The sequence below is a fragment of the Lethenteron reissneri genome, chromosome 14 (genome assembly GCF_015708825.2).
Source record: "Lethenteron reissneri isolate LAM-NWPU_2019-01 chromosome 14, ASM1570882v1, whole genome shotgun sequence".
In the NCBI taxonomy this organism is placed as follows: domain Eukaryota; kingdom Metazoa; phylum Chordata; class Hyperoartia; order Petromyzontiformes; family Petromyzontidae; genus Lethenteron; species Lethenteron reissneri.
Window position 1 is genome coordinate 3,138,813 of NC_083792.1, and position 113,732 is coordinate 3,252,544.

Genomic DNA, 113,732 nt, shown 5'->3' on the forward strand with positions numbered 1-113,732 from the left:
CATGGGATGACTGCAGGCTGATATTATACTGAAAATGTGAGTCAAATTTGCATTGTTTTATTCATTTATGCTCTGTAAAATATATGCAGTAATTAGTCGCTTAACATCTTTTCGAGTATAGTCCAAAATGCAACCACATCTCAGGTAGAAGGGGGATGGAAGAGTCTGGAGCAGGGACACCACCGAACAGCATGCGACAAAGCAACCAGAGCCAAGCATCAGCAACAACAACAACGAGCCCCAGGGACCGCCGCGACGGCCATGTCAGCACAAGAGCCCCAGGGCATCCACAGGGGGTGCAAACCAAGGCAATACCAAGTCTCAAGAATATTTTAGAAGGGTCTTGTTAGGATGAATAGCCAATTCTCTTACTTAAGCAGTATTTTGCAAGTGTGAAGAAACCAGGGTATCCTGAGAAGAGCCACACACACACACATACGAGGAAATAAGAGGCCAGCACAAATGGGTTCCTGCACCAACTTTCCATAATGCCGTCTCCTAGCCACCACCTTGCAGCCCAGAGGGTTTGGCAGTTTCACAAACCTACGTCAGACATCTACCCCTGATCTCCAAAGGGCTGAGTTACATGCGTACGCCAACATGCCGCACCGTCAAGCATTGTCTAAGCTCGCTGGATTGGCAACATTACACCACGTTGCGTGAGTGTGAGCGGGTGCTGTGCTTGTGAGCTGGGCAAGGACCTGCATCTTCCGGTAGCTCTCCTGCTCACGGCGGACGCTAGCCTCGGCATCGTGCAGCCGTTCTTCAACTGTGTGCAGCGCCTGTGTCTGCAGGCTGCTGCAATCTCTCTGATCGTGCAGTATCCTGTACGCGCAAAAACACACGACTCTCACGTCAGAACAGACCAGCCGCGTCACAACACGCAACCCGTGTCAGAACACTCCCTGCCGTAAAGTGGCTGGGTGGCTCTGGGGATTAAATACCGCATCACCGCACTTGGCCGAAACAACTAAAAGCTGTGTTCAAATCTGGGCAACTACACATGATTAGCGGTGACCAGGTGACTCCAGGGTTAGAGCGCATCTGGACAGCCACATGTCATTGAAATGGGTTCTCAAATGCAGTAAGTTGATGGATTCAGCTCTGTCACCAAAAACTGCACAAATGAACTTGGTACATTACCTAATTTGGCTAAATTTTAGCTATGAGAATTCAACATTTTTGATTGGCAGTGACAAACACTCTGTGCAGGGCAGGAAAAGTTATGCGCCTGGTGTGGCTAAAGGTGCCTATCGAAGTGAGCTTAAAGTAGTTAAGTTATGTCATCCTCCAGGAGCCATTCTTTATTAAATAAAGTAATTTAATTAACCCAGACAACAAGAACGAATGTTAACTCTGATTTCAGTCATGTCCTGCACTTATTTAGTTTGGCAAATCCTCCACTTTAAGGAGTTTTTGGCATGGGGTGGTGTAATACGAGTTTCTGCGAGGAATATGATGGACTCCCCAGGGTGATGGCTTGGGAAGACCTACACACAGCATTGTATTGATCATGGCTAACGGCAATAAAGAATAGCTACTGGATTACATTACAGCAATAATGAAATAATGATTCCAATTGTAATTCAATGTCAAAGTAATACTGCACTGTAACTACAGTGAACAACTGAATCTAACTCTAATACAATTAGATTTACTGATGACAGGAATACAGCACTACTACCAATGTCTTTGGGACCCTTTTTACCAATGTAGTGCCATGGATGGGCTGCACTTGCAGGCAACAGGCATCCCAGAAGCGGTTGGGGGTTGCGAGGGGTCCTACGATCCCTCGCAAACACTCCCAACAGCCGGGGGGGCTGCAGATGCACTGGGCTGCAACGGCAGACATGCGGACCTCGGTGAGGGACTCTGGGTCACCTGCGCCCCTCACGGAGGTCCGCAGTTCGGCTGAGAAACGTATATAAGGCGGACCCTCTGGAGAGGTCCAGGCAGTTGAAGACGACCAGTTGAAGCAAGAAGACCTGCTAGAATAGGACCCGCCGTCCTTTTAAGGGCCGAAGCTCTGTGAGGCCAGTGGTGGACCCTGGGTCTCCCATAGGATATTATAGCCGGAGGACCTGGAGCGCAGCCAGGGTAGGCACGCTACGTAGGAGGTGTATAATATACCGAGTGGAAGTGCTCGAGATAAACTGTACGAGGAGTTGATGTTTAGTAGTTAGGGCGCGTGTGTATAATAAAGACGTGCCCCCTACAAAGTGTTTCCGGAGAGAACACTACACCAGTATCAAGATAATAAAAAAAGTATTAACCCTTTCCGGCAAGAATAGAGCTGTTAAGATCTTCAGACACCAAATGGACACCTATCACAATGCATCAAGATGCCTTGTGATATGTATCTATTTGCCTTATAATAGGCATCTGTATTCTTGCCAGAAGAGATAAAGCCTATTCATGTTTTCATCACTACGACCAATTGTAGCCGTAGCAATTTTACTATTGTATCACAATCCTCACCGTCATTAGCAGGAGCAATTCTAAAGACAATGTTCAGAGACGATGGCAGTGGTGGTGGCGAGGCCCTCAGTACCTGTTGCGGTCCTCCTGCAGGGTGTCGAGTGCCTCCGTGCGTGCCCGCAGGAGCTGATCGGCCTCGCCGAGCCGCACCTTGAGCACAGCGAGCTGCGAATCCTTGGCGGCGAGGGAGGCCGTGAGGTCGTCCAAGCGCGCCTGCAGCAGCCGCGCGACTCGGTCTCCGCGCGACGCGTCCGCGTCCCACTTCTCCATGCGCGCGCGAGCCAGGCCCAGGTCTGTGCGGAGAGCAGGGCCCGCCGGCAGGGATAGGCAAAGAGAGTGGGAGGTACACATGTGAGGTATCATGCAGTATAATGAATTCCTGGATTTTATTCTGACTTCCTGGATTTCAATCCTTACTCCCTGGATTGTATCTGGAAGATGCTTAGCGCATGGCACACTTTCAAGAAAAACGTAATTCTTCACAATCAAATTTAGCAATTAGATTTGTTCCTCAACTTACCGGTGAGCTCAAACAATAATTTGCGTGTGAGACACTTGAACACCTGAAAATGTGGTTTGTTTGGCTGTGTCGAATGGTGGAGGATTGCACGTCCAAAATGTAGCCAGATGATTACGTGGCCTAACCCAAAAATCGATTGTAAATAATAAACTGGCTGAAAAAACCTATGTATCACATGAATGTAAGAATTATATCTCAATTGTCTGTAGGAAGAGCAGTTGATACACATTAATATGAATGGGCACACCAGTCTATCGGCAGGTAATGTGTGGCAGTGTGGGTACCCCCACTTCTTCCAATATGTCTAGCCAGAGTGAAAGATAGGCCAAATACTATCTAGAGGGGCTCTCTAGGGCTCTCTAGAGCTCCCTCTATTAAATAAACCTGTCAGCAGTGATGCGAGTAATTGCAGAGCTGCACATTGACCTTTACATATCCGTGGGCAGATGATCCAGCTTGCGGATAAACTGCGTTAATTCGTGCTTTGTAACTTGCGCACCGGTTTAATCATCAGCTTTAATGACTTTTTATTTTGGCTACTTGGTAAAAAAAAAAATTAAAAGGTGTTTGGGAGTTTAAATCTGGCAGGGTGAACTCACCCCATCAACCCTCTGCGTTACATAGAATATGTACCACATTTTGGCAATGGCGCTCATCATATTCACACACGGACTGACTCCTGCCTTGGGAAAGTGGAATATCCACCAGTAGCTTAGGGCTGCCAAAAAAGATGAGCAATGCCCCATACTCATTGAGCCGGTAGACAATTTGGCTCGACTAACTTTTTAAGTAAGTTCTGTGTGCTCATATATATATTTTGTTTACTTCCACAATTGTTACTTTTTTGTCTGCAGTTAATGTAAAAACAAAAACACGTATGGTGTGCACCCCGCTGGTCCGCCATGTTCACGTGATAATACATACGGTTCATGTACGGCGAGTTTATTTCGTGAAAAGTATCCGCCAAGACCTTATACAACAACACCCACCTTCTTGAATCTGCTTATTCCTCTGCATTAGTGAGACCATCTCCTGGTTAAGGGACGACACCTCGTTCCTCAGCAGCTGGTTCTCCAGACGCAGGTTGGACAGCTCCTGGGACTGGCTGTCCTTGGAAGAGCGAGCTGGCGACACCGCGGCTGCGTCCGGCACGTCCTCACCGGACGCAAGAGACGAGGCGGGCGTGGATGAATCCCGCGGTAAGTCTAAACTCTCGGACGTATCTGACGACGGCACGATGACAGAACCTTGGTAAGCCAACAGAGCTAGGACAGCTCTTCAATCCAGTAATCTACATATACATTTTGGCTGTTCATCCATATATGGGGGCACTTTTGCACACAGAAAATTGAGCTTTATGCCACCACAGGCAAACTGAACACACTGGGCAAGCAGATTCTCCCACATCCTGCCATACATTCTAGACCTGGTCCCCAGCGATTTCCATCTGTTTGGTCTTCTTAAGAAGGTGCACTTAGGTGGGCAACACTTCCAATCTGGTGACCAAGTGAAGACGTGCATCCTGAAATGGGAACTTGTGTGTGCATGGGAGAAGTGGTGTGCCGTGGATGGAAACCGCGTTGAGGAATCCGTGAACTGCCATGATCCGGGAATTAAATCTCTCTTCTGTGAGCAAAAGTCCGGGAAATACTTGACCCACCCTTGTATACACATATATGCGACAATTCATTTGTCAGTGTGTCAGTCAGAGCACTTAGTTTTGTCATAAGAGTCATTCTGACCAGACAGAAACAGGAATCTGTGTTATTTACGATGAACTATGTATGACATGATAACTTCACCCAAAATGCACATGATCTCATCGCAGAAGTTTAGCAGGGTTGAGCCTGAATAGTACAAGGATGGGCAACCACCATGGACAAAAAAATCAGTTGTAGTAGGCTGCTACGGACCAGCAGAGAGCAGTGCAGATGCCCAAACGTCGTCAATACTCCCCGTCTTCACCAACCTGCAGTACAGTTAAATAACCCTCATGACCCATCTAGATGTGGTTAGGGCCTCATCCAGCAGTGGACTGATGAAAGGGTATAGACGCTGAAGCATTATACAGTACAATGGAATGTGCTGCACTGCTCTCTGCTGATGTTGTCCCACAGTATTAGGGGGCGCTATCCTGTATCAACAGAAGGGGTATAATCCTCCATAAGTTGATCATAAACCTTAAATACTAGAATAAATAGTAATCCTTTTCATGCATAGATCCTACAATGTGATTATAAAAGTTCATAATATTTTTTAACCGGCAAAGATGATGCACAATTAGTGCAGAGGCTCCGTACGTGGGAGGTTTTGACATTTGATCTATACACTGACAACCCACTTGCGACAGCTTGTGCACTGGTAGCCAGTGTGATTTGAGTGATTTATCTAACACCCCCCATTTGCAGTAGCCTATAATACCTGTTTTAATGCACAGCGGTCACCAAGCCAAGCACTATCCAGTCTCAGAACTTCTTAACTTCTGAGATCTGACGAGACCAAGTGCATTCAATATCATCATTGCAATTACTTATATAGTACTAAATTCCTACTGTAATTGACCCCAGGTCTGGTCTGCGGTGTGCATGCGCATCATAACTAACGCAGGACCGCCTCTCCACTGTTACCCTGCTCATTGCTGGCATCGTCCCTTCGCGACCCCCCGTCCTCCACGCTCCTCCTGCCACCACCGCCGCCGCCACCACCGCCGCCGCCGCTCGCTGACAGGGAGCTGGAGCTGGAAGCACGCGAGTGGCCACCAAACGCCAACGGTGTTTTTGGACGTTCGCCACCACCGGCAGCTCCGTTGGCCGCCTTCTCCGCGGGACTGTTGAGGAAATCGAAGAGTGCCTGCTCGTCATCCGGCTCCACCTTCTTGGGCCGCACGAACTGCGCCGAGGGCCGGCTGCCATTGCCGACGCCTGCCGCTGGCGGCGGCGGCACGGCCACGGCCGCGGCCATCTGGGATAGCGGCGTCAGGTTGGCCGTACCAGCCAAAATTGTGGCCGCATTTGTCTTGCTCGATTTGATGCTGCTGGCTGCGGAGGAGATGTAACTGGACGACGGGTAGCTCGGATGGCGCTCAAGTGATTGGAACGTTGCTCCCCCCATGGCAAGGCCTTGGTCATAAGTCTTGTTGGCGGCACTTCCCTGCAGGGAGTCATACTCAAGGTCCACGCCGCTTTGGGACTTGCTCAGAGCAACCGCCGCCCCATGGTCCACGAGGTTGAGTAACTCCTCGGCTTTGCCGGCCAAGCCCGTGATCCAGGACATCTTGTGGCGCTGCCCCGGGTCACACTTGAGAGCAAGTCCTGTTCGGGAAGAGAGCAGTGAAGTCTTGCTCGTTAGTATGTCTGAATATTCAAAATTGCATTTGTGAGAAATTAGTAATTAACAAGAATTGGCAACTTATTTTGCATAATCAACAAAATGGTAGTTATTGGATGTACTGTGCATGTCTAGTCTGCTGTTGCAGGATTAAAGGTAAAAATTTCATATTCCTATGCCTCAGTTTAGTATATATCCTAAAATAATGTTTCCTTCCCATATTGAAATGTAAATACCATATTCTGATGTCAAAACCTATTTAATCTTTAATTACTGAACATAGGCAGGTGGTGATGGTAATAATGGTGGTGCTGATTTTGCTGACAGTGGTAATTATGATGGTAATGATGATGTTAATGAAAAAAGTGATGATGGTGAAGGCAATGATGGTGGTCTTAATGCAGATGGTATTCAATATTTTGATAACCGTGATGATGGTAAAGAAGGCAACCAAAATAACAGTTTAAATGGCTATTATAGTGATTAAAACTGTAAAGAAAGTAATGTATTCTGGTAACAATGACTGGATCAATAATGGTGGTAATGTTGACAGGTCTGCATTGCCTGTAACTTGGAGTTGACCTTGCCACAGTCAAGTACATCACCACCACCACTGACATCTCTTCCACCCTCCTTATCACCACGCCATTAACCCACTCATCACATTTACAATCGTCACCTCCAAAATCACCATTATCATAATTACCATCACCACTTATTAACACAATGATCGATATGACCAATCCAACCATTCTCGCTACCACCAACACCCATCACCATAACCACCACCATCACCAATAGCAGCACCATTATCATCAGCATCTCCACCATCATTGCCACCAAATCACCTGGAATGAGCACGGGTCTCATCAGATCGCGGAAGCTAAACATTGCAGAGTAAATGCACAAGACAATTTGCTCTCCAACACACCGGTGTGCTGTACTAGTAACGAAGTGTCGGGTGGTGGCGGGTTTAACGACACATATTTACGACATCTAACCCCCAAAACATCCTCTTATGGATATTGGTCGCGAAAGCCTGCCACGTGTTCAACTGATGACAACCTTCATAATAGTCTTGGTTCTTTCTGTAAAGTCACGTAGAAGGGGAATAATAAAATAAAAATATATAAAACAAAAATTCTCACGATGTTTAGACTGCAACACAAGCAACCGTCATCAGGTGTGGATTTCATGCACCGGTGTATTAAAGAGTCTTGTAAATGTACTCTCCCACACACCGGTGTGGCTGTACTGGTAACTAATTGGCACGTTCTGTTTACGTGACAAAGCCGTACTAATTGGCTGTGTCGGGTGGTGGCGGGTTTAACGACACGTGTATATTCACGCGATCTAACCCCAACCAATTGGAGGTTGTCCTCACAGAGAGTGCGGGGCAACGTGGCCGTGCAAAATCCACATCTGTACTCGACTGTACTTCTATGCTCCCGCCTTCCTGATACCCGCGCTGGCCAGCGTGGCAAGACACAAAGCATCGTCAAATCAACGCGCAAAGACCCAACACAACCCAGCGTCAGCCGACTGAAACAAGGCACACGGCAGCTCCGAGCCGGCGATGGAAATTCCACATTCGCGTGGCAGGGTCGAGGACGCCCGCGCGCGGGCCTGGACGAAACAACAACAACAACAACCCCTCAGGTTGGCCGCGGCTCCCCAATACAGACACAGACCCGTGCGTTTAATCGCGTAGGCTACTTGGCGGCAACTCACTCCGACGTTGATAACGTTGGTGTCGTTAAGTGTAACGCCGCTGCAGGAGCGCCACGACGACGATGATGATTGTTGTTGACCGCCTCAGCGAAGGCCGCAGAGATCCTGAGACGTGGACGAGGTCAGGCCCCGCCCCCTGTCACCGTCGCGTGACGCGCAGGGCGAGCGCGTGGACCAATGGCAACGCGAGGCTCACACCCCCCACCCTCGCGCCCCCCTCGCGCCCCCCTCCACCCTCGCCCCGCCCCCAGCCCCCACCTGCACACCCCTATGACGTCACATCCGCTGTGGGGAAACTTCACAGGTCAAAGGTCGGAGTATCATAACCCCCCCCACTTACCTCCCCAAAAAAAGGCAAAGATCCCCCGTGTAGCCTTGAGCTGCTGGGGCAAGTGCTGTTCGCGAGCACTCACACCTGTCAACCCCTCATCAGTGCTGCCTAACCTTGTTACAGAGCAATTCAGACCCTATTACATCTCCACGTCCATTCTACAAAGTCTCATCATCACAAGGGAGAAACACAAACAAATAGACAAATAAGTAATATTTAAAAATACTTTTTTTAAAACACGCTTTATATTAAATGTACCGTACTGGTAATGGCAAAAGTCCACACGACTCCACGAAGTGTCCCCGAAAGTTCCACAACGTAAGGGAACCGTAGTGATTTACAGCCAACGTTAATTGAGCGTGGACAATGAGACCCAAGCCGAAACATAACATTTAAAAAGATTGTTTAAAAATATTTATTTTTATGTTTAATGATAGAATATAGTATTGTCATCAGTATGACATAAGTATACCAAGTTTGCAGTCGATACCACATTGGGAAGTGGGTTAAAATTGAGTTACAAGATTTGAGGATATGACAACATCAACAGACAGAGTGAGTTCATAGAAAGCGTGATAAAAGATTATTCGTTGACCGTATTGAAACGGCTGTACGCCGTATGGACAAACTCAATTCCACTGGTAAAGTCACGTAGAAGGGAAATACGTGGCTTTACCGAAAGAACCAAGAATATGAATCCCTGCAGTCACGAAAGCTTTAAATCGAAACTCAATTCCACTGCACAAGAATACGGGTAAACCATACGGGTTGACAGGCGTGAGCACCTATGAAGGCCGGCACGGCACACGAGGGGGTGGGTCGCCAACACCACGCCCGGCCGCCTTTGTCTCCCCACTGGCAATGTTTAATCACCTCCAATGGCGATGTTGAGGCTGAGTCGACCTAGGGGAGGCCCAAGACCGGTTCAGATAAATGTCACTGGTGTTGGTCGTGAGCGGGAATCGAAGTCGGGTCGCCAGGTTCGTAGCGCAGTGTGCTGACCGCTACACCACCGCTCCCCACAAAGGTCGCAGTATCACACACAGGTCGTGGCTTATCACGTGGAAATGTATCACAGCCGAATACTCTGAACGCATGTTTTTGAATGTGGAGTGAAAAACCGGAGGATCCGGAGAAAAATCCACACAACCACGGAGAGACACGCGAACTCCAAATATACAACAGCAGGCGTCAGGGTCGGGATCGAACCCACGACCTCCTGTATACTAGGCGAGGTAGTTAACATCTCCTAGCCACCGTGATGATGATGATGAGAGAGACACTCAAATTCCAAATATACAGCAGCAGGCGTCAGGGTCGGGATCGAACCCACGACCTCCTGTATACCAGGTGAGGTAGTTAACATCTCCTAGCCACCGTGATGATGATGATGATGAGAGAAAGAGAGACACGCAAACTCCAAATATGCAGCAGCAGCAGCAGGCGTCAGGGTCGGCATCGAACCCACGACCTCCTGTATACCAGGCGAGGTAGTTAATATCTGGTCACTGAGAGGCCCCAATAGTGGAGATTTGAACCGAGGTTTGGAATTGTAGTCCGTAAGTTAGACAACTCTGGGTAAATTTCACCACTGTTTAGTGAGTGTAGGAATTGGCCACAGAGCATGGGATGAATGTAGACATGTTGGGTGGTTTTGTGACAAGTTCAGCAAACTTGATAGCTTTTGGAAGTTATGTCACAATCTGAATGTTTAATAAAAATGTACTGGAGATATTTTAACTCGGTGAAATAATTTTAGGTGTCTCTCTCTGCTTGTGTGACTGTCTGTGTGTCTGTGTTTTGTCTCTCATCGCCTAAAATATTTGTATTCATATTAAGGCCACAGTGTTATTGACGAATGTGTTGAGTTTATTGTCTATTACTGCACTAACACTTTGAGAGTACACCATTGCTGATGTCTTCGAATTTTAATCAGGAGGCATGCTGTGCAACCAGCCAATAGCCTGCCTGTATTATGACAGATTTTTATGCCTGGGCTGGGAAATGATAGGTGTATTATCCCTTCAGGTTCAAGGATGTTGCCAAATAATGGTGGTGTTGCTATCAAACATTTGCCATGTCACCCAAACTTTACTTCACAGATTTAAACCCATTGGTCATTGGATGTATTTCAAAATTGACAATTGTAGCTAATGACCTGCATTAAATTGTACTTACATTCACATTGCCTCTGTTTTTTTATTTTTTATTGTATTTTTAAGTCACAGTACAAGACAATGTGTATGATAGCATTTTACTGGTAGGAACCTCCTGGTTCCACCAGCCCACAGGGAATTATTGTGTCCGTCCGTCCGTCGTGCAGGGAGGGGCTGGGTGGGGGGTGGGAGGGGTGGGGCTGGGTGGGGAGGGACTGGTCACCCCGTGGTGCCCTTATAAAACTCAACGTTTAACCTACTCACGCCGGCTTGTGCCCGCCCTCACAGTCGGGCATATTTGCGGAATACACCACGCCGCCGTTGACCCTGGCCATTGACCGAGCAACCCAACGTTCCTACCAGCTCCCTCCGCAGGAATGTGTTGGACCTTACCTTGTCTCGTTCACATGCAATTACTATATATTTACAGTATATACTGCCAGCATATCTAGATGAATACACTTAAGAGCATTATTATATCTGAACTAATTACTATTATTTAACGTAACATTTCAAAGTCTTTAAACGTTGTAACATGTCTAGCATATCTCTAGTATCTCCGTTACAAACTACGTGTACTGCCAAGTAAGCTCGTTATATACGGAGAGTCAGAGGTATGTAAAGCTGAAATTAATTATATGGTGCATCTTTGTTGCATGTCGTACTGTTACTGTCTCCGTAAATTGAGCAACAGCCAATTGGGGTGAATCTTTTCAATTGAGTCGAGGCTGGGATGGGCCAGACACTTTCCACCACCCTGCCCTCCTCTGTTACCTATAGGGTGGAGCCCAAAGCCCTTTCGCGATTTAGGAAATGAGTTATGGCCTATAGAAACATTTTAAAAAGAGAAATAAAAATGTTTAATGAAAAATGTTACATAATTTTGTGAAATATATAATTTACGTTGTAAAAGTTGTTTTTTACTATCTGCATGCCAACTCACATTAAGACACGACAGATGCCATTCCCGTCATTGGTGATATGTTACCGTGACAACCGTGTCAACATGAGCCTACCGACCTTCACAACGTGAAGGAAGATCCGGTAGTGTGGCGACGTGACAATATCCTCTCGCCTTGCCAAAGCATATTTTAAGGCTCGTCTGATCGCAGTTGAAATGTTGGGAGCCCAAAAGCATTGCCAAGATCACACTTTTGCCTTTCGACAATCGGATGGTTGCCGACAGTCTTGAAGACCAGGACCCAGTAGGCCAAGCCGAAGCCAAGGCTTGGGAGGAGTCTCTTTTTGGTCGAGGCCAGAGTCACGGCCAGAGTCACGGCCGATCAAGATCAGCCAAGAACGGCCCTCACACCGATGTCTTATCGGCGAAAGTGGCCTCCAGCTGGAAATTAATGACGGACACTGCTCTCGACAGAGGCCAGTGTGAAGGCTTGGTGCATGTCAGCCAGGTTCTCGAACAAAGTCCACAACACCGGTGCCAGTCAAATACCTGAAATGGGAAGATGTCCTCGAGCCGGCCTCGGGACCCGAGAACTAGTCTTGAGAACCCATCGCTGGTTGCTGATAAAGGAGACCGCGTTGAGTGATTCATTGCCGAAGCTTCAGTAAGGATGCCCCAAGAATCATGTCAATCAGGGTACAGGGGACTGGTGCAATTGGATTCCCGTGTTTGAACACAATTTGGACAAATTCATCGCCTGAAACAACTTATTGGCTTAAGTTGGCACAACACGGAGCAGCTGCTGTATGGCGAAGCGCCAATCAGCCCTAAGAAAAACTGACGAATGCTCTGGAATGCAGTTGCGTTATGACCACAGCAATAACGCTGCACAGATGGCAGGAGTTCTAACATTGTCAGCGATAAACCTCTCAAGTCATGAGTCTCAAAGCTTTCACTCTCACGCTTAGATGACAGCAGAACGGAATGCGTGAGAATTGGAACTTTGAATATGGAGAGCGTAGTAATGTTTCCACCGCAATTTGTTGACCTCATGCCACCAAAGTCAACATGAAAACACCACAAATCTTCATTTATCCTGTCCCATCACTGCTGGTTTCACGCCACCACCACCACCAGTCAGGTTAATGATACAGCACTCACCAATTCACTAAAGTATCTCACTCTACATTGAAACTAATTTCTTTAGAACTGCTTTTTGTATTTAGTTTGTCCTTCCTCCGTACCTCCGATTAGCACGGTTGGCTACGTATGGTGCAACAGAAGTTCGACATACACTCAATCTGCGGTCATTCGCCTCCTTATTACTCTTCTATCACTACTATGGTCATTGTTCCATGAACGTCACTCATTGGTGTACCCGACTGTTTTGTCTCACCCATACGGTTCAACCACCACACTGCTGGACAACACACTTATTTTTTCCCTTATTCCCTTGCACTGCTCAACTTGGGAATTCCCTTCCAAGTTCTGATGTAACTTTGCTCAATTCAAGACACTCATTCACCGCTATCTTTTATACTTTTAACAGAGTTATTTGCTGATGGCCACTTGGCATTCTGGGCTTTTGCTCAGTAACTGTAAAAACAATATTCGGACCACTTTCCGGCCATGACCGCATTGACAAACTTCCCACTTGAGAAGGGCCATTGCTCGAAACGTCACCTATTGCACGATTTTCCTTTTGAGGCCAGTGTTATTGACGAACCTGTTGAGTCCGCAGTGAAGCATCCAACGTGCGTGCAGTCCAGTCTTCAGCATCAAACATTAAATGTATGTTGAACTTCTTTCGCACCGTACGTAGCTGACCGTGCTAACCGGAGGTGCGGGGGGGGGAAGGACAATTCCAGTGGACTATTATGGTGCTTAACATTGCAGTAGGGTCAACACATTGCACATTAAAGCTGCAATAGGGCACAATTTTTATATAAAGGATGGCAGAGCTTGGGCAATTGTTGGTGCCGGATCATGTGGATGCCCCACCCCCCCCTCTCCCTGTGGTTTATCCTCAGGCCTTTTGAGTCGTTCTCTCTCTTCGAACAGTGCGTGGCGGCGGTGGTGCCACGTTACAAGTTGAAACATGTTTCTATTACATTAATATTGACAATGTTTTTTTTTATTTCGTGCGTGTTGCCCGTTTGAACAATGTGTGATAATTATAACTTACGAAAGTCCACTCGAGTACGCTCATACAAGACATTCCAGCCCGTTTTGATCCAAAAATTATATTTAACCCACAGTTGAATACACGGTTTAAGGAGCATGATTGTTATGGATAGCAATTGCATGTAGAAATCTTTTTTTAACGACTCAAACAAAAATACGTCAGATTCTATCACATGCTCTTAATTGTGGATATGCAAGTACAATTACAGTAAATTGTTGCCCAATAAGCTCAAAAAAGACAATAAAGAATCAGAAATTACAGGAGTGCAACATCTTTTTACCACATGCAATGTCACCATGATAAAAAAAAAAATCTATTTAAAAGAAATAAAACTGCTCAATATTTTACAGTTGATTGTATTGACTGCAAATAACAAAATTACCATCGATTAGGGTTTGGGTGGAACAACCACTTAGAGCGTGACCAGGTAAGAGCACTGTGGAGCAGCTGAAAAGAAAACATCTAAAGAATGCGTCGGTAACGCTTGACACCAGCAGTTGAGCTCCCAAAACGGTGTGCGTCAGTCCCACCACCTATGTACATCGTGTATGAAAGTAAAGCAAGAAAATAATTGGCATAAAAACGGTGTTCTACACACAAAACAGCGGTTCGATTTCAATGTGTCCCCCCCCCCCCCCCCATTTTTACTGCAAGCACACACTTTTGTTTATTGTGAATAATCCATTGTGAAGCTGAATATATAGTGTTCAAATTCATTGCATAGTAGAAGAAAAAAAATACAAAACCACGAGCACAGCTAATGCCCCGTTTTAATTTGGTTAATGTCACCCCCACCCCAGCAACCACTCCTGTCTGAGCCCAAGCCCGTCAAGCGGCCAATGAACTGCCTTAAGTCTCTTAGAAGCACTCCGAATCAGGACTAAATCCGTTCCAAACATTTGCTAATATGATCGGTAGTATTATGACGAAAAACTACACGTAAATTTGCTCAAGATGTCGTTGTCCCAAATATAAATTTACAATAACTGGTGTCAGTCACAAGCCAAATCGTATAGATTACTACACAATACATGCACCGTTAGCATTTCGATAAAGATACATCATGAGAATACAACAATCTGCGAGCAGGTGTTCAAGTGGTGATAAATAAAATTTAGGAAGGCTGGCATTTGGCTATGGTTTAGGAATATATTAAACCTGTGACTTCCATCAGTGTGCTTGAAAAGGTGCTTGGATTGTTTTTTTTCTTTTTCAATTACATCAGCTAAAGATTTGCAAATGCGCAGGCACTAAATGTGTATTGCTCTCGACTGAGAATAAATCATGTCCATGCATTTGTATGCGTCCATGCATTTATGCGGGCCTTTCATAATAGGTGCTCAATAATAGCACTTAGCCCTACAGTCAACAAGGCTAACCGGCGGGAATATTTGTCTTTGTGCTTGCGTGCGGTAAGTGTGTCCGTGCATTTGCGCAGGTGGATGTGTGTGTGTGCCAGAAAATACGCGCGAGTTCATACGTTTGTATGTAGTGTGTTATGCGATGACCCATAATGCCTGGGTCCATCCCATGACCTTCCTCCCAGCGGGCTTTCGACACTTCACCCGACCTCAAAGTGCACCCAACCTGGCAGCACAAGCGGTGAGGTGACCTCACCATCACTTAGCGGCAAATGGCGGCTGTCGATGCCATGCGTGTGTGCGTGTATGCGTGCAAATGCGTGCAAATGCGTGTGCGAATGCCGGCGAACCGTAGGCAAGCGCGCGTGAGCCCGCGTGTATCTCTGTGCGCGCGTGCACGTGTCTGTGTGTGTGTGTGTGTGCCTAGAGGTCGCTCTCCCCGTAGAGCGCCGTCGAGAAGGACATGTAGTCGAGGGCGCCCGGGACGCCGTCAGCCCCGCGGTACGGCGCCATGCGCGCGATGCAGTACTCGGCCTGCTCGGGGGGCAGCTCACGCCGCAGCTCCTCCGCCGTGATGAAGGTCTGCCATGGGGGAGGGAGGGTTACATACCGCACGCGGAGAGCATCCGGGTCTCTTGGATTTGACATTCCTCGAAGAGACTGGGGTAACCATCTATCACATCAAAACACCAACAGGCCGACGCGCACATTTCACGAATGATTGTGGCCATGTATCTCCTGAAGCCATCTCACCGTGGCTAGCAGACCTGCCATTTAGCTCCTGAACATATTGCCACGTGCAAGAATAAAATATTCAGTTAATCTGCTCATCGTTGAAAAAAATTGGTAAGAACGAGAAGCTGAATCGTAAGTCCAGGAGGGCTGCAGTTTAACACATTTATTAACCAGTTAAGAATAAGCAACAAGAGATTTTCATTTTGAAAAACGTTTTGGGACATACGATCGCTCCTTGGGAATTGCGCACATCACAACCATAATAACACTGACCTTGTCTCCTGCCAGGATCTTGAAGGAAGCGATGACCTGGTCGGCCGTATCCGTGTCGGTCGTTTCTCGGGTCATGTAGTCGATGAACGACTGGAAGGTGACGTAGCCGGAGTTGTTGGGGTCCACGATGTTCATGATGCGAGCAAACTCGGCCTCACCCTACAGACGTCAAGCACAGCGGAGGTCCCCCCAGTGAGTAACACCAACGTGTGATGTGATACACAAATGCACAAAAGACAAAGATCCCCCGTGTAGCCTCAAAATATTGTTGGGGCAAGTGCTGTTAGCAAGTACCTATGAAGGCTGGCACAGCAAACGAGGGGGTGGGTGGCCAACACCACACCCGAGTGGCGATGTTTACACACCGCGCTAGGTACTTATTTGAGGCCGAGTAGACCTAGGCGAGGCCCAGGGCCGGTTCAGATAATCATCACTGGTGTTGATGGCCGTGCGCGGGAATCGAAACTCGGGTTGCTGGGTTCGTGCAGCACGCAAACCGAGTGTTTGCAAGTGGGAGGAAACCGGAAGAACCAGGAGAATAAGCCACACTTGTGAGAGGAGAAACTAGGAGGAGTCCACATCTTTGCCGCGCTGCCTGAACGTCCTTCAAAGCAACACAAGCCGAGGGTAAATGGGTAAACTGTAGCTATTAGCAGGATTCTTAATCTCACGGAAAAAAAAACACAATAAAATAAATATTTCTCACGTTTGCCGTGACAACAGTACACGGTGTGTGTATTTTTCAAAGTAAACATAATTTGTCAATAGCAATTGCATAGCGACACTTGGCAAGCAATCAGTAAAACGCTCCTTCTATATGAACTCGTACGGAAAATAGAAGAACAGTGAGCAAAGGCACGGGAAGAGATGCTTGCTCGTTAGGTGATGACGATGATGATGATGCCAATGATGATGATAAGCACACCTCAAGGCAGCACTCCAATAAATGTGTGGCTGGTGGATCCTGCGAAGTCTCTAAAACCCTCCAGCGACATGAAGGTGGGAAACCCTGAACTCGGATGCCATCGGGGTTTTGGGGACTTTGAGCACTCTCAACTATTTGAGCCGAGGAGCCATTCCCTCCCTCCACCCACCCACCCACTCTGTTCATAATTCCCCCCCCCACCCCTGCCCCCTTGTTCTTATTTTATTTATTCAAGAACCCAATATGCGCAACGCAAACATTAAAGAGCAGCTCACGAGCACGCAAACGAACCCGGAGCGACACGCCCTCAAGTTCGGGAGCGACTGGAGGACACTTGGGCTCACTGTCCTACCACCGTAGGGGGGGAAGGATCGGGAGCGGCACATTTGCAGGGGAAGGGAAGAAGGGGAAAGTGGGGGGGGGGGGGGGGGGTCTCGCGTGACATCCTTAAACTCGTCAACGCTTCACACTAACAAGTGTCCCCTCCGCGCGCATCCCAACCAGATTTTTGCCAACTTGCAATCCGCCGACTGCGAGTCGAACGCTTAATGTGACAGCGATCGTCAGCGCCGTGCGAGACACCACTCCCGCATGTACCACCGGGCCCACCTGCTGGTCGTTGCCGACGTCGTAGCCAAGGCTGATGAGGCAGGCCTTGAACTCCTCGGCAGCCAGAAGGCCAGAGTGGTCCTGGGAAAACAGAGACACACGGATTTGCACTTAACCACCAAAGCACGAGTGAATATGCATGTTTGTTAAAACTTCTTTCGCACCGTGCATAGCCAATATAGGACTAACAAAGACAAAGATCACCCGTGCAACCTCTGACAGACTGTTGGGGCAAGTGCTTTTAGCGAGCACCTACTGAAGGCACACGAGGAGGTAGGTGGCCAGCGCCACTCCCGGCCGCCTTTGCCTCCCTCGTGGAGATATTTACACATCACACTAGGCACTCAATCGAGGCCGAGTCGACCTAGGGGCGACCCAGGATTGGTTCCGAAAATCGTTACTGGTGTTGGCCGTGAGCGGGAATCGAACTCGTGTCTGAAGGGGTTCGTAGCGCAGCGCGCTGACCGATACGCTCCAGACTAAAATGCCCAGGCGTGGAGGAATGCCACTCGCTCGTGCCTGGCGTGTGCATCGTAGCAAAGAAAAACGACCGCTTGTCTCGGCGCGTCCACGCGACTGCGGCGAGAGCGCCAGGCTCACGCGCAGGTACCTTGTCGAAGTGGTTGAATGATCCGCGGAACTCGTGCATCTGTTCCTGGCTGATGCCCTTGGTGTCACGAGTCAGGATCTGGTTCTCCACCTCGTTGATGGTGCGCGCGATGGTGGTGAGCAGCTGCTCCCAGCCCACGCGGATGTGCTGCACACAGAGAAGAAAAAGTTTCCCGCAGCTCACACCAAGAACACTCGCTCTGCCCGAGTCTACACGCGTAGCGATTCGCGGATTCGCCTGTATTTATATTGAACTTTTTTCGCGCCATATGTGCAGGGGAAGGACAACTAAACACAAAATGCAGTTCCAAAGAAATTAGTTTTCAATCTCGATTTAAGTGCATAGCTCCAGTGGCTTCCTAATATTGGAAGGAAGAACTTTCCAGATGGCCGCAGAAGCGCATCTGAAAGCGGGCGATGCGGTGACCGTCTTTGTTCAATGGCGAGCCAAAATCCACTGCTGCGAGGATGACCGGAGTTTGCGCGATGGTTAATGCTCCTGGACGAGATCAGCAAGGTATTGTGGTTCATTTGTATAAACCACTTTGTGTAATGAGTGGGAGCTTATAATTTATTCCTTTGGCAAATGGAAGCCAATCCAGCTCAGCGTGTGATGCGTGCATCGAGTCATGTGTACACGAGTGAATTTTCCTTTTTTTTACAAGTTATATCCGCAACGCTTCTGTAAAGCGTAACGGAACAAACAATACCATACACATGAGACAAAACAAATGTGACATGCAATGCAAATTAGCCAAAGGAAACCCACAAGGAGGAATACATTCTTAAATGTAAACGCGGTGGACAGTGTACGCTGTAGGCGTGGGCATGTGCGATGCACTTGTGGAGTATGTAATGTGTGTGGTGAGCGTGATGTGCTTGCCTCCACGGTGTAGTTGGCGTGGTAAGCGTGATGTACGCGGGTGCGTGGTGAGCGTGATGTATGTAGTTCACGTGGTGAGCGTGGTGTATGTGGTGTGCGTGGTGAGCGTGATGTATGTAGTTCACGTGGTGAGCGTGGTGTATGTGGTGTGCGTGGTGAGCGAGCGAGCGGTCCTCACCTCCATGGTGTAGTTGGTGTGCTTGTTGTCGAAGATGAGCGCCTCCTGGATGAGCTGGTGCTCACTCTCCAGCTTGTCGATGTTGGGCTTGTAGTTGATGATGTTCTGCTCGTACTTCCTCAGCTGGTTCAGCTGGTCCTCCAGCGTGCCGTGCATCTCGATGGAGATGTGTCCGATCTCCTGCGCGAGGAATGCGGAGGGAGCACGCGCGCGCCGTCAGAGCGTTCCGACGCGGTGCTCACGACGTCGTTTGCCGCGCCGCACGTTTAGCGGTTGTGCTTCGGAGTAGCTATCCGTCGTTGCCGCCGGGTTGCGCCGAGCGTGGTTCGGTACGATGTCCGACGTTAATAATAATAATAATAGTTCAATTTGTAACGCGCGCAAATTTGCAGACGTAGTGGCCGCAACTCAGAGGCGTGGAGCCAAGCTCAGAGTCGCTCAGAAGCATCATTGTAGAGGTGAGTTTTTAAGTCTCTCTTGAAGGAGGCGATTGAGGTGATGCTGCGAATGTGCAGAGGGATATTGTTCCAGACGTTCCACCCCCGCTCCTCGGGAGCTTCTTCAGGAACGGAATTTAAATCACTATCTCAAGAAGCTCCCAACAAATAGCTCTTGTTAACTTGTATTTGTAGGAATCCATACTCTTTGGTTCTTTCGGTAAAGTCACGTAGGTAGAAAATAAAAAAAAAGTCACGTGACTTTACAGAAAGGACCAAAGAGTATGTTTGTATTTCTACTTTTTTTGCATAAATGTCAGTCAGTCATCTGAGCGACTATTATTATTGGCCCTATCTTCACTACGCCTGATGGACCATCGAGTATATTCCGACTGCCACTTACCCACCACATCGCTCTGAAAATGTTTGTGCCCCATGCTCGTATGACTAGGAAGTCACCGCTAATATTTGTTTTTCAAGTGCATCTTTTATAATTGTTTTCGTGCGTAACAATACTATGCAAGTCAGTTACAAACACACGGGGGAGCCACTGCATTATCTTATCTTGTGTAGATGTACACAGCGCCTTACTCCGATGCGCTTTACAGCAATTGTAAAATTATACATAAGATGATAGTGGTTGAGATAAAGTGTGGGGTAATTAAAAGTGGTTGTGTCGTAATGGTGACAGTTATGAGACAGGCAGGAGATGTTAAGGAGTTGGGGTAGTGATAGGGGTTAGGGTAGTGATCGAGGTTGTGATAGGGGTTGGGGTGGTGATAGGGTTAGTGATTGGGGTAGGGGTAGTGTTAGGGGCAGGGGTTGGGGTAGTGATAGGGGTAGCCCTGGTTGTAGCTGGGGGACGGGGGGGGGCAGGGAGTAGGAGTAGCAGGATAGGCAGGGGAGAAGAGATGAGGGTTGTTTTAAGGGAGGAACAAAAGCAGGTTAGTGAAGATTATTTTTTCATGTGCAGTCGGAGTTGGTTCCAGCGAGTGGGAGCAAGAAGAGCAAAGGAAAGAGAGCGAGACTGGGCGCAGGGTGAGGAAGAGAGGGACAGTAGAGACTGGGCGCAGGGTGAGGAAGAGAGGGACAGTCGAGACTGGGCGCAGGGTGAGGAAGAGAGGGACAGTAGAGACTGGGCGCAGGGTGAGGAAGAGAGGGACAGTCGAGACTGGGCGCAGGGTGAGGAAGAGAGGGACAGTCGAGACTGGGCGCAGGGTGAGGAAGAGAGGGACAGTCGAGACTGGGCGCAGGGTGAGGAAGAGAGGGACAGTCGAGACTGGGCGCAGGGTGAGGACAAGAGGGACAGTCGAGACTGGGCGCAGGGTGAGGAAGAGAGGGACAGTCGAGACTGGGCGCAGGGTGAGGAAGAGAGGGACAGTAGAGACTGGGCGCAGGGTGAGGAAGAGAGGGACAGTCGAGACTGGGCGCAGGGTGAGGAAGAGAGGGACAGTAGAGACTGGGCGCAGGGTGAGGAAGAGAGGGACAGTCGAGACTGGGCGCAGGGTGAGGACAAGAGGGACAGTCGAGACTGGGCGCAGGGTGAGGAAGAGAGGGACAGTCGAGACTGGGCGCAGGGTGAGGACAAGAGGAACAGTCGAGACTGGGCGCAGGGTGAGGAAGAGAGGGACAGTCGAGACTGGGCGCAGGGTGAGGACAAGAGGGACAGTCGAGACTGGGCGCAGGGTGAGGAAGAGAGGGACAGTAGAGACTGGGCGCAGGGTGAGGAAGAGAGGGACAGTCGAGACTCGGCGCAGGGTGAGGAAGAGAGGGACAGTAGAGACTGGGCGCAGGGTGAGGAAGAGAGGGACAGTAGAGACTGGGCGCAGGGTGAGGAAGAGAGGGACAGTAGAGACTGGGCGCAGGGTGAGGAAGAGAGGGACAGTCGAGACTGGGAGCATAGAGGACGGAATAGGACAGACGATTAAAGCAAGATAAGCTGGAGCAAGACCGTGGAGAGATCAAAAGACTCGAGTGAAACATTTAAACGTACAACGATAGTTGACAGGGAGCCAGTGGCGTTCGGATAGTCGAGCAGAAGTGTGGTCAAATGCACCGCAAACGTGTAACCTGACGCTCGATTCTGTTCATTCTCGTAGCGTCAAGCAAGCGCGCATTTCTCTTCCAGGAGTACCGTGTGCCTCGTGGCGGGACTGCGATTAAACGTGCCACAGCTTGCGATTCCCGGCCACGTGAGAATCTCGACAGGCGATGGCCCGTGGCTAATTCTTATGTAAACCAGCAATGGAATGCAGATCTTGCTTCAGCAACTGAGCACTGTACTAGACCGCAAGGCCGTAGCCATGGAGTCAACATTGGGGGGGACCAAATCTTCCAGGGGGTCTGCCCCCCCCCCCAGAAAAAAAATCCAAATTTGAAAACGAAATTTCCTGCCTAAAATATAAAAAAGTCACTAACACATAGGATGTACTTTTTATTTCTTTTTTACAATAATGTCTAATAGTGTATTGTATTACATTGCTCTGTTTTTTTCTTTTTGACCTTTTCTTGTTTCATTGTATGTAATGGCAGGGATTAAGGATTAATAAAGTACAACCATAACCACAATCATATAAACAGAAATCTATTTTATAGTAATACATTGGGGGGGACATTTTGAGCATATATATTATAATTACGGCCTTGCTACACCGTGGGTAGATTTGATTCAAGAAATCAAAAATTGCCAGCCCACGCGCGCAATGCAATATAATTCACTCTGCATTTTTACCCAGACACGGGGCACATGCCTTCAATGGAACCACCTAAAATAGGGAGGGGATACACATGTTTCATGGCACCTTTTATTTTGGTCCCATGATTCCTTGCAAAGGGTTTCTATTTGGTGTTTGAACATCTTAACACCTGTTTTATTTCCAGAAAGTGTAAAACCTATCATTATTATTATACACGCATTATTTAAAGTAAGGTGTTCGATTACAACACTTTGGAGAAGGCAAGCCATAGGCAGAGGACAAGAGGAAGGTCTTGAGCCTGGACATGAACAGGGGCAGGGAGTTAGCAGAAAGGATGGCTGGGGGAAGGGCATTCCAGACTACGATGGTAGCCGAGAATGAGTAACTTTCCACTTACCCAGAGTTTGATAGAGGGGTTTTGAAATGACTTGATTATATATGTAGAACTTCTTTCGTACCGCACGTAGCCAACCGTGTTTAATCGGGGGTTGCGGATTACTGAAGGCGAGGACATGTGGAGGGCATTAGAGTGAGATGAGAGGGGAGATGTGAGAGCGTGTGTAGAGGGGAGAAGGGTAAGATTGGGCGGGATAAGGAAGGCAGGGGAAAGTAAATAATGGAGTATCTCAAAGATAGTGAGGACGATCTTGTCGTTGGCTTAAGGTTGGGTTGGGAGCTTGTGGAAGGATCCCAGGATAGGGGGCGACGTGGTCTAATTCACTGTGTGTGTAATCACCACACATTCTTCGTGTGTATGGACACACTTCAGCTTGGATTGCTTAAAGTGATGAAAGAGAAACTCAAAATGAACCCACGCTTACAAAACGTTAAATGCCCCCGTGTGAAAATTGCAGGGCAGAAAATGGTTTGAAATTTTGAAGCCCTCATCACCTTTAAATGCAGTCTTTCGTTTCTTCCCAAGCCACTGGGAAATTATAACCGCACGGGCGGGCGAGTTGCAACGCCACCAATTACCACTGCAAGTGGACTGAGGCCAAAGAATTCACGTCCTGCGTTGTGCCAAAGGATGCATCTCGTCCCTTGCAGACAATGTCACAAGTAAGAATATGCAGCATTGTTTTTGTAGAATAGCCTAACCCTATCAACATCACCCCATAACTAGTGAAATGTCAATTAATTACAGCAACTACACACGCAATCGAACCAAGCCACAAGGCGGACCAATGCATTTGGCACAATTGCTCAGAAATAGTTTTTTTTTCCCACGCCAATTGCTCAAATTATGGCCGATTGGGAGCTGTGGGTGAGAATGCACATCTCGCAATCAAGAAAGGCGCGAGTTAATACCCTGGGTCGGCTCGGGGTCAAACTCGATTGATTATATCCCTCCCAGGACTCGTGCTATGGACAGTACCATTGTAGAAAATCCAATGGTTGTCACACCGAGAGTCGCCCGCAATGGTAATGTGGAATTTTCATCTCTAGACAAGACCGGCTGCGCCACTGGACACGAGTGCTCTGCCCCATTACTAAAGACCTCCTCTTTATCCACGGCACTACTACCCGCAACTCGGAGTGTCCCTACCTCCTGCGTAAGCGTACGGGAGCATTATTACCCCGTGGCGCACCACAGGAAAAGGAGCGACAACAAGAAGGGCACCGTTCAAGATGAGCAGCAGGAATGAACCGCCAGGCAAAAAGGAGAGGAGGAAAGGGGAGAAGGAATAAACAGGCCAAGATGAAAGGGATGTATGTTTATATGTACGCTGAATTTATTTCGCACCGTGCGTAGCCAACCGTGCTAATAATCGAAGGTGCGAGGGATGAGAGGGTGATGATGAGAGGGCTGGGAAAATGGGGATAGAGAGAAGGAAGCAGGGAACAGAAGTGAGCTGGACTGGGGCAGCGTCTGTTTTCATAGGTGGCAGAGGGGAGAGATTCAGAGTGGAGGTCGTCAACACACAAGCCATGTGATTGATGGGAGGCTTGAGCTGACTGAGATCGAGAGACAGAGGGATTCAGTGTGGGGGGTGGCCAAACAATCCACGGTGATTTTTGAGGAGGCCCGAGCTGATTTCGATGCACAGACAAGCTTGCTTGACTCTGCCCTTACCTCCATCTTGGTCTGTATCCAGGGCCCCACCGTGTTGGCGGACGTGGCGAACTGCTTGCGCAGCTTCTCGTTCGCCTGCTGCTTCATGAGCTCGTCGTGCAGTGCGTTGTCGCGTATCGGCACCTGCTGCTTCATCTGCATGCGCACGCCACGCGGGGGTGAGGGGGGGGGGGGGTGAGCGTCGAGCGTTGGAGGGCGCTTGCGACGGTCGTGGCCGCCGCTGCCGAACGTGTAACACGGCACTCCACTTGGGTGTTTTACGCTTAAAGTAAATAAAATCGCGCACGACGTTTGTGCGTACGTACGTACGGGTGAGCTACTTTTGCACAGAACGTAGCCAACCGTGCTAACCCAGGGCTGTCGCCATTCGTGTCGTGCCGATCATGGAGGGGTGGGGGGGGGAGGGTAACAACACGAGTGGTGCACGCGCGCTTACCCTGTCCCACTTGCTGGAGATGTCGTGTGGGGTGACCACGGTGTAGGGGTTCTGTCCGCTCAGCTTGATGTTGTGGGTCTGGGCCACCTGCTGGATCTCGTTCTGGACGCCCATGATGGAGTCCTTCTCCTTCCCGGCTTCCGGCAGCGTCTCCTTGAACTGCTCGTGAGCCGTGATCAGCCCCTGCAATGCACACGGAGTGGTGCTTAGTCACTGCGCCCAGAGCGCACCACTGGCGCTTGTCGGCACCACGCGTGGCGGGTAAAAGTTACGAAAATAAATGTGCTTTTTTATTTTTCCTCGCTAATAATAATTTCAACAAAAATATTTATACGTGCCAACTGCTATCTGTAACAATCACTGCTCATTCAACCGTGTACTCAACTGCGGGTTAAATTAAATTTTTGGCTCTAAACGGGCTGGGATGTCTCGTGTGCACGTATTCAATGGCCATTCGTAAGTTATAATTGTCACACGTTGTTCAAAGCCGGCAACACACGCACAAAGTAAAAACATTGGCGATGTTTTAATGTAATAAAAACATTTTTTACGTGTAATGTGCCACCACCGCGCACACGGTTCGCTCGTTCCCAGAGAAAACTAATCAGGGGGTGAGGAACCACAGACAAGCGGGAAGGGCAGCAGCCAGGTGCTGAGCCGGTGCTATCAGCAATCGTCCAAGCTCTGCGGTCCTCTATAGATCATGTAATATCTATGTTAAGGTGCTTTCAACCAATTAAGGAGTGTTTTATATGTGGGAGGAAACCAGAACGCCCAGAGAAAACCCACAAGTGTGAGGGTGCAACACTCTACGGACGGAGCCCACATTTGCTCGACCGCCTTAACCTGGCGAACCAGGGTATGGGACCCCGACGCCCACCGGAAGGGAGTTTGGCAACATTTGTGCGGTGATCCACCAACCCTCGCTGCCTCCACAGTGCTGGATTACAGGCCACGCTCGGCTAAACCGATTGCTCCCGTGCCATAAGATTCACGCCATGAGAAACGAAGTGTTCATTCAGAACTCTCGCACAGCAGTGTGAAGAGGACAGCCCACAGAAGTGGATATCATAGAGCTACCTCTGGGAACCCTTTGAGTGACTTGTGGTTCACGCAATAGAGGGCAGCACTTGCCTACCCACTGTGCCACCGGGAATCATGTTTTATTACCCGACGGTCAGACCAACATTTTAATTCTTAAGCGATTACATTTTGCCAAATCAAGTGCAGAACCAAATCCAACACGATTCGCGATCGGCATGAGACCATCAACTCGCTACACTCGAGAACCCGGTTTAGTCACGGGGCGGCTAAAACCTGGATTCAAACCCAGGTTCTCAGCCTTGCCAGCTCAGCGCGTGTACTCTGACCTCCGAAGCCAGCCGAGGGATGGCAAAGCCCTCCACCAAGGTGACGCACGCGTCTGTGATCCGGCATGTTGGAAACGAGGGTTGGTGGAGTCATGGAGATGTGCGAAATCTCCAATCTCGCTCTGGGCTTGTGGCAACAATTTGGCGCTAGCTATTGCAGAGCGCGGTCACGTTGCCGCAGTTCTCTGCGGCGAGTAGATTACAAAGAAAGTCTTTTAAAAATAAACGGCGCTATGCTTCTCTTAAATAAAATTAACGCCGAACCGCTCGCACGTTGCGAGATTCAGGCGGTGAAGGGGACCCACGCCCGGCGACTTGCAGACCTCTCGAAATCGGGAGAGGGTTGATGTTGTTATTGTAACGTCCTGACCCTGCGCCTACCGGACATCTGTGAAAAAGAGCTTCATAGCCCCATTGGATTCCTCCAGCGTAAACAAATATTCTGATTCTTGTACAAGTGGGCGCGGCGCCGCGACGGCACCTGGATCTCGTCGATGGTGTGCACGATGAACATGTCCTGCAGGTCCTCCGCAGCGCCGTCCATCCAGGTGTTGAAGGGCGCGGCGCGCTTGGCGAACTCCAGGTACAGGTGGTCGATGGTCTCCAGGACCTTCTCCGTCCTCTGGAAACACACACAGGAGGAGGAGATTCCGTGTGATTGCTGGGTCCCGCAAACTCACAGCGTGCGTGTGTGTGTGCCTTTGTCCTTGCGTGGCTTTGGGAGCGAGGTGGTTCACGCACTGTGCTACGAGCCGAAATCGAAAGTTCACTTCTATAGCATTGCTTTTTGCGTTTAGTTTGTCGTCTTTCCCCCGCACCTCCGATTAGCACGGTTGGCTACATACGGTACTAAATAAGTACAATATATATACGTACATGCCTGACGACCAGAGTGTGATTCCCACTCATGACCAATAATAGTGGCGTATTTGAACTGGTCCTGAGCCTCAGACTTAAATGAGTACCTGGTGCGGTGTGAAAACATCAATACAAGATAAAGGTTGGTCAGGTGTTGATACCGGCCACCCACCCCCCCTCGTGTGCCGTTCCAGCCTGAAAAAGGTGCTCGTTAACAGCACTTGCCCTAGCAGTCTGATGAGGCCTATGCAGGTGATCTTTGTCTTTGTGCATACAACTGGGGAACGGTGACACAATACATGACGAATCTGATGACCTGAATTTAATTGCCAGCCATGGCTCGAATCAGTGGCAATTATTAATCATGACCAATCTGATCTGTTGTCTATCGTCTAAAGACTATCATAGGCCGGTCAGTCTACTGTCTAGAGATCCCACCAGAGACCTCTTTGTCTATAGACTAAAGACCTCACCAGAGACCGGTAAGTCAGTCTATTGTCGAGAAACTCTGTCTGGGTAGCGTCTGCCATATACTGCTGCGGCTTCTCATAGCTACATCCGTCGCGAGCAACTCTGAGACGTGGCCATGCCCTGGTGTGGTGTCCTGCTGAGGCAGTGAGCGAGCGAGCCAGCGAGAGTGAGCGAGCCTTGCCTCGAGAGAATCCTTGCGCGTCTGAGTCCACTCGCCCAGGTCGTCCCACTCGTCGCAGATCTCCTTGCACTTGTTGTTCACGCTCGCCACGTCGTGATAGTTCAGGTCACTGCACGGGGGGGAGGGGGTGTGGAGGCGCGAGAAGGTTGGGGGGGGGGGTAAACAGCTCCGTCAGTCCCAACTCAGCTCTCACAGAGCGGCGCAGCATAACTGTGCCGACGCACGACGCGATTTACAATCGGCTCCCAATCCGCACATCTTCAACGTGAGCCTCCGGATAGCATGGTTGGCTACGTACGGTGCGAAAGAAGTTCAACATACATACAATCAGTGATCGGTGGCGGCAAACTGAATCGCGACTGGGGGAGAATCGTAACATTCTTACTAAAGTTCCTATCAAGAGACTGGTCTATCAAGTCCATTGTATAAACGCCCCATGTGTCGATTGTTGAGAGGCCCCATCAGAGGCTGGTCTGCAAGTCGATGGTCTTGAGACCCCGGTAGAGAGCGGTCTGCCCACTGATGCAACTGGATCAACCTCCCAACCGGGATTTTAACTCGTAACCTTCCCATTTGGGAGCCGCTCGCTCTACCTCTAAGGGTTTTGTGACGTAAATTCATTACCAAAAAGTTGCCCTGGAAAGGTCACAATACCGTAAACCAATTTCTTTAGAACAGTTTTTTGTGTTTAGTTTGTCGTCCTTTCCCCGCACCTCCGATTAGCACGGTTGGCTACGTACGGTGCGAAAGAAGTTCAACGTACACACGTACACACGCGCACCGTTTCCTGCCGAAACCCACGACCTTCAGGGCCGTGAGAGGAGATGCGAGCACGCGGCTAAACCCGGCCGTCCGTGTGGCAACGATCCCCAAGGGGGTGGGGCGGTGGCGGTGGCGGCATCACCGGGGCATGCCCATGACTTACTTGAGCTCCTGGGCGATGGCTGCGATCTGCTCCACGCGGTCCTGGTGAGCAGCCAGGTCGCTCTCAAACGCCTCGTGCTTCTTCAGCAGAGCCTTGAGCTCCGCCAGCGACACCGACTCGTAGTCCTTCTGCTGCAGCATCTGCTGCTTGCCTGCGAGCATCAGTCATCATCAGCATCATCGTCATCAGCAGCATCATCAGTATCATCAGCATCATCAGCATCAGTATCAGCATCATCAGGATCATCATCAGCAGCATCATTATCATCATCAGCAGCATCATTATCATCAGCATCATCTTCTTCTGCTGCAGCATCTGCTGCTTGCCTGCGAGCACCAGTCATCAGCGTCATAAGCATCATCATTATTATTCTTTGGTTCTTATTATTATCAGCATCATCATTATTATCAGCATCATCATCAGAATCATCAGCAGCATCATCAGCAGCAGCAGCAGCAGCATCGGCAGCATCGTCTTCTGCTGCAGCATCTGCTGCTTGCCTGAGCACCAGTCATCATCAGCATCCTATACCTACTACTTTCTAGTGAGCGCGTAACCACTAGCAGCATATTTTGCATCATTGTCATTATTACACGCAGCAGAATCAGCAGCAGCATCAGCAGCACCGTCAATCCACGACTCATTTCATGCCAAATAATGAAATTAATTAACACCATGAAGATGGCATTTGGTCACTCGGCGAGCGATCGGGATCTCCGGCATGCGCTCTCCATACCTTCAGTCCACGACTTGTGGATCTTGGCTTTCTGCCGGAACTTCTCGGCCAAGTGGTCCAATCGCTCCAGTCTCCGAATCTCGTTCAGCAGCCACTCCTCATAGCCCTTCTCCGCCTGCTCCAGGTGCGACCAGGCGTTCCCGATGTCCTGCGCCGCACGGCAAAAACAGGGGCGGAGGGATCAACGGTCGCGTCGGTCGCTGGCTCCGCGATGTGCACAGAATTTTCACGCCGTTATGTATAGTACACCCGAGGGATGAGTTTCAGATTTGAAGAGTTCAGGCTTTCAAGAGTTTTGGACACTGAAGGACCGTTTCGGAGTTTTTGGACCATTTATGTGATGTAATAACCGAATGCGTCTTCGTGCTTGTGAAAGTGATGTAATGTAAGTGACGTCATATACTGTCACGTCACACTTTTTCTAAATTTAAAACTCATTCCTTTAGAACAAACCAATTAGTATTTCCTGAAGAGGTGCATTGTGGTCACCTTGCTTTAGGTCGCCATCAACATAAAATGCAAGCAAATGTGACCCAACTGACAGCGGCAATGATGCAGCGATAGACGAACTGTGGACCAGTTTCAGCACAATAGGACTCATCGGCACAGTATATCTACCAATCTAGATCGAAAACTCACGTCTTTGGAACTGATTTTTTGTGTCTATTGTCCTTCCCCCGCACCTCAGATCAGCACGGCTACGTACGGGTGCGAAAGAAGTTCAACACACATTCATACATACACAAAGTCCACACATACACAAAGTAGATACGTGCACAAAGTCCAAAAAAATGTTAAACCCCCGTGCCCGGCGCTCACCGACACGAGCTTGCCCTCGGAGGGCATGAAGGCGGGGCGGTTCATGAGGCGCAGCTTGGTCTGCAGCGTGTTGAAGTTGATCTCCAGCTGACACTTGTCCCCCGCCTTGGGCGGCTTGTGCACGCGGCGGTAGTCGCGGAAGTCCTCCAGCTTGCCCTGCATGGCCGGCATGTTGTTCTGCGTGTTGCGGTCCTCCAGCACCGGGATCGTGCGGTTGATCCACTCCAGCAGCTGCACACGCACAAGAGAGATCGACGCGTTCGTGAGTGACACGCACACGGAGCCGGTCTGCTCCGAGTGGCAGACCTGTGCCACAAAGGCGCCCGTGCGTACGTGAACAAAAATAACATCGACTTGACTTGTTATGGACGAATGCTTTGAGTTTAGTTCTCTCTTTTTCGTCGGTCCACTTCTCTGCCAAGAGTCGAGCATTGAACAAGCATGACTCCATTGTCCCCCTCTCTACCGACGCCACGCATAAGCGCCCGCGCGTCCCCCGTGTTCCCGTATACAGCGAGGAGGCCGCGTACGGCGCGGGACTCACGTTGCTGGCCAGGTGCTCGTAATCCTCCATGAGCCGCTCATTGTCCTGGTTGACAGCCAGCACCTTGCAGATTCTGTTGGCGGCCGTCTCGGCCTGAGAGTGCAGCGCCACACACACACACGCACAGAAGCCGCGGTGTCACGTGCGTGGACTCGCACTCACACGGACATGGACGTGTACATGGACGTGGACATGGACGTGGACATGGACGTGTACATGGACGTGTACATGGACGCGCGCACGCCACTCCCTCCCACTCCGGCGCACGGAAGCGTCTCGCGTGATTTGCGTTTCTAGGGGCAGTGCGGGCGTGCATGACAGGACGGGGGCAGGGGAGGGGTGGCGGGCGGAGTTGGGGGGGGGCGTAAGCAAAGCTCAGAGCCGCGCACATCAAGGGCCCGATTCGCGAATGGAGAGTGTTCATTTTCGTCGTCAGATGTGTCACGGGAACGTTGCCCGTTTTTTCCATCAGCAATGATCGATCAGAACGAGGTTCAGCCGCGATGTGAATTGGGCACCTGATGTGTTGGCGACCAGCCCTATGCATTCCCGCTTTATCCTGATTATAAACGACGCTACTTTTTATCCGCTGCATTTTTAAGCAGTTGGGGTAGGGGAGGGAGGTGTGTCTTAGAAACCAGGTCAGGTGTGCGCGCACGATCAGATTATGTAATAATAGCGCGAGATACTGTGTGTCGTACTTTCCGGAGTGTATCACAATATGAAGAATACGGTAATATTATGAATGTGTCGGTGAGCAACAAACATTTTGCTCAGTTTTTTTCTTACAAAGCCTATTTTACTCATCAAGCGCGTGACGTTATTTTCGAATCGTTAATATCCTGCGCGAGGAGTTTTATACGTAGGCATGCAAAATAACTTAAGAGGACATTTAATAATCATAGGAGTAAACATTACTTTAAATGTAATCCCTGATGTGTAAAATGCAATAACGATCATTTTCCTGAACGTGCTCTGCCAACGGAGGCGCGCGTACATCGGCACGAACGGAAGGCCCGGGAGGGGGGGGGAGCGAAGAACACATGAGTGGAAACTGTACCTTGCTCAGGCCTAGCACAGAAAGAAGCAAGGAAGGATAAAGACACGGGCATCCTTTCCTCCCAGAGATTGCCTCAACTTGCAAAGAAAGAGCAGAAAGGGAGACAGAGCAGAGAGCACATACACACACACGCACAACAACAAAGGTTTGCCAAGACAAGGAATTCTTCTTGATCAGAGGGCATAGATCAAGCGGCCCCCGTTTGAAGTCGCGAGGCGCCGATGACATAAATCATGGACGATAGCAGTGGGCATCATGTCGGAGGTATGCGAGAGAGAGCGAGAGAGCGAGCGAGAGAGAGAAAACAGGCGGAGATGAGGAGCCAAGCGTGAATCTGTTTTAGACATCTCAGCAATCCCGTGCGTCTTATCAAAACCATTCGCGAATAGATACTTGCATAAGAAGTCTACGGGAACATAACAAGTCTACGGGAACATCTCAGCAATTCGCAAAGCAAACTCTCCAAAACTTGGCTTTTTGAAGCACCATGGCAGTGTTTGTTTGTCGTGGGTGTCGCGGTACCGCTGCACCGGTCGACGTCGATTCCCAAACTCGCGATACCGCACATCGAATCGCAAGTGTCGCTATCAATGTGTTCTCGTCAAGGTTTTCACGTGATGGCCCTTCCAGCCACTAGATGCCGCTACATCCATCACAACGTTTAAAGATAAAATCGATTCCTGAATTTAATCACAAGGGGAGGGGTGAGGGAGATTTGAATAATTAAAAAAAACAATATTTGAAAAGTCAATGTAAAGTGCGTTTCACTGCGTTACACCATTTAGAATTAGATTTTTTGTAAAAAAAAAAAAAACAGCGCTAACCCTAATCCATTTACAGCCTTGGTGTGTGTTTCCCAAAGTCACACGCATAAACCTTGTGCCAACTCACTGGCGAATGATGGCCTCCCTACGCCACGCAGGTTGTGGGGATATTTGACCATACTTCGAAGCTCTGGTCAGTGCGGGTTGGGGAGCCTAGACGTGGGAGCATAGCCATCGAACATAGACGGTCACCGCTTCACACGGCGCTTTCAGATGCACTTCTGCGGCCGTCTGGAACGCTCGTCCTTCCGATATTCGGAAGTCACTGGGGCTATACACTTTTAAATTGTCTAGATTGAAAACGAATTTCTTTTTGACTTCTTTTTAGTTTAGTTTGTTGTCCTTCTCACGCACCTCCAATTAGCACGGTTGGCTACATACTGTGCGAAAGAAGATTCAACATAATTACTCTACGCCGATGGATTATTTTTTTGCTCCACTGCCCTCCCCCGCTGCCCATATCGTCCACGCCACAAAGGTCGCACAAACCCTTCAACTACTACACTCGCCAAACTGGGTCACACTCCTTCCCAATGTTCAAGCACAGGCCTCTCGGCATCTGTACGAACAGAAGGGGTTTTGCTGTACACGAAATTTCAGCGGTGTGAAAACAACAGCACTGGGGAGACAAAGGTGGCTTGGCGAGGTGTTGCCGAGCCGGCCTCGCGAACAGGACCTGCCCTAACAGCCTGTTAAGGGCTGTACGGGGGACCATTGATGACATTCATCATCTTGGTGGCGAGATGTTAACTACCTCTCCTGGTATGCAAGAGGTTGTGTGTTCGATCCAGACCCTGATGCCTCTATGTTTGGAGTTTGCATGTTCTCCACGTGGTCACGTACATTTTTTTCCGGGTTCTCCGGTTTTTGCCGACACATTTAGAAACGTGCATTTCAGAGTATTAGGCTGCTATAAATTTCCACAAAAGCCACTTTGTTGAGCTATCATGTAGCCAGGTCGCTTCTGAAACAGAGCAATAAAGCTCAGGAGGTCTTACCTGGCCAAATAATTTTTTTTATCAATCTAGCTCAAACTGCTGTCAAATTGTAATTGCTCGATAATGGACGATGCAATTTCTGCGCACCGTGTGTTAACTTTAGACTCGTCAAAACACAATGCCGAGGTGGGGTTTGAGCGTCCCATTTAAATCTCACACGGGAAGTGGCGCGGGTGGTTCGGGGAGGGGGGTCAGAAGCTCTGAGCTGGCACCGCTGAGACCCTGAGCTCCAATCGATTTAACTGGGATCTCAAGCGGAGTGACCCGATGATGGCCTCAGTCCGGTCGCTATGACTGCATAAAACAAAACAAAAAAATCCAATCTCATTAAATGTTGGGGGGGTTTTTTCCTCTTTACTTAATTTGGCTTATTCCAGCTTTGGGGAGAATTACAAACACACAATCGGTTTCAGTGGCGTGCGTTGAACATTCTTCGCACGGAATATTTAAGACGTGCGTTACTAACGTGGATGAAGAGGCCCATTTATTACTCTTATCGCCGGATTATCGTACGGAGATTTTTTTTTCCAACTCTTTATTTTAAAGGAATACTAAAAGTGTGTTGTTCGGGAAAACTAGGAGAAACCGGAAACAGAGGGAGACTTAGGAGAGGATGGCTTGAAGACATCAGAGATTGGTTGCCAGCAAGATGTGGCACTACTTGAACACATTGGTGCAAGCGAGGTAAGTGGAAGCAAAAGACGAAATGTGCAGTGGACACCGACGGACTATCTGCCCATGGATCGTGATGATGATTATTTTAAACAAAAATTTGGGGCTGGAATCCTACAATCTGATATGTGCGCGCGTGTGTGTGTGCGTGTGACTAGATTTATATCACGTTATTGACACCGGGGAGACACGTTTGGGGTTGCATCTCTATTCCTTGCGGAGCATCTTATAATCTGGAGAACAACAGGCGACGTGATTTCCCAAGGGATTCTGCAACCTGATTTTTGCCGGGGCCATTGTCTCACAAAGGGGCGATATGCAGCTAGCCAAACATCTTTTAAAAATAATATTTCAATGCTCCGCAGTGTCCTGTCTCCCCCTCCGCCCATCAATCATGACAGGTCAGGTACATACACCTGGTGGATATTCGCACGCGGTTGCTTTTTGTTACCCAACGTTCTTCTGCAAAAAAATCTAATAAAAAAAAGCATATTCAATGCAACATCCATGGCTGTGAATTCATAACTTGCAACCAACAAAGGGTGGCGTGGCTGCCCAACTGTGGGGGCTGTAATGTTGGAATGCGCTCCCGTAGGGTTCATTAAACTCCCAGAGCGCATCGTCCTGAACCAACGATTTAGTGGAAAAAAAAACAGACACGAGGGGAAAACAACGGGGAGGTAGCGCCACGCATCCAAGGTGGACGGTGTCAAAGGTTAAACTTTGTTGCTGCCCAGGGATGTACTTACTGCTACCACTACCTCCTACTTCTACTACTGCAAGAGGAATAATTTGGTGAAGCTGGTGCTGCTGCTGCAGCTGCGTTGGCAGTGGTGCACAAGCACAATTAACAAAGAATCTCGACCATTATTAATGAGCTATATATACACTTTTCCTTTTCATGCCACAGTGTTATTGACAAATGTGTTGAGTTGTTTACTGCTATGAAAGGAGTCGTCAAAGAGGCTCTGCCCTACTTGGATGCCTGCTTGAGGTGGCCGGTCATGATGTGTCATTGGAGGATTCCAAAGTTGGTCTCTGTATGTTTTGGGGGATCAGGCTTGGTGACTTTTGATCGCACCTCTGAGGACTAGAGTCAGTTCTACTTCTATTTTACCAGGTAAGGGCCGCTGAGCTCCGACAAAGCTCTTTTTCATAAGCGACCTGGCCACAAACGATAGCTAAACGAAGCGGCTTATCGTGTAGAAATGTATTGCACCCAAATACTCTAAACGACCTTAACAAGTAGCGCCATCAGGCTCCGAGTTGCTGGCCGAATTTGTAGTAAAGGCCTCCACCACAGCCTCTGCTCAGCAAATGCGACAAGGAAAATCCTAAATAGGCCCGAGGAAGAGAGCCGTCATGTCGGTGTGCTGCTGTGTTTCCCCACACACACCTCCTCTGAGATTTCTAAACCTTTAAAAAAACGGCACTGACGTACAAGTACATTTGACCGCATTTGCGAGTTTTGTTTGAAAAGTTATTTCATGTCGTTGCAAGTTTTACGTGATAATTTTAGTTTTGCTAATGCTGCATTGAATTAATGTACGGCTGGCACGGCTGAGGTTCTGGGGTCACGAATGCAGTCGTCAGCTGTCTGTGTTTAAACCGTGATGGCAAGTCTGGTGAGGCGATAATCTCAACACAAGTCACCAATGACTGCATTGTGGGGAAAAAGACATCCATGGCGGTAATTGAGATTTTTCACTTAATTTGGTCCAAACAACACTCTTTGCAGGGCCGACTGCAGTAACTTCAAAAGTAGTTCTATGACAACATCTTCCACAGAGAGCTGTTCCAACACAACTGTTCACCACGAGTCCCAAATCGAAATGACTTCATCTCACAACAACACCAGTGGGGGCAAAACAAAATTGTAACTATAAATAATTTAACTGGGAGCAAAAAAAAATGTTTTTTATGTAAAAAAACGAAATAACCAAATGGATACACAATTTTGTTTAATCGCCGAGAGGAAATTACATTTAAATTGTGAGACTATGGACACTGCTTAAAATGCCTAAAACTTGCGTTTGTTATTTAAACAGCATTAATGAGAGAAAATGCCCATAAGCCAATGCAATCATGTTATTTCCTTTCCGCTGATTAAACAAAGTTCATCTCCTACTTATAAGAATACGACGAGGATTTGCGTTTTTTTCCCCGGCGCTTAAATGTGCTGGGCTAACATTGGCCCAACCACATATCAACGTTGGCAAGTTTACTGGGAAAACTCGAATTCCACATTTAGTCCATTACCTAATAACGCAAAGCACCCGCGCCACGCCCGATTGTATCACTATAGAGAGAGAGAGAGAGGTGTTCTCCAGCACTGTGGGCGAGAGGTTGGATGCCGTGGCGACAAACGCACCTTCTGGGCCCCGGAGAAGGCGTGATAGTAGCACGACACGTAGGTCATGATGGCCTTCTCGTCGGGCCGCGCGGTGTTCACGATGTCTGCACCGTGGACAGAGCCAGAGAGAGAGAGAGACGAGGAGTTAACCCGCTGTTCTCCACACAACACAACACGAACATTAAACGTCTCCGAAGCCGTAACAGCGACGGACATATACATACGGCGCCTATGTGCCCCCGCTGCTGGATTGAGGGGCCTTCTCCTCCACCCACCCACCCCGAATGCCGTATGGGTCGCGTTGGGGATTTTTACCATATACTTCGCCCAAGTGATTGGTAAGATGAAGCATGTCAAAGGACACGACTAGTGACTTGTATGAATTTACGCACAAAATATAATGAACTATTGTTCAGCAGGATCCTGCATTGGGATGTTTGGTCAATTGCCGTGTACAGCATAAGAGGGATCCACGGTGGCGAGATGTTAACTACCTCGCCTGGTATACAGGAGGTCGTGGGTTAGATCCAGACCCTGACGCCTGCTGTATATTTTGGGGTTTGCATGTTCTTCTAGTGGTCGCGTGAATTTTTCCCTCCACATGTATCAGGATGGATTTAGATTATTTGGCTTTTATACATTTCCATGTGATAAGCCACTTTGTTGAGCTATAATGTGGCCAGGTAGCTTCTGAAAAAGCTGTTGTCCACATGCCATCATCAACCACCATGCAATCTCCCATTACCCGTGCATCAAGTCTTTCCATTATCCAAGTGCTCTGCATGCATATGGAGACGCCTTGTTTTGTCACGAGAGAAACCGAAGCACGCAAACGTCACCTTCGGCGTCCAACATCTTGGGGATGTCCAGGTATTTCTCGGCCACCTCGAAGGCATTGTTCAGGTTCCCAATGGGATCATCCTGCAAACCGAGCAAAGGGGCACCGCAGCCGGCCACGCATTCGTCACAACAAACACACGGACCGTATTCTCCGCTTCTCGTCCAATTGTTTCAAATCAAAAGTTAGCTGCACGTGCCCTACAACCCGACGTGTGGCCTGAAAAACTTGGCACCTTGCCACGCGAGTTACACAACTGAGCTCAGAGCCCTAAATCTACACACCACTCAGTCCACGTGCCACTGAGCCTCGGTGCCACTAAGCGTTGGTGCCTCCCGGCCTGCACACCACTCAGTCAATGTGCCACTGAGCCTAGATGCCACTAAGCCTGGGTGCCTTCCAGCCTAGGCGCCACTCCGATGAGCATAGTTGGCCACGTAGTGTGCGAAAGAAGTTCAACATACATACAAACATGCATACATACTCAAGTCCTGCCAAGCAGATTTTATAAAGTCATTCAGGCGAAAACGTTGCTGACGAGATCTGACGCATTCCAGGTGATTGGGCTGCAGGCTCAAACCAAAAATAAAACTTTTAAGTATCTGGGTGTTTGCGTAGCCAAGTGTTCATCCAGCGGTCTGGCCACCGCTCCTAGTTTCAACAGCCGATGGCTGGCTTCCCCTGCCAGGCATAGATTTCTTTTTAAAGGGTATTATTATCAACGTGCGCCATTGACCAAATCACCAGGAATGCGTCTAATCGGATCTCAGGCGCTAAGCAATGAACGAAAAGAAAAACAAAAAAAAACACCTAACGCAGAAATCAGACTATTGCAGTTGCTGTTGTCATTGACACAATTCAAGATTAACGCAAAGTGTATCCAGGCCGGAACACAACGACCTTGTAATTTATTATCCATTACATCACCACAGGGGGCTGGGTGGGTCGGGTGGGGGGGATTATGCAAAGCCATCGCAGCAGAGGTGGCAATGGTCACACGTCACCTTGCGCAGTTTGTCGTAGTCGATGAGATCGGGCCGGTGGCGATGGATGAGGGCGTTGAATGCCAGCCCATCCTTCCAGCTGTGACACGCACACACGCACACACGCGACGCACGCGGTGCATCACCAGCCAGCGCTTGCCCCGGCGACCGATGCCACGCATCACACACGAGCCGCTCCCAGCAACGACTGGGACACGGTTTCATTATTTGGTTTGGCAGCGTCCGCTACCGCTAAATATACGGCAACAATGTGAAAAGCATATGTTGTGCCCGTTCCACTAATCTGCCCCGGCTAACGCGGCGTGGCAGGAAGTGGATTCCAATTCCCTCCCCTTCCCCGCCTTGATTGTGTTTGGTGAATTCGTTAATGTTTAAGGACATGTTGACTTTACCCAACTGCTGTGAATACCAGACAACACAAGAGGCAAATTAAGCACACAATCCCAGACAGAACCCAACAGAAGGAGCCACGAGCCTTCATTATAATAAGACCGCTGTTCTTTTTCTTTTTAAAATAACTGATCTCGACCGCAATATTTTTTAAGATTCCGGGCCTCTCAAAACAGGTGCCTTGAAAGCGATGCTAAAGGCCATCGTAGAAGGCTCGGGGATGATCAATGTGGCAGTTTGGAATAAGAGTTGGCGGGAAAGCACCAATGACGTCGTCGCAAAAGAGGAGGTTGCGATGATGGGTGGGTCACGTGTGCAGGTTGGAGGAGGGCATTGAAGTGGCAGCCAGAGGTTGGAGACCGAGGGGGGGAAGACCTCAAGGTCGGGGGGTTGGACGCTGTAAAATGAGACCTTGGAAATTGGACGTTGTCTTTAATTTTAGATTTTAAACTTTCGTGACTGCAAGGATTCATACTCTTAGGTTTTTTTTGGTAAAGTCACGTAGGTAAAAATTAAATAAATAATAAAAATAATAGACGTTGTCTTTGTCGCAAATTGTGAGCTTCAGCGGAAGAGGGTGATGGCGGAGCATGGTAGCTTCAATGGAACTGAATGCGATGCCATTCTGACCGTGGCTTGCTTTCTTGTTATTACTTTTATTAATGAACTAAATTATCCTCACGTGAAATAAGGGCACGCTCGTGGGCTTTCCTGTCGATTTTTTTTTTCTTTCACTCTTTTCCCTCCCGCCACTGAAAAGCGTTGGGCGAGGGGACAAAACGCAACGACGGCGCAAAGAGCTTTGGGCCCCGCATCGGCGGCACTTCCACGCGTGCTGAGGCGCAGCGCGCGTGGAAGCGCGGAGACGTTTTATTTCGCACAAACGCTTGCAAAGGGCTCCCTCGGATCACCGTCCACTTACCGTCAACCAACAAAGGTCGACTGTTTTTCAAGGCCTTACATTCATGACCTCCTTGAGCCATATAGTCCATCGAGATCGGTAAGATCCTCAGGTTGTGCATTGCTCACTGTCGCACGGTCTCGGCTTCACACTCCAAGGGTGACGGTGCCTTTGCAGTTGCGGCACCAAAACTCTGGAACTCGTTCCCCTTCGAGGTCAGGGAACTTCCAAGACACTACAAACATAACTGTGTAAAATGGAATTCTCTTGGGTTTTGAAATTCAGCAATAACCGAATCCGTGTCATCTCAACACCACCGAGTGCCGGGGGTGGGGGGGAAGTTCCTGCAAAAGCTCCAGACAAGCACGGAGCAAAACGTCGGACATCGTATTCCGAAACCGCGTGCGGTGGCGGCGCTTTTGCGGAGCCGCTCCGCTCTGCCGTGAACGCAAACGCCGTTTTGCGCGACGGGAGAGCGGGAGAGGGAGCGCCGCCACTGTCGGGAGCTCACCTGGTGTGGAAGTTCTGCATGTTGACGTTCTTGTAGGGGGCGGTCTTCCTCTGACACCACAGCAGCAGCCCCTCCTTGGCGGACGTGTCTGCACACGCGGACGAGAGCCGTGTCGTCATTGTCTTGTTATTATTACGAGCGAGCACTGTCGGAGACGAAGTGCGCTCGCCATGTATGGTATACACTTTGTCATCGTCAGCAGCGGCGGCAGCAGCAGCCACAGTCTATCCACTGCTGGATGAAGGCCTCCCCAAGCAACTGCAGCCATCTCTCACTGTTTTCTGATGGAACAATCCATCTGGCTTCTATGCACCAAATACAAGAGGTTATTAATACAATGGGCCAAGACCAAATATTATCCTTGTTGCTACCGCCTGAGACGGCAAAACTTGAGGCATATCAATATCTTTAAATCACCCATAAAAGGGACTTTGTGAAGGATAAATTATCATGTAATTCACCTTTTACTGAGCGTATACAGAAACGGGTAAATATTTTGACTACAAGGCGCGCACGAATTGGCACACGCAGTTGCAAGCGACGCTCAGAGGCCACCCGATTGCGTTGGTGCAACGCTAACCAAGCAAGTCGCGGCGAACTCTGCCAGTGACTGTTTCCATGGCCGGGACGTCAACGCAACCGCGCGTGTTGCGCCCTGTGTGTGACCGCGGTGCGGGGGGATGGGGTCTTCTCTGCCATTTGTGCTGGGTAATCGCAAAACTAGCGAGGCCCGTCGCACGTAACCGCCCGTCACAGAGGGCACTTTCTTGCTGGGGGAGCTCTTCCTCTTCCCAGTGAAAACGAATCGACGCCTGCCGCCACGACTTGCACGCACAGCCTCCGCCGAACAAAAGCCACTGACCCCCAACCAACTGCTCACCCGAACTCCCGTTTGCACTAAATAATGGAATGCGTTCTAAAGTCCAAAACAACAAATCGGTGGCCCTCTGCTCAAAGCGGCGAAGAGGTTGGCTGCTCTTCCCCATTCACGGCACTGGACCAGCGGCGGAAATCCCACGGTGCCACCGTGGGTGCCAGTTTCTACCTGCAAAATGAACACTTGCTCACTTCTGACGTTGTCCAAATGTGATCGACTAGGACCACCTAAGCGATCAGCGTGGTTGGCTACGTATGGTGCGAAAGAAGTTCAACATGCGTACACAGAGCCGAGAGGCACTGCCGGGCTGAATCGACACCACACTGGGGTTTAAGCCGGCAACAGTGATTGCGAGTCGAGCACTGTGATCGCAGAGCCACTCGGCCATACGGATTTGTATTCTACTCTCAGAAGATATTTTCGCACAAACTGAATGCAAGGGCAATGCCACCCCAAAGCAATGCAGTCTGGGACCCTGAGACCTATAAAAATATATATGTATGTACGATTAATTTATTTCGCACCGTACGTAGCCAACCTGTGCTCATCGGAGGTGCGATAACAATAATTTTGAGCCCCTTGTCAGTCCGCTGCCGATTTGAAGGCCTCCTCGTCAATAGGTTGGTGACATGTGGGTTGGAAGCCAGGACTGCTTCAGATATCACTTGCACCGCCGATGCTACGGAAGCTGTGGCCCGGAATCCAACCGAGGTCAGTGGGATCACAGCTGAGCATGCTTAAGGATTGCGCCGCCGCCGCTCCTCGCAGCAGACTTCTAAATAACGCGCACGGCACATCGACCGCCGGGTTCTATTCATAGCTCCCCAGTGCATTTCGATCACCAAGCGTCTGGGGCCAATTAGGCGAAACGAGTGAACGGTGAAGCGCCGGGGAAACACTGTGTACAACGGGCATGGAACAACGGCGTGCGTGTGTACGTGCGCGACACAACACACACGCACACCCACGCGCACATGCGCACACACACGCACACGCGCACACACGTGCACACACGCACACACAGAATGCGCCAGCACTCCCTGTTGACTGTGTGACGCAAATGGAAACACCAGAAGTGGACCGGTCTGTACGTTGCAATAACATTTGCGAAAAAGACACCGGCTCATCGCCTAGTGCCGAATCACCGAGAACACACGAGCCATCTCGGAAGATAAGCAGGGTTGAACTTGGACAGCACTAGGATGGGCAACCACCATGCTTAAAACCAGTGGCTTTAGGCTGCTTCGGGGCTACGTTGATGGCCGAGGGCTGTGAAAAAGAAATCCATTGTTGTAAGGTACTTCGACGCTCTAACGTATATACCCTGTGCCTTCAACCCACACTGACCAGCGAAGTGAAGTACAATCAAATAACCCCCATGACACACTCAGAACTAACGGTGGAAATTTCACATTTCTATGGCCAAGGGGGTGGTGTGGGTTCCAGTCTCTCTGTAGGATGCGCTTCTGTTTTGCGACATTTTCTCGAAAACAAGTTGCAACAAAAAGGAACTGTACACGTTTTGCGGCGCGGTTGTCGCCTGTGCGATGAAAAAAAACAAACACAGAGGTCCCAGAGAATGTTTTGACTCGGCAGGAAGGGAAGGGGAGGAAACACGGACAATGGGGGCATTATGCAAAAAAAAAATGCGAACAACCGACGCTGTGTTTCATATCATGGTGGGCCGCAAGCCTGCGGTATATCCTGCATCATAATTGCAGGATATACCGCGAGACTGTACATTGCAAAAATAAGAGGTGTGCCCTCCACTGGGTTATCACCGTTTCAAATAACAGACATCGATCTCATTCCGTCGCAACATAAATGATTAAGGTGCTTGCGTGAGACAAATGCTACATTTAAAAAAACAGCAATATTTATGTAGTGGCACAATGATTAATAAAAAAAAACTCTTTCATGTTTAACTTAATAAGTCAGAATGTAAAGTGGCAGACAGGAGCATTCTAGCGACGCCACCGCTGTACGGGATGAACCACTACGGTGGACATTTCGCTCTGCAGTCAGCGGCGTAGCTGTTGAGTGTGCAGGCGGTGCAACTGCACCGGGGGCCCATGGGATGGAGGAGGGGGCCCCGGGCGCCGGGGCACGAGGAGGAGGGGGAAAGTGGGCATGGAGCCACCCCCCACTTCATGCCATGCGCCCGGGCCTGCGCCGACCGAGTTACGCCGCTGGCTACAAAGTGATCCTGGTCACGATTCCAGACGATCTCTCTCACTCACGAAGCTTCAAACTTTCATGCTGAGCGGCTTATGATACACAGCCCGCGGTACGAATCTACAAATGTGCAATATGGTGGTTTTATTTTACTTGCAATCTTCCACCGAAGGGCGGCCGTAAAGCTGCTTACATAGAATCTGTCGGTGCGTCACTCACTTTCTACCGAGATGTCCTGGATGGCAAAGCGGAGGATGATGGTCCAGATCATACCCAGCGTCATCTTTGTGTTTCCGTCCACAATTTCTGCAAAACAAGAATTGCAACGACAGACATTTAGCACACACACACAACTCCCGTATCGTGTGTCCCATTAAGCCGCGTAGCCAAATATGTGAACACACTGCACATTATTTTTTAAAGCTCAATACAATTCATACAATCGTGATAATCATGTCAGTTATCAAAGGATAGACTCACCGAGTCTTGAGACTCAAGAGCATATTTCAAGAGCATGTTTGGGTTAATTGCATTTTAATGTTGAATGCTTCGTTTTATATCAAGTCGTGGTCCATGCAAATTGCATCTCAAAGTCACTAAGGAACCACAGACCAAGCTGGAAGGCACCAGTCAGGCATTGAGCCGTCGCTACCAACAATTGTCCAAGCTCTGCAGTTCTCTATACATTCATGTTTTGTATGTACGCATGTTGAACTTCTTTCACCATGCTAATCGGAGGTAAGGGAAACAACCAACTAAAAATGAGTGTTCACATGTGGGAGGAAACTGAAGCACCTGGAGAAAACCCACGCATGCGAGGGGGAAACACTCGATCCCACACAGAAGGACCAGATGACATTCGTCCACACTTCAGTGTACTGCCTTCTCCTGGTAAGCCAGGGTTTGACACCTCCAATTAGCACGGTTGGCTACATACGATGCGAAAGAAATTCAATATGCATACCTCCTTGACGCCCACGTGAAGGGAGTTTTGCAACATTTGAACAATCCACCAACCCTTTTAAGGAGTGTCATGCGTGTGGGAGGAAATGAGAGAGAGCCTGCTGCAAACACGCAAATGTAATGGCGAATGCTCAAAAGCCCACGCAGACAGGTTCATGCACATACTTCTGCACTATCGTGTACAGCCTGGCAAGTCTGGAAGTTTCACAAAGTTGTGCGATCTGCCAACCCCCTCCTCAAAACCGATGGATCGCAGGCGACCGCCACCACAATGGACTCACTGGTGAAAGTTTTTAAAAAAACAAATCCGGACAAGTCACTCAACCATCCCAGAGTCATTAACCTCATGGCATTCTTGCATTATAAAACATTAATCAATTACAACCACTGCAAGCTCTGGTTTATGATGGGATGGGGATCTCGCATCCAGCAGCGGACTGTGAGCGGCCCACGACTTCATTTCACACGATCCGTGGCCACGTGAGGCCTACCACTTTCAAATAGCTTGCCAAGATTACTTATCCATCACAGCCACACGAATCGAGAGCGAGAGGGGTAAGATTTTGAACCCGGCAAAACTTTGTGTTCGAGTTGTCGTGCGCTCAGTCACCCTCTGTCATTGCAAGGGCCTCTTAGAAGTGATAATGGCATCTGAGGAGTGTGTGTGTAGGTGTGTGGGTTAATGTGTGTGTATAAACATCGCCACTGGGGAGACAAAGGCGGTCTGGTGTGGTGCTGGCCACCCACCCCACGTGTGCCGTTCCGGCCTTCATAGGCGTTGCTCGCTAACAGCACTTTCCCCAACAGTCTGTTAAGTCTACACGGCGGGGATCTGTCTTTTTTTTGGCAACCCGAGTACAATTCCCGCTCACGGCCAACGACCGTGTTGATTACCTGAACCAGCCCTGGGTCTCCCCTAGGTCGACTCAGCTTCGGCGATATCAATTGAGGGTGAGTTATTAACACGGAAATGCTGCAGCACGCAAAATGCCCCATCCCTTTGCGAGGGCCACCATGGGACGTCCAACATCTGTTAGCCATCAGGCGTCTTTCTCTAAGGCAACATGAAGCAGCTGAGGCTTCTTCTTCGAGGCAGCAGCACTTTTTATAATGCTCCGCCGGCACTGGGTCTTTAGGTGGCAACGCTAGCAAGGCCCGATAACCGGCGAGAGTTTAATGGCAGCAACGGCGGACGGACGCCATTCATTCCTGCCACAGTCTGACCTCTCGTGGAGGTCCCCTGGAGGTCAGACTGCGGCAGCCCCATCCCGCACCCTCCCTCTCCTCCTGCCCAGGTGGCAGCCCCGAACATCCACCCCTCCAACCAACCGCGCTACCGAAGCCGCACAGATCGCAGCGACGGCAGGGAGCCCCACTTGGCACAACCCGCCGTTCTCGACTTGCACACACGCGCTGCAAACTCCCCGAGACCGTCATCGGGACCAGTTCACATTTGTACGAAAAAAACTGAATACGCGCTGCGGTGGAATGCGCACGGGTGATTAAACAAAAAACATTCTACGAACGAACAGGAAGTCCGTTGCAAACATTTTACTTTCCGTCCGTTAATTTTATGTTCACGACCTCCATGACTTTTTGGTCATTGTCACAAGAAGTAGACTGGTTGTGAATATATAATGAATGGGCAGGAAGGTCTCGTGAATTTATAATGAGCGGATGGGAAGCTGTGAATATAGAAGGATGAGAGAGGAAAACCATTTCTCCACGTGAAATATTTATTTTCGTCCATTAGCCTATGGGCCTTCCCATACCGATGTTTTGCAGTGGCATTTGTTGAAAGATGAATACTCTCTGGACCAGTTGAGACCTTCAGGGTCTCATCAGCAGAGTCAGGCCTTTTAAACAACTGTTCACCTCTTCGTAAATGCAAGAGGAAGTGCATGTGAACACAGCCATTCCAGGTGTAAACATCTTAATTTGCAAATGAACTCAACACAATCATCAATAACACTGTTGCCTTAAAAGAGAACTACAGAATCAGAATATTTATTTATACTGGAAGAATCTTACGAGCGATACGGCTCATTTTCACACGTCCAGGATAACAGGCGACGTTTCAGGAAATGCCCCTTATATGTATGCATGTTAAACTTATTTCGCTCCAAACATAGCCAAACGTGCTCATTGGAGCTGCGGGGGGAGGGGCAATAAACCTATTCGTAGCACATTAATAGACAGGCCAGAGAGACAGCGTTAACAAGGTTCGGAGACCTAGGAACCTGAGATTGGCCGTGACCGATCGTGGCCTTGTAGGACAGCCGCACTGCCGTGCGGACGGCACGGTGACGCAGGACGTCTCGCTCCAGGCGGAGGCACCGTGCCCCAGTGCCCGGCCACCGAGGCCGCTTGGCAACGGAGCGACGACGTGGAGTAGAGATTCGAACGAAAGTTCACTTCCCACTTGCACATCCGTGGTGACAGATGCTCTTGACAGCGAAGCATTAATAAATTAACAAGTGGATTTGACCTCCTTCAAATTTCCAAACGCATGCAAAGACTCTGCGCACTGCAGTGTGGACTGCTTGCTGCTGGGCCAGGGTCGCGACCTGAAACACTCGCCCTTCCGTATTTGTTCTCTATCACGACGCAGTGCTGATGATGACGATGGCAGTGGGAGTCAACTCCATTTGTTGCGTGCGCTCTCGGTATGTACTTGCCGACCATCGTTATTTTATGACCAACACAGCTGGCTTGTTGGTCTAGCCGGCGTGATCGATATCACAGTGCACGCATTTCTTTGACGGGGTCACCAGTTCAGAGGTCGTGCCCGGGTTGCTGACAGCGGGCGGCACTCCCTCTGAAGAGGGGCTCCTCCGGCCACTTGGAGCCGATCGTGCGCACCGTTCCGATTGGGCCGACGTGCGAACAGAAACAGACAGCCCAGGCATCGTAGCTGAGGCCTGATTCAGTGCCGGGATGGTTCTCAAATCGGTTGTGGAAGCAAGGTATCGGAAGAGGGCTCAAGGGGTCCAACACCGTGCCAGAGAGGCGAGCGAGCGGTGTCGAGACCCTGGATTTGAATCCGAGTTTCAGTCGCCTGTAATTAAACCAGGTTCTCAAGTCATCAAGTGAAGGGGAGGTTTTATGGCCTCGGTCTGACTGCTTATAAAATCTAATTAAATGAAACATTTTATATTAATGTTCGTTTGTTCCAGGTCTGTAAAAATTTAATCATTGTTTTGACTGACACGCAACAAATACTCTGTGCGGGGCAATATATAAGGAGTGCCTCAAGCATTAATCAAGAAGTGATGTCAGAAGCGGTTTGTGACTGGTCTCTGACAGAGAAGAGGGAATGTTCTGTGTAAGAGTGGTGCACTCCTCACTGCAATTTGTTGCACTACCAAACCACGGGTGGTCAAAGTCATTCTCGCATTTGGAATTGTCTCCCATCGTCTCCCGAGTCCTTATAAACATTACCCCCTTACTTGAGTCCAGGAAACGTATTCACTCATTCAGGCCGAGTTCTCGATCGAATGTTGCGTCCGTATTCACGAATAATGGCGTGCGTTGTAAACAGTGCTTCTCATCGTCGTTGCTATTACCCATTCCGCTTACAACAGTGCTGTTTGTTACCGGCCGCTTCGCGTCTTTGGACCACCGAGGCCCGTGTGTTCAGTTCGCTAAAACCGCGAATTAAACACGACCCGGAATAAAATTTGGAGAGAAAAAAAAAGATAGTAAGTGAACTGCATTCAAAATTCCGTGCCACTTCCCCCCTTCCCCCAGGGGGCAGTTGTTTGCCAATCGGGATCAATAAAAAAAGACCCTGCTGCACTCCCCTCCCCCGCACCCCCCCCCCCTCCACTGCTGCGAGAACCACCGCACAAAGTATGCGTTGTCCCTGCGAAGGTATGCGGCGGGCACTCCCCATTCCACGTGGGAGTTGACAGGTCGAGACTTTAGCCCCGCCAATCCACGCAGGGGCCCAATGCACGCAGCGCCACGGTGCCAGCCGCCGCCACCACAACCCGTGCCGTGTCGCTTCGCCAGCAAACATTTATAGCAGTTATACTTTACAATGGACGTTTACAAGCACAGCCCCGGTGGCGAGATGTTCACCACCTCGCCTGGTATACAGGTGGTCGTGGGTTCGATCCCGATCCTGATGCCTGTATATTTGGAGTGTGCGTATCTCTTTCCCCGTGGCCGCGTGGATTTTTGTCTGGGTCCTCCGGTTTATCCCTCCATATATATATAAACGTGCGTTTAGAGTATTTGGCTGCTATACATTTCCACGTCATAAGCCACTTCGTTGAGCTATCATTTGTGGCCAGGTCGCTGCTGAAAAAGAGCTCAGAGGGCCTTACACGTGGCAAAAATGAAACGAGTTTTTAAAAGAGCTTTAATTCCACTGCTGGGTGCGTGCCTCTGGTTTGTGGTGGTTTTTTGCATGCTGGTGAAGGATGGAGGCATAGACGCACGGCAGGAGCTGAGCAGAGTACAACGCTGGGTTTTACTGCACCGCTTCTCTGCTCACCACCGCCACCACGTAGCACGGCCCCCATAGCCTTGCCAGCCCGGCAAGGGTGGTGGTCACCCATCCAAGCACGCTCCAGGCTCGAGCTTGCTTAGCATTCGAGAATGGATTGAGATCAGGCACATTCCGGGTACTAGAAAACGAACGTCTTCTAAACATCGATGGGGTTTGCTTACGTAAAACAAAATATTTTTTAAAATCTGTCACGGTATCTCAATGAAATGTTGCACTGTGGCTCATCCCTGTTGGCAGATGAGCCCATTGGGTGACAACTCCAACATTCCTACGGCAGAGGCCGGTCACCCGAATGGCGAGTCAACTGGTGACGTCTACCAAAGCGGTTCTCCTTTTATGGAAGCTGAAGGACCCGTCCCAGTCATCCCGTACCACCGGTGAGCACGGTTGGCGACGTAAGGTGCGAAAGAAGTTCAACATACATGTATGCATGTTTAACTTTTATATACTGACCCCTGACCCCACAACCTCCCGACAGCGCCGAGCTCAGCGCCAGGGTCACATGAACACAAATCGCACAGCAGCTGTGATTTTAGTTCAAATTACTTTCAATCAATGGAATTTTATTTTAAATCACGAGCCTTTCTGCGAGTGCGCGCACTTAGAGGAGAGCGAGGCCGACTGCATCGGTTTCCCACGCTTGCGCTGCGTAAGCTCTCCGTTACGTTTTGGGGTCGTGCTACCCCATGCGCCGTTCGGCGTCACGCCCGACGTTTCATTCCGTGTGCCGGGAAAATTCTTCCAGATCTTAAACCTCGTTCCTTGGTTCCTGCAGAAGCTCGCTCGGCGCGTCTGGCATCGGCTCCCCGGGCAACCTGCAGTACAGACCCCCCGTCGATGCGTGGCGATCGTAACTTATACCCTTGCCGTGTGTGTGTGCGCGCACCCATTCAACGGCGCAGCCAGGGAATGGTGCAGTTATCCAAAAGGGACTCTTAGGAGAGACATCCTGTCAGACTGGTCCAGCGTGTAGACGCTGGCCCGGCGCTGTAATTGCCTAATTGGCTCTGGGTGTGGCCACGGAACGAACGAAGGTCGGCATGTTGCAGCAGATGTCAACGCCTGCCCCATCCCGCCCGCACCCGACTCCAGCCCAGACTCTCTCCCCTACGTGCTGACGCGATGTAAAACACCTTGGCCTGCAGTCGTACGTTTATCATCGTCGTTGGCATTGTCATCAGCCAAGATTAACCTGCTTCTGATGGAAGAGCACCACCACTACCCCCCTTCGCCCCCCTCCCCAAGCCACTGCCATCTCTCACGATCCACCTAGCGCATGCGTGCGAGCCGATTTCAGCGCTCCATCTCTCCATGTTGTGTTCTCCTTCGACATATAACGAAAACATCCTTTTGTAGGTATTACGCGATATAACGCACAGCCCTTTTGCCAATCCACTGCTGGATGAAGGCCTCCTCACACCGCATTGGTCATGTGGGGTAGGGGGGGGTGTTTGATCATACTTCACCACGATGGTCAGTGCGAGTTGGTTAATTGGGTGGTGGAGGTGGGCGCAGCAATGGTTCAGATGTCACTCGTTTCTCATGCTCGCCGTGGCCCGCATTCAAGTTCAGGTCGCTGGGCTCGTGGCGCAGTGCGCTAACCGCTGCACCACCACTCCCCACCGCTCCCCACCCCGTGGTTAGAGCTGTTCGGCATTAAAATGGATTAATTTTCAACCAACATAGTTAAGCTGTAAAACAAGTGCTTTTTATTATGGAGGGATTAACTTTCACTCCACGACGGAAATATATCTGGATAAACCGAGGGCGTTAAGCCACATTCAAGTTCAATTAAAATGTTATTATTCGGAGACGGCCAAAGTTCAGTCCTCACAGGATTGTTGTGAACATTTTTTAATCCAGATTTATCGATTAAATAAACATTCCTTTCATATTTACGGGGGCATAAAAACCTCCACCCCTGCAAACCCAATACACTCAAAATGGCGGCCGAGAAAGTAAGGACGCTGGGGCTGGAGTTGGCCCTTCTCCGCAACGCTAATTAAAATTCGGGATGTGCATTACAATTACCGATCGCGACGTCCATCTGTATGTGATATGTTATTTAGTTTTTTATTCCATTAAAGTTTCCAAACCGCAAAGCATTTCATATTTTGTTTCCCATTAAAGCTGTGTGTGCTCGCTTTAGGAAAGCCTTCCGTCCGACAATAGGAAGCCGCTGGAGCTGTGCACTTTTAAATCATCTACATTGAATACACGAATTTCTTTAGAACGAATTTTTGTGTTTATCTTGCTGTCCTTCCCCCACACCTCCGATTTGGGTGGATGGCTACGTACGGGATACGCACAAAGCTGAGAGCTATGCCCTATGCTGTGATGAAAGTGAAGCCTGAATGGTATACGCAGAAGACGACGACGATAACGATTTGTTTTTTGATAGAGCCACCCTCCTGTAAGCTGGGACATCTCAAACCTGCTTAACGTCTCGCATCTCATTGCAATACTTTGAAAGGGGGGGCCCATTGGCAGCTGTCCCTGCGCAGCACAGGATAATTCGGCATCTGGCCTGCAAACAGGCGTTAGTCTACCAGCAGGGGGCAATGATTGCTTTGTATAATCCCAGATGGGTAATTTGGAGGGAGATCAGATTAGGGTAAGATAGGAGGAAGATCAGAGCCGCTGAGCTGTGCAGCTGGAGAAGTCGGCTGATTGCGTGTGTCCCATCGACAGCAGGAAGAACCAACGGAAGCGTGCTCCGTGAAATCCGGGGAACAAGCAAATACTGTCCGCCGTAATAAAAAGGTGTGAGCTAAAGCACTTGGACACAATGGCGGAGCCAGCAATGAAGAATGATAGGAGTTGTTAGTAATTAAGGACATGTCCCTTGCTTTTTATTCGATGCGTGTGCGGCGATGGCGCAGCCATCGATCGAGGGTCGAATTCGAACTGCGTGTGATCGGGCATCGCGCTCGCTGAAGATGTTTGCCTTCAGGGAAGTCGTGTACTGTATACGCAACAACGCACAATGCTGCGAGTCACTTATAACTGCTTTGCCATTACTTATTGCCAATTATGGACTCAGACTATTGTCCTATCATCTCAGAGTCCCTGGCACATAGTAATATGCTACACAGTGGCAGTGGGGTTCACAAAATGCCTATTTATTACTAATATACTCAAATGATCTGATCGAAATTAGGGATTTCAAACGGATCATTGGGGGGGCACGTACCACCCCCCCCCCCCCCCCCCCCCCCCACTGGACACATCACCGCTGCGAATAGGTGCAAATTGTATATTTTTTATTTATTAAAAAATCACAGTTGCCGAGCACAGGGCCTCAAGGCCCAATAGGCTAAGTGTCCAGTGAGGGAGTTCTACGACCACCTGTGTACCAGGCGAGGTAGTGAACATCTCGCCACCGGGGCTGTGCCCGTAGACGTTCATAAGAACTTTGTAAAAGGGGGGAGGGGGGGAGAAGCAGAGAGAGAAGCATGGTGGGTGACCTGCAGTGTGGTGGTTGAGCACATTGTGGAGGAGACAAAAGAGCCAGCCAGCTAGACCGAGTCCTAAAGGTGCGATCGGGGGGAACACGCGGAGAGAGTCGTGGCCTTTGGTAAAGTGGAAGGAAATAAAGGAACAAAGGTAGGCAGAGATTAAGACCGACTTGCCAGAATTGTGAATGTATCCGGGGCAGACAGTCTCAAACCAACAGAATATAGAATATCCCAAAATCAGAGAGAGTGAAATAATTTCATCATCGAGGTCATGAATACCCAGCCAGCAATCAGCACTGTACGTGTGTTGTCTATGTTGCATTGTGTTTGAATATTGTATTTGGTCTGCAATCACTTCCTTGCAGACTCATTATCTCAAATTACCCTTTGCTCCAGGCACTTCGAGTTGCACTGAAAGGGTAGCTTGTAAATGTTAACGGACGATGATGATGATGAAATCCTCGGTGCTCCATGTTGTCAGGTAAAGAACACACATTTGTGGCAGAGCCTACTGGAGTCCCTTGAACACATTTCCAGACTCCAACTCAGGATTCATTTCAGCTGGCCAAGGAAGGGCCCATTGAGCGAAGCTGCTTTCTTACAACAGCAACCACAGCACCAGACCATCAGCAGTGGCAGTAGGTACATGGCATTGCAGTTACACGGTAACATAGAGATCCATAGAGTTACATAGAGATCCATAGAGTTATAGATCACAGAGTTGCATCGAGATCTACAGTTACATAGAGATCCATAGAGATTCACAGAGTTACATAGAGATCCATCGAGTTACATAGAGATCCATAGAGTTATAGATACACAGAGTTACATAGAGATCCACAGAGTTACATAGATATCCATAGAGATTCACAGAGTTACATAGAGATCCACAGAGTTACATAGAGATCCATAGAGATTCACAGAGTTACATCGAGATCTACAGAGTTACATAGAGATCCATAGAGATTCACAGAGTTACATAGAGATCCACAGAGTTACATAGAGATCCATAGAGATTCACGGAGTTACATAGAGATCCACAGAGTTACATAGAGATCCATAGAGTTACATAGAGATCCATAGAGTTATAGATACACAGAGTTACATCGAGATCTACAAAGTTACATAGAGATCCATAGAGATTCACAGAGTTACATAGAGATCCACAGAGTTACATAGAGATCCATAGAGTTACATCGAGACTTACAGACCACAGCCCAAGACCATCGGCAGTTGCACGACATCACAGCGTGGAGGGAATGTGTGCGTGCAAAGAAGTTCAACATGCATACATACAAACAAGGAGCAACAAACAATACATTACTTACACCAAAACCACACTAGAACTTACTGCAAACAGGTCAAACAACAAAGAGCTTGAAAGCAAATAAAAACGGTGTCACGGGTGCGAGTAAATCAACCACAGATACAGCCTCGGGACACAATGCAGCCGAGGGTATCTTGCGGGTTGAGACTAAGGTACGAATAAAGGCAGTTGTCAGAGTGGGACCATTGCCAGGAATCTCACTGGAAGCAACAGGAAAACTTTGCAAGCTGGGAGGAAAAGTGACGAGGGCCAACGTTTCTGGGTGGCAGGAATCCCAACAGCCCCTCGTGGTGATGTTTGACAGTTGGCCAAGGGAGGTCATAAACGAGTGTTTTCTGGATCGTAAAGGTAAAAAATTCACGGTGGGAAGATGATGCATAAAGGCCGCTCTAGAGCATCGAAGTGCAACACCACGGGGCAGGAAGGAAGCTTACCACCGAAGATGGAACCCCTTTCACGACCTCTCCTCCAGTGGGCATTGATTCTGAAGAGCATTCATGCGGGCACTTTCGCACTCCACCCCTCTCTCCACTTCGCCCCTCCCCTGTTTCCCTTCTCCTACAGGGCTATCAGAGCTTATGAAGGCACCAGGATTGTACAATGTATTGAAACGGTTTATTGAAACATGCGGTTTAGATTGGTTTCCATACCGTGTCAACCCATACGATTTACCCGTATTCTTGTATGAGGAAATTGAGTTTTCAGGTCCATACGGTGTACAGCCATTTCAATACGGAAAAAATGATGTATTTGTTTGTGTTTCTCCCTTGCGATCGGACTTTGTAGGATGAACGTTGAGATTTATAAGGGCACGGGGTGACTAATAAGGTCTGAATTGGTCTGTAATAAGGTAGGCACTGATAAGGGGTTGACAGGTGTGGGTTTGCATTGCACTGTAATCCGTAATGTGTGTTGTACTGGTGTCAACCCCCTTTAATATCCTTTGTTGTGTACCGGAATCGTCATGTTAGTAAAAAAATAATTTTTGAAGATCACACTTAAAAAAGCATATCAAAAATATCGACGATTTGTCACACAACTTGACAGGGCACTGAAACACACAACCCGTTCCTCACCACGGACGGTTGGACGTGACGGGGAATGTTTTTCACACGTTTCAATCGAATAAGTCTGCCCAAGTTTAAAATGAGAATCGCTCGCATGGAGAATTTGGCTCGAGTGGTGGCACAGTGGCTAGCGCACTACTACGCTGTCGACTCAGGGGTCCGAGTTCGATTTCTGGCCATTGGTGGCCAGTCATTTCCAAATCGATCCCGAGTTCCCTCTTCACTAACCTGCACTGACCAGCATGGGTGAAGTATAGTTAAACAACCCCCTTGTGACCACTTGCTCTGCGGGGAGGCCTTAACCCAGCAGTGGATGAACAATAGGCGAAGAATTACTTATTGCAACGAATAATGAATTAATTATCAGTTGGAGTATCAGATCAGATTTTTTAATAACAATGTTTTTTTTTACGTCAACGCGAAACGCGGCACCGCACGGTATCCACTCTTGTAGACTCAGGGGCGCGAGGAGGAACCACGGACGAGTGGGGAAGGCAGCAGCGAGACGGTGAGATGGCACCAAATTCACCCCATAAGCTCTGCGGCCTTCTATGTATATTAAGTCGTTATCGCCCAATGAATGAGTGTTTATACCTGTGGGAGGAAACCGGAGCACCCGTGCGATGAAACAGGTGGAGTTTTGCATTTATTTCTGAGCCGCCTTCTGGCGAGGCCAAGGTATGGCTCCTCCTCGATGGCTACAGGAAGGGAGTATCCGTAACATTTGTGCAATCCACCAACCCTTGCTGCCTCCACAGTGTGTTGGATTACAAGCGCGAGCGTCCTTTAAATTCCATCAGCTGCACGGGCAGAGAGAGCGTATGCCTGTGAGTGTGAGCCACGCATTTCCAGAACTGTGCGATTCCCCCTACGCCAACATTGAAAGTCGCTGACACAAGGTCCAGAGTCTCGACCTCTCACGAACGCTAATCTTCGTCAGTGACAGCACAACTGCAGGGGATTGTCAACGGTTGACAGTAGACTTACGAGACTGAGAGGCATTATCGGGTGAGGAGATAGATGCAGGTGAGCAGTTCAGAGTTCACCTTTACCGGATGTGAAGGAGGAGGGTGATAATTTCCAAAGTTTAGCAGTAGAGCATAGAAACGAGGAGGGTTATGGGTTCCAGAGTTCATTAGCAGGGGGTGCAGAGGAGGAGGAAGCGAGGCAAACGGTAGTTCAGCAGGGCTGGTGAGACAATGAGTAAGATGAGGACAGACGAGGTGCAAGTGAGACAGCCTTCACACCGATGAGCAAATAAGGTCACTGCAAGAAAGAACAAGTTGGTGACGGAGTGTGGCAACGATAAACAAACTTCAAAAACATCTTTGCGGTCATCTCCTACCACATTCACGCAACGTGGAATGTCTCTGCCGGCAGGCACCGCATCTCAAGTCACGCTCGCGGGCTCAACATCTTTTGCGATAAAAAATCCGAAACGTGTCACGCGAGAACGCTCGGTATGCGGGGTCGTCACGAGAATAGACCAGCGTTGATTGCGAGCGTTATCTCAGCGGGTGTGAGGTCACGCAGAAAAAATGCGCGAGTGTATATAACGTCTCCCGCCCGGTGACGAATTTTTCCGAGTGCCACACGACTCGGATGACGACAGAGGCCGCGCGAAGGTCAACGGGAGCGGGCAACTTGCACAGCTCGACAAAGGATGGGGGAAACTAGCATCGAGGTCCGGCCTTGTACGCCGTGACATTTCCGGCCATTGCAAAAGAGGCGGGGCGTGGGGGGTGACCGAATAATCGTTTTTTTAAACAGCACAAAGCGGCGCGGTGGAGGGTGCGGCACGTTTATAAAAGCGGCGCGACGGGTCGCGCACGAGGGCGGCGTCTCGCACGCCACGGAGGACACCGCGGGCCACCGACTCGCCGCGTCGCGACCCTAGCGTGCCGACGACGACGTGCGCGACCCTCGCGATTCATCGCTCGGATTTCAAAAGGCTGCCGTACAATTCACGCGAAGTGACCAACGCATTCCGGCCGCGGTTTCGAGATTCGCGTCCGCACATGCTCGTTGACGTACGCGCACAATGGCGTCCGTATCTACGTCACGCACCAGCAGAGGCAGCGCAGGGCTGATGTGTCGGTTGGAAATACGGAAAATAACTTTTTGGGAAGTCGATCACTGCTACCCTTATTCACAATGTATTTTTGGGTGAGATTGCGCGAGTAATAAAATGTGTGTCCGTACACCCTCCTCCACCCAACATATTAAACAACGGGATCAAACCCACAACCTTCTGGATACCAGGTGAGGTAATTCACATATCGCCACTGTGGCGTTTACCATTCCAACGTCACTTAAAGCTACTTCCGTCCGAGTACGTCCGAAGCAGCGGTATTTTACGAGCATTTCCTCACTATCAAGATGGGTGGTGGACAAATTATATGTATCCAAATCCCACTCCTAATAGCTCAACAATCCTCTGCCCGAGTGAAAAAGCCACTTTGTGACCGTACTGACGACGACTCGCCACATCTTTAAAGTGTCTGCAATGCTCCGAAATCGTGGGCCTGCCCTCCTTGTTCCCGAACACGATGCACTCCGGCCGCAGTGGGAGGGGGGAGACCTTAGTCATATTCAGCCCCCCACACCGACGCCACGGGGGCTGTAGTGTGGATACCTCACCCTCAGCTCCGATGGAGACCAGCTTGACGCCCTTGCTTGCGATGAAGTCCAGCGCCTTGTTGACGTTGTTGATCTTGTGGACGCGCATCTTGCCCTTCTCGGGCTTGGGAAGACGCTCGCCTGCGCGGGAACAACCACAGGTTATTTTTTTAATGCGACGCCCCTCGGCAGAGCAACATGACGCGTGTGGTTTTGCCGTTGCGTTGAACAGGGTCCCGCGGTTCATGTAGACTCTATAGATTCGTGCACCGACAGATGTGCACTACTTGAGCATATTAGCACAAGACAGAGGAAAGTGGAAACAAATGACGAAATGTGCAGTAGACACTTACGTGCTATCTAACCATGGATTGTGATGATAATGATGACCGACATATTGTCAATATTCAGTCCACTGTAGCTTCTAGATTCACACGACTGTAGGTTCTAGATTCACACACACGCTAGCACATTTATTATGCAGATTCACACAACAGACTGAACAGGTCACCTTTGTTTATACGGAGTCCTCTTGCCAATAACATCTGGCAATCCAGCAGCATTTGTTTAACAAGGCCGACTGATGACATGCAAGAAGGATCCGAAACCGGTCCAGAGTTCGCTTAGTTAAACAAATGCCACTGGGTACCATTGGTGTGTAAAGACAATACCCACCAATGGACTCACTAAACATGCTTTTGTTTACACGTGGAGACAGAGCTGAGGAGTGAGCTGCTCTGCTCACACAGTGTAGATGCTGTTACCCACAATCAATGTGTGATACCGAGCGGCACCGGGAGACCGTCCCGATGATCTTGCGCACAATTAGCCGTGTATATTTATGTATTCAAAGCTGCTGCGAGTCGAGCCTGAGTAATGGCGCTGAACGCGTTCGTTAACGGGCCTTGGGCTGCGCGCGAAAGTCTTCGAGCATTCGACGTTTCCACATTGGTGCCGCGCCTGCACGTCCGGTCATCTTCAGCGAGTGGACCAATACCCGTGGGCTGCGCGTCCGCGGTCTGTCGACTACACCGTGCCACGTCGCCCGGTGCCGTTCGGTCAGCCGCTCTGAATTTAATTAATTCATTTCTGCCGTTGTCGGCGGGGAAGAACATTTGTGTTCTTTGTGTTTTTGGGGGCTGCTCTGGTGACCCGAGCACCGCTGGGTGTTTCCGTCCAGGAGTGTGGTCACTAATTACGACAAAATCTGTCGGCCCCCGGTAAATGTGACCGAGGCGGTCCCAGCGGGAAAAGCAGCACTTTCCTCACACTCAAATCCCGGTTCAGGGATCACCTTAATCTGTCATCCTTCCATTAAATTGAGCACCACTTTGTTGGCGAGTCAATGGTGGCTGTTAAAAGTTTTGTGACCTGCGGCGCGGTGGCTGAACACCGGGCGGATGAGGTGACACGGGTCGGTCTGGTAAACCGAATCCTAGAGGAATTGATGAGTGAAGCTCACGGGAAAAGTAACAACGGCAGGAGCGATAGAAGAGTGGTAAGGAGGCGGCTGACTGCTGGTGGGCGAGTGACTAGAGTGAAACGGTTGAGTGCTGGTTCGTCAACCAAACCTGACTGTTTCTTCACCCTGACTTCTATCGTGGGCAGCGGGGGAGAAACTGGGTTCTCCAACACCCCCAGGAACATAATTTGACTTAAAAAAAAAACAGATCAGTGTTGATATCATTCAACCAGAGCAGGCTACTGTGTGCCAATGTCATCGCCGGAAAAATGTCATTTACGCCGAGACCAATAGACTTTGGAACTGCGTGGCCTTTGGCAAAGGCAAGCATAAACATTTCATTATAAGGCCCCTGCAGACAAAGCACGCCAACGGATATTCCAAATGCAGGCACACATTTGTCCTGCTCGCGAGTAACAAGGCGGCCTCCATCTTGGCCGAAAACTGGCCGGGCATGTTTTTTTTATAACCCGAGGGTGCCCGACGCACCTTTGTGTGGGAGTGCCGCACGCTGCTCACTACACTCCCAACTATTCTGGCCGGCATTCCTTCGGCCCAATAAAGACACAGGACCGGCAGGGGCATTCTGCATTTAAAACTGCGCATAATGGCACCACGCTAGCGCGCGTACACAAACACACGCACGCACAAACACGCACAAACACGAACACACACAACAGGGGACTCTTACTTCAAAGAGGAGGCTTCCGTGAACCAATAATTGAGTGCTGAAACATCATGTGCGCAAAGTGCTCTTTAAAACAACAACGGAAGAACGCTCAACAAGAGCAAAAAGGCACAGCCGCGCAATTGCTTGGCTCGGGCAACTGCTGGCGGAAGAGCTTTAACCTGGAGGGAGCTCTATAGAGAGCCGCTTTAAGAGGGTATTTTGGCCTACTCCTTCCACGCTGGCCAGACGTCCTGGAAGATGTGGAAGTATCCACACGCTTTGTATGTATGTATGTTGTGGGGAGTAGTGGTGTAGAGGTTCGCGCTACGCTGCACTACGAACTCGGCTACCCGAGTTCGATTCCCGCTCACGGCCAACACTAGTGACAATTATAATTATCTGAACCGGCCCTGGGCCTCCCCTAGGTCGACTCAGCCTCAAATTAGTACCTGGTGCAGTGTGTAAACATCGCAACTGGCCACCCACCCCCTCGTGTGCCGTGCCGGCCTTCATCAGTGCTCACCAACAGCACTTGCCCCAACAGTCGGTTACAGGCTATACGGGGGATCTTTGTCTTTGTTTTGACCTTCTTTTGCACATTGCCGTACATAGCCAGCCATGGTGAAACCGTGGCCGGACCAGATTCGGGGAGATTGATTTAAAAAATTTAAGATGGAGAAACTCGTTCCGACTGCCGCGCCGGGACATTGAATGGGACCGGTGATCTCCGGATCGCAAGTCCGGCGTCCTAATCGTCGCAGCATGCCAGCATCGAACATTGAACAAAGAGTCATCGCCAAACGTGTAAAGTGGTCACGTGAGCCCGTGCCCGGAGCTGCTGTAATTGTGCCACACACGTAGCGCAACCCCCGCGCCTTCAAGCCCTCACAGACCAACATGGTGAAGTGCGGTCAAATAACACCCAAGACCTGGGGGGTGGGGGGGGGGCGGTGGAATTGACAAACGGGCTGTGCATGTAGCAGACTAAAACACAACCCGCCTGAGTAACGGGGATTTTTACGAGCCTCTTTGCAATGGACCGAAAGTCAATAATGGGGGGGGGGGGGGGGGGTCCCATGGAGAGACTGGCCCCTTCGCAGGAATGTGGAATTTCTACCGACCTGGGCCACTCAAAGCCGTTGAAGGTGATGAGGGCTACTCGATTGAGCTGGAGGCGATCTGACATCTTTCGTTTTTACGCGTGTGGCTCCCCCCCCCCCCCTCACAGAGCGATCTGCGAAATATTTGGCCCGGCTCGGCTATTACTGTACGCAAGCCTCTGACCACGTCACCCGGAATGCACCCAATCTCGTCTCATCTTGAATGCCAAGCAGATCGGTTGCTGGATAGTGCTCAGACGGACGACTCACTACGCACGACAGGGCGTTTATAGGAAGCGGGGTAACTTTGTGGGCAGCGTAGGGCGGTGCGGCAAAATCATTCGTCGTAATGAACTTATAATGCTCCGTCCCGCACTGACCAGCGTGGTGAAGTATGGTCAAACAATCCCCTGGATTGACGTGACGTGGGTCAGGCCTTCATTCATCAGTGGATTGATGAAGGGCCATATGATTATTATCATTATCGACACGTACTCTTACCAGCAGGTATAGATGACTGCACCACAGTTAATTGATCAAAAGGTCACGAGTGGTGGGGTCAAGTGTGGGTATCCCCCCCCCCCCCCCCCACTTCTTTGATGACATCTATCCAGTGTGAACGAGGAGGTCAAAGTGCCCTCTCTAAACCAGTGGCTCTTAATTTGACTGCAGCCTGCACCCCCCTTTGGTTCTCAACCGATAAAAATGTACAATGTTAATAAGCACACAGGTTTGAGGAAACAAAAAGTTGTACTTGCGTGCACCGTCTTAATTTGTGTTTCAATTATTTACCTTCTAAAAAATATCTGGCCATGTCTCGTACGGGCATCTCGCACCCCAGGTTAACCACTACTCTAGAGGGGCTCTCTTGCGAGTTTCCTCGATGGAAACCCTTCCAGCAGCTGTGGCGCGCGCAAGCAATTGCAGGGGTGCGCCTAAACTTTTGCACACAATACAGAGGCGATGACATGGCACGACACATCTCCGTGTCCGTAATGTGAACAAGCGCGAGCCTGCAGAGTTCCACACGCCTCTGTTGCACGCGAGCCCCGAGTGACTGCTGTGCTTACACAAGGCGCAAACGTCGACCCGTTTAGTTGCAGGCAATTTGCGAATGTAGTGCACCGGGGTCCGTGGTGTGAGATCACACGGCGAGCGACGCCAGCGGACGATGTCACCGCGGCGATGCCCCCACTTTACATAAACCCCGAGCACTTTGGAAGTCCCTCCCCAAAGAAATGACGAATAATAATAAGAATGATGATGACAACTTGTCCCACGCTGTTGAACCAGTAGTCGCTCACTCTCAACGAGAGAGAGAAATAGAGAGGACAAATCAGAGGCGAGACGGGTGGGAAAGCAGCAGCTGGTCGGCGAGCCGGCGTCAACGATTGCCCAAGCTCTGTGATCCTAAATATATATTAAGGTGTTACTCGCCAATTCATGAGTGTTTACATGCGAGATGAAACCGGAGCACCCAGACTCAGTTGCCTCTGTCAACTGGCACTGTGTGGGATCACGTTGACCGCCAGCGTCGCCACCCTCGTGAAATAAGTCAATGGTCATCATCACTGTCATCATCACTATCTACTGCTGGTTGGAGGCCTTCCCCCCCCCCTTCCCAAAGCTGTGGCCACCTCCCACAGTTCCGTGATGCAACAATCCACTCAGCACCTGCACAGGAGCTGATTTCATCGTACCTCGTGCATTGAATAAACATTGCCACTGGGAAGACAAAGGCGGCCGGGAGTGGTGTTAGCCACCCACCTCAAATCGTGTGCCGTTGCCGGCCTTCACAGGTGCTACTTGCGAACGGCATTTGCCCCGCAGTCCGTTAAGGCCACAACACGGGTGTTTCGTTTTTTCGGTTGTGTTCCCACTCACTCGAGATGACTTCAAGCAGCAGCATGAGCTTCAGGCCATCCCGGAAGTCCTCGTCGATGCTCTCGATCTGCGTGCCGGCCTTGCGCAGGTGGGAGTTGCACCATGCTGTGAACGTCTGCGGAACACACAATGAGCAAAGCGATTAACGCTCCGTGAACATTAACCCGGAAACCCGGAACGAAACTCATTTGCAAGCGACCGACGGGTCCCCTACTGCTGTGCGGCGATTGCGAGCACGCCGGACATGCCACGCAGAGATCGCCGGTTTACGCTTTGAACTCCCAGCGCAGCAGTTGCAACAAACGGGGCCCGTTTCTTAAATCCCCTTCCCCAGCGGTATAAACGGGCACACGTCACAGTTCATCGGCAATGGGCGCCACGATGGTGAGATGTTAACTCTCTCGCCTGGTATACAGGAGGTCGTCGGTTGGATCCTGACCCTGACATGCGTATATTTAGAGTTTTTATGTTCCTCCCATGGTTGCGTGGATTTTTCTCCGGGTCCTCCGATTTTTCCCTCCACATTTAGGAAACACGTATTTAGAGTATTTGGCTGCTGTAAACTCCCACGTGATAAGCCACTTTGTTGGGCTATCACTTGTGGCCAGGTGGCTTCTGCCTTTTCTGATCAAATAAAAAAAATGTAGCGTGTGTGGGGGTGGCGGGGTAAAGTACGTGTGCCCACATCTTCCAAGACGTCTGGCCGGCGAGGACAAGTGGCTCTAGAGCAGAGATCGTCAACCTGCGGCTCCGGACCCGCATGAGGCTCTTTACGTGACGTAATGTATGTATGTATTCACTTGCATTGCGACTCTTGAAATATTGAACTTTGTACCGAATTCGAAAAAAAATGCCTCATCTTGTTATTTTTGTTGCCGACCCCGGCTCTAAAGCTTGCTCTAGCGGAGGCCCCTTCCACCGGCAACGGCGTGAGCGGAGTGCTTGCAGGGCTGCACCTTTGCCTTTATAACAGGCACAGGGAACGACGCTGCAGCGGGCGTTGTTGCATCAACAATCGTGGCTGTGTGGCACAAGCGGCCGCCGGGTCGCAGCTGTGTTGTCGCCGTTGTTTTAAAGGCCCAGTCCTCAAATTTAATTCCACTCGAACAGTGGCCCGCGTAAAACCCCGCTCGAGACAACTGCCCCCACCACCTCCCACCTCTGCACGGCGAAACCAGTAGCTCCGTAACGACCCCCACTTTAACGAGTGCAACCGACACCCTTTCGTTAGAGGCCCGCAGAGAGCCGTCATTAAGTTCCAACAATACGCCAGCTACACGGGGCAGCCCTACATGGGAGACTGCTCCGTTGTGGGCCCAGCTACGATGGCTTGTTGGTACAACACAATCATCTGATTTGCGAGCGAATGAGCCGATGTAAAGCGTTTCATTACTCCCCGAGCCATAAAGCTCCACACAATAATGCTACGGATTGAGCGAGAACACACAAACACAGAGCACAACTGTGTTCTGTCGAACCCCAGGCATTAATAAATATATTTTATCGTCGCCGGTCTTACTCGGGCAGGCGAAGCAGAAAACAGAGTTCGGCTTGTATGTGCATCGAGCCGTAAACGCGCCGCAAAACCGCACGCTCGGTTTGTATGGAATAAAAGTTTGAGCATCTTTGTCCCCCGGGATGACCTCCAGTTTTGGGTGATGAGCCCAGCGAACCGGTCGTGGCAGAGGGATGGCACAGGCCGGCAGAATCGACAGATTCATCCGAAACGACGAGCCACTTCGTTGAGTTGTCATTTGTGATGGCCAGATCGCTTCTGAAAACGGGGGCTCACGTAGCTCAGTGGAGGCCTTACCTGGTAAAATAAATAAATAACTTTGCCCTCGCATGTCTCGGATGTTGTTCTCACCGGCGGTCAAAATTTGCTCCCGAAAATCTAAAAGAAGACCGCTTGTGTTGCGATCGAAACCGTCGTGGGGTTTTTTTGCCTTTTTTTGCTTTAAATTTAGCTTTTTGTTTTCTATCTATGTCACTTTACCGAAAGAACCAAGACTATGAATTCCTGCAGTCACGAAAGTTTTAAGTCTAAATTTGCTCCCGAAGTTAACAGTGTACTTCATATGAATAGCACTGCTCTCTGCCATGGGAATGTGGAATTTCCACCCACCCCTCCCCCCGTTCAACCCTGTACCAGCGTGGCCTTGTTTAAAGGGAGGAGTACAAACCTCTGGAGCGGGGTGGGGGGCACGGCGGAGGTCGATGTCAAACAAACGTTAAACAAACGGTAAACACCGAGCAGAATGAGTTACGATACGATCTCTGCTCTTGTCCTATTGTGCATTCTGCTCTGGCCCCCCCATTCCCCACCACCACCCTCCCCCTCCATGCGAGGAACGGCTGTCGCTACGCCCCCATTGCTTCCATGTGCTCATTAGTGCAATTCGTCCACCTCCCTCCGGCTACTGCAGACAGTTTGCATATTACCGTCATCATAATAAGAAGCTGATAACCATAATAGTCATCATCATCTCTTGCGAATTAAATCAAGGACACCGCAGCGAGGCGCAGTCCGTGTGAGTGGGCATGGGTTACACGAGAAAAACCCGCCATTGGGGCATTCATCATTAAAAGGGGGTCTCTCTGAGCCCCCCGTAACCCCCATCCCCGGCGTTACGGGTCTGTCACGCCCGATGTTGGGTCAGTTGAGCGGAGAGACGTTGCGACGATTTAAAAACAGAACGCCTCTTGTGTTCCCACTGCCCTCAATTCGCCCGCGTATTGAACAAAAAACAATGGGCGTTGCTGTGTGCGCGTGTCCTATACCCTTGGTACACACAGCACGCACGTATAGGGCGTACACAGCGTACACACCGCACAGGACCTTTAATTAAAACGAGGTGAGAACCATATTCTTGGTTCTTTTCGTTAAAGTCACGTAGAAGGGAAATAATAAAATAATAAAATATATAAAACAATAAAAAATTCTCACGACGTTTCGACTGCAACACAAGCAACACAGCAAGAACATTTTTAAAAAATTCAAATTTTTCAAATTTTCTTGCTGTGGATTTCACACCTGATGACGATTGCTTGTGTTGCAGTCGAAACGTCGTGAGAATTTTTTATTGTTTTATATTTTTATTATTTTATTATTTCCCTTCTACGTGACTTTACCGAATGAACCAAGAATATGAATCCCTGCAGTCCCGAAAGCTTTAAATCAAAACTAGGTGAGAACCCTTTAATCGTAGGACAGACGGTGCCTCGTTTCACGTGGAATGTGAAACTTTACAGAGCACGGTGCGGACGGGCTGGTCTACAATGTGAAGGCTTGAAACCTCATGCGGCGGGGTTTGTGCGAGTGAATATAAAATGGAAATATCTTGCAACTGCGCGATTGTGTCGAGTTGAAAATAACAGGCAATCCATTACATGTTCACGGGCATATGACGCAACTTATTAGAAACACTATTGCCATGTTCTCTCAAAGTGTTAGTTTAACTAAAAGTGTTTGATTTGTTCATGTTCATGAACAGTAGTTTTTGTCATTCAGCTACAGAGGCATTATAACCTAAATGTTATTTGTCAGGACGTAAATGTAAGATAACTTTATGATCACCTAAATCCAGCCGATAATCGGGTGAGGGGTAGCGCGTCCCTTTCACAAGCAGGAAATAAGATTGTCGGCTATTTTAAAACTTCGCTTTTGTCCTTTTGCTTTTTATCACGCGATTACATCATTGCCCAGGCAAGGAGGACCAAAAGAAAAATGCCTTTCCGGAACGATGAAACGACTGTAAAGGATGCGGTGGCAGTGGTGCTGGCCAATGACTCCGGAAAGAAAGACCCCATAAAGTCGCCTCCACTGCGCCCTCATTCCGAAAACCGCGAGCCGCCCTCCCCCTCCACCGTATGCCGCAAGAAACGAGCGGTTGCCTCGCTCCGTTGTCCATCGTTCGAACCCCAGATTCCTCCTCATCTTATCCGTCCGGTGAATCAACGGACCCGGCTACTTGCCCGCATACGCGGCCCCAAATTTTTTCTCGAAGATAGAAATCATCACGGCGGGCCCACTCCTCACGTCGGTGGTGAGCGGATGTTTAATCAGGTCCTGGCTTTGCCCGCACCTAACGCTGCCATCGGATAAACACTGGACATTTTCTTCCTCCGATTCAGCATCGAGAATCAATTCTCTCTCTATAAATATGTCTTTGGATGTAGCGGCCTGTAGTGACTGCAGGGGTAATGTGAACCAATGGCATGCGGTGCAAAACAAGTGCAATGTACATACATACAATGCTTCACAATAACAATGGTAAGGTGAAGCTGTTTGTCAATCCACCGGGGGATGAATGCCTCCCCAGTACCGTGTCACGCATGGGAAGTTGTTTGACCATACTTCACCGCGGGTTGATGAAGCGGCATACCACACAAACAAATAAAACACGTCAGCTCTTACGCATGGGATTCGATGCACGCACCGTGAGCAAAATAACAAATTTTAAAACCCAATGCCTTGTGCCACCCCCCCCCCCCCCCCCCCAAGTTGTGGACCGACGGCCAGTGACCTAACAGAGGGCACGAACACAGTGTCCCATATCATGATCTGTCCTCTGCGGGCTGCCACCCCGTGCCGCCCCTCAAGCCACCTGCGAACCTCGTGACCCTAAGGGCCAATCAGACAGCGACCCCGGCGACTAAACCCTCCCGACCTCCCAGCATCAAACCCCTTTCCCTGCCACCACCAGCGACCGCACGCAACGTACCTCGATACAAAGTGATCGATCCGGAGATACATTACAATGTAATATAATGTACAGCCCCAACTCCAATCCACTGCCGGACGACCGTACCTCACCACGCTGGCCTGGTGAGGGTTGGTGTAGGACAGAAGAGGCCCAAGGAGCCGGTTTAAACTCGGGTCGTTTGAGTTAACAGCGCGGGCTCGCCAACTGTTCCACCCCCCCCCCCCTTCTTTTGAGCATAGTTGAGGGCTGCTCTCTCTATGTATCTTGGTGATATTTGTCTGCTTATATGTCTGTCTATAGTTTTCTGGTTAGATTTTATGTCGCTATTTCATTATACCTGATGATGATGATTGCTTGTGTTGCAATCGAAACGTCGTATGCTATTATTTAATTCATTATTTTATCTTTATACGTGACTTTACCAAAAGAACCAAAGAATAGTGGCTCCTTCAAAACTAATTTGCATTCAAGCAGGGAACGCGGACCGCTTCAAGACTGCCGCTGACAAAAGCTAAGAATGTGCGATATTTGTACAAAGATAACGCCAGGTGCCTCGCAACACCAGGACGCACGCACATGCGTTTTGTTTCCTCACTCAACGGTCGGACGACAACACCGTTAATATATCGATTTAGCGTGGAGCTTGGGAAATTGTCGGTCGCGTCGGCCCATCGCCTGGCTGCTGCCTCATCTGTGGTCCCCCCTCGTGCCTCCGAGTCGTTCTCCCGCTTCAAGCGCAAGTGAATACTGTGCGGCGTGTTACAAATTGAAATCACTATTGTTCTTATTTTTCCTATTAAAACTGTTACACTATTTTTTTTAACCAGGTAAGGCCCACTTAACTATATAGCTCTATTTCAGCAGAAACCTGGCCACAAAATGATAACTCAACGACATGGCTTACGTGGAGGAAAAAAACTGGAGGATCCGGAGAAAACTCGACCACGGGGAGAGAGAACAAATTCACAGGCGTCAGGGCCGGGATCGAACCCACATCCTCTTGTGTACCAGGCGAGGTAGTTAACATTTCACCACCGTGACACCTTTGTGAACTTGCACCGCCTGCAACGAATGACATTCCCTGCCGTACACCGGTGATAAAATATGAATACGGGTGGCAAAGCGGGGTCGCGAGGGGCCTCATTGTATGCGGCAGCTTTTTCTGGGAAGGAATTTCAATAATTTGGCGCTAAACTTCCAAAGCCCTCATCACCCGAGCAGCTTTTTGACTTTGAACGCCACGTTATCCAAAACAACGAGCCGTGGGGGGCAAACAGCTTCAAACCACAGGGGCGCCTGAGCCACAAGTATTCGACCCCTGGCAAAATGTTGCATTTTTTGCAGAGGTCGAAGAACCGCCATGATCAATGCCAACCATCATCATTGCGCAGAGCATCAGTGTCAGAACAAGCACGGGACATGATGCTCAACTGATACCCCAACCAAGCAGAGATGCTATCGGTAAACCTCCCCACCAGGCCATTCCACTACCCGCTTCCAGTGGCCGAATATTTTTTCGTTTGCGAGTTTATTTCCCCTTTTTAACTTTTGGATACAGTCGAAAACTGTTCATATGTACACACGTTATTTGGTGATGCTGCCGCTGCTGCGTTGGCAGTGGCGCACGGGCGCAAAAAAAACGCTCAACACGTTCGTACGTTAAAATAAAAACTCAAAACTGTCAGCGTCAACTCTCTTTTTGACATTCCCCCCCAGCACTTCTAAGAAGGCCACAACCTCCTCGTGTGGTCTTCAAGCGCAAGTTACTCAGCTCTCCGATGCGTGTCCAGGCGACATTCGGCTTAATAGTCGCCAGCACGGGGAGCAGAAACGTTGGACATCGTACTGAACAGCGCGCGGTACACAGAATACGGGATGCAGCGAGCGGTACACAGCACGCGGTACACAGAATACGGGATGCAGCAAGCGGTACACAGCACGCGGTACACAGAATACGGGACGCAGCAAGCGGTACACAGCACGCGGTACACAGAATACGGGACGCAGCGAGCGGTACACAGCACGCAGGTACACAGAATACGGGATGCAGCGAGCGGTACACAGCACGCGGTACACAGAATACGGGATGCAGCAAGCGGTACACAGCACGCGGTACACAGAATACGGGACGCAGCAAGCGGTACACAGCACGCGGTACACAGAATACGGGATGCAGCGAGCAGTACGCAGCGAGCAGTATGCAGAACGCGTTGCACTGCACATGGTACACAATATGCGGTACACTGCGAACACACTTCAGAACGTACTCCGGCAGCACCACCACGAAAACCTACGCGGCAGTACAACTTATTCCATCTTTACACACTCGCTGCTCTGAAGAAGGACCATTGCCTGAAACGTCAGCTTACGACAAGCTACATATTTACGTAATAGGGCAGCATCAATAACGGAGCCGGGTGAGTGATATATATCGGGGGGGGGGGGTTTCTGGGCTGTACCATCGCAACATTTTTCTGCAATTCCCAAAGCCACTGTGAATGAATGATATGAAGTATTTACGGCTCCTTCTCCACTGTGGAACACGTGCCACATTTTCACCCCCAGTCTTTGCTGGAATCCGTGAGGCAGAGCCAAAGGCATTACTGAGATCATGCGGAGACAGGGCAGCTCCGTGAGTCAGCTTAAGGAGAGATTACCGTTCTTGCCCCGTGCTCGCTGTTACTGTTAATTCCACTTTAGTGCAGCAGCATCATATACAACGTCAACCAATTATACGCTCCCCTATTAACCCGCAGTTCCCATTATCGAGAAACCTATTATCCACGCATTCATTTTGCCAATTATTCGCGCCTTATCCACAGACATTTGGGAGTACACTGCTGTATTCCCAAAGTGCCATCGAAACTTCATATGATCCACACGTGTCTGTGGATAAAGGGAGCCACCCACAAAAGGAGAAAAAAAACATCCGATTATCTGTGGTTTCTGCAGTTACCAGAAATTGGTTTCGTGAAAGCACCAAATTCGTGATATTATCCAAGCCTGCCGATACGAGGAGTTATCCCAGAAGTGGCGGCAACGTCATCCGATTAGCTGCCGTCTTCTACAGATTGATGCGCAGATATCCGGAATTATTTCCGCGAATAAAAACACGGAAAAGGCAAGCTGCACTACGACATGATCGTCGCGCAAGCATCGCGATGGCACACGCACTCCGCCGTTCGCGAACGCCACTGTATCGAGAAGAACTCTTCGCAGTTATCATGACGAAAACTATGAAACTAAACATTTTTTTTATATTTTACCGGTTTCAGAAGCGACCTCGCCACAAATGACAGCCCAACGAAGTGGCTTATCAGGTGAAAAATGTATCACAGCCAAATACTCTAAATGCATGTCAATTCTAAATGTGGGGGGAAAAACCGGAGGACCAGGAGAAAACCATACGGCCACGGGAAGAGAGAACATGCAAACTCCAAATTACAGGCATCAGGGTTGGGATCGAACCCACGACCTCCTGTATACCAGGCAAGGTAGCTAACATCTCGCCACCACAGGGCCCAAACAAGCTTGACTAACTAAGCGTTGTTTACCCACGAGGGCCCTCGCTCGCCGAGTCTCACGACACTTTTCCAGAAGGGTCCCTGCCAAGTGGTCGCAGTAGGGGGGCGGGGGGGGGCAATGATTTTCTACGTAAATTTCAACTGAGCCATTTGATGGCATCCCTGCAATCTCTGAGAATTTGACTGGCCGAAAGCTAGCCAGCGTGTGCAAGCACGCTTGTGATAGAAAACAGGTGCATGCCTAATGCGTTCCTTGCTCGGTGCAGGAGCACACACCCACAGCGAGATCCCTCGTGCACCTCCGTGCGTTACACGTGGGAGGGTTTTGCAAAAGGGCTCGGAATTTCGGCCGCGTGAAATTTTCACGGTCGTGCCAAACCGCACTCTCTCTCCCCCCTACGTGTTTTTTGGGCTCATGCCGCGGGTCGGTCCGTCGTGTCGTCCGACGTTTCGCTCGACTGTGTGTGGAGGAGCTTCTTCAGGAACTGGCAACAAGAACGGAAGGAACTCCTCAGCATATGGACCCGAAACAACATGCGGTGCAATCCGAAAACACAGCCAGCAATCCATGGGGCAGAGAGGATATTGGTACAACCTTAGGCAGCGAAAATGTAGCAGTACCCATGTATTGGTGTGGCTGATACGAGGGAATTACTTTGGTAACCCCATTCATTTCAAATGGTTATTACGTAAATGACTGTTTATTGGCCACATCAAGAAATTGGAACCGCTGAAGTTATGCCACTTCTGGTGGTACTAACAAGTACCTCTAGCACAGTTGCTAATCAGCAGCCAGCTGTGCAAGCCCACTGCACCCATTGGTCTGGATTGCAAGGTTGCTAGGACCACACCAGAATCATCAGATTCACTCAAGAGACCAGAACCACTATCAGCACCTAAAGCTTTGGTTTATTTCCGAAAATGGCCTGGGGCACATCGGCCAGAGGGCAGTTGAATGACTTTGGGGCATACTTTGCATTTCGTACTCGATAATTGGCTTCGAGCTGTACGCGTAAGAGTGGATTATTATTACGGTTCATTCAAATGATAAGACTAACGTTGCATGAAGGCTAAATGAGGGTAAGCAAAACTGTACCAAGGCAACGGAAAGAACGCGAACCCGTACAATCTGCGGACGGTTAAAAATACGACCAAAAAAACGATTAATTCTTAGATAGAATCACGGATACTAATCGTGACAATTCATCAAATCCCTGTGGTGCGGGGGAGGTTAAGTGGGGGGGACTGAATCGTCACTGGTTTACAAACTACGACACTCCCAGAGTTTGTGACTCCGGCTCAATCCTCTGCGTTTTCCCCACTCTTTGCCGTCATTCGGCCATTACTTCAGTTTGGCCCAATGAATTGCCGATGCATAGCGTGACAACATGGGTGATCACCTCTGTCCTGGTTTTCCCAGCATCGTCCTCTTGTCGTGGTGGCTATTCCGCAAAATCTGTCAGTCTTCCCGTGGCATTACAAGTCCCAGATTGTGTCACTTGCGTGGTTGTGATGATAATAATACGGTCCTCAAGAGAACATTGCCAAGTTCTCCCCCCTCTTCCAGTAATGTCAGATATTCGCGTTCTTCGTGTGACGTATCCGAGTGGCAACTCGAGCTCGTCACTGCACATTTTGTCCAAACGCGACTTTGTTTACCCAGAGCACGAGATACTGCAACTCGGTGATAAAGAATCTCCACGGGCAACCAACCACATTCCTTAAAACATCAAGCAAAGAGTGCAACCGACGTGGTATTGGTCTAAAGTAAACTATTCTAACTACAAACTATTTTTATTTTACCAGCTAAGGCCTAATTGAATAGACTTGGCCACAAATGAGAGGCTCAACGAAGTGGCTTATCACGTGCAGATTTATAGCGGCCAAATACTCTTAACACATGTTGAGTCTAAATGTGGAGGGAAAAACTGAAGGATCCGGAGAAAAATCCACGCGACCACGAGGAGAGAGACATACAAACTTCAAAAAACAGGCGTTAGGGTCGGGATCGAATCCACGACCTCCTGTATACTAGGCAAGGTAGTTAACATCTCGCCACTGTGGCGACTACATGGCCACAGTCGCACACGTAAAACACGATACTGTCATCAACAAGTGTCATCTTCGGACTCGAACGACGACGAAAATCTGCATCGACTGGCGTTACGCATTTTCCACTCGTCCTTATGCAACACCACAGGCACGCATATTTCCTCCGTGGGATTTTTCATTATTTTGACACTTTTATTGTTACCAGTGACCCCGTAGTGTGTGATGATCCGTGTGTGTCAGTGCCGGCTGCACCCGGTTAGCTCAGGACTTTGCTTATTCATACACTATAGTTTTTTTTATAACATTGCGATGAACTTCTGTTTTTTTAAAGAAAAAAAGATTGTGCACACCCATGAATGCATTTGCCCTCCTACGTTTGGTCAGCGCGACTGCTTTCACAACTTTGGTTTGATGATACCGTGCACTGTATTGTACCAGCACGGTTGGCTACGTACGGTGCGGAAAAAGTTCAACAAACATACGTACATACGTTATAAACACAATTGAGACGTGGGAGAGCGGTGATGTCTAGTGGGGGGCCACTTTGCCAATAAAACATCGGTGCGAGTGCCACGCCACGCATTTGAAACCATTGGGGTTTGACAGCACGATGATGGGCGGTGTTTTCACATTTGTGTTTTGTTGAAGGCCGCATGTCCGGAGCTGCACTGAAGGCCACCAGGGACCACGAGTGGCCCACGGGCCTTGCCATGAATGAAGAACACTGGCACAGATTATCACCAGTTGCATGGAAAATGAGGAATGTAAAAAGTGTGAACACATTTTTTAAGTCCAAGTGTGTGCCCACTGGGCGAAGACCCCGGGGCCGGCCTTGGACACGCTAGCGGGACGATGTCGCTCGGCTGGTCTGGGAATTCTCCAGGAAGAGCTAGAGTCTGTGTATAGTAGTGTGTAGCAGTGTATAGTGTAGTAGTGTATAGTAATGTAGAGCTTGAGTCTGTCGCCAGGGAAAGGGAGGTGTGGACCGCCACTACTCAACACGCTGCCGCTGCGACCCTCACCAGGACAAGCGGCCTGAGAAACAAACGAATAAACGAACGAAAGTGTACCCCGGCTCATACGAGTGGCTCTAGGCCAGTGGTGGAAATTCCTCATTCCTCTAACTGGGGCCAGTCCATCCACACGATGAACAGCCAATGAGCTTCTGACAAAGTGGTACTCCATTCCTATTACTGACCCCCGACGGATGACAGGCCAAGTGGATCCAGTGAGACCAGGTCTGATAAAAAGAATAAAAAATGACATTTTCCTAAATGACTGCACCACGGACAAACCGACGATTCCACTGAACCGATGCATTCGGACTCCACTACCATACGACCCGACATGAACTGCACTAGTGGACTCTACGGCAAAATTAAAAAGGGACAGAGAAACTACCGTCAATCTCAATATAAAAAATGACCATCGAACTCCGCTGCAGTACTATCTACCTCGCCACACTCCACCTGAGCTTTGCATCCGTCTGCACAGTTGTTTTTGTTAATCCACTCGTGAATCAAGGCCCTTTCATGACATGTCAGTTTTGGTAAATGTCACACCCAGTTCCGCCATCAGTCACCACTGATGTTAGCCCGTGGCCTGGAATCGAACTCGGGTCGCCGGGCTCATACATTCGTGGAGTGTGCGTGGCACCACAACGCTCCCACAGCCCTCTCTCCTGTACCAGACACCCTTATTTCCTCCCACTGTATGCGGCTGTGCTACCACACTGAGATTAATAACTGGTTTTTCAAGTCAATCAATCAGGGTGATTTTCTTTTTACGACAAACTGGATCAACAAAGACCAGGCTCATATGTTGTGCACAGTAACAGGATCAGACTGGACACATTTGAAGGACGGACAAGAGGAAAATGAAAGATGTGTTGTTCGGGGAAAAATGGAAGGACCCGGACAGAGAGGAACACCTAACAGAGAATGGCTTGACGAGGACATCACGAGAGATTGGTGCCACGGGATGACAAAGTGTGCAGAGGACATCTACGGGCAATCTGCCCATAGATCGTGATGATGACGGTGACATTGACAGGATTGGACAACGCCAAGATAATTTACGGCTCTGAGCCCTTGGGTTTGTCCACTATGAGGTACAAAAAAAAAACCAGGACATATCAGAAGAATATCTCTCCGATTACCAGAGTCGAGGAGAACTACATGTGAATGTGTCGTCTTGAGCGGCGTGTTATTACGCAACTGATGGAAACCAGGACTTTGAATGTGCCGGGAAGACTTGAAGACGTTCACAGGATAGCTGCTGCCTTGTTAAAAAAAAGGATGATCCTTTGGAAAACCAGAGCAGTGATGGAAATTACATCTTCCTATGGCAGGAGTGAATCATCCAACAGAAAGCCACTTAGGGGACAACCCACTGTAGTGACATCTGAGAATTCAAAATTGTGAGTGCAACACAAAATGGATCGATTCGTGGATTTAAAAAATAATGTTCTTCAAATTGTGTACGCGGTACGATCGTTGGGTTCAGCTCCAGCCACGAGGTGCCGCTCGCGAACATTCACCGCAACGATTCTTGATTCGAAGCACGACCTGAAATCGTGAGAACTCGTCAATGGCGAGGAGGGGTGAGAATTAGGCACAGCCCAATTTATAATACAGACCACAGCATTGCAGAATGTCACTCAATTACTTCCGAATAATAAACTGAAGGATTTCCTCGGGATGGTCATCCGTTGTTGCTGTGCTATGTATTGACATCTTCACCGACGGGCCTGCCACCGTTGGGATGTTCGGCCCATTCCATTAATGCGAGTTTGGCTTCATGTGCGAAGAAACCGGTGAACCCGGAGAAATCCCATCGCACACACGTACAGGGGGCAACACTCATCACATCAATCTCCCAGTCACCTCGCAAGCCCCATGGCTACAAACGCCTGGCAAGCCCTCGTGGTCATCATCCCATTCAGGCACTAAACAGGCTCAAACCTGCGTAACCACCATCGTCATCATAACCAAGTTTGCTTTGATATAATCATCATCGTTGGGTGCCAGGGTGGCGTAGTGCTTTACACTTATGCCTCACGGAAGGAAACCCTGGGTTCGATCCCTGACCTGGGCACCTTTCTGTGTGAGGTGGGGATGTTCTCCCGCTGTTCTCCATGGGTTTCCTCCAGGTTCTCCGGTTTCCTCCCCTTGATACAAGCCATACGATGTACACTGAGAGTGTCCAGACATCCTCATGCAGGACCTCCCCAAAATCAGTCTTCGGACTCGGTAGAGCTTTTCCTTTAGAAAAGAGCAAGAAGCCAGTAAACATGGAATGTTTGCCCAACCTTGGCCCAATGTCGGCTCAACGTTGCTCCAAAATTGTATGTTTTATTTTTATTATTTCCCTTCTACGTGACTTTACCGAAAGAACCAAGAATATGAATCCCTGCAGTCACGAAAGCTTTAAATTGAAAGTTGCTCCAATAGTTTCAAGCCACGTGCCAACGTGGGCCCAACAGGCACTGTGCCATGTTTACCGGGACAGCGCTGTCCACCCAGCAAAGGCCTGGGGGGGGGGCCCAAACGTGGAACCGACGGGTGGTTTCAATGTGGAACGCGTAACCTTCACAGTGACACAGAACCCTCGTTCGGTGCGGAGACGGAAGACGCACACCCGACACGGCCGCTAATGTTATTGAAAAACGCCACTTGATGCACGTACAAGGTTGCGCCCGCCCCAGTGTCAGCGGCCGCCGAGGGTTTTCCATTGTTTACACAACGGAGGCTGTGGGGCTGTGGAATTTCCGGGCCCTTTCAACCTCCCTTGGGTGAATTTAAATATGCAAAGGTTACGGGGGGGAGGGGTGTTGGATATTATGCAAGGAATTTTTTTTGGAACTCCCCCCCCCCCCCCCACTATACAGTGCTACGTGGTAATAAGAAGCATCAATATGTTAACATGTAACAAAATAAATTTGGGTGCGATATTTTTCAATCGAGCTGGCATTCTCAGTTTATAGCCCCGATTTGTTTTTAAGTCTCACAACTCCACCTGTTTCTTTTTAACTGTAATTCAATAATCAGCTCAACAAAACACTTCAAACAATTAATTTACCAAAGAGAATATGGTTTCAAAGCCACGTGTATAGCAGCGGTCACACACCTCCAATTAGAACGGTTGGCTATGTGCAACGCAAAAGAAGTTTAACATATATACAGATGCGTTACAAATAGCCCTTTTCGACTGGCACATCTGAGCCGAGCCACCAAGGTGGTCTCACGGGCATAGGAGGTTTTTCTCCCGTCTATTTACCGTGCCAAGACAGAACCAAACCATGTTCAGGTTGGCGTCACAATTAGCCAACCGTGCTAATCGCACCTCCGATTAGCACGGTTGGCTACGTACGGTGCGAAAGAAGTTCAACATACGTACGTCGGTATACATGTAACAAGACAGGCGAATGTAGCCCGGGGCCGAAGCAGGGTCAGGATGCATGCGGGGGCTAATGACGCATCACTGCTTGCGATTTTGGTCAGTGTGGCCATGAGGACGCGGTGTCACAGCGTCACCGACACACGTCACCGTTCGTTCATAGCGCGCGACGTCAGCGGCACGGCTCGGGCTTCTGTGGCAAAAAACGACCTTGTGCCTTCCGAACCAAGTGCCAGGCCGGCTGGGCAGACTTTGGTTGTAAAGGGAACGAGAGTTCACAGTTTCAGCATATTTGATATCGCAGCGGTGTCCCAAAGTGACAGCGAAGCAACGGGCCACTTGGGCCAGCCGTGTAAGCCCATCCTGGAAGGCTCAATCATGAAGGAATTCTACGTACAATGATAATTAACCACGACAGCTACCAAGGAGATGACCTGAGGCCAAATGACGGGATACACTTTCAAAGTGGTCCTTGGAGGCCTACGGCTGGTTGCATAAAACACCTTGAGTTTAATTCCACTCGAGGTGATCCACTCAATCGCCGACTTGTCGACCATCCAAAAGCTGAGAAGCTGCGACAATAAGTCGACGAAGTTGCTTCATGGACGAAATTCACTAACTAATTGACGAGCCCAGCAGCGTACTGACGAAAGAGCTGTACGTGTACAAACAGGTCAGGACATTATGAAATGCAAAGTTTGGCATCCGTCTGTGGAATCTTACGGGGGAATGAAAACCATGGGACTGTGATCCGCTCCAGAAGGTGCATGATGCAAGCCCGCAGGCATCTTAACGATTCATCGCCGCAGCGATTTGATAATTCATCACGGTTCAGGGTTGCGATTCAATCCAAGAATAATCTTTTGGCTTTTGTTGTTCAGCTTTTGCATTGATTTCACCATCTCATCTGGTGGTGGCTGTGGTTGATTTGGCTCGCGTCCTTGTGCTTGTAAAGTTTACGCTCGCTCCACGAGCCCACACGCAACACCGGCGCGTGAAATTGCATGTAGAAAATCACGTCGATCAGAGTGTGCGCGTAGCCAGCGAGCGCGTCGCGAGCGTGCGAATCGACGCATCTTTGGACGTCTACAACTCTCGCGCCTTCCTGTCCTCGATTCTCCCACACCTCCGATTATTGGCCTTGCCCCCTCCCCTGCACCTCCGATTAGCACGGTTGGCTATGTACGGTTGTGAAAGAAGTTCAATGTAACATTCATGAGTTGTTTCATTTCGGTGAGGTCGTGTAGAAAATGTGTCATAAACCCTCCTCCACCCGACAGAAACGTTGAATAAAAATGTGCCACGTGACTAACTCCCCAAACCCTTCACCAACCCGGCCATGGCCAGCGTGGTGAAGTATGGTCAAACAATCCTCACGTGATACAACGTGGGTGGCGGGTGGGAGGGGGGCAGGAGGGGTCTGCAACCAGCCACAGATTGACAAAGGACTGTAATCTGTCATTATTACGATAATTAACTTTTGGGCACCTTTCAATAGCCGACAATTTTTGCACTTGTGTGCAAAAGCAGCATGTTACTTGAATTATCTCATACGCGCACAAATAGGTGGCGCGCTTACAAAATAAAAGCAATAACGCGATTTCAGAACATCTCCGCTGAATTGTAGGGACGATAAAGACGACGAAGATCGTCCGCCGCCAAATGTTAAAAATAAACGGGAGCCACCAGTTATTATTTTCTTGGCCCCATTCCAATGAGCACACTGTACGGAGCTGCTTTCTGCAAGGGTCACATGCTGGGTAAAAAACACAGGATTAAATATTGAGACACACAACACACACCACCCCCGACACGATGGGGATGCTCTCGCTCTCTCTCTGCTTGCCATCCACGAATGGGCCCCACGGCGTAGATTGCGGGGACTCCACATAAACGGTTTCCAGAAGCAGACTCTGCATCAGCGAGCGTTGTAACTACGTTGAACTTCTTTCGCACCGTACGTAGCCTACCATGCTCATCGGAGGTGCAAGGGAAAGAAATAAAACTAAACACAAAAAAGCAGTTCTAAAGAAATACGTTTTCAATCTAGGTTTAAAAGTGCAGAGCTCCAGTTGCTTCCTAATACCGTATCGGAAGGAAGAGGAGCCCAGACGGTTACCGCAGAAGCGCATCTGCGGTAACCGTCTTTGCTTGATGGCCAGCCAGAAGCCGCTGCGAGGATGACCATAGGGTCCTGACCCGAGATATTTGGCCAATTGCCATATATTCGTGTTTGGCTGTCATCCGCACTTCCTGTTATCCACACACCATCATCAAATCATGCAATCTCCTATTACCCGTGCATCGAGTCTTCTTATTATCTGCGATTGTGTACGGAAAACAGTGATCCCAAAAGCGACAGAAAACTCATTCCCTTCATCCGAGCCTCTGCGAATAAGAATCACATAACCGCTCCGATAATGAGGAGTCATTTTTAGTTGTTATTCATCACGGCTACTGTTAACAGGGCCCAGGCGCAAGGCTTAAACCAGAGACCCCCCCCCCCTACAACAAAGCGGATGAGAGGCGTTCCAGTGTGCTACTGTAGAGCGCATAGAGCCGGTGGTCTCTGCGGGCCATGTAAAGCCAAAGTTAATGAATATTTCTCTCATATTCACCACGAGCCACCCCATTAGCCGCGCACAATGTCCGCATTGTTTCTCGCAGCGGAGAACTTGTCTGGCAACATCAAGCCGCCAGAACGTTATGAAAAAAACACATTTGAGGGATGGAGGTGGAGAGCGAAACACTTACTGCTGGCCCCGGGAAACTGTGAGCTCGTACAAACGTTCGGAAACAAGCCAAGTGGATGGTGAGGATTATTAAGGCCATTACACGCGTGAAGATAAATGATGGGACTGACAACAAGGCGCAGCGTACGGGTTTTCTCTATCATAATAATAACTAAACTTAAGTGCATTTGCTATCCGCGTAATTCTTGCCACACAAGGCTGTCACAAAGGCACTGGCGTTTCAGTTGAGTGAAGACTCCCAGTCAGGGCAGGGGGGGGTGACGTTGCTTTGTGGTGTTTTCCAAATAAGTCATTTTCCAAGCAATTCTCAAAATTTGGCCCATGTTGCTGGTACACGCGAATTCGCCGAGCCGCCATTTGCGATGGCCAGGTTGCTTCTGAAAAAGAGCTACATAGCTCGGTGAGCCTTTCATGGAAACATTTTAAATAGTTCAAGTTAGTTATCTGCATTTGGCTAAAAACGTCTTCAACGGCCACTGTGAAGCTGACGTTGTGTGTAAGTATTTTATGGTTAATTCACACTGCAGTATTAACCAGGGCGACCGCTTGGGCTCAAACCGCGGACCCCTCAGCGGCGATCAACTTGTCAGGGCGATATCAGCGTCTTCCCGCTCCAATGGGAACGGGCAGTAGGGGTGGAATGATTAATCGATTCTTTGCTGATTTTTTTCCCTCTGCGTTTTTAGATTTTTACAGGTATTTGCAATTGGTGTTCGTCACCCCTGCAGCCACTAGATGTAAAAAAAAAATCTAGAGAAAATCAAGTCTCAAATGTGGCCATGTTTAACTTATTTCGCACCGTACGTAGCCAACCGTGCTAATCGGAGTGGAATTGTGACACCAAATCGTGAAAATTCGTCAAATGAGGGGCAGCAGTGAATCACCGTTCGTTCCGCTGCTCATGGCCACACAGCCCGTCGCTGCTCGCGGCTCTGAGCCAGCTGGTGAATTTCCACAGTCCCCTAGCAGGGGTGGGAGGCTGTTTCTCGAAAAGGACAGCCACCGTTCCAAGTTTCACAAAGTGATTCTTATTTCATAGACCGCGGAGGATAGAATGTGCAGTCACAACCCCACCCCTTCCCACCCCCAAGGAAGAATTTAAAACTCGCAAAAACTTCCAACTCGGGAGTGAAACGCTCTTCCAAATAACAGCGCACACACTCGGTGCCAGAAAAATGCAAAATGGTTTTTGCCGGAATTGTCTCTGGCATAACTTTAACGTAACTTTAATTCCAAACAACGCCAATGGGTGCGGTGATATCATCGGCCCAAGCCAAGTCGTGATGGTTTATTATCCACACGCGCGTTTCAACGGGCCGTTTGCTTTCTTTCCCACGGTGCTGCATTCATTGTGCGCGAGTGCTAACACCGTGGTTGCATCCGAAAAATATCCCCTAAATAATACACGCGTGGCGATGGACTGCAGCTTCTTCGTACACAGCAACCAATGCATTTAGGGCCTCCAGACAAGATATTGTTGTAATAAGCTGTTGCGTTGGTCAGTGGTGCACATGGACAGATAAAATAAAAACTCGCATCAAGAGGCAAATATGTTTATACCGTATATACCATATTCTCTGGATCCTAAGACTTTCTTCCCTGTATTTTACTGCAATCGTTGGGGTGTTCTATGTGTGTGTGTGTTTGTGAGAAAGGCCATAAGTGTGTAACTTTATTCACACCAGCCACAAGCTTTGGGGGTCAGTTTTATTTTCCAGCGCATCTTAGAATCCGAAGAAAACGGTGTTTAGTTTGGTGTCCTTCCACCGCATCTCCGATTAGCACGTATGGCTGTGTATGGTGCGAAATAAATTCAACATGCATACACAATAGGGTGACATTTCAGACACCATGGAGTATTCTACATATTCGTTATATTTTTGCCCTGTTTATGATGGAACAAGATCATCGATAGCATTGCTGCGGAGAACACGAGCACTGCGATTTACCTTGTTACTCTTTGGATCAGCGTCACTGACAAACGAGTCTCGCTTTAACTCGAGCAAACCCACCGGGAGATGTCGACTGGTCGTGAAACACTGACTCGCACCTAACAGTGAACCATTGGAAATTTCTGCCGCATCTGTGTCAACTGTTATTAACTGTCGCTGGTTTGTTGCTGCTTATTGCAGCAGCAGCAGTTATTGGGTTGGTGGGTGCCTGAGTAAAGCTTGCACATCATGCAATGGGTGCCGCCCTACCAACCTCCCCCCAGCATCCCCCACAGGGGATCACACACGACCTCCAAATTCCTCACGGGGCACCGTGTGGGGGTATTGGACGGACAACAACGAGTTTTAGACGGGGTAGGTGGGGGGGCGCCATTCGGATCGCCATTGTCACAATTGCGAACGCCTTTGTCATGGAAGGACGAGCAGGCTGGGTGTGTGTCAATGTTTAGCGGGCCAGACTCTACAGCCTTTTGGTCATCTTTTGTCTCGGAGAATAAGTGATAGAGGGGCCCCCCCACACACACACACAACACACACTTTGACCTTGAGGAGTTTCACGAAAGGTCACGTTTGGGCCTTCAATAGGTAATTATTAATTACCTAACTGGGTCGGTACAATACTTAGTATCGACACAGTCCCGTGCCGCTGACCTAACGTTCAGAAGGGGTTTATTTTGTTGGGTTAGATCGCAAAAATATAACCGTGCCGTTAAAGCCGCTCCCCTCGCCCACACAGCAAATTAATAAGAATTGTCACGTAAACAAAACATGATCATTATTTACTAGTTCAGCACACCGGTAAACCTATCACATTTACAATTCGAGTACGTGCCCTAACGTTGTGCACGTGTGTGTTGTGTGCGTGTTACACGCGAACCCGCTTTGCGGTGGTCAGATCACCCAGAATGATCACTCCAGAATGCACCCAATCTCAAAAGATCTCAAAAGCGAAGCAAAGTTCAAACTGGATAATGCTTGGATGATGGGGAGGGGGGGTATACACGCATACCGAGTTGACATAGGTGCCAGCGGTGCTGCGCTTACATCGTCGAAATCCATCCTTGTACTGTGGTTCTTCTATGCACTCGCCATCTATGCTCCCCACGCTCACCAAACCCTTCACCCACAAAAGCGTGGGGAGGATTTGGGCTGTACATTTGCATGTTTTCTCGCACCGCAAAGTTAAAATAGTCAAACAGTGGGCGAGGTGCGTTGCTTAATATACGGAACTGTATGCGCGTAACGCATCGCAGGTACTGTATGTTTCAGCCGCAGAAATGCACCGTGGCCCTGGACTCTTCCTCCAATCAGGTGGTTGCAAGTTCAAATCACGGTGAACGGTCGACTGGAACCCATCGTTCATCCCTCTGTGGTCGATAAACGACAATGATTTTGAGACAAGCCACCAGTTGCGGTCGAACGGACAAGAGAGACCCTGTCCCATGAATGTGGAATTTCCAACCATCGGCTTAAGGGACCGCGAAATGAAACGAGTTGCCAGCCCCCTCCCAACTGCTTCACTTGACCAAAATACTTGCCCATTGTTTTTGCTTTGAATTGTCTTTAAATCGGAACAGAGCTCCTAGCCTCACCAAAGCTTAGGCCTCTTCTAAGCTTCAGCTGCACTCGAAGGTGTGCAAAACAAAAAAGGTGGCAAGTCTTCGGAGAATGTGCTCAGGGCTAAAGAGCCTGGGTCGTCACGTGATTGTGACGATCACTTTAACGGCATCTTTTTGAAGCCTCACAACCCTTTCAGGTCTGCGAGACCACACCCTTTGCCAGAATAATTCCTCCACCATTCAATTGTTGACCTATTGCTGCACCCCCCCCCCCCCAGCATTGTCTAAGGCTGTGCACATTTGCTATTCACTTTGGATCATCAACACAAAAGGAAAAAAAAATCAAAGCATTATTGGATTTGTTTTCTAACAAAAAAATACATAAACACTGCCTACGGCTTATTTAGAATGTGCGTTTAACAGTAAATGTCCAAATGACTTTCCATGGAATGACTTAAGAAATGTAAAATACAACTGTAGATTGTTTCTACTTTCAGACGCCATAAGAACGAAGAAAATATATCGGAATATATTGGCTCTGTACGGCGTGAAAGAAGCTCAACGCACGTACGTACGTGTAAATCTCAAACACTCTTTAATCAGGACTGTCCCGAATTTAAAAAACAAAACCTACGCAGCCTCTAGAGGTAGCTTCCATATTCAAAACAATGCAAAATATAACACGGCATATCAATCACTGAGCAGAATCGCAACCCCCTGAAATCGTGTCAATTAATTTCATCGCCGGGGAAGGGGGTAATCTCTCAGTGAACCACACGTCCCGAGTTCATTCTCCAGCCGACAAACAAGTAGCCTGCTCGAGACGGCTCGACGCTTCTATCGAGGCCCCCCGTTTCTTAATTTTGCAGGTGGCAAGTAAACATTTTTTTAAAAAACGGCCGCGTATCGATTACAATAATCCATTAATCAGAGGTCCCTGTTGGCTTCATAAAAACCGCCGAGCACGCCCGCACGCCCGCCCGGCAGGCAGGCAGCCGGCTGGGTTCCTGCTTGTTACAAAAAACCCCACTCACTTTACCCCAGCGTGGCATGCCGAACAATGCACATAAAAATAGCACGCATGGTATCACTCGATCACTGCTCGAAGGGGAACGCATTCCAAAAGGTCTAGTTGGGGCAGGGGGGGTGGGGGGCAGGCTAGTGATGGTTGTGCTGACGGTCGGACAGGCTGGCTGGCTGGCCGGCTCGCTGGAGAAGTGACGGGGGCGAGGCGATACACAAAAAAGAGAGAGATTCGTCTGTTGGTGACCCCCACCAACCGCTGGAGGTCAACACCGCGCCTTCTGCACGCTGCTAAGCGGAAGCGCATTCCAGCGCAAGACGGCACAGACTCACGGAGCTCCGAGCATCCATGGTCCATGTTTCACTGCCCCCCACCACCACCACCCCCCCCCAAAGCTTTAATCAGGGCCACAGAGTAACATCAGCTCACGCGACGTTTCTAAAAACTCGTGTTTTATAGATGAACAATAACGATGTATCTGGCAAGGAAGCACTTTGTACCGTGACAAAGAAGTCGCGACAGCGGGTGTCGTTAAAACTTGACCGCGACGTAAAACAATAGCGTGGAATGTGACGGCATATATATTTGCATCGTTATTTATGACGCTGCACGACCCGTGCATGTGGCGTACACAGCTGTGGCGTTAACAATGATACGTCAGAGAGCTCGTGATGACGGCAAATTCACGAATTCAATCGTCAGCCAGAGGTTAGCCGAGGCCATCGGACCTTTTTAGTCAATGATGTAATTATCAACATGAAAGGCCCCTGCCGCAGGAATGTGGAATTTGAAGCACCAGCTGAAGAATTACATGTGGAGATGAGCACCACTCGATGTTCGCTTTATTAGAAAGACAATAGTTCATTCCTGTGATAACAGGTAATTTAAGTCTCAACAAAGTGCAAACATTTAATAAATGTTCTGCTGAAACCAGCACCGGAGTGGCACTGATCTCCATTGGCAATTCTGAGCAAAGATCTCAATTCCATTTTGCCGTGACAGGCCCAAGTTACTTATTTAGGATGATACAATAGCAGGGAGTATAATATAACGGGGGGGGGGCATAATAACAGTTGGAAACAAACCAACACCAACATGTCAAAGGACGTATAAAATGTACGCTCAAATGTGAAACAGGAAAGGATATTTGCGAGAATTAGCTGAAGGGAAGACGGTAAGAGACGGGTATTTATTGCTTTTAAACAGCTGGGGACGTTGCGTGGTGGGCAGCGAGAAAGGACGGTGATTTTTGAGAGGAGTGTGGAGGAAGTGATGTGACGGAAATAGGAGACAATGATTACAACATGTGCAGGTCCACGGGGGTTGTTGATCATTCCCCTCCACGCTGGTCAGTGCGGGTTGGCGAAGGAGAATTATAGGGGGGGGGGGGGGGGGGGGGGGGCCTAGGACCGGTTCAGTTATCACTCGCCGCTGATGTTAGCCGCTGGCCGGGAAATCGAATTCCGGTTGACTGGGGGTTTTTACAGCAAAGTGGGCGAACCACTGGCAGGAGGTAATGTAGCAAACTTGAAGGTCAGCGAGGAGGAATTGATCACTGGTGTAACACGAAGCCGCCTCCTCCTCATGGCTCCACTGGAGATCTGTGAAAAAGAGCTTCATAGCTCATCGTATTCCTCCAGTAATAAATAAATGTTCTGATTCTGACACCGTGCGAGTATTTCACTGCAAAACAGCCTAATGGGGAATGCATCCCGGCGATGAATACCAACCGGACTTCGCAAGGACACGCTATCAAAAAGGGCCCTTGCCCAAAACCGTTGCCTATTAGAAATGTTTTTTGCTCCCCTTAAGGCCACACAGTGTGATGAACGAATTTGTCGAGTTTTGTTTGTTTCGTTACTCTGGAAGGAGACAAAGTACGAACAAATATACCGTACGGGGACATTTCTTTATACGGAGGAGAGAAAGGACAAATGAAACACTCAACAAGCCTGGACGCGCAGACCAATGACGAATTGATGGAAATTTGCTGCACGGTGATGGAGCGCACAAGCAACTATGTATTTTTTGTTGCAGCTGCACTCGACTGGACCAAACAGAATAGCTTCGCCCAAACACAGGACAAAGCCCTGCACCAGCGCACTGGGTGCAGGTTCTAATTGTGCCGAAGAACAGAGAGGGCCTCGCGTTGAAAGGTCGCGTGGCTCAGACACGAGGAGACAGTGTAGTGGGGCAATGCCACAGACGCTGTGCCTATCACACCTAATCATCCAGAATGCACACTGGTCTCGTCAGAATCTCTCAAGCCAAGTTGCGTCGATTCACGGATAATGCTTATATATAGGCGTCCGCAGCAGGGCTCTTTGCTAAAAAGGCTGTGGGCCTGCGTGGTGGTTAAACTTAGTGGCGCTTTGTGTAAACCCAACAGCGGCTGTCCTAGAGAGAGACTGGCGTCCACTATAGCAAAGTAGAATTTCCACCGCTGACTCGGTGATGGAGTTGATCGCTGCGTGTTTCAGCGATGAGACACCCTTGGGACGGCCCAGACGTTGTTATGACATTGCATAAAAACGGTCACTGCATCGCACGCTGTCAGATGCACTTCTACGGCCGTCTGGAATGCTCTTCCTTCCGATATTAGGAAGTCACCAGGGCTATGCATGTCGACATCATCTCGATTGAAAACTCATTTATTTAGAACTGTTTTTTTGTGTTTAATTTGTTGTCCTTCCCCCGCACCTCCAATGAGCACGTTTGGCTACGTACGGTGCGAAAGAAATGCAACGTGCATACACGGCTGCCTGTTGAACCACCGTGATTGCAAGCTGCACACAGGAAGGACTGCGCTTAAAACTCGACTCTGACCCTAGAAGAAGGCTGCCTCCCCCTCCTTGGCGCCCCCTCCCACCACCACCGTGACCCATCACGTCCGTTGGGGCACGTCCCACCGCACTCCACCCAATCCCATGCAGTGAATCTTTCAGTGAAAAAAGTCGGTAGCAACAAACAAAAAAAACCACGACACTGTACATCAGCGCCTTGAGACGTGATCGCATTTGGGTGCTTTATAAATCCACAACTACAAAACACGACTGCCCAACATGAAACTGAGTAACACTTTACCTCGTCCCGAGGACTTATTTTTCAGGCGGGTCCTGCATTATTGGGATGTTTGTCAAATGCCACACAGACAAGGTGCTAAACAGCACACATACGAGGGTGGAAAGCAAATATTCAAGAATCCACTTGCTGCACTGACAGCAGTAGGAATCGCGGCTTACAAAACATGCAACATCCCAATAGTTCCTTACTCAAGCACCAGCCAGGCTCCAACCTGCTTAGCCTCCAGAGTTCTAACTAAGATCGAACGCTTTCAGGAGAATTTGACCCAAGGCAATTGCGTGACATTCGGCGGCTTTCCATCGGCTGTGGTGTGGCAGCAGAGACTGAAAGATCCTTCACCGCCACCCCCAGGAAAGGCACGCCTTGAATAAGGTCAACTGCCTGAAATGTTGGCCTACATGTGTGGCACGTGTGTTGAACTTCTTTCGCACCATACGTAGCCTACCGTGTTAATCGGAGGTACAACTCTTATTAGTGCAGGAGTTCCTACAAGGTCCCGAGTGTGAATGGGAGATGACTGCTGGATGAAGGCCACAAACTTGACTTTGTTGTTAGAACAACAGCACTGTAATGCGATTCTTGTATTCACGTCTTTTTTCATTTGGTTCTGTAATAACCTAGAAATATTTTCTAATAACATTGAACAAATCATTCGTCGATCCTGCTGCTGGTGCGTTGGCAGTGGTGCAGCAAGCACAATCGACAACAAAAGAAACTCAACAAGAAAAAGGGGCAATGACCCTTCTACATCCACCTGCTATTAAGTAGAACCATTGCCCAAAACGTCACCGAGTAGATACACTTACTTTATTTTTAAGACCCACAGTGTTAATGACCAATGTGGTGGACTTGTGTTTTTTTTTTTAATAACACTCAAGTTCAGGTTTAGTGTGACGCGAGACACATTAGGAGTTGGACTGCTTCTTGTAGTGGAGCAATAAATCAAAGCCAGTAAACTCCCAAACTTAAGAGACAAATAATCCGTCGTGATACACGAGGGAAACGTGTATGTATGCTGAACTTCTTTCACACAGTACGTAGCCGACCATGCTAATCGGAGGTACGGGGGGGGACAACAACAAAGCTCGACACGAGGCTAGCTATAGTAGTAGGTTTTTACCATTTAAACCGGTACAAAACTGACACCTTTATACATATATTATTATCATTATCAGAGTTGTTTCTTTTTGTTTGCATTTTGACTACTTGTGTTGTGGTTATTGCAAACATGATGCCTCGTATAAAGGTGTCAGTTTTGTACCAGTTTAAAGGGTAAAAACCTACTACTATATTTTGCCACTGGTAAAGGAGGTCTCATAGTGTACGAGGCTAGCTGTTGTATTCTACTCTTAAGTATGATGGCAAAATGTGCAGGCCCCAAGTGCCAATGTCGAGGTCTGCTGGCCACGAGAGGGCTTGAAGAGAGAGTTCGTGTCGTTGTTGCTGTTCCTCCTCCGCTGGAGACGCACCGATTATGGTGGGTTTACTTAGATGGTCCTTAGCTTTTTATGAAAAGAATAAGCGAATCGGTGACCCATTATCTCATCGGGATTTACAATTGTTTCATATCGTGCCTCTTTTGATATTTGTTTGCCAAACGGCTGTGGCATGAGGGCGGTTGAAGCAGCCATTCGTCGTGAGGAGTGGCGAGCCTCAGGCCAGCCACTCTTATCCCGACGCCCTACGAAATACCGCTCCCTCCTATAATCCGCACCATCCCCCGATCAGCAGCAGTAACCCGCGTTACTACCTCAATCATCAATTCTTCCTCGTATCCGCATCGTTCCCGCTCATCGGTCGCCGCCAGACAAAAGTTCCGGAACATTCCCCGCTCCTCCTGTTATCCGCGCTTATCCGCAGATTAGTCAGCCAAAAGTTGTCTACCCCTGAAGTTTAACTTATTTTTTTGGGGAAGGGGGGGGGAATTATTTTTTAAACTCCTTCACAGATCTTGCTGGATACAGTATTAGGAAACAATGGACTCGACTTTATGCGCGCCAACATTTTCAGCTTTCCAACCCTTCCAGAGCGTCACAAGAATTGTACGCGGTTTCCTTGAGTCACGGTTCTCCGTATTGTACGATCGCAAGCCGAGAAACGCCGTGCAGAGTACACGCAGTGCCACAGGCTGCAGTGCCATGAGACGCATTTATGGCAAGGTCTCAGAGTACGCAGGCGGGGGGAGGGTTAGGTTCCGTGTATCCCCGCATAAGCGCAAACCTGTCAACCCATACGATTTACTCCGTATTCTTGTGCAGGGAAATTGAGTTTTCAGGTCCATACGGCGTACGGCCGTTTCAATAGGGGCAACATTTTTGTGTTTCACCCTTGTGATGGGACTTTGTCGGATGAACGTTGAGATTCATAAGGCGCACGGGGTGACCAATAAGTTCTGAATTGGTCTGTAATAAGGTTGGGCACTGATAAGGGGTTGACAGTTGTGTGTTTGGGTGAGGACACTTAATGATACGGCCAAATGTCTGTCGCAAGACCCTCCGATTCATGCTCACACTTTGTGACTCGTACTATCGCTACACACGCACGGGGCGAGAAGCGAGGAGTCAAATCACCGCCCCGCCATCACGCGAATGATGGATTTGACTACGTGCAACACCATCGCCCGCGCAAGGAACGAGTCCAAATAAAATGTCGTGTTCTATCCGACCCGGATGCTACTGATGATCAGTGAATCATTTACTGTACATTACTCTACTTTATTAAACATTTATATACATTCATATACATTTTATATGCACTCGTATAGGCGAACCCCAACTTACGCGAATTCGCGCTTACAAACCTTGTCAACCCCTTATCTGTCAGTGCCCTGTCTTATTACAGACCAATTCAGACCATATTGGTCACCCCGTGCCCCTTATGAATCTCAACGTTCATCCTACAAAGTCCCATCACAAGGGAGAAACACAAACAAATAGACACATTTTGTTTGCCAGAATTATGGACCTGAAAACTCAATTTCCCTGCACAAGAATCCGGGGTAGAAATCGCATGGGTTGACAGGGTGTGAAGTATGAATCGGATGAGTTTGGTCGTCTATGAGCGGGTCCGCGTACCCTGGGAGCCCGCGTACTCCGAGACCTTCCTGAATATACACACCAGGTCCCTAACGAAGGTGTTCGCAATAGGGTCCGTGTCAGAAGTTGAGCTGGCGGTGTGGGGGCCCATGGTTCGTGTCAGCGAGATGTGGTGTGCGTTAGGGGTCGGTGTAAAATCAAATAAATCACGACGTTTCGGGCTCGACACAAGCATCCGTCGTGATTTCCCACCTGATGACGGACGCTTGTCTGTTGCGCCCGAAACGTTGTGATTTATTTTAGATCTACGTGGCTTTACCGAAAGAACCAACGAGTTAGAGTTGGGTGTTTCAGGGTGGGGTGAGTCGAGTATTGGGGCTAAGTTTGGCGGTGTGGTTCGCGTTCGGGGTGTGCGTGTGTGTGTTGGGGATGATGTTTTAAGACTGGGTTTGTGTTTGGATAGGGTTACTGGCATAGTTAGTGTTGGGGGGGGGGGGGTATGTGTTAGGAGTTGGGTATGTGCGAGTTGTATGGCTAGGGATAGTGGTGGCGTTGTGTGATCCTGAGGAATAGTGTGTAGGCGAGTGCTGAGTTATTATTTGTACGTATCTACGTTGAGTTTCTTTCGCACCGTACGTAACCAAACGTGCCAAATCAGTCGCGGTTACGCACAGGCTAAAACAAAACTTCGCGTGACAATTACAGCGCAAGCTATATACAAATCGCAGTGTTCCCTTTTTCTCGACGCCAACCCCCCACATGACATGAAAAGGCTTGTCTGTTCGCATAGCGGAGGGCTCTACACGCAGTTGGTGTGCAGGTGAGGGAGGGTGTGCAGGTGAGGGAGGGTGTGCAGGCGAGGGAGGGGGTGCAGGCGAGGGAGGGGGTGCAGGCGAGGGAGGGTGTGCAGGTGAGGGAGGGTGTGCAGGCGAGGGAGGGGGTGCAGGCGAGGGAGGGGGTGCAGGCGAGGGAGGGTGTGCAGGTGAGGGAGGGGTGTGCAGGTGAGGGAGGGGGTGCAGGTGAGGGAGGGGGTGCAGGTGAGGGAGGGTGTGCAGGTGAGGGAGGGGGTGCAGGTGAGGGAGGGGGTGCAGGTGAGGGAGGGGGTGCAGGTGAGGGAGGGGGTGCAGGTGAGGGAGGGTGTGCAGGTGAGGGAGGGGGTGCAGGTGAGGGAGGGGGTGCAGGTGAGGGAGGGTGTGCAGGTGAGGGAGGGTGTGCAGGTGAGGGAGGGTGTGCAGGTGAGGGAGGGTGTGCAGGTGAGGGAGGGGGTGCAGGTGAGGGAGGGTGTGCAGGTGAGGGAGGGTGTGCAGGTGAGGGAGGGGGTGCAGGTGAGGGAGGGTGTGCAGGTGAGGGAGGGGGTGCAGGTGAGGGAGGGTGTGCAGGTGAGGGAGGGGGTGCAGGTGAGGTAGGGTGTGCAGGTGAGGGATGGGGTGCAGGTGAGGGAGGGTGTGCAGGTGAGGGAGGATTGGCCAGACGTAAAATGCCTGACGCCCGGGCGGGAGACGCCCCGTGTCTCTCATTCCCCTTCCAATCTTCACCGAACCCCTTTCGCTCATACAATGCCCCCCCTATCTCTCTCTCCTATCCATTCGGCCCCCTCTCCCAATAGAGGCCGCATATCCTGTCAACCCATATGGCTTACCCCGTATTCTTGTGCAGGGATATTGAGTCTTCAGCTCTATACGGCGTACAGCCGTTTCTATATACAGTACGGACAAAACAAACAATGTCTATTTGTTTGTGTTTCTCCCTCGTGATGGGACTTTGTAGGATGAACGTTGCGATTCATAAGGGGCACGGGGTGACCAATATGGTCCGAGTTGGTCTGTAGTAAGGTAGGCAGCACTGATGAGGGGTTCACAGGTGTGTAAAGGTGAACGCATCCATCTACCTATGTCCGTTCCTTCATCACTGGGTTCTCTCCGGGCCTCCACTCCCCTTCCGCTGTCCTGGCGTATCTCGCAAGAATTGAGAGGGCGAGCGAGCGGTTGAATGCCTGAATGGTTGAGTCACTTGGGTTTGTGTGACTGGGTGGATGGATGGATGCGTGAACGAGCGAGTGGGTGAGTGAGCGAATGAACGAACAGGCAAATGACTGAACGAATCGACGAGTGAGCGAGTGAGTGAAAAAGGTGATGGAATAAGTGAGGGATGGATGAGTGATGGGGTGAATGAGGGGGTGAGTGAGGGGGTGAGTGAGGGGGTGAGTGAGGGGGTGAGTGAGGGGGTGAGTGAGGGGGTGAGTGAGGGGGTGAGTGAGGGGGTGAGTGAGGGGGTGAGTGAGGGGGTGAGTGAGGGGGTGAGTGAGGGGGTGAGTGAGGGGGTGAGCCGGCCAGTTTGGGTTGTTAAGTTTGAAATGGAGTGGGATAGGCGAAGGCGAGCGAGTGGATCGGTAATCTGTGAAGAGAGTGCGCGCTACTACATGTGTAAGTGAGTGGATGGGTGTGTGGATGGGTGATGGTGGAAGGGAGTGAATAGGTGAGTGGATGGGTGAGGGTGGACGTGAGTGAATGGGTTTATGGTGTAAGGGAGTGGATATGCGAATGGATAGTCGAATTCGTGATTAAATGCGAGTTAGTTTGAGTCGGCGAATGTCTGTTGATGTGCAATAGTGAGTGGATTGGTGAGTGTCAATGTGGATGGGTGACTGGGTTGTGAGTGGGTGGGCGAGTGAGTAAATGAGTGTCTGAGTGAGTGGAGAGGTGAATGAACAAGTGAATGGGGTAGCAAATCGTTGAGTGGAGAGGCAAGTCGGTTTTGGTGGTTGTGTGAGTGAGCAGCCGAGTCTACTTGCCGACCAGACCGTCCTGGACATGTCTCAAAAACAAATAGCCGAGTGGCTCGTAGAATTCCACCAAAATCTGCATTAAAGATTACGAGTTGAACGCGCGTGGGGAACCGTGCCAAGTTGTCTCGGGCCGAGCCAGCGAACCGAATTGAAGATTCTGGTCCGTCAAATCGTGCTAGCGATGGGGGACAAGGCGGGGGAGGAGGTTGTTGTTGTTGCTGCTGCAGCTGCTGCTGCTCCAGGTGTGTCGGAGGAAGATGCTCGCTCACCTTGCGCTGCTGCTTCTCCCAGGCTGGGTCGAGGAGCATCTCTCTGTCCCAGTCCTCCTCCTGCTGCAGGTGAGCGGGCAGCACGTGCGAGTTATCCATCGCGTCGCTAGGTTGCTCGCCTTTTCACACCTGCTGATGATGCTGCTGCTGATGATGATGCCGTTCGGCTTGCCGCTTGCTGGATGGTGGGAAGGGGGGGGTGGGGGGTAACGCTTTACAGCCGCTCTCCGTCGCCTCGGAGAGAGCTTTAGAAAGGCGCTTGTTTGGACGCGGACGCGACCTACCGCTGCTACAAACAAACCCTGGGCCACCTCGGCTGAGCACACAGTGAGAGAGGCAGGGGAGCGCAAACACACCAGAGAGAGAGAAGAGGGGGGGGAAGAGGCAACTCCCCTTTGGTGGCGAGGCCACCACGAGACCACGCCTCGCCCTCCCTCCTCATCCCTCCTCCCCCCTCCCCTCGCCCTCCTCCCCGCGCCCTCCTCCCCCTCCCCTCGCCCTCCCTCCTCCTCCACTCGCCCTCCTCCATCCGCTCCCTCCTCCCCGCTCCACTCCCTCCGCCCACGTGAGCGCGCCATCTCTCGCCCAACAAAAGGCGGCGCTCCCTCCTCCCCCTGCCCCTCCTCCTCCTCCCGCACGGATTTGCTTCACCCATCCCCTCCTTCATTGACAACTTCCTTCCAACTCCTTCTTTCATCCTTCCACCTCCTCCTCCCGCACGGATTTGCTTCACCCATCCCCTCCTTCATTCACAACTTCCTTCCAACTCCTTCTTTCATCCTTCCACCTCCTCCTCCCGCACGGATTTGCTTCACCCATCCCCTTCTTCATTCACAACTTCGTCCAACTCCTTCTTTCATCCTTCCTCCTCAACGCGCAGCTTTCCTCCACGCCTCAAGGAACATTAATCATCGCCACGTGAACTCCGGTCATCCTCACAGCAGCGGCTTCTGACCGGCCATCGAACAAAGACGGTCACCGCATCGCGCGCTTTGAGATGCGCTTCTGCGGCCGTCTGGAATGCTCCTCCCTCCGATATTAGGAGGACACTGGAGCAACGCACTTTTAAATCATTTAGATTGAAAACTAATTTATTTAGAACTGCTCTTTGTGTTTGGATTATTGTCCTTCCCCCGCACCTCCGATTAGCACTGTCGGCTATGTACGATGCGAAAGAAATTCAACAAATTTTTATGTAAAGCTTTCGTGACTGCAGGGATTCATATTCTTGAACAGGCGAGAGCCTAAAGGCTGAGAGCCGTGAGCTACTGCTTGAAGGTGGATGATAAAGATGATGCACGAATGCTTCGAATATGCAGTGGGAGAGAGCCCCAGACGATTGCCGAGTGCTGCTACAGAGAAACGTCACTCAGCCAGTAGGGTGCTGGTTCTGGGTACGATGACAATGTTGGTAGGTGAAGTGGTCAGTGGAGTGAGAAGGGTGCAGAGGTGTGGCCAGAGAGACTTAAACAGAGCTCGATGACACAGGATATCAATGTTGTACTGCAGCCTTGATTTGATGGGGAGCTGGTGCAAGGTTTTTTTTTTTCGAAACCATGGAAGCCAAATAGCACCTCCGATTAGCACGGGTTGGCTACGTACGGTGATAAAGAAGCTCAACATACATACATATGGCCGTGCGTAATGCCTAATGCCCATCGAAATGCACGTGACTTTATTTCCATACGGATATTTACCTGTGCCAAAATAAAATAACGTCTAGGACAGCTCGAAACAGGTCGTTTTGGAGCCAAAGTCGTCTTTTTTAGAGATTCGATTAAGGGCGGCGTTGCAGTAATCGAGACAAATGTCACCAACGTTACAAGACAGAGTGTTTCCAGAGGCTGTAAGTCAACGTTGGGCGGATGTGAAAGCCCATCGTGCCGGTGGAGAATTTCAGATGAACGAAGACTGCCATCTCCCTGCTGTACCCCAACTCATTATCATGAGCGCTCATGTTCCCAGTGGGCCTTTCTTCTATACAATCGATCTGGCAGATTCCTTGAATACTGTTTTGTCTTTTTAAGGATTTACAACTAATGCTGAAAGACTCTGTCCGTAATAGGGACGGCCATGATAACGCGTGTACGCATTTGTTGTGTTGCTATTTGGGACTTACCAGATTTAAAACTGGTCAAATTGATCGTAGTGTTACCCACACTTTGGAGACACGAAAAGCCCAATATTTGCGTTAATAACACCCTGTCTTTAAAATAAAATATATAAATTAGGTAACGTTTCAGGCAATGGCCCTTCTTCATGGCCCGATACGGTTTTCGTATTTGGCTGTTATAAATTTCCTCATGATAAGCCACTTCGCTGAGCTATCATTTGTGGCCAGATCGCTTCTGAAAAAGAGTGATACAGCTCAGTGGACCTTACCTGGTAAAATACAAGGTTCTTGACAGACGTGTGGAGATTTTGCTTTGTTAATTGTGCTTGTGCACCAATGTGAACGCATCAGCATCACCAATTAATCGGTTTCATTTTCCAGTTAGCCATCGGCTTCCAGACGGATAGTTATTCAATACTTACGGAGACAAACACATTCTGGAAAGCGTTCCATAGATCCATGCGTTTGTATGATTTGCCTTACTTGTTTGAAAATCAGGTGGATTTTCTTGTTCTTGTGTGTGTGGCAAATATAAAAATGTGTCCATTCCTCTGGAGTCCTTTATTGTGGTGAAATGTTATAGGGCCACCACGGTGACGAGATTATATTTCCCTCGCCTGCGATGCAGGAGGTTGTGGCTTCGATCTTGACCCTAATGCCTGTATATTTGGAGTTCCTGTGTTCTTCCCGTGGCCGCGTGGATTTTTTTCCGGGTCCTCCCAGTTTTTCCCTCCACATTTAGAATCAACGTGTCTTTTGAGTATTTGTCTGCTATACATTTCCAAGTGATAAACCACTTTGTTGAGATATCATTTGTGGTCAGATTGCATCTCAAAAAGAGCTATACAGCTCAGTGGGCCTTATCTGGCATAAGAAAACATATATTTTTAGAATTATTGTCAAAAGCTGCAACCGGCTGACCCGAGGCCACAAGGCTCCACGTGGCACGTTTTGGGTGGTGCTGCGGTGGGTGCGAACCAGTCACTCCCAGCTGCTGCTCCCCTCCCTGGGGACCTGATTCAGCCTTAGTTGCTGCCCAGTTTGATTGATTTGGAATTGTTTACGCAGCGTTTCCACGCAAACTTCTGGGCTGTTGTCCATCCCTCTGAATGACGGCGCTTTGTAATGGATGTGGAATTTGGGGCGTGGATGAGCAGACGAAACAAAGTCAGGGTTGGGGTAGGGGCAGGCTGCCATAATTAAAAATTGCCAAGGTTGTGCGCTCTTAATTCAGTGCAAAGCGGTGTGATTATCCCTGTCAGCACGCAGGGATTGTGTGTGGGGCCTTTAAAAAAAAGCTATCAGGGTATTCTATCCTCCCCGTTTAAATGATTAATGCCACCGTGGTCTTAATAGCGCGTGCACGATCCCTGACCAACTGCATGCATGTCACCCACCCAGCTGGAATAAACGTTCAGAGATAACTAAAGTCTTATAATAATGTGTAGGTTTATCATAGCCCACTGTGTCCAGGGACCTCGCATTGACAATCAGATGGTTACGAGTTCTAAATCCAGTCAGGTTTACACTCGGCTAATCATCATTTCCAGTGGCGATTAGATTGGTACCGTCCTTTTCGGAGAAATGCGAGTGGTTGTCCGATGGGACAGAATGGTCTCTGCCACCCCGATATGGAATTTGTGCATCTTCACCTTCAATGTAACGAGGTCGCCGAGTGGCTGGATGTTGAGTCACGGGTCTGGGCTAAAGGTGAGCGTTGAATTCAAGCTTTGTTGTCCTACGTATGGTGCGAACGAAGTTCAACATACTTACACGCATAGGTCTGGGCCGTAGAATGGGTGTTGAGTACTATATGTGGGTGATACATTGCATACACTGTAGACTGGATGTTTGGTTTTGGGTCTTGGTAAATAGAGTGGCTGTTTGGTGATTGGCCAGTGACCCGTTGTATAAGGCAACTCGTTGATTTGTTTTCATTACAAACTAGGGATTGACAATGCTCCTTATGTCATTTTGCACAGCGGTGCAGAGGGTGAATTTTGTGGTTCTCAGTGACGCTGCATTCCCTCCTCGCACAACATCGGTTCACTTCCTCCGACTAAAGTCAATGGGGATTTAGCATAAGCATACAGCCAATGTGTAGATTACCTGCCATTTGAGCGAGTGCATGCATACGCATGTGTACGTGCTTGTAGTTTCACAGTGTCAATAAATAGAACACGGCATGCGTAAGCAGAACGCCATTCCGTGTCTCCGCATGTAAATAATAACGTGTTTTTTTTTATCTCGCATTCACACTCAAAATCATTTGCTCCGTTGGTATGTGCACTGCAATGCTGTAACAGTGTATACAAATATGTACCGTCTACCAATATCTCAAAATCGGCACGACGCGTCAGCTAAATCAACAATAAGCACATCGATGCGAATTCTTTAGTTCCCGACATTTTACGCGACCGAACGACGCAACTGTTCCACACGTCTTTGGTACAGTTTCGCTAAAAAAAAAAGGCTCTGCAGAACTCAGGTTGCCGAAGAAGCTCTCACCCACCGAATGGCGAATGGAGCGAAACGTCGGACGTCGCGCCGAACAAACCACGAGGGGTGCCAACCCGAAAACGCATCGGGCAGAGAGCCGCACACGCGCAGGCGCGACGATCTACGCAGAGGCGTATCAACAGTGTAACTTTGCCATGTGACATCGGTGATAAGCGGGGTTAAGGCGTAAGGGGCCGTCCATAAATGACGTCACGCGATTTTGAACGATTTTTGACCCCCCCCCCCCGCATCGTCACACGGCGTCGCAAAAAGTCAGACCCCCCCCTCAAATATGACGTCACAAAGCTCTGCCCCCCCCAAATAAAACACGCTTCAAATCGCTTTAAACTATTGTCATTGTAGTGCGTATTTAATGTGGCGCTGCACTCTGATGTTGTAGGAGAAAACATTTATTAAAACGTCTATTTAATTGAGTAGAACGTGTTGTCTATATTTATTTAAAGTTGTGTATTTTGATGTGACGTCACATTTCTGACCCCCCCCCCCCCGCCTTGTCACACATCGTGACAAATCTCTGACCCCCCCCCCCCTCCCCTAGGTGCGTGACGTCATTTATGGACGGCCCCTAAATTGAAACTCGGCCACGATGGCGCCTTATAAACTTGGTTCCTGTGCCTGGCAGGGCTCGTGACACAGCTGCCTGGCCCCAAGTTGTACCCACGAGATCACCTGATGTGTCGTGGGGTTGGTGGCTCAAAGAGTTGCCTAGCGATTGAAGAGTTGTTGTGACAAGTCGGCAGTTGTCAACTTTAACGGAATGCCACTGTGGCCCAAGAGGGGGTTGTGGTGGGTGGTGGGGAGAGAATGGATGTCACGTGGTTACAGGTCGATGCGCATTCGCTGTAAAGAAATAAACGTGATAAATGTCACTTGGCAATGGCACGCGCGCGTTGCATGGAGCGTTAGCTCGTGGATAAATGTGCTGCAGGAAATAGGCAAGACGAGCATTCTGGAACACGAGCCCACGTTGATTAAGATCGCCGTGCTAACAAAGTGAGCGGCTGCTACTGTTGGACGCCAAACTTCGATCTTTTGTTTTACGTCGAATGGTCCGGGTGGGTTTTCTCAGTCCCATGGATCTGCGCTCATTAAGAGGCGAGCAGCGACGTTCTCTCAGCTCTTCACATCCAGCCACCATATACAGAGTGTGCTCTCGATAATTATCCACGATAATGACGGGGAGAACGGCCGCGGCTAATTCAACATCGCGGAGAATCCAAAAGTATCCATTTTCCGCGGATCTATATGCCAAAAAACACGAATATAGGTATAAATTCCTGTATATTACATTACTCAGCTTTCCCTCAGGGCTCATAACCCTGTGGTGTAGCGTTATTGGCGTGGGCCTTGTGCGAGCAATGAAATGGAAGCGCCCTGTCCCAATTTACGCCCTTCTCTCGCTCTTCGCAGCCTGGCGCCTGTGCCCCCTCGATTCCCATGGGCCCCTGTGCAGCTGCACCGCCTGCACACTCCAATAGTTAAGCCCCCTGAATCGTACCAGACCTGATTGGTGTGTTCTGAAGAAATAGCTGTTTAACACGTAGGCTTTCTCGACCAATATTATCCATAATAACGTTTTTTTGGGGGGGTTAGATTTCGAAAATATAAATGTGTCGTTAGCCCGCCACCACCCGACACAGGCAATTGGTGAGATTGGCGACATGAACAAAACGTAAACAAAACGTGACAATTAATCACCAGCGGAACGTCATACTCGAATCATAATAGTTGAGGATTTACTCTCCGATACACCGGCGTGCTGAAGTAGTAACTAATTGACTGTGTCGGGTGGTGACGGGTGAACGACACGTTTATATTTACGCGAACTAATCCATAACAAACCTTTATTAAAGAAATACCAATCACTAGTTTTCTCATTATAATTTAACCCCCCGGCTCTACCCCGTGCTGCCAGCTCCAATACAGTGTGTGCTCTTTTGAAATGTTCAGCACCTGTTAATAGTCAACATGTTGTTGCAATAATTATGTGGGGATCTGGGAGTGATACTAGTGAACCCTATTAATGTGCAACCCACATTTGTTAAAAGAATGTCCACGCGTCATGACAAGGTTGTTGGAGATCCACACTATGGAAACAGCACACAACTGTAAAAGCCACGTTGGCTGGTTTTGCTTACATGGATTTGTGGAAGAAAAAGACATTGCAATCACAGTAGCCTAAACTTGGCCCTTTGATATAAACACGAGTTTGCTGCAAACTATAAATATCAAAAGGAGATTAAACAATGCATGAACATGTAGTACACAGACACTGTAATTCCAGCTTATATTATTTCAGCTGTTCCTCAAATGTGCTGTTTAGTGATCAAAGCAGTTTTGACACTTGATCTGCCTTACATTTGTCTAATTTGCAATTCTTTGTCAATCAACTGCTAGATTAAGGGCTCCCCATGCCGTGTCAGTCATAGTGGTTCTACGATCATACTTCACCATGCTGGTCAGTGCGGGTGGAGTGAAACGGGTGGCCGGGACCAGTTACGATATCCTTCACCGCTGATGTTAGCTTTCACTGCTGACGTTAGCCGTGGCCAGGAATTGAACTCAGGCGACCACGTTCTTAACGTCAGGCCCTAAACTGCAGTGTGAATGGGATGCAGCAGTTTAATAATAAAGACATTTATAACGTGCCAGATTTTGCAGACAAGTCAGTAACTCAAGAGGCGGGGAGCCAAGCTCAGGGCTGCTTGAAAGCCTGTCCCAAACAGATAGAGGCCTTTAGATGTTTCTTGAAAGTCAGAATGCATTTGATGTTGCGGACGTGCAAAGGGATTAGAGAGTTCCACACCGAAGGGGCGACAGCAGAGAACCGACGTGAGGCTGTAACAGTTGGAGACCTTCAACGTCAGTGGCCAGCGTTATCTGAACCGGTCTTGAGGAAAATTGATGTGGCAGCCACAAACGTGTGTTCAGATGCAGACTGCTAGGCACAACAACAAAAAAGAGTCTGCAGGTTTCAGCATGGGCAATGAGACCTATCTCAGTGTTTCAGCCGTGTCCACAGCCACCCAGAACTGGGCTGCGCTGGCCCAGGTATAGCCCCGGGGTGGAACTCCACACCCACGTCCTCTCCGTTCCCCATAAATTAAAAGCAAATGAGACCCCATGAGCTTGGCCTCTTCAATTCCATTCTCTCTTCGAGGGTTGCCACCTGTCCTCGTTTTTTTCCAGGACCATCTTTTTTGAGGTAGCCGTTCTGAGAATGACTATTATGTCCACGAAGTGTTCCAGGAACTTTAAACGTCCCAGGTTTTTTCAGTCGTAAACATCCTTCCCATGACATACCCCCCTTTTCGTTGTACATTCACCTCAAATGTGGCAACCCTTTGATCTCTCCCCCGACTCCCCCTCTCTTTCTTCACACTCCCATTCCCTCCCACCCTCCCGCCCTCCCCTTACCCGCTGTGGCCTAGTCACCACGCCGGGGAGGGCACACCTTCACTCGGCAGAAATCTAGACGAGGGTGGGAAATGTTGGTCAGTGAGGAATTGACTATGAAAATCACTTCTTAGAATACGTTTATAATCATCAGTTTTACATAGGCCTTTTTCAATCCACTGCTGGATGAAGGTCTCCCTGTGCATTGTTGTCCAAGACGACTGTTTGGATGTATTTCGTATGGGTTGGTGAAGGTGATTGCCAGGACGAGTGCAGATGTCAATCGCCATTGATGTTAGCCATGGTTGTGGGAATCCAACTGAAATTCCTGGGATTATCGTGCAGTGCACTAGATGCTGTGGAACCATTTTGCCACGAAATAAAATTGTAGATTCACTTAATTTAAACAACCAATGTAGTCACACGTTTGGTTATATCACTTTAAGTTAGAATCTACAAGTTGTTTATATATTTTTGTCCGAGATAGTTTAAAAACACCAGAGGGGCGCGTGACATCACGGTACGGGCGCGTGACATCAAAGGCACGGGTTTATCTTTGGCACGGTAACCCTGCTGTGATGATGACATGACAGGTTCTGGTTTTGGTCCAGCTTTTAGCGGGCAGTGCTCTTCTGAACATAGGGTCAAAAATGAACTAATCGTGAACCATTTCAGCAAATCAGGCAGGTCAGGTGACCACACGGCTCTCTGGTCCAGTTCCAGCATGGCGCACATTGGGCAAGAAGAGTATTTATCGATAGTTGAGCAAATTATTACGTAAGAATCTATAATGACAACCATAAACACAATGGATCTAGGTGGCATGCAAATTATTTATATTGCTCGCATCCACTGCTGGTGGAAGGGCCTCTGTTAGAGGAAGCATTCCAGAGCCACGATTGAGGGATGTTAGGGAATTTAATAAACTTGCATCATTGACAGTTCAAGAAATGTGATTTAGTTTTATTGCCCAGGAGTATATATTTAAGTACGGTGTAATTCGTTATAATTTCAGGCATGAGAACTGAGAGGGCCCAAGTGTGCGATTCCACCCAGGGATATTCTTGGGCGAGCACACCCCAGTTTCTTTTATCAGATCAGTTCAATGGAGAGAGCATTTAGGCTGGGTCCCAGCAGATTACTTATTATGACCTATGCAACCGAAACATGGCCACTGACAACAAATTGAAGCATAGAGAGGTAATTTCCTGGAATTAAATTGAGATGCAATAATAAGTAATATTTATTAAAAACTTTTTTCAAAACACGCTTTAATGAAATGTACCCTACTAGTAATGGAAGAACTCCACGACTCCAGGAAGTGGCCCCGAAGCTTGCCATAACGTAAGGGACCGTGGTGATTTACAGCCAACGTCAGTTGAGCGTGGACAACTAGACCCAAGCCGAAACATAACATATAAAAAAGATGGTTTAAAAATATATATTTTCATGATATAATATAGTATTGTCATCAATACGACATAAGTATACCAAGTTTGCAGTCGATACCACATTGGGAAGTGGGATAAAATTGAGTTACAAGATTTGAGGATACGACAACAACAGACAGAGTGAGTTAATAGAAAGCGTGATAAAAAGAGGAACGTGTGGATAAGAGAGCACACGAAGGATAAACGCATCACTTTGCTGAGAAGAGTAAGCGAGCTCTGGCAGGACACGTCGCTCAAAGGGACGGTGGCCGGTGGTCCAGAAAATGATGGAGTATCGACCAAGGCGGGGGTGGGGGGGGGTGGTGGAAACACACCCATTAGCATCCCTGCTCCGAAAATGGAGCAATGAAATTAGCTCATATTGAGGTGTTTGGTGGATTATTACATCGCAGAATCGTGAGAGATGGTTACAGCATGGGGATGGCCCTCATCCACCCCTCGTCAGCCAAGATTGATCATCTCTCATCAGTCAAAATTGATCTTGGCTGATGAGAGGTGATGATGACCCAAATATAAGTTAATTTACTGCCATCGTTAGAAGTACACACGTACTTTTTCAGTGCCAAGTTCAAAGCATGAAATCCAGCAAGCAGGGCCAATCGAAATCATTGCATGCAGAATTAGTTTTACAAGCATATGCAGCCAATGCCTACCATGGGTAATAAGTAGACCCTGTGACTTAATAAACAAATGTCACCACAATAAATATAACCAACCACTCAAAGTGTCTCCACACGTGTGAGGCGAGCCAGTTTCTCTTCGGTACTAGTTGACTGCGGAGAGAGGGGGGAGAGACATTTCACATGGATTGTTTAAATTCCTCAGGGAGCTGCAATGCACCTGCAGCTCCCCTCAGGCGCAAACGCGAAGAATGCGTCGCACGTACAAAAAGGTGTGGTCAAACTTTGCATCGTAGTGTAACTTAGTTTTCACATTTTTAAAAAATCGTGTATAAATGTGACTGCATATATTTAAAACAAACTCTGGAGGGCACGTGTTTGGGAGAAGTGATAGTCGATGGTGTAACGTGGTGACGGACAGAGAGAAGAGGAAGGCTCTAATCGCAACCATAATACCTTCGGCATACCAGGATGACCAGAGGCTTGGTTGCAGAGAGTGTGTTGAGAAGACTTTTCCGTTTTTTCTTTAATTTAAGCAGTGCAAGTTAAAGTTAGGATGGATGGAGGGGAAAAGTGATGGCGCGCTCTGACCTATGAACCCGGTAACCCAAATTTGATTGGCGGGCAAGGCCAACATCAGTGACGAGTGACATTTGAACCGGTACTGCCCCCCCCCCCCCCCCCACTTCATGAACCTGCATTGGCAGGCCATGGTGAAGTATGATCACACGATCCTCATGACCAACAAGGTGTGAGGAGGTCTTCATCCTGCAGTGGGTTTGCAAAGGACTGAATATTATTAACTTAATCATATAAATTAAGAACAGGGTCGTGGTATTGATGGTTCCATACGATTTCACAGGCTTTCAAGTTTACACTTTGTTTGTGTAACAAGGAGAGAACTCAAGAGATCAGAATTAGTCTCATTTGCGAGAGTGGCCTGGGTCACCAAACTGACCAGAGCTAAAATCTATAAAGTAAGGTGGAGGCGTTCGTACCCTGAGCCGCGCAGCTACGCAGTACCGGATTATCCTAGTAGCAAAAAAGTTGCATATGCTACGGGCTGTATGCTATGATTTCAGCACAGACATCTACTCCAAGTAACTTTCACTGTAGCGACATTAAACCCCATGACCGCGGGTTTACAAAGAATAACACTCACCCAACGAGAAATGCTGTTCATAAGCATTTGCCTTCTGTGTAAACAGTGACTGCTGCAACTAAATATTGCATTTGGTCTACGGTCAACAAGATACAGTATATAAAAGATGAATATTTTATCCTGCCAGAACACAAAAAATATAAAGGTGGTCATGTGAATGTGTTTATTCAGTTTCATGTTGGGATCGAAACCCAACACTAAGCTTGCAAATTGCCACATGTAAGACTAATTGCCAATAACATTCCAAACGATGCCACTCACTCACACACTTGTCAGCAGCACGGAGTTTTCGCAGTGGTGTGCATTCCTGGAATGCTGCAATAGCAATAAACACGCAAAACGGAAGCATATTTATTTTTTCAACGTGAAGACATAAATATACAATATTGAGAGAACAATTGGAGATAAGTCATACGTTACTATGATTTAAACCCCTACTTTTGATGGGCATCATCGGCCATGGTCAATCCGCTGCTGAATGAAGGCCTCATCCAAGTCGTCGCCACCACCCCTCGTGATTCTCCGATGGAACAATCCACCCAACAACTACCTTCCTCTACACGAGCTCATGATCCAAGGCACCAACAACGTATGAGGGTCAAAACAAAATAAAACTCAAAACAAGACAAAGATCTGTAAGTGCCCAGGTTAAGCAACTTAAAATCAAAGCAAAAGCAAAACGGTGGGGCTTAAAATACATTGATGTGCAAGAGACGGTAACTTAAACACATCGTTGGACCGCTTCTCCCTCCTCGACGAGACCTCAAATAGAGCATTGGGGAGACAAAGGTGACTTGGTATCATTTTTGTTTTCATTCATGTCGAGGACAGGCCTGAAGGTCTATAACACAAAGGGTCCTGCAACAAAGAGCACGCCAGTAATTCAGACAAGTGATAAGCACGGACAGGTTTCTTGAAATAAGCAAGATTTTAGGAACTTGGCAAAAGTGACCATGAGTAGGAGCTCCAAACTAGCTCCGGGACGACCGCCAGGACCTTCTGCCGTGTGGCTCCCCCCAGCTGTAGAAAGCCGCCCCCGCCCCCCTCCCCCCACGGTTGTTTCCGTCACTCTTGGCTCTGTCGATGTTTCTCTAAGTCACGACTGAAAACTCGCGTCCATGCCGATGCCCCTGAAGCCACGAGCCCAATCACTCGGTGCAGGGTGCAGTCTGCTCACCCTCGTGCTGTTGTCTCAGGAAAGCACTTTTGTGTGTTTTGTATTTGTGGAATGTTGAAATGTTCACGTTAAAACTAAAAACTTTTTTTTCGTTGACCAGGTAAAAGCCCACTGAGCTGTTTAGGTATTTTTCAGAAGCGACCTGGCCACAAATGATAGCCCAATGAAGTGGCTTATAATGTGGCAATTTACAGCAGCAGCCAAATGCTTTAAACAGTTTGTTGTGATCTTTCAATGGAAGCTGCTATGTTTAAAACAAATCAAGGGTGGAAAAACCCCAATTTTTTTTGCACATTTTATCGGGTTATTGGTTTTATTTTTCAAACCCCCGATTTTGTCGAAAAAAAACACGGTTTGAATCCGGCAAGTCAAGTTGTCGTCAATCGGCGCCAGTCATCGGATTCGCTATCCTCCTCGATCATCTCAACCGCGCCGTCAAAGAAGGCGGGAATGTTGCTCTCGATGAAGACGACCTTCTCCACCGACTTCACGCTTGGGCTGCTCCTCAGCTCGGAGTGAACGAAGGCCGTGGAGGAGAAGTTCCTCTCGGACGCGGCACTGGACGTGGCAATGCTGAACAGCTTGACGGCGATCTTTTGCCATCGGACAGCCAAGACTCCATCAGGGTCTTGCGACCTTTGACCGTCATCTTGTAGCGGAACGTGTTGTTTGTCTTCTCTTTGGTGGGCGGCTATAATGATAGGGATTAACAGGCAATAAAACCGGATTTTTGGCCTTGTTTCAAGGCTGCCAGCCTTGAAACAAATACATTATTATTAAGTGTTAAATCCTACTTTGTGTTGGCTGAACACAGCAGGGTCTAGAGGAAACCGCCAATCTTGTGCAACGAGTCGTTTGACTTTTGTGGCTGCGCCAATGCGTGACATTCATGGGAGTAATAACCAAATCAAGATTAGGGAGCGAACGAGGGTGACAGAGCGAGCGAGTGGAGTGAATCGGCGAGAGTCGGGGCATCATTCAACCAGGCCGTTGTCTACGCTGGAGCCTTTCAAACACACAACACTATGAGGTTGGACAGATATTTCTCATCTGTAACGCCACACCTCTGGAACGACCTCCCCCAAACAATCCGCACAAACAACTCCATCACTACATCCAAGCCACAACTCAAAACACATATTTGCACTTGCATACAAATTCACCTCCACAACTTGCTTTTATTTTTCAAATTTCAATATCTGTAGATAGAATGTAAAATTCTATTTTTTCTCATTGTTTAGAATGTTAAATTGTTATGTTGAGTTGTGACTTGGATGTGTAAAAAAATGTTTTACTTGACTTAACTAATCTTGTGTTTTTTTCATTCCTTAATTGGCTAAAACTTTTAAAAAATAAATGTTATATTTGAAATAATATAATTTCTTACCTTTTTATTCATTTGTATTAATTTATTTTTCTCTGATGTGTCATGTATGTCATTGAAACGGTGTGTTTTTAGGGTACTTCTAAATAAACTAAAACGGAAATAAGTCCCACTCCCAGATGTGACCGGTTCTCCAACCTCAGCTCCACTTGTGTTGAACACAACAGCGGTGGCAGCGAAGAAGCATTTGGCACAGAAAACTCACCTGAAGATTATTTAACGCCAAGTAATCGAACAAATTCACGGTAAGTCAGATGAAACAGCCGTGCCAAAAAGACTGATGGATTCATCACAGATGAGATCAATATCAAGTTCGCATGCGATCGTGCCTTTGGCACTATTACGTAGATATAAACCTTGGCCGAGTTTGGAATCTGTCTACCAAGGCATGCTCTACAGGTGATGCATACTGTGTCAGCATTAACAGCCATTCCTTAACATCACTTGTCCCCTGTGCTATAAAGCACCACGTACGGTGAAATGTGGCGTCTGTCTTCGTTGCCTCGTGTCTTTAACCGTGATTGGTGTATGATTCCGATAGCAATTATGCTCAATCTGGTACCAGTTGGCAGCCTACTTACCTTAACGGCTGACTGCATTGCAATACTGTGCCTAACTTTACTCTAGACATACCGTAGCATTCTCTGCGGTTGTTAAGCTTACACGATGTTAATTTTCATGAAGCCTCTAAAACACGCACAGTTCCTTGTGTCACAGTAAATACCTTTGGCCAGTCGTCAGTTACCCAAAACAGCTTCAGTTAAACATTCCCTCACTTTGTCATCTAAGCCGTTGTGATGTAAATTCTAGCAAGGTATTTTTTTTTCTTCTATTATGCAACCAGCCACACAATCCGCAATCACAAGACAACCCATCTTTTGTACAACTCTTCCCACGCAAATGTGTGCACAACTGGGCAAAGTTGAAATGAGCTTAATTATTTAATGCATTTTAGTCACTAGAGCAATAGTTGTCAGCTTTGATCAGTTTCTATTGTAAAAAAACTAAATAAACAAACAGTTGCCCACTTTTTGGACAATCTCTTACCACTGCTTCCCCGAGTGGGCAAATGCTTTGGCCTACTTCCAATCAGATGACAGAGGTCATATGACTACGCAAGGTTGAGCGCCCAAATCATTGTTCATCCAACGTGTTTTTCAACAAACTCGATATATATTGGCGAGCAGCAACTCTCACACTCATACCAGGGGTCGGCAACCCTCAACTCCGGAGCCGCATGCGGCTCTTTAACGACTGCCTCGTGACGTTATTTATTAAGGATCACCGTCTCGTATTCATATCCACTGCGGCTCTTGAAATATTGAGGGTTTTTTTACCTAATAAAATAAAAGCCTCTTATACTGGTCGGAACCTCCTGGTTACACCAGCCCACAGGGGATCATTGTGTCCGTCCGTCCATCGTGCAGGGAGGGGCTGGGTGGGGAGGGAGGGGCTGGATGGGGAGGGTGGGGACGGGCTGGGTGGGGAGGGGAGGGTGGGGAGGGGCTGGGTGGGGAGGGTTGGGAGGGGCTGGGTGGGGAGGGTGGGGAGGGGCTGGGTGGGGGCTGGGTGGGGGGTGGGAGTGGTGGGGCTGGGTGTGGAGGGGCTGGTCACCCCGTGGTGCTCTTATAAAACTTAACGTTTAACCTACTCACGCCGGCTTGTGCCCACCCTCACAGTCGGGCATATTTGCGGAATACACCATGCCGCCGTTGACCCTGGCCATTGACCGAGCAACCCAACGTTCCTACCAGCTCCCTCCGCAGGAATGTGATTGGTAGTTTGCTTGGCGACTCCTCCTCTATACCATGGCCACGCCAGGTTGCTAATTTTGGCAAAATTCACTCCCCGGCGATTCGATGAATTATCGCAATTCAAGGCCTCAACTTTATTTATGAATATATTTGTGTTTGACTCATTGTTACCGCTTAGCTTATATTGTTTCGGTGTTACTTGTTCCCAAATATACCTTAGCACGGCTTTTGCATATAGTTTTCACAAATCGCAAACCATAAATTCGTACACAAGCGATTTGACCATGTCTGGTTGGTCTATTCTGTCCAAATAACTCGAATGCACCCAACTAAGCAACATTGAGCCTGAATAGTGCTTGGACGGGTGACCACAACATATAATACAGGTGTTGGAGGCTATTGCTGGGTTAAATGGGGCACCCGGGTGGCAAAATGGTATCTGCCTGGTCTGGTGTTGGGTTCCATCCCGACCCTGAGGCCTGTATATTGGAGGTCGCATGTTCTCCCCCTGGTCGCGTGGATTTTTCTCGGGTCCTCCGGTTTTTCCCTTCACATTTAGAATCAACATCACGTTTACAGTATTTGGTTGCTGCTGCTACACATTTTCACGTGATAAGCCACTTCGTTGAGCTATCACCTGGTAAAATAAAATAAAAATAGTTTCAATAGTAAAACATTGTGAGCAGCAACAGCAGTAGTAAAATCCGTTGTAATGTTCTATACTGCCACATCTGTTCTCCCCGCACTCACAACCCCGCATGTGACCAGCGCGGTGATGTCGGTCGAATAAGTACCTGGGGCGGTGTGTAAGCATCGCTACTGGAAAGACAAAGGCGGTCGGGACCGTGCCGGCCTCCATAGGTGCTCGCTAACAGCACTTGCCCCAACAGTCTGTGAAGGCTACACGGGAGTTATTTGTCTTTGATGTGCGGGTCAAATATCTTCTGCGACCTGCACGCGGTCTGGGACGGCCCTCATCCAGCAGTAGACAAACATGTATTCAGTGAGCCTCAAACTCGATAGTAATAGGTCACTTCGGTGGACGGTGACACCGCTGCAGGATGACATCGTTGCACAAAGCGAACGCGTTGCCAGTGACACGTCACGGAAACAGCTGCCACAAAGCTGTGAGTGCATCATCGTATTCCGGTACTGTGCAGTCATCGGCAATGAGTCAGAATTACGCAGTTTAACCCACACATCGCACGGGTTTAAGCGTGCAAATGTTTCGGGGGGGGGGGGGAAGTAAACTTGACAGCTCTCAGGCAGAAGATAACTAAATAATAAAAGGAGGCGGTGGGGGGGGGTAGGTCAGCATTTTAACAGGTAGACGTCACCGTGACTCGTGGACCGGGTCGGGGTCATATCTGCATTGTGTGTTACTCAATTGCCGGACACACTAAAATAACGAATTGCATTGTGGTAATGCTGGGTTAATTAATTGAATGTGTACGAGAATATGTAATCTAAACTATTTAAACTCTTTTATTTTTGTTTAACCGGGTAAGGCCCACTGGTCTTTTTCAGAAGCGACCTGGCCACAGATGATAGCTCAACGAAGTGGCTTATCACGTGGACATTTATAGCAGCCAAATACCCTAAACGCACGTTTCTAAATGTGGAGGGAAAACCCCGAGGACCCGGAGAAAAATCCACGCGATCAGGGGGAGAACATGCAGACTCCAAATATACAGCAGGCGTCAGAGATCGGGATCGGGATCGAACCTAGGACCTCCTGCATACCAGGCGAGGCAGTTAACATCTCACCACCGTGACGCTGCCATCCGTAGTGCGTGAGGGGTACTTATTTTAGTTCCTTCAAATATGTCGGCTTAAAGCTTTCGTGACTTCAGGGATTCATCTTCTTGGTTCTTTCGGTAAAGTCACGTAGAAGGGAAATAATAAAATAATAAAACTAAAACAATAAAATTCTCACGACGTTTCGGCCACAATGCAAGCAGGACGGCTACTTGCGTTGTGGCCGAAACGTCGTGAGAATTATTTGATTATGTTTTTTTTTTATTTTTTTATTTCCCTTCTACGTGACTTTACCGAAAGAACCAAGAAGATATGTCGGCGTATTCAGTCAGCCGATTAAAGGTGAAATAAAACTCCGCGACGCAAGCAGCTGCAAAGGAATGATGAATGTAAGGTCACACTGAGACATACCGAGGTCTAGTCAAAAGAACGTGGAGCAACTAGCCCACACTCACCTGAGCTGAACTCATAGCGCACCTGTAATCTGCCGGATTAAACTGGGCACAGGTGTATGCAGCATACTGAGTTTATTGCAATAATGTAACAGCGCTTCATCAATCCACTGCTAGATCACGGTATGCAAACGCCATGCCGGTAATGAGGGTTGCTTGACCATACTTCACCACGCTGATCACTGCAGGTTGTTGAACGAACGACCCAGGAACAAATTTCGCTGTCTTCCCGACAGACCTGTTCTTCACCTGAGGACGGCTGCTTGCGTTGTGGCCGAAACGTCGTGAGAATAATTTTATTATATTTTATTATTATTATTTTATTACCCTTCTACGTGACTTTACCGAAAGAAACAAGAAGATGGACCCAGGATCAGTTCGGATATTAACTGCCACTGATGTTAGCCGTGAGCGTGAATCACTGTTGGACATCTGTGAGATATAGCTGAAAATCTCATCGGATTCCTCTTAGTATGGATATATATATTCTGACTCTAATCAAACTCGGGTCACCCGCCAGGTTCGTAGCGCAGTGCGCTCGTCGACACAGCAATACACACATCAAAAACCTCAATGACTTTGTCAATAAAGTTTTGGGCAAAGGAACCTTTTCTGAGCAGCAGTGCCATGATAAAGGGAAATCGGCCAAAGTGTTCCTATGTACAAAATAAATAATTTCGAGATGTTTGTCGTTCCACCGCTGAATGAAGGCTTGATCATAGGGTTTTCCAATTTTTTATGGCAACAAAACAGGTGTTAAGATGTTAAAACACCAAACTGAAACCTTTTACAAGGAATCATATCTATATTAACCACAATGCTTGTGGTCAGAATGCAAACAAAACCATATCAGTTTCAAGGACAATGAATATATTATCAGAGTATGTTTTTTGTTTGCATTCTGACCACAAGCATTGTGGTTAATGAAGACATGATTCCTTCTTCTTGGTTCTTTCGGTAAAGTTACGTGACTTTACCGAAAGAACCAAGAAGATGAATCCCTGCAGTCACGAAAGCTTTAAATCGAAACATGATTCCTTGTAAAAGGTTTCAGTTTGGTGTTTTAACATCTTAACACAGCTGTTTTGTTGCCAGAAAAAAGAAGAAAACCCTATTATCATATTTCGGGACTGGCAAAGGAGGTCCCATAATGAATGAAGACTTCTCCACGTGCCCTATTGGTCATGCGGGGGGGGGGGGGGATTTTGACCATACTTCACCATACTGGTCAGAGCAGGATGGAGGAGGGGAATGACCCAGAACTAGTAAAGATATGTTAATCTTCTATTCATCTCTCTGAAGGCAGTGTTAATGAGGAATGTGTTCATGTTTATATCTCAAATGTTTTGGTTGTGGCCTCGCTGCCAATTACGAATTCCACTTATTGATTCGAATGCGTACAAAGTGTGCAGTCGTTGTCAGTGCGAAAATGAATGCACCCATTGATAATCCGTGGCCACTTAAGCCGAACTTAATTACTCTGCAATCCTGCTGCTGGTGGCCTACGTCCCGTTGCCAGATAGAAGGGTAAAGAACCAATTATCATATTTTTACTGGCAAATGAGGTCCCCATAGTGTAGATGTTTGCCCCGAGCTCTCATACTCTGATGGTGCATTGTCTTTGAGTTGTGCGCCTTTTGGCGTCTTCTGGTCCAACCCATGTGAGACTAGGCTCTAAGGAAAGCTGTCTCGGGTGTGGACCAATCAACTTCAAGGACAGTGCACATTATCAGAGTTACGTCTTTTGTTTGTATTTATGACTGCAGGTATTGCGGTCTATGCAAACATGACTCCTTGTAAAAAGGTGTCAGTTTTGTTGCCAGATAGAAGGGTAAAGAACCAATTATCCTACGTCCCGTTGTTTCGTAGTCCAGGGCCCGCATTACGATTATTTTGTTGACACCTCACGATGTGAAAAAGAAACTCGCGAGCCCAATGCGCTCGCCAGTTTTAAATTCTGCAGTGTTTTTTATGTGTCGTAACCCTCCACCACCCGACACGGCCAATCAGCAAAAAAGTGTCACGTTGACAAAAGACAAATAGTTCACTACTTTAGCCCACCGGTGGCGAATTGCCCGATGATGCTGGATGCAATTACCAGCGAAACGTCGTACTCAGAAATTGTAAATGTTGTAGATTCACGCTTCAACACACCGATGGGCTAAAGTAGTGAACTATTTGTCTTTTGTCAACGTGACACGTTTTTGCTGATTGGCCGTGTCGGGTAGTGGAGGGTTACGACACATTTATAAATAACGCGATCTAAACCCAAAAACGTTTATTATGAATAATATTGGTCGCGAAGGCCTACGTGTTAAACTGAGTGTTTTTAAGTACAAGTTGAGACGTGCCAATCAATGCAAGTGCCAACCCCCTTGTGTGTGTT

The 113,732-nt window shown here is 48.9% G+C and overlaps 2 protein-coding genes across 2 annotated transcripts in view; both read right to left on the reverse strand.

Annotated features, from left to right (window-relative positions):
• Positions 1-8,193, reverse strand: part of GOLGA5 (golgin A5) — a 16,567-nt gene extending 8,374 nt beyond the window's left edge. The window contains exons 1-5 of the mRNA XM_061551294.1: positions 8,057-8,193; positions 5,626-6,309; positions 3,988-4,221; positions 2,552-2,771; positions 702-825 (exon numbers count right to left, since the gene is read on the reverse strand). Of these exons, the coding sequence (XP_061407278.1) occupies positions 702-825; positions 2,552-2,771; positions 3,988-4,221; positions 5,626-6,271 (1,224 nt within the window). The 5' untranslated portion in view covers positions 6,272-6,309; positions 8,057-8,193. The remainder of the gene's footprint in view (positions 1-701; positions 826-2,551; positions 2,772-3,987; positions 4,222-5,625; positions 6,310-8,056) is intronic.
• Positions 8,194-13,671: 5,478 nt separating this feature from the next.
• LOC133342256 (alpha-actinin-1-like) lies at positions 13,672-93,904 on the reverse strand. Its single transcript, XM_061551296.1, has 21 exons — positions 93,560-93,904; positions 62,419-62,533; positions 57,324-57,443; positions 43,572-43,658; positions 40,301-40,388; positions 38,499-38,577; positions 37,496-37,577; positions 36,675-36,760; positions 30,750-30,842; positions 30,206-30,436; positions 29,387-29,534; positions 28,651-28,801; positions 27,726-27,834; positions 26,697-26,837; positions 24,846-25,028; positions 24,410-24,544; positions 19,203-19,382; positions 18,143-18,289; positions 17,533-17,613; positions 15,999-16,157; positions 13,672-15,572 (listed from the first exon to the last, which is right to left on the reverse strand). Exons 1-21 carry the CDS (start codon positions 93,656-93,658, stop codon positions 15,414-15,416), a joined length of 2,673 nt encoding a protein of 890 aa, XP_061407280.1. The 5' UTR covers positions 93,659-93,904; the 3' UTR covers positions 13,672-15,413.
• Between the last annotated feature and the right edge of the window lie 19,828 nt (positions 93,905-113,732).

Bases quoted from the DNA above. Each gene is read 5' to 3' on its own strand.
- LOC133342256 (XM_061551296.1), bottom strand. From the start codon at position 93,658: ATGGATAACTCGCACGTGCTGCCCGCTCACCTGCAGCAGGAGGAGGAC. The intron at 28,802-29,386 runs GTATGGAGAGCG...TGATGCTCGCAG, and splicing joins CCACAAGTCGTGGACTGAAG to GCAAGCAGCAGATGCTGCAG. The intron at 27,835-28,650 runs GTAAGTCATGGG...CCCCCCGTGCAG, and splicing joins GCCATCGCCCAGGAGCTCAA to TGACCTGAACTATCACGACG.